Source organism: Artibeus jamaicensis, unplaced genomic scaffold (assembly GCF_021234435.1).
Source record: "Artibeus jamaicensis isolate MK-2021 breed Jamaican fruit bat unplaced genomic scaffold, CSHL_Jam_final contig_685, whole genome shotgun sequence".
NCBI classification, from domain to species: domain Eukaryota; kingdom Metazoa; phylum Chordata; class Mammalia; order Chiroptera; family Phyllostomidae; genus Artibeus; species Artibeus jamaicensis.
Window position 1 is genome coordinate 6,699,256 of NW_026521924.1, and position 144,179 is coordinate 6,843,434.

Below are 144,179 nucleotides of genomic sequence, written 5' to 3' on the forward strand. Positions count from 1 at the left end.
AAATCCAATGTATTTATTTGTCTTTGCTGTTTTTTTGTGAAGCCAAATACCTCTTGGAGTTTCTGGTTGAATTGAGGAAGGCACCATCCTGAATTTATTGTCCAGGCTTTTCTATAGCTTTGGAGTTAGACACACATCATGCTTATATCACTTACTATCTGGGAGATCTTGTTTAAATAAACTATTAATTTCTTCCTCTGAAAAATGGGCTAATAATACCTATTTTGTAGAGTTTTTAAGAGGTTTTAATGAGTCTACCTATATAAGGCACTTAACACAGGACCTGGCATGTACTGGATGATAACAGAGTATGGATTTTCTTCCCTTTCTCTTAATTTCCAGTATAATCATCCAACTGATAACAAAGAAGTGACGTAAACATTGGGGAAAGTTGGTCAAATAAGATGCTGAAGGGGAATGTGGAAGAAGAATAACAGAACCTAGAGAGGTTCTGTAGGAGGCAGACAAAGGAAAGGAGTCTGTTGCTAGGATCCAGGACCACCTTTTACCTTCTGTCTGGTCTTTCTTTTGTAGAAGGCTCATGGAAGAGGGAGGCAGAGATTTAGCCTTGACAGAGTTCCTTCTTACCACGATCACTATATTTCTAATGTACTTCCTGAGTTGGCACATTATCCAGAGCTAATTCATCCATAGGGAATATGTTCTCCTTTTAGCCAAAAGGAGTTGATTGCATTAGAGCTGAGGTGAAATAAACTCAATTATCAAAGAAATATGCTTCAAAGTGAACTATGTGATGGACTTTAAATCAAAGTGCTCATATCTTACCTTTCACGTATCCAGTATGGGTTTTTAGTTACTCAGGCAATGTGGAAATACACTCACTCACCTGACTGAGAACAGGTGAAATTTGAAACAGAGTTTTCTAACACAGCCCCATACATTGCCCCCTTAGCAGTTTGACATATGCCATATATTTATTCACTTTCTATGTCTTTCAGCATCTTCTGTAGGAAATAGATGTGTCATGGCTGGCTCTTAGAATAGCTTTCCTGAGCATCTAGTATATCTCTAGAACCCATTGCGAGGCTTGGAAAGAAGGTAAAGAACTGCAAACATTTACTGAGGATGATGAGCTTGTCTTCACTTTTTAACTGTTCTCACAAAATCTTCAGAGCTGCTGGTGAAATGATCTGCAGCCAACCAGAGCATCCAGAATGAATTAATTTGATTGCTGTTATGGGATAGGAGAGGCAGAGGAGGTGGTAGAGGTGAGGGAGGTGATGGTGGTAGTGGGGTAATGGTGGTGGCTGGTGAAGGTGGTAGAGAAGGCAGAGGTGGAGGCAATGGTGGTGATGGCAATGGTAATGGATATGCTAAAGGTCATTGGGAAGGTAGTAGTGATAAGAGTGGATGTGCTAGTTAAGATGGCGAAAATGTGTCAGAGACAGTAGGAGGGTGAAGGTGGTGATAATTGAGGCAGTAGTTACAGTGGAGATAGAGGTGGCACAGGTAATGGTGAAGGTGATCGTGGTAGAAGTGTAGGTAGCAGAAGTGTAGGCGGTCAAGGCAAAGATGGTGGAAAAATATTGATGTTAACAGAATTGAAAACACATGTCCACACAAAAATTTATACATGAGTGTTCATAGAAGCATTAACTCATAATAGCCAAAAAGTGAAAACAATCCCAATGCCCATCAGTGGCTGAATGGATAAACACAGTGTGTTTTCCATATAATATTATTTGGCAATAAAAAGGAATAAAGCTCTGTTATGTTACAACATGGATGAACCTTGAAAACATTATGCTAAATAAAAGAAGCTGATCGTGAAAATTACATGTTGTCTCATTCCATTCATATGACATGTTCAAAATGGGCAAATATAGAGAGACAGAACATGAATTAGTGGCTGCCTATGGCTGGGAATAGTGGGATGGGACTGACTGCTTGCTAATAGGTATCAGGTTTCTTTTTGGGGGGACAATATTCTAAAATTAGATTGCACAATTCTGAATATGCTAAAAACCATTGAATTCTATATTTTAAATAAGTGATCTGTATGATATGTCGGAAAGCTGTTACAGAGTCGAGGCAGCAGTGGTGGTTGTGGAGGGCTCAGCTTTGGCAGGAATATACCGGGGAGTGGAAGGAAGAGTAAGGGTAGACTGACAACCAATATACCTGAATCTATTTAGGACCACGTCTGAGCACCACATATTATGTTTCCGATGTCTTCTGGAAAATTAGATATCTTCTCACAGCCAATACTGAATCTACACACAAGTATTTTTGAAACAGATTGTAAAAATCAAGCCAAGTTTCAACCGCTACTGGAATTGTGTCTAAGAGACACCTTCGTTTTTTCCATTCAGTGTCCTCAGCACATAGAATTGGCTTCTTGAAGGCAACGGGACAGAGCGACCAGGCTTTCCCTTCTTGTGTGAATGCAAAATCAGATGGGGTCCATGAAGAAGTTAAAGCAGACATCTGGTATCTATAATTTTTAATAATTTTAAACTAGCTACAAAATGTTAATCACTTCACAAACTGACAGAGGAGACAAGAGGAATTTAATATTACATGCTGTAATGATATTTATCTCACAGTTTATCTATATTTCATTCATTTATATTGTTTTTTAAAGGTTTCTTTATCAGCTACTAAACATCTCAGCAATTTGGTATGCATAGCTCTAGATTAAGCAACAGAGAACTGAACTGATAACAAACCACAGGAAAAATGGTGATTAGTAAGAGTCAGCCTTATAAAATTTACATCTCCACACTGTTTCACAGCAAGATAGCTTTCTCCAAAACACAGCCTTCAAAAGCAGCAAACAAACCCTATATTACATCCATTTGACATAATTTCAGCCAAACATTGATTTTGCTGGAAATGATTAAATGGTGAGTGTGTCAAATTCATCTTTTTTTAAAATTCTTTTTTAAAAAAAGGATGATTATGATTAATAAGTCTATATATTGACAGAAAGAAAATGACACTACTGCAGTTTTGCTGGTATAACTTAATCTTGACAGTGTCTCAATACTGAGCATGCTTTGTTGTTCTGTTGTTGCCGTTGTTGCGTGTGCGTGTGTTTTCTCATCAGTATGCTACTGTCGTGGAAAGATTTTGTTTAAGTAGGAATCTAAAAACCTATTTAGTTCTCATGCATAAATGCATAAATCACATCACTTTTAGTGCAATGCCTGTTATATAATTCCACATTGTCTAATCATGAAATCATAGATGACAGCCATGAGGAACCAAAGACAGCAAATTTTGAGAGTTTCAGAGCCTGACACCCAAAGAAAGGACCGTGGCAGTAGCTCTGTGGAATGTCACAGTTTTACAAGAACAATACTGTGATTGAAAGAATCAACAGCACATTGAGCATTCCTAAGTTGTTGTCATTCAGCAAACGCCACTGAGGAGAGAAAAGGAAAAATGAAAACCAAGACATCTTATGTAGGGAGTTAGAGCCACCAAATGACTACTATATACAACCTTTGGAAACAAAGAGACTCAGAAAGAATAAAAGACATAATATTTTGGGGAAACTGATAGAGGACACAGGACAACATTCACAATGAGGGTGGATTGATGTGTGTGTGTGCAGACCTACTAGGTAATACCATGAGAAAAGCATGAAGGTGCTGCCTTGCTTGACAGCATTTGGAAGAGAACACAGGTGGGCACATTTAACCACTCCCCAGCATCTTTGTTGCACGTTGGTTGGCCTCATCAATTCTGGTTTTGTTGGAATCAGCCTAGGAAAGGAGAAAGAAAACAAGATCCAGGTTAGCCATTAACATTTCATTCATCCCTGCGAGTCCAATTAAAATATACTCTTTTGGATGAAGGCATTTCGTAACTTAACCAGAGTTGACTATCTTTTCTTTGCATTTCTACTATATGTACACATGACCACAGAAACTTAATCTTAGTTCTCATGACTATTTTCTCCACCAGAGAGTGTCCTTTTGGGGACAGAGTTATATCATTTGTATTTCTCTCCTGAAATGATACCTAATGACTTCTATGGTAGGCTCTCACATCTGTTGCATTGAGTTGAACTATTACTATTTGTATAGTTGGGTTACAATCATGGGTACCTTATTAGTAGTGTTACTTTGAGTAAATTACTTAATATCATGGGGCCTCAGCTATCTCATCTGTAACCTGGGGGCAATGGAGAGTACTGCTAATAAGCATCAGTTTATACTCTGTTTCATTCATTCAACTTTGGTAACAGCAAGATAGACATCAATTATGAAGTGTATACTGTTATTAGCTCCCCTTTCCAAGTGAGAAAACCTTGAACAGAGGATTTAGGCAATTTGTCTAAAGTCATAGTACTAATAAGTGGGGACACCAGAGTCAGAAGACAAGCAGCCTGGAGTCAGAGTCCACAGTGCTAATTATTATGTTAATCATTTTACTTCTTAGATTTACTGTGAAGAGGAAAACGCAATATGCTTAGAATAATGTTATGCAAAAATTAAGTGTTCACTATATCTTATCTTGCAATTATTATTAGGTGAAAATTTGGTTTGCTTTTTGGGATGTTTAATTATTTTACAGCCCCATTTCTTGAAGACCCACTTCTATGAGTTTGAAAACTGACTTGTTTTAACATGAGAACATTTACCATATTTTCATGCCTTGAGTGATAATCTCACTGCTTGAGCTACCTTTTGTTATATATACAGTGTGAAACCCAGGGCTGCTACCAAGATAAACCTCAGACCCTAGAAAATAAACTGTTTCTAATATCACTGAGAAACATGAGTCAGCAAGTAGAGGCAAAAATTAAACATTCTAGGAAAACTGAACTGTTTTTCTGTCAATCAATATTTATTCAATGATTACTGATTTTGCTTCTACTACTGTGTTTGGTGCATTATAATCTCTGTCAAGTTGGGTCTTCTATATTCAGTTTAAGTGTGAAGTCCCAGGACCTGAGAGTTATCTGTATTCAAATAGAAGTTTGCCAAGTGGAAACAGAAATATTTCTAGATTATTCATAATTCTAAATTATCTGGCAACAATTTCCAACCTCTGTTTAGATTATCAAGAGTTGACTTTCAAAACAACTCAGGGAGAGCATTAAATTTCCTTGATTATTTTAATCCATAGACTCATATTTTTGATCTTGAGTTCCTAATTTGGAAAATGATATTATCTTCAATTTTACTTAGTTTTTTTAATCCTCATCCTAGGACCTTTTTTTCATTGCTTTTTAGAAAGGGAGGGAGAGAGAAAGAGAAAGAAACACTGATGTGAGAGGGAAATATCAGTTGTGTATGAGCCCCAGGGATCAAACCTGCAACCTGGCTATGTGCCCTGACAGGTAACTGAACCCATGACTTTTTGTTCTATAAGACAATGCTCCAACGAACTGAGCCACACCTGCCAGGGCAATTTTTTTGGCTTTTAAATCTTTCTTCTTTAGCTACAACTCCTATCAGAAAATAATGACACATTGGTGCAAAAAAATATTATAGGCTTTGACCAATGTGAAATGTTCCTGCAGATTGAATTATGTTATTTTCCCAGACTGAGAAAAGCTCAAATGAAAAAAATTATCCATTTCAAAATGAAAGACATTTTTGGAGGTAAATGTTCTAGGACCTCCTGCATTAAGAATGCATTTGTGACCTTCACATGGTGGAGCAAGAGGATATTTTAAAGGTGAACATGAAGTTTTTCTGGACATCTTCAAAGGATCTGGGAGGAGCTGAAACAGACCCATGTTCAATGAGCATCTGATTTTCACCTAATTTTTTTCTGAAGTATATAAAAATTCCAATCCATACAATATCAGACATAAAGGTGCCACATCTTTATAATTGGTATAACAGAAGTAGTACCTTTTAGAAGAAAATCCTGAGATAATCTCCTTTTAGATGTCTTTCTGGTATTTGGAGAATGCTTCTGTGTTTATTCTATTTATAGGCTTTAGGACTGTAGTTATGGAATGCATCTCATCCCACTTTCCATGTTTCTATTTAGAGGATCCTGAACTTGCTGGCATACCCAAGATATGCCAAGATTTGTCCTTGTGGGACAGCCAAGATGCCCACTGGAAAGCCAGTAAGAGAATTAGAAGGAGCCAGTTAGCCCATCCATCCGAACATGCTGGAAATCTCAAATTCAGACCATGGCAGGTAGTTCTTAGGCCACAGCTCAGACTTCTGGAAGCAGAGGCTCATTATCCACTATAGCAGCCAGTTCTGATCCCAGGTTTGAACTATTCTCGTTATTATCTTTTAAATGAGAAAACCAGCTCATGAAGTTGGTGAAGGAAAACCCTCCTGGACTCAAGATCCTAGTTTTCAAACATCATGTTTTTTTTGTTGGTAGGAGAATCTGAGGATTGTGAAAGCTTCAGCCTCACTGTATTCTACCGTGTGTGTGGCATCTGCCCCTGACAAATTTAAATTGAAGTTTGAACATCACCATTTCCTTAGCAACAGTTCCCATAAAATATCTGATATAACTTGCCCCATTTTAGTTTTATGAAACAATAGTACTTTTTTTAACCTTAGAAACATATATGTGGGGTGGGCAAAACATTTTAGTATGCAAAACATTTTATTCTTGTATTTTATGTATTAATTATTGTATTATCGTCCATACAAACAACTGTAAACCTACTTTTGTCCATCTGTATATATAAATATCCTAATTAGAAAGCAAGAATTTTTTAGTGACCAAAAGGAAGAGGGGAGGGAATTTCAGGGGAAAAGGGAGAAGGATTTACAGGAACTAGTATAAAGGACACATGGACAACAACTAAGGGGAATGGAAATGGGAGGGAGGTGGGCTGGATGGGAGTAAAAAAGAGAAAACTGTACTTGAACAATAATAAATAAATTTTAAAAAAAGAAAGCAAGACTTTCTAAAGGGCAAAGTCATTTCTTGACAGTCTATGGGCATATATTGAAAATTTAATTGTTTTGAACTCCCCAAACTTTATTATTAATCAAAGTGATGAGAAAGGATCATTATTGATGGAATTAGCTGTAAGTTGTTGTTGGGGTTATGACAGCATATGAGACAAACACCATAAAATTCTCTTTCCTCCTACTGTGTGATTTTGATTTAGTATTAGGCACGTGGGAGACTCTGCACACCATTTCCTATGATCAGAAGTGAGAACATATGTGAGAAGGTGAAAGTCTGTGAATTGTGAAGCCCACACAACATGCATGGAGGGCAATGCTGGGATGAAATGGGTTCTAACTAAATCATATCCAGACTGTAATTATGGGGGGAGAAAAAGCTAGTTATTCAAAGGCAATTAGATCCCTTCCCACGCCTTAAGCAACTCAGTGTTCAAGGAATGATACCAACCATAATGGCTATTTCCCATCCTGAGTTTTGATTAAACCATATAGCTGCATGTGTCTTTGTCCTTGTAGTAAATTGGGCCCAGAATGAAAGGTTTTCCCTAAAGAAGATCACTAGAATTGCAAAGTGGCAGAATTAAAGTGCCACTTGCCTTTCCAGGAACAATTTTTCTTGCTTAAAGTCCAACTCTATCAATAAAGGTTGACCCCTCTCTCTTAGTAAAATTTCTCTTCCAGAACTCTAATTGAGCTAGAGATACATTATCTCCCTACCTCTTTGAGTAAATTGGGTCCATTAATAGAAAATGGCTGCTTGTTTTTTCAAATCATTTTTCTGTTGGAAGGTAGTTCAGCAATTATTTTTTTAGTTCATTTTTCTAGGCCATAATGGGTTAGGTCAGTTTGTGTTGGCTCCAGTGCTTTTTAAAACTCTCTATATCACTCTAAAATCTATTGATTTGCTCAGCTTTAAAAGCTTTAGACTATCAAAGGCTCTAAACAATGGTAAGTATGTCATGACTTGTACAAGTAAGCAAAGCACAAGCATTTTGCCAACCAACACTGACATTTGTACAGCTAAATATTGATCAGGTAAAATATTTTGAAATCAGATATTTTTAGTATGGAGTTCATAGAACACAACAGGGCAAATTGTTCCCTTTCTGTCTGCTTATTTTTTTTCACATCAGTGGAGATTGCTTGGGTACCAAGAAACTGAATATTTAGCCTTATGATTCAAGAGATCTCAAAAACATCCTTCTCTGTTCACCAAAGTAGAATAAATTGATAAAAGGAGATTTGGGGTCTCAGGCTCAAAACTTCAAAATATCTCCCAGGGAATAAACTCACACATGATAAGATTAGCTACCTAGAATTGATTATAAATGCACAGTGATCATTAAACTTATAATGTGTCTATTGTTTCCTTTTGTCATTTGGACATTTGAAGACATTGTAATAGTCGATACTCGATTGGTGAGGGGTGGAATACAAGGACATTGAAACTATATCAGATTTATATAATGTGGAATGTTAGGTTTTGGTGTCCCCAATTTTTTTAATAAAAGCTTTTCAGTATTCCTTTCTCTTCCCTTCTAATCTCAAGCCCCCAAACCCACCCCTCCCCATTCTACTCTCCCTACTCTTCCTTATGCCTCTTGGTGACACTATGGGCTCAGTCTTGGAGTCACTTCTGGTGCTCTTGTGTGAACTTGACCTTATGTCACATTATGTTCCTTACTTTGAAATCTGGATATGTGTCTTGTTGGACCAGAAATGGAATCTGGGCCTTTTTGAACTATCATTAAAGCTTTGGAATTTATAAAAATCAAAGCTTATATTCATCCTCTGGTTAAACTAAAATAACTATTCTTTCCCCCATTTCTTGATTTTTATTTCTAAATCACATCCACTTGACAAGGTCCAAATCATCCTACAAGACTCAGTTCAAATTCACTGTTTGTTTTTTTTTTAGATTTTCCCATTCCTCGACCCTTAAAATCTTTCCTCATCTAACCTACTTAGCATTTTTATTTGTGGCTGTCTCAGTGAACTACTTTCTGTGGTAATAAATTCATCTGGAAGCTAACAGCCTCCCCTAAGCTGAGTTTCTAGGCAGCAGGAATGGTATCTTTCTCATCTTTACATGTTCTATGATGCCTAGCACAATGCCTAAAATAGAGGTGCCCCTGAGGAATATCTGCTAGATTAAATTCTATCCTCTATTTATTTACCCGTTGCTAAATTTTTATCTTGGGGTAGATGAAAATTTTCTACCATTGTGCCTGAAGGCACTGCCGTGGTGTGAGGGTCTCATTATACCCTTCACACTTTCTCAGTGATTACTTCAGAAGAAGTAATGAACAATGGAAACGTGCTGACTGCCACGTGCTCACCTTCTCCATGATCCTGTCGATCTGGCGGTTCTGTGTATCGATCTCATTGCCCATATCCAGGGCCATGTGACGGAGGTTGCCAATGATGCCGCTCACCTGCTCCAGGTTTTCATCCATTTCATTTTCTCGGGCATCATTTGTTACCCTGGGAAACAAACAGCAATTTTTGATGGATTAAAGTTGAGAGACAAATTGAACACCGAGGATCTAAAACTTAGGAAAAAAATCCATAGACCTCTAGGTATCAATCTTACCTATCTGAAATCTCCATTCAATGGGAGGACAATATTTAGCTTGTATACATTAGGAAATAATTTTATTTGTTTTCCTTTACTTTATTAGAAAGTGATTTTATAATGCATTTTAAAGCCTTGAATTTCTATTTTTAAAGAATTTCTATTATTAAATAGGTTAATTTATTTACCCCTGGCACTTCTGCCAGCATATTATTTTGTCCCTTCATACGTTTATCCCAATTTTCACTTTTTAAGAATAAAATTATTTTAGTTGGGAGGATCTCAGGTCAGAAAATGAAGATGGAGCTATAGTTTTCTTTCTAAATTGTCAACCAAAATCTCCAAGAGCCAAATTGAGAATGAAGGAAAAAGCCATTGTGCTAAGGCAGAGCATGTCTCTGCTCCCTTCTTTCCCGCTGGGGACAAATGTCAATGGGAACAGTAATCATAATTTCAATCTGCCTCCTAATCTTGCTTGCTCCCAAGAACTTCAGAGGAAGCTGCTTGTTTAAGATGATTTTTATTTGCTTAGATTTCAATGCTGTGGGGTTTTCGGTGACATTGTGAATCAGTTATTTCAGGGGGAAAAACTGTGGTAAAAACTTTTGTTCCAGTTTGAGTGGGAAGAAAGGAGTTGTCTCTCAAAGTGCCTTGCCATTTTGTCATATTTTTTTTTCTATAGCTCAGCTTGAAAGTTAAAAAGGCAGTAACTCTTATTGTAAATGGTAGGTACTTACACTTACTCCAGAATGTTCTGGCTAAATAACATATTCTCACTACAGATGGTGATGGGCTAAAAGTATTCAGAGGGTTTAAAATCCTTCCCCCATGGTAGCTCTTAATGCAGACTAGCCCACTGAGGTTTTTAAAGCAGCCCAGTCCAGAAAAATTAAGAGAGCATTTCTTAGCTTTTTTTTTTAACATAGAAGAGAAGCTTATTTAAATGATTGTCAACAGCTAAGGTATATTCTTATTTGATGGTTAGCAGCCTTGATTGCATATGAGAATCACCTGAGGAGCTTTAAAAACTGCAGATGTCTAGGTCCCACTTCTAGAGATTCTGATTCAGTTGGTGTGGATTAGGGTTAAGCACTTGTATTAAGACAAAGCAAAGCAAAGCAAAGCAAAGCAAAACAAAACAAAACAAAACAAAACAAAACAAAACACTCCTCCAGTCATTCTAATATGCAGGCAGGATTGAGATCCCCTGCTTTCTTTTCCCTGGGAGCAGATAGAAACAAGAATAAAATTGCCATCTATGAGGCTCTAGGTAGATATCTAGACCTTATACCTAAGTGACAGTGACCTGTCCCTTGAATCTGCATTATTGGTTGGCATCATTAGTGGCCTGGGTGTAGACAGCTGTAAAACTACCTAGTCACTGATGAGTCCTAGTGTAGTAGCTTATAATAGGGGATAGGTATTTTTTTTCTTTTCAACGACAGAAATATTTGTTACTGTAACTGTTTTCTGGTCTCCTGAAAGCTGAGTTCTGAATTGACAGATCTGTGTAACATGAGATTTTTCAAAAATAGATATTTAACTTGGCTTTTGCTTCCAGATCTCGAAGGAAATGATTAATAAGAAGCCAGGTATGCACAGTATTCTGTCTTTGTACCCCCAGACTTGTTCTCTGAACTTTGCTCTCTGCCCCAAGAAGCTGACCTCTCTACAGTACTGTATCACTCAGGTTTTCTCACCTCTAATTTCCAAAGGACTTTGGCAAATGGCCAATGAGAAGTTGGAGGGCAAGAGGAGTAACAAGTTGGGGCATTTATTGCCTTTCTCATTTCTCGCTGTTAATAGTTTTGGCAGCGGCTGCATTTCTCTACCTATCACCTCTGCCCAGAGCCCTAGCTATTGCTGGGTTATGATAACAGCTCTCTCCTGTCCCTTCAGAACTCTTCTTGCTGTTGCTAATCCATAAATGCTTTATCAGTTCTTGTTATTAACACTGCCCACACCCCTGTAAACAATTTCTTTAATAGTTTTGTTCAATTAAACTCATGGAATGAGATGCCTGTCTACTGCAGCATTGACCCTGGATATGATTATGTGACTTGCTCTGCCTGATGAGGCTTCGGCAAACATGACGCAAGCAAAGGCTTGATAAGTGCTTGCGAATTGGAGCCTGCCCCATGGAATGCTTCCACGCCCTGTAAGAAGCCTGAGCTATCCTGCTGAAAGAAACATGATGAGAACAGAGACACTCTCCTGCAGCCCCTGCCAACCCTAGCAAATGCTGATAGCCCCAAACAAATGAGTGAGGGCTTCTTTTTGGATCATTCCACACCCAGTTGCCTGTAATGAATGAGCCTAGAAGAGGCTGTCGGAAGAACTGTCCAGCCAATGTACAGATGCATAAGTAATAAAATGGGTGTTGTTTTAAGAACCAGTCAGTTTGGGGTTGTCTGCTGTACAAAATAGACAGCTGCTACAGTGTTGACTGCACAAGGCTCACCTGCGAATGAAGCCGCCACTGATGGCCATCTGCTCCCGTTCGTCCACCACACGAGCAGGCTGGCTGGCCACCACTCCATCCTGATTGTTGCCCCAGGCTTTTTTATAAGCATCACTTGATTTAAGCCTATTCGAAAAAGAGGGTGAGTAACAAAGGCAAGGGGGTGGAGCATCAAGCTCACAGCAATGGTTATCTCTTCAAGCCAAGGACCGAACCAAGCAAATGAGTTTTAATTTGAGGCATTAGAGAATACCGATATATCATAGTATGGACCCAAAGAGTTGGCCACCACCATGCCTCAACTACTCAGCATTTCATTTTCAATTGGATCAATTGCAATTGTCAAGACTGTAACCTTTGCCCACAGTTTGTCTTGTTTTGGTTTGTTTTTGTGGGTTAGTTAGATTTAAGACAAGGATTAAGGTAGCTTGAGGGCAATCAGTTCTATTTCAGTGACATGGTTATATTTTGAGACACAAAACACACAGTAAAACATACTGGCAAACAGACACAAAACAAGATTGCCAAGTAGAACGTATACATCACACCACAGCAACACACTGCCTTCCAGAAAAACACACTCCACTGAGTTTTTACACACTATCATGAAAAATTCCCTGTTGAATTATTTCCCCCAATGCATGTATGGAACTAACCATTCCAACTCTGCATGAAGGACATAAAGGATTGGTGGTTGGCCAAGGGTGATGGTCTCTGAGTTGCCTCTAACATGATCTGAATTAGATAATATATCGGTACTTCCAAACAGTCACCATACATCCAGAGTTGATGTACAAACCTTTGTCCACAGAGACAAAAAGTAAAAGAGGCATAGTGAAATGAATGCAGGAAAATAGAAGAAAGAACAAGCCATCTAGCATCAAAAAGGAACACCCCTCTACATAATCTTCATGCACCAGCTACAGGCATGAGTAGAAAGTGAAGCATTCTCATTTAAGCCAAACTACTCCAGAAGTTGACCATTCTCGGAAAAGGCACTAGCAGGACAGTAATAGCCTTCATGAGGATTTGAAACGCAGTTTCAATTGCTTCTTTGTAGGTCTCAAGGGCAGGGTGGGAGTGAGTACAAACTCCTACTTCAAGCTATCCTGGATGTGGCACGAGGGGAGTGCTCTGGAACTGGTGTGGTCTTCACGGGCCATATTTCACTGAGCTGCCTTGGAGAGAAACTTAAAATCCAGGCATACCTGATGTGCCCAATAGAAACATGTGCAGCTTATTTTGGTGGGTGTGTTGTAATTTAAGGCAATCAAAGATGTTGTTAGGTTCTTTGCATAGTAGAAACCACACACCTTTTAGTCCAAAAATGAAAATACTTCCTTTGGTCCCATTTTCATAATTTCTATTAAAGACATTTACCGCCACTTTTTTAAAATTTTAACTAGACAACCATAGCTATCTATTAAAACTGGCTCTACTATTAAAAATTAATTGGGGAACAAACAACCCTGGAGACACATTAGAAAATTGTACAGATACAATCTTAATAACTCCCACAATCTAGTATATAAAGCCACAGCCTTTAGAGCTGTCATAATTTACTGTGCTAAAGAACCATGGGCCACTCAGTGGGACAGGATCCAAAAATTAATAGAGCTCAGTGTCTGCTTTGTTTTCCCCTCAAATTCCCATCCTATTCCTTCTCACATTAAAAGAAGTTACATGGACCCGGTGATGTTTTCTGCTATGTAAATGTCTGGTATACCATCTTTGGCAAAGTCAAGGGGGTAGGAAAGTTTGCGTTTCCGAAAGAAGGCAAATCACTGCACTCACAATGCTGCACATAGACTCACATAACTGCCGTACATCTACCATAATCCTTCGAAACATGCCGAGACAGGGCGAAGCCCCCAGAGAGTCCAGGGCACCACCAGACACTGCGTTGTGACACATGGTTTTTACAGCATTATTTACACACAAAGGGAACACTTCGGTCAAGCTTTGAAGCTCAGATAGGGTCTCCTGTGCAGTAAGAAATCTGTGCCCACTAATATGTGGAATTTGTAGGGGTCATCATTTTATCCAAACATTAGAATCCATCCTAAGGGGCCCGGCCTCCATTCTTTCTCCACACTCAGTTGATGAATGGGGAAGATATGTCTTTGGAATTTATCACAAAACAGGTGGAAATCTCCCTTGGTGGCAAGTAGCCACTGAAAGATATACAGTGAAATCTTGACTAACTGGAATGCTTTGAAATGAGTCATTTTAGTGAATTATGGGACTGTCTTAATTAACAGTGGACCATGGAGGAAAATTTCATTTGAGGGTAATTGGCGATTATTGGTTAAATTCTTGAGCCACTTTCTTGCCTTAGTCTTAGGGTAGTGAATGTGATCAAATCAGTTCTCGGTTATGGTTTCTCTTCATGTGTCTAATGGCTTTTCCTTTGAAGATCACCTCTTACTGTTTGGTCCTCTTAGATGCGGGAGTTACAGAAGGAAGACTGTGTGAAAGAATCCAAGCTACCCAAATTGCCCATTTTCAATTCCTGATGTTAATTTTTCCCCCTTTGTCCCTTTTTGCCAAAGATGGAAGGGAGAAAAAATTTGAGGGTTCCAGTTAGCTAGATTCCAGTTAATCACGCTTTACTGTAGATCATTCTTCTTAAAAAGAAGTTTTAAATTTATTTGTAAATTGAGCCCCTCCCCCTCCTAAACAGGAAGTGGGATATTTTAAATCAGCCTCAAAGTTTAAAGGACGTGAATGGTCATATAATTAGCTAGAAATCACATCAATTTCTATTCTAAAAGCTAGGATCAGGAAAGCTTTTAGGAAAAAGGTTTCTATTGAAAGGGAAGTGGGAGGGGTGAGGGAGGTCATGTAATGGGTTTAATTTTCCAAATGCATGTAGGACAAGCCACTCATGCATTTTTTCCCACAGCTAGCCAAATGAGACTATCTTCCAGAACCCTCGTTTTCAGGGTCCTTCTGTCACAAACCCTTATAACCACATGTCACATTTCTGCTACATTCCAAAAAAGCGTTGCAGAACCTTGAGAACAGTTGAATGTGTTGTGATGTTGTGCATGCAAAATCTACACATTTCAACATTTTGGCCAGTGTACAGGTAGATCTTCCAAGATGGAGAATTTGAGAGGGATAGGTCCAATTTGGGTAAGGCTTGAGCACTTCTTGCTGAAGGACTCCTTGCCTCTGCCTTGAGTTATGGCTGTGTCATCTTTTGTCTAATTGCTGACCAGGTTTGGCCACTGGCGGGCAGTTGAGAAGTGTGAATCACTGTCATGGACTCTAATTACAGAATGCTTACCTGGGCCAAATTCCCTGTCTTGTTTACTTCTGAAAAATCAAACCTTGATATATGTGCTTCTCATCTTCTAAACTTAGCCCTAGTCTTTTCTAACTCTGCAATTTTGACTTTTGGGGTTGGGAGAAAATAAAATTCATTGGGTGACTCTTTCCTGAGGCTAGTCTCTGCCTCAAAGTACACTTTCTGGAAAATGTTGAAACGTTCGTCAATAAAAGTTGCTGACAGTGAAGCTTTCACTGTAGTATGCCTGATTTTTAATGCATCAACAGTAACTCCCACTAATATCATCTATGCTATGAGATGAATGCATTGGAGACGGTATTGATCTGTTCTGCATGCCACATGCTCATCCTGTCTTTGTGCCTGGCAGGAATGAGCTTTTCAAGGCTTGGAGATGGGCCTTGGGAAACCAAAGCTTCAGGCAGGCAGGCAGCACCTACTTGTTACAGGGACACACACAAAGCCCGCAGAATTTTCCTAGGTCCGTCAAATTCTTTTCTGCTTCTTTCATGTCCTTATTGATTTGGTCCATCCCTTCCTCAATGCGTTCCAGTTGTTCTGATTAAACACAAGTATTTTATCCCCACAGAATGAAGCAGATGGAAAAGGACAAAGAAAAAAAAGACAAAACTTCAGACATTCACTTTGACATTAAAAAAGAAAAAAAAAGAAAGAAAGAAAACTGGACGCCACAGATTAGAGCTGGTACCCAGTACCTACTTGTTACAAGGACATATGAAAAGGCCACAGCATTTCCCTAAATCTTTTAAATTTTTCTCGGCCTCCTTCATGTCTTGGTTGATATGGTTCATGCCTTCTTCAACACGATCGAGTTGTTCTGGTTAGGACAAAGGGATGACAGTGTGGAATGAATTTTTTTTGGGTTTCCAACAGAACATGAGAAATGACTATGTGAAACGGAACTTGAAAGATAAGAGGAGATATTACAATGCATTGTCCAAGTGGATGCATTGCTGTAGACAGCTTCTGTTGCCCTATGCAGGCACGGAAAGAAGGAAATGAAGAAAAATGATGCTCAAAATTGTTTGCAATTCAGAAATGATGGGATGGGGTATGTAAGCCTGTCTGGTTTTGAGTATCTAGGAAAAAAAGCAGCAGATTCACTTACTCATATGCCAGTGAAACCCAAATGAATGAAAAACAAAGTGTTAGTTTGTGTGATAGGCATTGAGATTTAATGCTACTAGATAAAATATTTGCTTCATCCTTAACAATGTCTCTATCATGGTTTTTTAAAGTATCCTCAATCATGTAAGGGGTTGGAAGTAGAATCCATCTTTTTGGAGAGGGGTGGATAACAACAACTAAAGTGATAATTGGCAATGGGTTCAGGATCTTTTTTCTCTTAGCTGTGGCCATCTAGACGAAAGCAGTTTGTGGGTAGTTTTTAGTTTTGAATACTTAATTCAGATAATCTATAAAAATAGCAACACCAGCACACAACTTTACAAGGACTGGAACATTTCAGTTCATCCTTCATTGTATGACTTATTTGCTAAGAGAGTTTGGGAGGTGTTTCACTTCTATGTCCCTTGATCCCCCATTCTTCACCATGGAGGGCATGCTAGATTCCAGCTGCAAGCGGAAAGCAGAGTAAATGAGCACATGAGTCTCTGGAGGAAGAGCAGTGAGTGGACTGGAACTTAGAACAGTACTGAATTATCGCTGCCAGCAAAGCTGACCTTAGTGTATTAAAGATGTAGATTGATAGCTATAAAAACAAATTATACTTCTAGGTTGCCAGAGTTACATACACTGACTTGATTAATTTTTCAAAAGTTGCATCACCAAGTTGAGTAAACTACAAATTCAATGAAAGGATTTTTAAAATAGCTTTTAAGACCATTAAAGGAAAGCAGCAATGGGATGTCTTGGTTGTCTAATTACAAAACATAATTACACTTCCATTCCTCTTTTCCTCTATACTTTCACACATGCATGCCTATGCTTCTGGGAGTAAGGGAATGATTAGGAGAAAACTAGCAAATACATCTCCAGTGTATGGGCATAAATAATCACTTAAAAACAATTTCACATTAAATGGTACAGTAAAATTGTCATTCTGAAAAACAAAGCTTCAGTAGTGACCCAAACTAGGGAGACTGTCCATTTGGAAAACAAGAGTTTATTGTTTTCTATTTTGTGAGGCTAAAAAACCAGAATTCAGATTATCAGGAACCTGCTGTTACTGCTATGCTTTTCAAATGACCAGTGGAGACAAAACGTCAATGTTCATCAAGCACTGGGTAGCTTGAGGAAATAATAGTGTAGTGCTGGTGACCTTTTGCTGAATAAATGCAGGTATAGTAATTAAGATCTTCAAGACTAGCCTGAAAAAAAGCTATAAATAAATAAATGGCTATTCTTTACAACCCAGAAGATTTTGTACTTTTTAAAAACTTCATCCTACTTTTCTTTAAAAAATGTAATAAATTAGTTTGTAGATCAAATTAACTATTAAATGAAGAGAATGGAAGGGTTGGAAACAATCAACATAATCAAAAGAAGAACCATGGTAAGTACAGACAAAAATAGGATGCCAAACCCTAATCAAATAATTGCTAATGACTTCCTGGAGTTCTGGGTTGAGATGAGATTGAAGGAATGTCTGGGATCTAGGAGAAGAAAGCCTGTTGGATTCAACTAATGACAGCTGAAATACATACAGATTCTGGCCTGGGAATAGGTATATATTAAGGCATTTGCTCTTCCTGAAGAGTTCTCTTAAGGTTATATTTTTAATCAAAACATTAACTCTAACTATATTCAGGAAATCCATGCACTGTGCCTCCAGGGATCAGGAGGTTAACAGAAAAATTGGTCCACAAGAATTGGACTTCTGAACTAAATAATTCAAATTAAAAGATAAAAACAAGCAGATCCAAATCCATATTCTGAGATTTGGGTTCTGCCATAGTCTCTGGCTTGCTCAGTAAGGTCATAGCTAAGAGAGGATTCTAAAGCTCTTTCAGAAAAGTTGATTCCGAAAATTATTTTATAGCTACCAATGTTGGTTGAGTGTATCTTTATACACAATTGTAAACCAAATGCTTAATTAAAAAATATGGAACCATTTTCTCACAAACATTCTAACAATAATATTAATTTTTAAGGTATACTGAGTTATGTTTGTGGCTGTTAAGCATATTGGGACTTCTGAGCACACCAATAATTTCTATGAAGACATTTCTCAGGAATTGCTTGAAAATAACCAATATCCTCATTCCATTCTGAGGTGGACAGCAGCTTCTTGGAGACTGGAGTCATGCAATGTCTAGGGCTGACTGCTCCTTCAGCCCCTAAGTTTGCTTTCTGGCTCATTTCTCTGTGTTTTTGGAGCTGGGAAGGACAATAACATTTTCAGTCAGAAGAGGTATTCCACTAGATAACGCTATGTGTTGGGGCAACAGCTTGAATTTTTTCTACCATGTTTGGATGACTGGATACTTGTGATAGATCCACCGACAGCAGGATGCTCAGAGATAAAAATTTAGTCATCCATTCTACTAATCTTACTCAAGTAAGACATATGGGGCCCTTGGAATCCCCAACTTGGTAAAAAATAGTAGAAAAATAGCAAGACATCAATGCTATCGATTGGTGTGCAAGACTTCATGAGTACATCCGGTTATAAAATGAATGCTGCCTATATGATTTTCACTTTTCTTGGCATCATTAAACATATGAAAATTCATTCAAATAAATTTAAATAACCACATGTGGCTACCATATCGGACAGTTGCAGCTTTAGTCATTGATAACATATTGGTGAGTGGACTTTAGCAAGAGGTATGTTTTCACAAATACTATTTTTTCTGCACCTTTTAAGAAAGTCAACAAGCCCTCTGGATGAAGCTTGACTTTGTCTTTACTCTTCCAGGCAGGGGTCAATGATTTTACTGTTTAGTTTAGAGTTGCTCCCATGCAATTTTTCCCTAAAGCTGCACTTCAGCATCAAAACAAACATAACTGAGCAAAGACCAACAAAACGAACAAGAAATAAGTAAGTGAAAAGTTAAGTCATCACACATTAGTGCTAAGGTTGTTTCAATGGGATTCACTTGGAGACAATAAAAGTCCCAGATCTCAGTACATTTCCAGGGCTGTCTGTTATGCTTGGTGCTCCTTGGTGTCTCCTGATACCTGGGTATAAAACAAGAATTCAGTAAGGAATTTCTGAGTTCAGTCATTTAGCTGGGCAACTGGAATGGCTCTTTAGGAGGATGATGGTTTCCTGGGAAGCCTGTGCAGCTGCAGATTGAAACAGTCAACACCTTTAGTATTCAAGTATAGACAGAAGTACTAGGGTATAACTGGAGAGAAATTTTAAAGCAGTTACTGATCTAAACAAATAAATACAGCATAGGCAGAATTAAAATGCATTTATGATGGCAGTGAAGATAGTTGTTGACTTATGCGTAGCCGTCATTTTAAAAAGGTCCTCATCTCCTATTATACTATAAATAGAACGTGTGAAGCACATTTAACTGAGGAATTCAGCAGTTACTGTGGTGTGGCCACAACTGAAATGTGTTAGCTGGGAACATTAACTATCTTGTGGGGGAAATCTGCTATTCTGTTTTGCTTCTCAGAGAACAGTATGTCGATGTTTCTGGGAATCATTTGTGCTAAGAATAATATACTTTTGCATGTGTATGACAATTTGGAAATTTTTCTCTCTGGATTTTTTTCATTGAAGTACAATGAACTTTGCAATTCACTAAGCATCTTATTCACATTCTCTCTTTTCGATCTCAGATTTATGTATATTATTTTCCATGATTTTATGTCCATGCTTTATAGTTAGGGGGATAAAAAAGGCATTTTCCTAAACTTTTGCTCAATCTTTCCTCCTATTGCAATGCTCCTTTTTTTTTACCCCCATTCACATACAAATTATTAATTAAGAGAGTTAATAAGGCAGAACTGCTAATTATTTGAATGTATATGTATCAACTTAGCTCTGGAAATGGGGTGCAACTCTTCTATATGGGCATCTGCTGCTTAATTTAATAACAAACAATGTCTTGCTGCATCCTGAGTTTCAAAGTCTGGAACACTGCTACAGAGATCAAGCCAGTAAATCTTACAATTATAGCAAAATTATTTGGGGAGTTCTGAAGATTGCCACAGCCATTATAGTTTCCTCAAAATACAACTCCACTAGACTCATTTATTTGCATATAAATCTTGACAATTTGTATTTTAAACAATGGGGGAAACATTGGGGTTGATGTTCAATTGATTTCAAATATTTTTTATTTTATTGATTGATTGGTATATATTTACTGAAAATTTTGAATACAAACGAATAATATAGAAGCATAAGTCCTTACATGACAGCTATGAGTGTTCATCCCTCATATGTCCCTTCAAGAGGGACCCTACTGGGAGGAAGGGTTTAGCTGACACCTCCAGATGGTGCACCTATGGGATCTGCCACAGCATTTACATGGAGGCCATGCTGTCCCCAGGGTGCTTCTAGCCAATGGCTGAGCACAGTGGTATTACCAGAACTGAAGCATTCCTGCCCAATGTGGAGCTGTTCTTTGGGTAGTTCTTGCTCCTGGGTGTCCTGTTAGCCTGGCTGAGATGTCCTCAGAGTAATACTGCATTTGATACTCTTCCTATTCTCCTTCAATTCTCTTCAATTCTCCTTCCCTGCTCTTCCTCTCTTCTGTCAGATGTGCCTCACAGTCAGGAGACTTTCCCTGCCTACTCCTTCCTCTCCCCTCGACTCATCGGACATTTCCCTAATATATCTCATGCACTTTTAACTGATTCTCAGCATTTGCTTCCCAGACGACCCCAATGATACACCTTACTCCAGTCCCTGCATGTCCCCTGCCCTATAATAAATGGTTGCAGGGTATTTTTAGAGCATAATTCATTTGGTTGGTCTCTCCACTGAGAGACATTTAGGCTATTTCCAGTTTTACATGATTACAGGTGAGTCATGTACATTTTTCTTTATGTAATTGTCAATGTATGTTTGCAGTGTACAATTCTAAGAGTGGAATGTCTTGGTCAAAGATGGCTGCACTTCAAAATTTGAAAATATTGTTAAACTGCTTTTCAAACATTTGTTATTAGACTATAGTGCCCATCTCTAGAATGAGAGTTAGTGTTTTCCAAACATATTCACCACATTGGTGATTATAAATTTTAAAAATCTGTGTCAGTCTGCTAAAGAGTAGTATGTTATTATTGTTGTTGGTTGAAGCATAGTTTCATATGTCTGTTTGTAAACTGATGATTTATAACTGACATCCATTTTTATTTTAGTTTGTTGCCTTTTTCTTTGATGATATGCAAAGGCTCTCTGATTTTAGAAAAATGCTTTATGTCTCTTATCTGCATGGCAACATTTTTCCCAGCTTGAGGTTTTTGCTTAGAGTTGTTTATGGTACCCCACAAACAAAGATAAAAATATAAAAATTCATAACAACTTACAAGTTTGATTATGGTATCTCACAACAGCTTATTTAACAACTTGCAAATAAGGTGTTGTGAGTTTTATATTTTTATCTTTGATGCTATAAAACTTTTTCATGATTCTGAAGAATTTTCCAATGCTTTCATAAAACATGATAAAGATAAAATTTTCTCAAAAATCTGTTATTACTATTAGAATTCAGAGTGAAATCAGGTAACTAACTTGTGGCTAAAATTAAACAAATCATCACCATATGACTACATGTATTGAGACAAAGAAGTTCTGTACTGTTCTTCTTGATTCCACCTGCAGATGCTACACAAAATTGTTGGCCCTTTGATTTTCATTGCTTCTAGAGTCTCCATAGTTTTAAAACCAGGTCTAATATTTCAATTGGCTCAATTTCCCATTTTCCAATGACCCCCCCTTGACATATAATATGTTAAAAACAGCACACAGTTATTTAAGGCATCTCCATAATAACTTGAAATTCAGAATGGCCAGCTACTGACTTAAGATGGCCAAAAGAAATGGATAGCATGATATATATACTATTCTCTCATTCTAACAATTTTTAGAAGAAAATGAAATTTACGGGAAAGCTTGGAAATAGGTAAATAAAAGAATTCTCACACTGTATGAAATACTATCATTTAAAAACCAACCAAACAAATAATAAGTATTACCCCACCATATATAACAGGGAGGTTAGTATCATTCATTTAATCATGAAGGCCTCAACATTTCCATACATTTACCTTTACCAATCTTTTCAACAGACAAATGAAAAAAAGGCAAGGTAATAAAACCTCTATAATACATTCATATGTGTCTTTAATACATGTCAAAATGACTGTGTATGCATGCATTTTTATGTACTTATTTAGACAAAAATTGTTCTTACTGAAGAAATCTTGACTTACCTCCTTGTTCATCCAACATAACCAAAGTCCTGATACCAGCATCTTTACTCTATATTCCAAGAATGGTAGCAAAGTTGAAAAAGAGTTAGAGAAAAAAGAAAGAAAGAAAAATCAGTAAAGGGACAATTAGCTCTATTAGAAATGGAAAATGAAGAAGGACCCAAGAAAAAGAGGGAAGAAACATGGCAAGAGTATTAGAGGCTCAGGAGGGACTCAGAGGAATGGGTCACCTGTGGACTTGCTCTATCAGGGATTCTCAGGTTAGAAGAGGTGGGTATAGCTCAGCCTCCACAGACAGGGTTGCAGATAGGGCTTGGCATAGAATTGGAATACATATACTTAACATTATACTGTAACTTTACATTTGGAAAATACAAACACCTACATTTTCATAACACCAACCACAGAAAGCTAACCTTACAAAACCTTCTAGACTAAATCTTCTTTTCTGGAACCATACATCAGAAAGCTTCCATCAGTAAATTGGGGAGGAATGCCACCTGTGAAAGATGTGTAAGAGTCTTGGGGGAGTGAGATTTTTAGATTTATCAAAGGAAAAGATTGTTTTACAAAGGCTGAGAAACACAGCTCAGAAGGAAACTCATTCTTCTGTGAGATTTAGAAAAGGAATTGGCAGATGAGAAATAAAAATTTTTCTCATAAAATTCAGAACAAAAAAATTTAGAATAATCTAAAATAAATATAATATTATTTCAGGTGAAATCTAAATTTCTTTATTCTGAAATACAAAATTCTGCACAATAATGTGATGAAGTAATTTATTCATGAGCTTTATCACAGTCTTTATTACACTTCTCAATGGAAGACCTTCTGTTTCACAAGGTAACTGTTAATAAGTATAAACAGTTAATAAAGTGGTAATGCTTACAGTATGAATTAATTGTTTTTCGAGGAAAGTTCCTGTGTCCCCTAAAATAAATTCTAAAATAAGACATCTCTCACAACCCCATTTATTTTCCACAAATTTATTTTAAACTAAGAAAGAGAGAGATGTTTAGTGGCAGTCAACAGAGGGTGTTGTTTTTTTTTAAAAAAAAAAACAAGAACAGCATTTTAACAATTCAATTCCAATAGTGCTTCCAAAAATTAAGTAAAATACTAAGTGATTTCTGTGACCTTTTATAATTCCCCATTTCAGAGAATGTGACCATTTAACTCTCCCAGACACAAAAGGCTACCTTACTTTTGGACACAATTGGATCAGCTTTAATTGTGAAATCAGTCTGTAGTCTGGAGACTGATGGACAGCACAGATTCTAGAGCCAGACTCTTCTCTGGAATTCCTCATGATTTCATTTTCTAGCTGTGAGACTTCAGGCAAATATCTTAATTGCTCTGTGCTTTAGCCTTCTCATTCGTCATACATAATAATAGTTACTAGGTCATTGAGTTATTATGCAAATTAAATGAGTTAATATGTGGTATGTGAGCACATGATGCAGGCCTATAGTTAGCATTAGAGAAGTGTTCATAAAATAAGTGCCTTCAGAAAATACATCTATAGCAGGATATCTAGGCAAACTAAAAATACCATTATTATCCACTACCATCAGAAGCTTCTAGACCACTATTTCTCAAACTTTAATGTGCATATGAGTCCCCTGCACAGGAAATACCTGTTTTAAATGTGGGTGCTGATTCTGTGGATGCCTGACCCTGGGATGGAGCCTGAGATTCTGCATTTCTAACTAGCTCTCCCAAGCTGTTGCTACTAGTGCAAGGACACACTGAGCAGCAAGATTCTAGACCCCAGAAGACATTTCAAAATCTTCTTAAATGTGTTGTAAAGACATCTGTCTATTCTAGCCTGTATTTTAATAATTTCTTTGCCCCTTTCTGCAAATTTTAGCCATTGCATGTGATAAGAAATTATAAAAAGCAGATGACTTATTCAGGTATATGCATGTGACAATGCAAGTTCTGGTGAGTCCAGAGCCACTATAGAGCATGTTCTCCTCTGAGCACCCAGCTCCAGGCTGTGCATAAGATTCTTGTTCCATTCTCTTCGGGACAGTGGGTGGGAATAGGCTAGTGATTTCTGTTGGGTCTGTCTAGCTCTCACCTGTTTATACTTTTTTGATATGCTCTTGTACCCTTTATTTTATATGGACCTCTGAAAATACAATTTCATATTTGTTCCATTTACTGCTAAATGTTTCAACACTGGAATAATTCACAGAACTAATCCAAAGGAGCAAGAGTTTACCCCAACTTGGAAAAACAGAAGCAGTGAACAGGGATCAAGGAGTCAGGAATACTGGGTTGTGCTCTCAGCTCAGCCAGCAGCTACTTGTGAGACTGAAAGGATGTTTTCTCATCTTTAAGATAAGAGTAGAGATGCCAGATAAGATTGGGTGTTTGGTAGGTTGATTCATTCACTCACTTGCTCATTTGTACATACATACATTCCTTCATTCATTCACTGTTTGTTGAGCCTCCATTCTGCACAGGCACTAAGGATAAAAGGTAGGTAGACAAATACATGGCTTCTATGTTTCATGGTGTGACAACCTGTTCAGGTAGAAGGAGCAGGGATCTGGGAGTAAGTCTGATTTCCAGACTTCTCTGTGAAATTCTGTTGCTCTAGAGTCACCTGTTCTGTTTCTCTACTTTCCCAGCTCTCTGATGGGAATAAAAACTGCTCCTTCACTTTCAGATTACTTAGGAGGATGAAATGAGCTATGGAATGCAAAGGCTTCTACAAGTTCAATTTCATGGGAGACAGTGGTTCAAGAAGGAGTACATTAAGATAAAGGACTTAATTTGTATGGAATCTCAATCAGTTTAGAATGAGTTGCTTTTATTTTATTTTAATCCATTTTTAGATCCTTCTGGTTTTTGTGGAATTCTCAAAAAAAAAGAGGAAATATTGTAGAAGTTGCTGGTGGACAGGAAATTATGTGCTGTGCATAAGAATTTACACTATGGAATCAGGTAGACCTGGACTTTAATTTCATCTTTGCTGTTTGCACCTGTGTGTGTCAAGCAAGTTACCTAACTGGTGTGTACTTCCATTTCTTCCTTTGTAAAATGGAGATCAAAATGCTGTAATTTTACTTCAATTTTTGATAGTGTAGGAGGTGGGCATACCTAACCTGTGCATTGTTCAAGGGTCAACTGTAGTAGTGAAAGGTGGCTACAAGGATTGAGTGAGCTAACATATGTTTGATGATGAAAACTTGATGATAATGAAAACCTGGCACAGAGTAGGTTCTCAATAAATGTTAGAATGTACATTTGACCTCACTGTTTTGCTGACAGCTCACAAACTAACTGGATTGTTCTTTGGGGAAACTATCAGATGTGCAAGAGAGAAGAGCAGGGATGGGAACCGTATCTCAGGGGTGGCAGAATATAATTTTCTCCTCTTCCTCAAAGAGTATTATGTTTTAATAGTTAAGAGTGAGAGGAGATGGTTCTATTTTTGTCTTAGCTCAATTCTTGTTTTCTATTTGAGATTGCCGAGACAATTTTGTACCTAAAAACAGGGCAGTTTGAGATGTGAAGAATTTTTGTCCATGCCTTGTTTTTCTTTTTTCCTCAATTTTTATTTTTCCTTTCTTGCACAGGAACTAAAACTATGTTTGTAGAACATTCTAAAGTCTTTCTTTTGTCATTCTGAGATGCTTTCCCTCCAGCCCAATACACCTGAGCTGAAACCAGCAGGGGCTAGGTGCTCTCTAACTGCCAGAGTACCAAAAGACCTGCATCGGCTTGTCAGAAAACAGCTGCCCTGCCTGGATTTTCCATGTTAGCAGAAAGGCTGGCATGACACAGGTATAGCTTTGGAATGCAAATTCTCTTTTCATGGCCAAAGTGTCTTGAAAGATAAGTTGGCATAAAAAGAAAAGAAGCTAAAACAGCCATAAAATGTTGGGGAACCCCAAGGCACTACTCCAGGCTTCTGAATCAGCTGCCTTGACACAGTGTGGCTCTTCCTGGGCTGAGTTTTCATAACCCCATGTATTCATGTATAGATGGCATTTAGTGATAGCAGACTTCATCTTTTTGTCTGGCGTCAAATACTCCTTTACGATACATTCATGACTCTCCCACCAGAGGTAATTGCCTCCTTCATGTACTTAAGGCAGGTGTGGCCTTGAATTTGGAAAGCTATTTTCATAGCTGTTTTCCTGCATGAGATAAATTTTTATCTCCTTCCCATCCCCATAGTTAGACATTCCATACACATTCGTTAAAATGCATCCATCAAAAGAGTCAGTAGCCACCTCCAGGCTGGGAACCAAATGCTATGTTATTGCTAACTTTTTGTCTGTATAGGCATTAGGCTCTTCTGAACTTTCCTCACTGACCTCTGTGTCACTTTACATCACTTTTGAAAAGCTGATGAGGTGGCTTCTACTAAAAATAAGACTTTACCCTGTAGTAGACTGCTCTGCCTGATTTTAGGAATTGTATCTCTACCCCTTGTGGCTAAGGGTGAGAGAGGATCTTTGGAATGCCAGCCACAGGAGACAAAGCCTGTCTCTGGTAGCAAACGCTGCCTCAGTTCCTCTCCCTGCCCTCAGAGCTTGGTTGGAAGTCAATGACAGGTAAGACCCCTCACAGCGGGGGGAAACCTAAGCCAGACTTATCACCTGGGAGGCCTAAATGGAAGGACTCAGGGGGCTGCAACAGAGAGCAATGGACTCTCGCCCCCCAGCTTTGTCAAAGCCTGCATCCCCATGTCCTCTGGGGGAAGCGCTTCCTGGCTCTAATCCCCTTAAGCCTGAATACCAGTTGGGGAGAGGTGCAGCTCCTTGCCTGGCCAGCGTGTGCCCTGGGGAAAAATCTGGCACCACAAAGACTTCCTGATAAATCTGTGAAATCTGCTCTGCTAAGAGTGCTTTCATTCATATGATAAGGGTCCAAGAGGAAATGAGTATGTCTCCCAAAGTTTCTGCAACTCTCTTCCTGACAGACACTCACTCAGACTGAAACCCTCAGACCTCTTTGAAATGTTATCTACTGTTTGATCCTTGCCGCCTGTATTCCTGTGTATTACAACCCAATAAAAGGCAATGGAGAAAGGTGCTCGAGGCCTTTTTCTCCTCAGAGAAACTGGCCACTGCTGGCCTCTTTCTCCCCAGAGGAACTGGCCACAGCCCACACCTCCATCTCCAAACAGATTTCATCTTGTCTCGGCCATATTTACTCATTCACGCGTGTCTGTGGCACGGGGGGGGGGGGACCTCTCGGAGAGGTCACCTCCACACTACCCCACAACTCTGTTACACCCTACAGTCTATGAGAGAATGCTCGAAGTCAGACATTCCACTGAAAGTGAGACTGTTTGTCTTCAGGAGACATCATGCGAGTAGTAACCTTTCCCGTCTTTGAGACTGAATTTCAATAGAAATTCTGCTCAATTCAAATTATATAGCAGTGATACACTTGGGATCATGGGAAAGATCCTGGTATTTAATGCTCAGATTTCCAAATCAAATCATTTTTGCCCTTGATGAATATTTAATGCTTGTTCTCTTTAAAGAGAATTTCTTTTTTGATTGAAAAGCAGAATATCATCTGAATAGCCAATGTCCTAGACATAAGAGCTGTTTGACCATAAAAATAAAATAAGCCCAAAGGAAGTAAGAACAGATCAATCTACTCTAATAATGGCTTGCTCCTAATTTCCTCAGGAGAAAAAGTCTAATATTCTCCTCTCACTCATTAGAGGTAGGAGAGAACTTCCACTTGTTTCACTCCTTGGTCTAAGATGCAACTTCATGTTTGATCGAGAAACACTTTAGAGAAGCTAACGTGTATGATTCGAGAATCCTACTTCAATGAATGGAGCGTTTGAGATTCTTTCTTCCTGCCAGAATAAATTAGAGCAGACACTCCCTTTTTAAAACTGGCCGACTGTGCCTGCAATTTAAGAAGACACAAACAAGAAATGTCTGTGGCTCAATAACTCTGATGGGTGAGGGGCCAGTTCAAAGTGGTGTGGCACTTTTTTGGTTTGTTTTTTAATTTTGGGAGGGGGAAGGGAGAGAGAGAGAGAGAAAAACATTGATGTGAGAGAGAAACATCAATTGTGGCCTTCTTGTATATACCCCAACAGGGGACTGAACACGCATGTGCCCTGACCTGACCAGGGCCAAAGTCATGCTTTCTGATGCATTTGCTCCACCCCTGGGTTGGAGCATTTCACGTTCTGGGCAGTGTCTTGACATTGCACAGGTGAGCAAATTGGTGATAGTTCTGCTATTTTAGAAATATACTTCACATGTGCATACACGTAAATAAAAAATTTAAAAGATGAGCATGGAGGCTATGGTTGAAGATGATAAAGATGTATCGAGATAATTACGTCAGTGGACTTCTGGGCTCCCTTCAGATCAACATCAGAGCTGACACAAAAATGTTACTAACGTTTGTTCCTTTCACTTGCTCTCAGACTGGGGGACAATAAATCTACCTGAAAGCCTCTCCAGCCTTCCTAGACTTAGATGATCTGCCTTCCTGGTTCTTGAGTATCTCTGCATGAATGGTGTTCCCGGGTTAGAGCAAAGGAAAATATCTCTTTATTTAGAAAGCAAAGGCTGCTTTCCTGTGCTGCTGAGGGTTCCTTAATGGCCTGCCTTCCTATGGGTGCCAATCTGTGCTACATCGCAGACTCAAATTGCCCTTTTTAGTGGTAACAGATTTTATTAAGTCCACACCTCCTTGCCCTTCTTAAGTGTCCCAGGAGCTCCTAGTTTCACCTCTCCCTGCTTCTCCTGTGGCAATTCTCATTTAGCCATAATATTTCATTCCTAGATGAGAAGCCAAAGTTGCAGAAACAAGAGATGTTGGCTTCTATAGTGTGAAAGGCAGCTGCTCTTCCTTTCAGCATTGTAAAATTTATCTTTTTTTTTCATTCATGTCATTGCATAAGCAATTTATAATGACAGGAGACAAGTTGGCTCATTTAATTATTCTGCTACAGAGCCTCCGAGATCTCCAAAAATGATAACCACACATGCATTTACATATTGATTATCAGTTTCAAATCATAGCTAAAATAGCATCTCACTGAATAAAAGCTATTAGGCTTATTTCATTCATTTAAGATAAATATAACCCACCCCATTCTTTTCCCACTTCATCTCTCCCAAAGGACAAGCTCAATTAATCTATTTATTCTTCCTGGTTGACTGCTGCTTTCCCAGATTGGAATCAGTGAATTTTACTGTAAATGGCCTTTTGATTCCATAATTGCTATCTGACCTATTTTACCCATTTAAAATAGTTTGGGATTTATTAACCATGCTTTGCAATGAATGTTCAATTCAGAGTCAGGAATATAAAAGAGCTTTTATGTTTACATTATTGGTCTTGATATCTCCCCCTTATTAAAGAATTATCCTCTTATTTTATGAATTTTACGTTATTTCTCTTGTTTCATGAATTTTAGTGCCTGATTCCAAACATAACAATTTCTGAAAATGTTATATCTATGGAGGTACATATTTTAAAAAACCATACACGTGGCTAAAGACAAAAGAGAGTGTCATAAGTAGATGCAATTTAAAGGCATCAAGATCACTACAAATAGGCTTTTATATAGATAATTCCTTTGTATATTAACAATCACTCTGATTTGTTTAAAGTGATTCAGTCTTTTGTGATTTCATGGGAGCCTTTACTATCCTTCTCTGCTTCTCAGATTGTAAAGGCAGCCTGGGCTGGGAGAGTGTATACCTGGCAACTTCAATACAGCATCTCCCTTACTATATGGCTACTGGGTTGGCTCTATTAAGCCTGGAATCAATGGGATCAAGGCAGTAGGGTCTAGGGAAAGAATATGTGAGTGAAAGGATTAGTTTATCATAAACGACAGTCAGTCCTTACCTCTTCAACCAGTTGCAGCATACGACGGGTGCTTTCCAGCGACTAAGATTTAAAAAAAAAACAACATAAAATCATAAGTGCAGAATTCAGAACAGAGGTCTTGGGAAAACAGAACTACATTCTTCCCTTTTCAGAAACCCAAAGAGTTATTATCACATATTCTCTTTTGTTTGTAGCTGAATCACAAAGGTTCTTCCCATTTTCAATCTCTTACCTGTCAGGCTTTCTACCTAATAAGATCCCCTAAAGCAATTACATTAAAGGTGATGTTCATAAAATCAGAACCAAATGAAGCTGATTTGGATATCAGAGAAAAAATAATCTGGAAAAGATAATTTTGCATGGGCAGTATGCATGAAAAATGATCTCAAACACTCAGAGGACTAATCTGACCACCCTAGAATAGAAATATTGAATTTTAAGGACAAACAATTATGAATTGAGATGAATCTTAATTGAGTTCCTTAGAAAGCTCCTAAAAACACAATTAGCTATTCTTACCAAAACAAATTAAGCTGCCACTTTAGGGTGAAAAAAAATATCAAGCATATTGAAAGTACCTAGCCTACAGGAAGAGACAGCCATAGTAATTATCTTCATCCTTAGAAAAGAAAAAGTGAGATGAAAGTCTGGGTCATCAGGTGCTGTGTGGTTACTTTTTTCTTCATCCCTTTCAAACTACTAGAATCTAACAACCTGTGTGACTCCTCAAAGCTATGCTTTCTAGTGACGAATTTGTTTGGGGCAAGATTCTGTGAAACATGAAGAATGTTAAATTTCCTGGAGGATCTGTGCACAGACTGCTGTGGGGAATAGAATGGCTGTAGGCGGTGGTATGCTGGCAAGTGTTTAACATCTGGCCTTCCAGAAAAAAAATATGAGCATATATATGATTTAAGTTTGTAAATGATGAGTAGCACAAAATTTACAAGTAATAAAATACACAATACTCTTTATTAGAAATTCCATATAACCAATTGGTTCTCCCTGAAAGCTTTTGTTGATTTGAACTGACCTCTGTGCTCATAGCTAAGTAAGGGTAGAACAAGTTATTTCTGGCATGGACCCTGGTTGATATTTTATGTTAATAAGTAATAGGAAAGTGAAACAATGAAGACATATGTTAAAATTTTATTCATTTGTCAATGATACAAGAGACTTCTTTGCAGAAGAGAATTTTAGTTTTCAAATACTAGACAATCCTCAAAACAATGAGACCAGCCCTGATTTGTAGTGTTTGCAGATTCCCAGTGTAAATACTCTGACCCTGTCTGATTTGTAAGTACACATGGTGTCACTGACAGTGAACTTGGGAAGATTCCTGGTTATGCACCATTATATCGTATCTCCACACTATAGATCAAAAACATGTCACAAAATTTGAGAGCATAGATAGTGGTAAAATACAGTAAAATGATTAGAAATTGATGAGTTTTGAGTATTTAGTACCTCTGATTTTAATATCATTTATTTAATCTTTAGTTTATATAACTCAATTTTAATACCAGGTTGCAAAGTTCTGGGAAATGTGACAATCAGCTCTCAGAACTGAGCCAGCTCCAGCGCACTAAGTGTAAGACACCCAAAGACATAGCTGCTTTAGAGGATCTTGGCTCTCTAGATTTCTAGAAACAGAGTTTGGGCTAAGACATTAATTTGTATGTAGGTTTTATATTTAAACCAATGGTTGTCTGCAGAGGCCTTAGGCATAGAGGAAATACAGTTATACTATCCCGTGTGTGTGTGTGTGTGTGTGTGTTAATTTTATTTGAGACATTAGAAGTAGCACTTTTCCCACCTTTCCCCTGTCTTTTGCTCCCTTCTAATTCTCCATCCCTCACCTCATCAGCCAGCTGGTCAGCCCTTCGCTGCATCTCTTCCAGCTCATTGCGCATGTCTGCATCTTCGGCCATGGTAGTGGTGGAGGGTGGCTGGGTGCCTGGGCTGGGGGGTCAGTGATGGGTTTGGCCACAGAACCTGGGAAGAAGCAGATTTTAACATGTAAGAGCTTATATGTATATGTGTAGGTGTGCATAAATGGAAGATATAGGTGGCCCAAACTCCATCTCCATGATTCAGTCATCTTCTGAGCTGGAAGCCTTACTCAAGAGAGTCAAGAGAATTACTCAATGGGAGTTAAGAGAATTACTCAACGGGAGTCAAGAGAATTATGCCATTTCTCCAATAGTCACCAAGAATGCATACTTGCCAATATTACCATGGAGGAAGATACCTGTCTACTTATGAAGGATCTTGTAAGATACAGACCACTGAAGAATTAGGAATAATGGGATGGAGGGGAGCAGTTCTGGTTAGTATTTTTAAATCTCACATTTTTTTAAAAACAGCTTTATTGAAGTATAATTGGCATACAATAAATCTCACATATTTGAATTGTGTAATCTGAGAAGTTTTCACTCATGTATACACCCAAAGAACCATGACCACGATTAAGAAAGTGAACATACCCACCGCCACCGAACACCTTAACCCAGACTGAGACAACTGTTTATATGCTTTCTGTTATTGAAAATTAGTTTGTATTTCCTAAAATTTTATATAAATGGAGTGATACCCTATGTACTAGTTTTTCCTTACTTCTTTCACTTATCATAATTATTTTGAGATTCATTCATGTTGTAGCATGCATTAATAGTTAATTCTTTTTTGTTGCCGAGAAATATTTCATTTTATTTAGAGGAATTTAGAAACAAAAGACAGAAAATCTTTAGTCTTTTTTAAGTTTTTAAGAATTTTTAATTTTTTGTTTACTTTTCAGAGAGATGGTATAGTTGGGAGAAAGAGGGGGAGAAACATCAGTATGACAGAGAAACACTTATTAGTTACCTCTCATACATGCCCCAAGCGGGGACCAAACCTGCAACCCAGGTATGTGCCCTGACAGGGAAACAAACTGGTGACTCTTTGCTTTGTGGGGTGATGATGTCCAATCAACTGAGCCATACTGGTCAGGGTTAGTCTTTTTCAATTTTTATTAGAGATTGCCAAGAGTGCTTATATGGGGGTAGACAACTGTTTTTTCAAAGAGAGATGTGTCCTTGGCCCTGAAATGTGACCAGTCCATTTTTTGGTTACTCTCTTGAAATCCCCTATGGTACAAATTATAGGTAGCCTGACTGAGCTATCTCCAGAGCTAACCAGTCCCCCACTCTTCACTTCTTCCTTTCTTCTTTTTTCCATTCTTTTTCCTATGCTTCCTTCCTTCTCAAATATTTATTGAGTACCTGTAATATGGCAGGACAGTGTTAGGCACTAAAAATATGATGATGAATGGGACAGGAAATTCATTGCTGTCACAGAACTACAGTGCAGTTGGGAAGATGGGAAGGAAATAAGGAAATTAGATTATTCAGTGTGAAGCTAATTATATGTGGGAACATAGCATGGGTGCACATGGGTCACAGCAGGCCTCCCAAAGGAAGTCATGTCCCAAGAAAAGGCCATCAGATGAAGAGTTCAAGAAGATAACTATTTGATAATGATAAAAAATTCTCTGTGAGTAGCACAACTGTGGAAGGCATGGGCTTGTGTCTTGTGGCTAAGAAACCACCCGTGTACCAGCATTTACCCTTCTCCCCTGATGGTAGGGCACAGTCTCTGGGAAAAGGCTTCCCAGGTGGGAATTACATTTCTAGTCCCCATTACAGGGAGGTGGTGCCATGTGACTAGAAATGGTTTATGAGTTGTAGTCAAAATTCTGTATGTACCTGCCAGGCTAAAGCAATTCAAAAGCAGGAATTCCTTCGACACCCTCTCTTTCCCCTTTGCCAGAAAAAATAGGGCCCTGGAGGGTGGCCAGGCCATGACACAGCAAGAGCTTGCCCCACCCCACCCCACCCCCGGAATCCATGCCTGGAAGAAACTTGACAGCTGACTAGAAAGCCCTGAACCTTCATATGAGGTGACAATGTCCTTCTATTGTGCTACGTTACTGAAATGTGAGAGTTTGTTTTGTTATAGCAGCTGGTGTTCCACTAATAAAGCCCAGAGGAAAGTGAAAATGGAATAAAGGCATTTCCTAGAAACAGGATTTCCTAACTGAAAAACACGGTTATGTTTGTCCTTCCATTAAAAACTGAAGCTGGGAGAGGACATTAGATTTAGGGCGTTGGGGCAATACCATGTTTTTATTATTGTTTTTATTATTATGATTATTATTACTGCTATTATGATTTGTATGAGAAGCTTTTTTTTGAAAAATAAAATGAAAATAATGAGGAACATACCCATTGGGAGGCAAGGAAGCCAACGTTCACAGAGGCAAGTTTTCACTGTGCGCCTGCAGAGGGAGGTTCTATGGCTCCAGCTCCCAGGCCCACTGCTACGGTGTTTGCTTGACAGCTAAGGTGGAATTTCTCTGCTATTCTAACTTAGTACACACTGTTAGAGTCTTTCACAAGTACCACGTTTGTGAAGTAACACAGACTATTCAGAGTTCCTAGGTAGGAGGAATCTGAAAGTACAACTTCTTTGGAAATAATAGATTTCATGGTTCTTTTGTTCCCAGTGAATCTTGGGCAAAACATCAAATATGAAATCATAGTAAAAAAAAAGAGAAAAAAAGCTTCAGGGCTGCATTCTACTAGTGACATGAAAAAGAAAGGTAGTAAGCTTAAGATAGATTAGTTTTATGGTCAGTCATTTAAAATACCAACTGGCCATCATACCAGGAGACTGCTAATTTTTGCACACCTATTCTGGCCAGCAGAATATGTACTTGTGATGTCATGTAGAGGTTTAAATATTTTGTGTTTTGCTTAATACAGGCCTCCACACTGGAAACTGGAAATGCAGGCTGCCACCAGAATACGTATGGGTGATTACATGTAGAGGTTTAAATGTTTCTGTTTTATTTAAATATAGGCCTCCACTTTAGAAATTAGGGATCTGGGACACAGAAATTAGAATAAACTCATGCCAAGTCACTCCAGAACTTTAAGATGAGCAGAAGCACAATTCCCATGTCCCCTGAGTGACTAGGATGGACCCTCCAGAATAAAATGGTAGATCATGGAAACAATGAATAGATTATCAGCTGGAGCTCCCTGGGGTGGAAAAGGGCTTGACTCTCAGAAAACCTGGTTGGGCTGGTAGCTCTGGCACTCAGTTGCTGGGTGACTCTGGGCAAGTTTATCACTGGCTCTGACCTTCAGTTTTCTCAACAAGGCAAATAATACCAAGTCTCACAGGGTTATTGAGGGGATATGTTATAAGAAGCTCATATCTACCTTGTTTGTAAGGATGTGGGGGCTTAATATCAATAAAGCCTTGCTCATTCTGGATAAGCCTATATCTTTTGCCAAGAGTGGAACAAATCCAGTGCTTATTAATTAGTTTTCCTCTACTAACGGCTAGGCAGGAGGCATGCTGAGCACCCATGAAAGCCTGAAACCGGGGAAACCAGCAGAGTGCCCGAGCCTCCAGTCCCTTGGCAGCACCTGTCATGGGATTACCACATAGTGACAAACAAGTACACCTTCTCATCCTCTCCTCCCTCTTTGTATTTTGCTGCCAGTTCCCTTAGCGGAACTTCTTCCTTCAGTCTAAGCAAGGAACTGACCTTTCCAATTAATAGGTCAGAGTATTAGAAGGCAGAAGTCTATGTGCTTTCAGACCTGTAAGACTGTTGCAATTTGCTACTCCTCCAGGTCTGTTTTCTGATGGATGCTTGCTCTCACTTGCTTGCATGTTCTCTCTCCTGTCTTGCTCTCTCTCTCTCTGATCTCATGTGTTTCCTTGGTAATTTCCTCTCAAAGTTGCTATTTTCAGCACCTGTTGGGCCCTGTGGCTTCAAACTGACAGCACCCTATGAGAAGCTGGCTGATGGGCAGCTGGGGAGGTGGCAGAGAAGCCATGTGGTGAATACCCTTGTTCTCATGGTTTCCCCAGAAGCTTCCCTATCTGTGTCCTGCTTCGAAGTGTGGGGGCATGTCTGAGATTTTGGAGGAAGGCTGATGAGTCGGTAGATGTCAAATGCATAGCCTTTCAAATCTGTAAAAGCAACCTCTCCCCTGCTAATAAGACTGGAGGAACAGCAGGCATGGGACACACATGCAAATCCTCTGTTGGGTTGTCTAATGCTAGTATTTGATAACTTGTCCCACAAAACCCAAGCCCAGCATATTAACATTCTGAGAGACAGCACTTAATGATAATTTCAGTAGCTGAAAGGATGTTAATAGTGAAATGGCATTTATTATCTAGGCAATGTGGAACACTTCACTCATATTAGTGCATGAAACCTCCATCCTGTGTGTTGCCTGAGCTGAGACTGTGGCCCCAGCCAGCAAAGCCTGCTGAGTAAATGAGGAAATAAGAAGCAGAGCCACTCAAAACTATTCCCAGAGGCTCTGATGAAAGACATCTCCCATCCATTAAGGGCCCAACAATATTCTATTAATTATTTGAAGTCACCAGTGTTTAGGGGTCTGGCCCCTAGTAGGCGTTCAATTTATGTTAATTGACTTACTGAATGAATGACTGAGTGAACTGTTCTAACACCACCAGGTGGCATTTACTGTTCCCAAGTCAGCAGTTTTCCTTGCGTGGTCTAGGACAATGCTTTTAAAAACATCAACAGGAATCAGAATTACCGGAAGCTTGTTAAAACAGATTGCTAGGTCCCACTCTCAGAGACTCTGAGTCAGTTGCTCTGATGTGGGGTTAGATTCTGGATTTCTAACAAGCTCTCAGCTGACGCTGTTGCCGTGGGTCCCAGACTGCACTTCGAATGGCTCTGACCTATAGGAGCTCCTGTTTTGGGTGATGTTAATAAGTGTCACCAAGTGAAGTGGGGATGAGGTTCTGTGATTAGAATGGGGAAATAGTGGGCTCCAGTAGGGTGCTTCAGGAACCGAGGCCAAATCTAGCTCATTGCCTGCTTTGGTACTGGTCAGGAGCAAAAGGTGCATTTTTACATTTTAAATGGTCAAAAATACTCAGGAAGAATACTTTGTACATGTAAAAGTTATGTCAAACCCCAGTTTCAGGGTCCGTAAATAAAATTTATCTGGATCACGCACATGTCTGTTGGCTTCCCTATCGTCTATGACTCCTTTTTTTAAATCAGTTGATTTATTTTTATTTTTGCAATTACAGTTGACATGTAATGTTATATTAGTGTCCGGTGTACATCATAGTAATCAGACATTTATATAACTTAAGAGGTGATCACCCTGATAAGTCTAGTACCTAATGCAGAGTTGACTGGTTACAGAAGACCAACATGCCCCTCAAAGCTGAAAATATTTACTCTCTGGTTCTAAACAGAAAACATTTGCTGAACTCTAGGCTAAATAAATTGAAACAGAAATCCTTAAAGAATTTCTTATCAGTCTTTCATATCCACAAATCATTGAATATTTCCTGCAGACAGACACATGTGTGGTGTTTTTGTTTTGTTTTTTTTCTGTCTGTATTTGACTGGAGAATTCCCTTTGCCTGGGGCTTCCTGTGATAGTGTTTGTGTTTCTTGGACCACAGTGTAAAACAAGCAGTGATGCAAGGCGTAAAATATACACATGAATTTGCTTTTGATAAATAATTCCTATGAGGTATTAGGACTGCAAATCATATTTAATCCATGTGATTAATTGCAAGATTCTGGGGTGCTCATGCAGCTCTCACAAAGATTCCTAATTTCCATGACCAGCTGCAAACCAAGGACCTCAGCCTCAGATGCAGCACTGGACAGTTTGTATCAGACACAGAATCCTCTGAGGGTCTGTCATATTGAGGTATGTGGTACAAAATGAGCAGGTTTTGGTTACTCCTTGATGTCAAGTGTAATTTGTAAAGCTCTTCATTTTCTAAGGTTGCATGGGAATTTACTGAGACCCACAATGGACATAGGGCAGATGGATTTCATAGATGACCCTTTCTCCCTTATCGAGGGACTTACTCATTTATATGCATTAGGTTAAGACTGCTTTCTCAATGCAGAGTCTGAACTCAAATATGAGTTAAGACCTAGGAAGAGGAGAGGAGCATGTGTTTTTGATATATGAGGGGGGTGTAAATCTAAATGGCTACTTTGCTGGGAACAATGGCCATTAGTCCAAGCACCATAGGGCAAGAAAGTCTTGGGAAAGGTATAATTCTCTCCATGTTTCACCTTTTAACTAATACAACAAACCAACGCACTCATATATTTCAACACCTATTGGCTGAATTATCACAGAGAGCTGAAATCTACACCTCGATGTCTTCCCACATTGCTAATTATTCAAATGAAGCTTCTGCAGGGGAGCTCTCCTGTCTGCACTACTGATCGATTCAACTAAAGCTTATTGATGACTCAATGAAATTTAGCAAAAGTTTATTAAAGACTCACTATATTCAACAAAACCCAAAGAAGAACAAAGGAACTTTGTATGTAGGACAATTCTTAATTATTAGTAAAAATTATACCAACACTTATCGAGGGCTTACTCTTTGCAGGGCATTGTTTTAAGGCTTTTCATATAATAACAAACATAAACCTTCTATGACACACGATGTGCATATTATTACCATTCCCACGCTGCAGATTAGGAAACAAGCTTAGCGGTACCTACTGACACACAGATGAATTTCAGATCAGGAATTGGGGTCATTTTCAAAGCATATTTTTCTCAAAGCACCTCTTGTGGATATTTTGTCTTTTCATTAAAAATTGGAAATATTTTACTTTTAATTTCATTTACATATTGGAAAATAATAGAGTGTTTTGACAGGAACATCTCAGTGTAGCCCAGCTTTTGATATTATTTATCACCTCCACCTATGTTTGTAATTTCCAGTTCTTTTCCCCCTTGTCTTTATTTTTATTTTTACTTCTATTTTCTTCCTAAGATATATCATTGTGTTTTTCCTTTTTATAGCTCCTTGAATTAGCAAAAGATTCATTTATTTTGCATTTTTCCTGTATTGGGAATAGTATACTTATTGCTAGAAATTATCCTCTCTGTGTGACTGTGGCCCTATCCTATAGGTTCTGGAATATAATATGGCTTCTGTTATTTATTTCCAAATAGCTTTAAATGTCACTTTTAATTCCCTCTGTAATTGAAGAGTTATTTGAGTGTATAATTTAAAAATTTAAATTACACACATTTTTTTGTATTAAATAATACAATTTTTTGTTTTGGAATTCTATTTTTATGGTTAATGAAAGTGACCCATGTAATTTTTGCTATTTGAAATTGGTGAGCGTTCCTTTGTACCCTAACATATGACCAATTTCTGAGAACATTTAACATATATTTAAAAAGGAAGTTTATTCTATCTTTGACTTGATCTAGCTACCTACCTACATCAAATCAGGCTTAAAAGGAAGGTTTATTATTCAAGTTCCATTAAATCTTGAGTCAACTTGATTTATTGATTTCTGTGTATTCAAATCTCCCACAGTAACTGTAGCTGTCACTTTCTTTTTATACTTCAGCCTATTTTTGCTTTTTACACTTTGCAGCTGTAACATCACACACACACACACACACATATCGCATGATTGCTACTTTTCACAGTGGGTTGTAGCTTTTATCAATATTAAAGATTAATATTGCACCTGTATACTCCATTTCACTAGTTGTTATGTTACAGCTTTGGTCAAACTCAAGGAGCAGGAATATACTTTTTAGACCTATCACTTTCATCTTCATAAAAACAAAGCCAAAACAACAGCAACAAACCAGTATTACCCCTCTGCGCTGTGGGAGCTCTCATTTGCCTCACGACTCAGAATCTAACAGTGGGGCAGTGACCCACTTTCTCTGGGTTTTCATCCTCACCTTCTAGAAGGAGCTAGCACTTGGATATTTAGAGAGAGAGGCTAATCATCTCTTTCCCCAATTGTAATGATATGTGATCAAGGATGTGTCTAATGCTTTATTTTCACTGAACGAAATCTCTCCTTGAAGCTAATGGAACTGTAAGGCCCAAAGCGTCTATTCGAAGGAAATAGTGAAGCACACTGACAGCTGCTGAGACAAGCCCCAAAGATTCTTTAAGTGCATTGGGAGCATTTTCTATTCTGAATAATAGGAACTCACCCCAGGTTTGTAACAGCCTTTCTCAACTAAGAAAAATTTGCTGCATTTGTTCCAATGGTCTATGTCACACAACTCTTGTCAAAATATTATGCACAGTAATAGTCATTTATCAAGAGCTTGTCATGTGATAGGAATCAAACCAGGAACTTTATATAAAATTAGGGGGGTTATTTAGAACCCCAAACCTTTGTAACTCAAAATCAAATCAATAGCATCAGCCTCACCTGGGAGCTGAGGCTCCACTGCACACCTACTGGGTCAGATCACCTACTGCACAAGATCTCCAAGCATCAGAAGTTTATGTGCTGCTCTAAACCACATTATCTCCACAATAAGCATGAAAAGAATGAGATACAACTTGACTCAATAATGAAACAAGATCACAGGGCTGGTCAGTGGAAAAGGCTGAGTGACCCATGTTGGGGAGCTTGACTCTGTGCCTATAACATCTTCTGCTGTACTGCCTCCATTAATTAGTTCATGTTGCCCATTCAACATGACCCACAGACTTGCCAGAAGCATTTGCCACTGAAGCAGATTGAAAGCTACATGGGCCATGAGCTCTGAATGTCTTGCAACAGTGTCCTGCACTCTGACAGGGGACTGGTGGACTTGCTGGCTGATTTCCATGAAACAAAGTCTTTCATTCAGGAAACAAGGGGAAGATGCTTATCAGGAAAAGCACCCTAGCGATTTTCAATTTCCCCCAAATAACAGTTTGTGAAGGCTAAGACCAGTTGAAGATCATTAGAGCTCAGAGGGGAGAAAATACTGAGGACTTTGGGTATTGGAGACTCTACTGATTGTCCTGGTAAATTCTTCCTCTGAGAATGAGGATGCAAATCTGAATGCTAAACTAAGCTCCAGAGCAAAGAATAATTTCAACAGATAACAGATAGCAAGGTTCTATTTCTGCTTCTATTGTTAAAAAATGGCCATTTCTTAAATATGCTGTGTCTGTGGTTGTATAAGACCTTTAAAGTGTGGGCTGGACTTGGCTCCCTGCTCTTCTATTTTGAACATTCTTATGCATGAAATTCAACCTTCTTCTCTTTTCATAGTGGGCACTACTAGTTTGAATAACTTTCACGCTTGAATCAAAAGATTATTTTTCGAGTATGAAAAATAAATGGCCCATGACCATTTATTTTTCTACCTTATATCCATTTTAAGCCCATTATCTGGTTCATAGGTAAATCACAAGTGCTCATACCAGAGCTTCTCAGTAGCATGGTCTGAGGTCTCCTTGCATCAAAACCTTTTTAGTTGCTTGTTAACACTCAGGCACACCACCTATAGAGAGAGATATATGAAGGTGGGGCTGAAATCTGCATTTTTAACAATAACCACGGGTCCTTCTTATGCCCCTAGAATGGGAGGATTTGTGTGCAGCATCACATAGGAACTAAGGGCTTTCCAAGCATTGAAGGGAAACTGAGAATCTTATGACAAAACCATCTAGACATGCAAGCCCATGGTTCTGTAGCACTTGGGAGGCCATCTTGATCTGAGGTGACAACCTTTGTCACCACCACGCTGTTCTCAATATTTGATGTCATAGTGTATACTATGTTAAAAATACTATAAATGTATTCTTTGTAAGGAAATTGGCTAAAGAACCAGCTTGAATGACAGATATTTCAACCAGCTCACAGAAGTGTCATCGTCACCCTCTGTGTCTCTGAGGGGAGGCACTGACCACCATTACAGCCTAATTTTTTTCAAGCTTAGTTTTCTTATTTTCCAAACTACTGCATCCACCTCATTCCTAAATGGGACTATATGTCTGTACACTTGGATATATAAGCAGATACAGCCCTGATCTTGTTTCTTTTGAGAAGGGAAGTCTGAATTATCTGAAAAGAGCATTCCCTGGGCTATCTGAAAAGAGCATTCCCTGGGCTATTCTGGGATTAATGACAGCAAAGCTGACAGGCAGCTTTGGCTTGGATTTTGTTTTTTAGGGACCTGGGTTTGGGGTGGCCTGGCATTTCAATGCAGCTAGTTTTGGCATCTTGTAATTGTAAAAGTGCAGCCAGCCACAACCAACACTGATTATGCCTAAATACCCCCTTTTCAAAAATGCCAATGTTTCCTTTGTCTATTTTGCAAATGTGGCCAAATGGGTATGTAGCACTGAGGTTTGTATTATACAACAGTTCCTGATTGTTTACTTGGAGCAGAAACAGGGAAGACTCACTGTCCAGGAGAGAGGGAAGGACAGAACCAACCTCATCTCATTTACCCTGATCATAGTCACAGCAAACCACAGTAGTCGGTTCATCCATTTAGCCAGTATTTACTGAGGGCAACTGTTAGGGCAGCCACATCTGGCTGGCTGTCAGAATGGAATGACTGCCCCTTAAGGATGGCTGTAGGGGCTTTGGCAAGAAGCCTTTTGCTTTGAGGTCTCCTCCTCCATCCTGCCTAGTAGAGAACTGATGAAAACATTTGTTTTCCAAGCTGCCTGTTGGCTGTGGTGTCATTAATCCCAGAATAGCCCAGGGAAGGGTCTTTTTGAAGATTCTTCACTTGGTTTCTTGGAGAAGAGTGATATCCACGTTGGACTATATTTTGACACACAAAAAATAAGTCTCATTTGGCACTACATAAAATGATTCTACTCAGGAGTGCATGAACACAGAATCCAAGACCAAGCAGAAAGGCCCTCACTTTCATTGAAACAAATGCTCTCTGTGCCCACGTGACCAGATCAACAGTGAGAAGGAAGCTGCTATATGGCCTTTCTCACACACACAATGGACACTCCCAGGGTTCTCTCAGGATCACACCAAAGCTAGGAACTCTTATGCCATTGCTCTGCTGCCTGGCTTCCTCTCCATCCCACTGTCCTGCGTCTCACCCTCACTTCTGGGTTTTCCCAGCAGCACATCCTTAGTTAAGTCACTTGCAAACAAATCCTTGCCTAAGGGTCCGCTTCAAAGGAACCCCACCTGAGACAATTTCCCACAGGCTTTTGAGCTATATTTGATCAAGTATGGATGACTACAAACTAGGTACTAAGAGAAATCTACAAACATTGCATCAGAAAAAAGGGTAGAGGGGAATTCCCCATATTCCCATATATACCAAAGAATATGGCAAATATTCTTTGAATATTTGTAATGTATATTGAGAAAACAAAGCACACAAAAATTCATACTTTATAGATAGTATTGCTTAGAATGAAGTTTGAAGCATGAGTTTAAAATGCAACAAATAAAATTCAAAAAAACAAACTTTATCATCCTCTTAAATTCATTTCATGAGCCATGAGTGGTGTTTATGTGAGAGTGTGTATAACTGTGTGTGCAACTGTGTGTATGCATAGTTGGTCCAGGACTGTGCTATTGGCCTAAGGCTTAAATTTGGCCCTTCATTCAGTTATGGAATGCTATTGCCCACTGATTCATACTTGGAAAGCTTATTGAAACTCAGATTGCTGAGGCAGTGAGTGATTCTGAAGTGGGGTCTGCTAATTTGCATTTCTAAGAAATTTTCAAGTGATACCCCTGCTGCTGATTTAGAGAATACACTTTAAGAACCTCTAGTCTTATCTGCTCTGACTACTAGATCACTTTAATTCTGCCATTATGATATTGTATATTCACCAGATAAGCCTTTTATGCAAGTTGCTTCCTCAGAGTGCCCAAAGGAACAGAAAGCTGGGGCTTCTTTGTGTTGGTAGAACAGATTGTCCAGCTAAGATTGTGTGTTATTTGTAATACTTGCACAGAAGGAAGGATTCATCCTGAAGGTTTTTTTTTCTTATAACAAAATACCTAATTTCAAAGTCATCAGAGAGGAGACCTATAAATAGCACCTACTTTAACGACTAGGGCTGGTAGATATCTACTAAATAATTACTGAGAATCACCAAATTGGCAGAGAACAATTTGCAACAGACTCCAAGGAACAAAACCATTAGCATGGGGGGAGAAGTTTTGAGAAAATAAGAGTTTGGTTCAATAAAGAACCTTGACAAGATCTGTCCAAAGTCTGGGTGAGAAACCTTAAGTGAAGTGAGTTCCTGTTCTTTGAAAACGGCTAATGGCCTCTGGTGTTGAAAGTCAGTGAAGAGAAGGGATACTGGATCACACAATGTGTTACATTCCTTTCCAAACGTGAGGCCTCTGGCTCCATGAAGGAAGTGAAGGTGTGTTTATGGCACTGATGCCACAAGCTGAGGTCCCCACATAAAAATGAGTTCTTTATAGCCACAGGAATTGAGATTTCTTGAGTGGCTGGGGCAAATCCTTTATCTCTTATCAATATCCACTTTGTCCTCAGGCAGACATAGAGGTGAAAATTTTGATGAAGCTAATTGTACCATTTTGTCCCTTTTGGAAAAGGTTTGCCACGTGGAAAACACTACCATCTGCTTCTTGATCTCAAAGGATCCATTGTACTTTGACACACGAAGAATATTTCCTAAGTGGATAAACTCCCAGGAACTTGTTGACTCACTTGCAAAGTCTGCTTCATAGACGTGAGAGAGCCAAAAAATTCCAACCTAACATTATTTCTCAGATTAGTCTAATAATCTCATATCAAACAACACAGGCATTCATCCTGGATTTACATTTCACTTTTGTGGAGATAACTAATATTTTTTGGCATTAGATAACAGTTCTGCTAGGCCTCTCATTGAAACAACCAGGACCTACAGACACAATTCCACTCCAATCAAGTCACCATATACCAACTTAATAAATAGCTAAGCTGGGAAACTCACAGGAAATTGTTTGCTCTAAAAAATGAATTCCTTGCAGGGTTTCTTAAATAGCAAAGCTCCTAGTTTACAATCTAGCATTTTATAGATCATTAAATCCTTGACAAAGAGGCTGGGAACAAAAAAATTAAAAAGTCTAGCCAAAGTATCAGGAGTCCCAGCTGATGGCAGAAGAGCTCCAATTGATGTTCAAGTGTCTCTGAAGTGATTGTGTAATGTCAATGGAAACAGAAGACTGATTTGTAAAATTAGATTTACCCAAGCAATCTCTGCTTGCTGAAGATGAGTAACTAGTATGACTGCAACTACCTAAGCCTATAAATCTGGCTTCTTCAGTTACTCAGTTTGTCATTAAATACCATTAATATGGAGTGGATTTAAAAAGCACTTTGGATTAGACTTTGTGCACAGACGGCCTGGGGAATTTTACAAACCACACAGAGGGCATGTACTGAGAACATCAGAAAGAGGAAGCTTTCTGGCCATATGGTGAGATGATCATGCTGGATAAATCTCCACTCGTTTTGAGTGCTCGATGTTCGCTTCTATCACTGAACGCTTTGATCATGGATAGTTTCAAGGTACAATTTTTAAAAAGTTAAAAACATGACTTGTAGAAATATATAGTGAATCAATGTCAAAGATTTATTTAACTTATTACATAAGAAACCAACAAGTGATAAAGCTGATTCAAAGAAAATTCATATATAATAATGCTGGAATGAGATTGCTAAGTTAGATATAAAGCTGGTAATATCTTCTAGGGAAAAAACCCAACCCTGTAACTTCTATACTTTGCTACTAGACAGGAAACATTTAAGTTTATAGCGCACAAAAATCTCCAAGTTAACAAACATGAAACTTCATGAAGTCTGGAGCCTGATAAAAAGTGAATAGTTGAAAAACAAAGAAAATTATGTAATTATTGGATGGATCCTTTAGATATGTACCCAGGCTTTTTGCTTTATTTCCAAGTTTTGGATAATGTTCCATCATAACAGAAACAGACAAGATTTTCCTTGGATACATGTTACCATGAAATTTTGTAACAGCCACTAGGTGAACTTCTGTTTGGGAAAGCTGAGTAGATATTCATGCTTCTTCTGGTGTGCTTAGTGAAGATGAATTTAAACAAACCTCATTCCTATGGTTTTCAAATCAGTGGTGGGGGGCAGCACATTAAAATCTCTTGGGAAACTTTAAAAAAAATCCAGATGCCCAGGCAACATCCCAGACCAAATCAATGAGAATCTCTGAGAATGGGTCCCAGACACCAAGATATTTTATAATTCTTCAGGTGATTCTTCTTTTTAAATTATAATTTATTGACTATGTTATTACAGTTGTCCCAATTTTCCCCCCTCTGCCCTCCTCCACTCAGCACTGCCCACTGCCTCAGGCAATCCCCAAACCATTGTTCATGGCCATGGGTTGTATATAGGTTCTTTGGCTACTCCATTTCCTATACTGTACTCTGTATTCCCATGGCTATTCTGTAACTATCTATTTGTACTTCTTAATCTACTCACTTCTTCACCCATCCCCCCACAGCCCCTTATCTGGCTTCAGGTGATTCTAATATGCAGAAGACTGAGAAGCACTGTACTACTCAGAATCAATATATGTGTATATGTGTGTGTGTATGTGTACACATAAATTTATTTTTAAATTGGGATCATATTAATATATATACTGTTTTTCTTTCATTATTAATTATATTTTAAAGTTTTATTAATCATTAAACATTGCTCAAATGCCATTTTAAAGACTATTTTAAATGTATTATGATTTTTTTGCTAATTCCTAAATGTTTATTCTGTTTTCTTTTCTCTCATTCTCTCTTTTTTGTTTTCTTGCCATTGTAAGTTAGACTGCCATGAACATATTTATACAAAAACTTTATCTACATCTTTGGTTGTTTCCTTACAATGAATTTCTGGAAGTGAATTTACAGGTCAAAGAAAATAAATGTTTTAAAGACATCTGAGACATATTAGCAAAATGCTCTCTACAAAGTTTTATAAATGTTTACTTTTTTAATTGATGATTTCCTCAGTGTTTTTATTTACAAGATATTTGTATATTCCAAGAACAGTTAAAAATTTCTTTTTAGTCTTTGTCAGTGGTCATTTTACTTTAACTTTTTAATCCAGCTAAAACTTCTTTTAGCATGTAAAAGGAAAGAGTTAAAACTCTAATTAGATACTTTTTCCTAATAGTCCCTTTTCTCAACGTCACTTCTGAAATACTTTAAATCTTCTCTATTAGTTTATGATTCAAAACAGCTTACAATATAATATGTAGGTTAGTTAAGTGTACTTTGTAATAGTGAGGAGACTCACAGAAGCACATGAAAAAGGTTGAAACTATGTGAAAACTATACTGAGTGTATTATTGTCTCAATTTTAACCATTATCATTTCTTAGAGCTATCCAGTTCTGGTTATAACTCTCACTTACTTATAGAACTCCTAGGTGTTGAAAACAACTCAAAGCTCATCCTCTCTAAGATGGCTTTAATCTGTCCTCAAGCAGCTTGTAGCTTTGCCAATAACAGACCTTCCTAAATCCATCTGTTCTGCTTTAAATATTTGCCTTCTGTAATATTGGCTTTACCCTTGCATTACTATAAGGAAAGATTTTTCTACATAATGTCCCAGATTGACTTATTACTAATTATGAAGTTAGCGGGATCAATTTATATATTTTTATTTATGTATATATTATTAAAGTCTCATTGTTCTGTGCTTACTAGCCCTACTTAAAATAATTAAATGAAGCCTGCAGTTGTCAAAGCCATATTACACAAAGGAAAAGGTGGCCAGAAATTTTAATTATGCTCAAGAAAACAGAAACATTTTCAATGAACACAGAACTCAATTGTTCTCCTTCCTACTAAGTTTTTTAATGTTATACTCCATTAGCACTACTATTCTTAGTAGCTCTGTTGAGTCTGAGAAACTGTTTTTGTGCCTCTGTGGGCAGCTTACCATGACTTCATCCTCTCCCACCCAGCCTCTGTCTCGATTAAAAAGTTAACTGCTCATTGGAAGGCTATACCCAAGGTGGTGGACAAGACTTAAGGGTGTCATCTATCTCCAGGGGAGCAGGCATTCCTTGATGGCTTATAAGTGATCACTTATAAGTGATCAAACTTTAACTGTGTTCCAGCATGAGTGAGTCCACGTAAGACCATTCTGACTTCTGACAATCTGGCCAGGTGGTGGTCACAGTCATCCCACTCACTGAAGGGCACACTTGAACTTTGAAATCTGGCAGACTCAAATAGGCACACTTTCAGGCCTTTTTCTTACCTTTCTCACAGGCCAGGCTGCAATGTCTTGATGTCATTTCAAGTGCCCTTAGATAGTAGATGGCTATGCTAAGGAGTCCTGTTGTGTCTCAGCAATCTTTTTACTTCAAAAGAAGAATCAGCAGAAGCCTCAGTCCCTGCTATGGCTGACTTGGAGAAGAAAGCTGAGGGAACTTTCCTGAGGTCAATGAAGCACAGAGCAGGCTATTTCTGTTTTCTGAGGCTTTGTGATCACCCAGTGCTTGGATAAAAGTTTCCAGACTACAGGTACTCCTGACTAGATCACACCTCTCCTTGGGGTCACGATTTTTTCCCTTGCAGGATTCCAAATGCTTCTTTCTCCACCCGCTGCCAAGTGGCTGGGCTTTCAGTCCTGCCTCTCTTGCCACTATAGTGCTTACAAAGCAAGTAGTTGAGGGTGGGGCCAATTACACAAAGCAAGTCCTCACTTTGTAGAAACTTCAAAGAGGGGCCCTCCTCTTTTGGGTTCCACCAGGTATCAGCAGAGACATACTTCTCTCCTGGTTGTGAGAATGAAGAAAAAAGGAGGTTGTCCTAGGCTGGCCTCTCCCAACAGCCAACCCTGAGCCAAGAATCTGTGTGCAAGGGGTTTATTGGGGGAATGCTCCCACAGAGACCATAAAGACCAGGGAGGGAGTGGATGAAGTAGGTCTAGATAGGGTAAGAAGCCAAGCAACCCAAGCCTGTCCTGCAGAGAGCCCTGGAGTATAAAACATACATACCTTAAGCATGGCATACCTTAAGGCCAAGGAGCTGGGCTTTTGGACTTTCTCCCACACCAGTCAGTTACTGGTGAAAGCTACTGCCTGGAGCAAGAGCACACAAACTCCCAGCCATTTCTGGCTGTTTGTAAGGGCAGGGCAATCCTCTGGTGTTACACACAGGCAGCCCTCTGCTTGTTGGAGTCATAGACTGCCTTTAGCAAAAACACCTGCAGAAGTTGTGTTGTGGGCTAGTAAAAAGGACCCATGGGCACCTTGTGGGGGACCCATAGGGCCTGCCATAGAAACCGTCTGAAGATAGATTTTCTTGTAGCTCTGGGTTGAGCATACCCCAGATCTAGAGAGGAGCCATCTTGCCAAAAGCAGGTGGTAAGCCATCTGTGGCTCTGTGGGAACATGAGGGCACATCCTGCTTAGGGAACACTGCCAGTCAGCAGGGTGGAAGTCCTGGCCAGGTCATCCTGGAACCTGCCTGACCAGGCTCTTGGTGGGCATCAACACCTTTTCTCTAGTCCTAACATGTAGATCACAGAACGTTTTCATCATACACTTTATATGCAGCTATCAGACAACTTGTGTTACTACCCTAAATACATCTTCAGAGTTATTATTGAGTGACACCCAAAGAGAAATTGTTCTACATATACAATTACATTTTTAATCCTCATCACTCTGGGAAGTTTAATAGTACCCCTCAGTCTTGCTCTATGTCCAGGAATCTTGGGTGTTCAACCTCTCTTTCAAAGGCTCTAACAATAACAATTTGATCACTGAGGGTTTAGTGTCTGTCAATCCATGTTTAGATCTTTGTGTGTGATAACCCACTGAAACAGTCCCAGCAACTCTAATTGAGTTACTAATCAAGTGTAACTGATATACAGTAAATGAACATATTTAAAGTATACAACCTGACACATTTTGTTATATGTACATCATCATGAAACCACTGCCATGATCAAGGTAATAAACATACCCACCACACCCAGAAGTTTTTACAATTTATCTTAATTAGAGTTAGAAGTTACTTGTAAAATATTGAGCAAATGATTTTTTGTCCAGTAGAGGTGAAAATAATTCTCTTTGGTAGAAAATATAATCCCAAATGTTATAGTTTTATGGTCTTATAGAACATTGAACAATTTCACACTTAAATTTATTTTAACACTCTTTTCCTGATTGTCTATATAAATCTTTGTTCCTCAAATACTCTCAATGAACTTTATCAGCTTACTGGTTTTCTCACTAACAGCATAAATGAACTTTGACATATATTTTCTATATGTTGATAGGAGAATAATGTTTTAACTTTTTCATAATTAAACTTGGCCCCTACTAAGTTTGTGTGTGTGTCTCAGAATGCATTGGTGTTTCCCTGTGTCACCAGACTCTTCCAGAGACCGAATCAGGGCACATGTTCTCTTACTCACCTAAGGATGGTAGAACTCTAGATAGTTCAAGAAGGTCATGGCAGCCACATTAGAAAGCAAGTTTGTAATTATTCTGTTATTTGGCATGTACTGGTAGACTGTCCTGGCAAACAAGAGCATACAGAAAATTTGTGCCTTGAGTCTTTCCAGGTTCTTGTTTTTTCCATTCTCCCGGACTTGAGATTTATCTTTCTCTAGCTGCACAAATATCTAAAATTTCCATAAATTCCCTTTCCTAGGGACAGGTATTATAGGCAAACAGGCTTTTCTAGGCTTGAAGTTCACTTAAGCTAGAACCTCAGAGGAATGTGATGCAAATGAAAGATTTCATGAATAACAAAATGGAAAGACAAAGGTGCCCAGGAAAGGTTAGGCTGCTTTAATCACAAGTGCAAACATGACTCCTTCAAACAGATTTATGTGTTCCTCTTCTTGGAGGTAGCAGCAAGTTTATTTAACATTTTCTAAGGAATCAGATCTCACGTCTCTTAATCATTGCTCCCTCAGGAGCAAACTTGATGAAAATGCTTATCTACTTACTTCTACTGTAATCCTCCAAATCCCCTTTATTTCATTTGCCATAAATATCACCTTTCAACTCTGCCCTGCCTTTTTTTTCCTGACCAGCTTCCATATAACCTTCCGCATTCAGCACAAATAGCACCTGCTGGAGGAGGCTGGTGTCCTGGGCCAAGACCCCCTCCAGCGTGCTCTCAAATCTATCAAATATCTTGTCCTAGTATATTTCTTGCCTCATGCCACATTGGTCTCTTAATGGATCTTTATCTCTTCTCTGCCCCATCCTGTGACAGGTCCTCACAGAGTACCTTTTGGTCCCAGTAGCTAGCTAGTACAGAGAAACACTGAGTAAATATTTTTGAGGACAAGAACCAGAGATCACACTTCTTTATAACATTTTTTATTTAACTTGACGCTAGGTTCTCAAACCTGAGTAGGCACTCACATATATGATACTTAATTATTTTTTTGGTTTCAGTCTTTCTTTAACCATTTAAGACAATACATTCTCAATTAATTTGAACATGTGAATATATATGAGAGTCCAATAAGCAATTTAAGAAATCACACACATGCACACTTGCACTTAATCACTGGCCTCAGTGTCAAAGAAAGTGAAGTACTTAGGCTAAAGAGTGGAGGCAAGTGTTGGAGAAACACGTCAAGGTATCCTTTACAGAGAATCTGGAGACCACCCTTGTTGTTTAGGTGTCATGTTTGTGGGCCTGATTAACACACCCAGAGCTCTGGTTCTCCATGCCATGTTTACCCCAGAGCTCCGGTTCTCAGCAGATGAAAGGTGATCAAAGTCTCCCGAACATGAAATCATGAAACTGTGCCATATGCTCTTTGACCTCTTTAGTCTCAACTAGCTCTTTCATGACCTGAACACAAAACCAGATCTCTTTCAAAGCAGTTTGTAAACTTGGTTGTAAAATAAGTTTTAAAAGAAAGTGGTTTTCTAAAGAAAATTAGTTCCTTAATTAAGAAACTACCATTTTAAAATGTAACTATAGAATCAGAGATCTTGAAAAGGTCTTGTAAATGAAAGTCAGTGTTTTGTTTTGCTTTCTTTAAGAAGAATGTTGGCTAAGAGAGTGCTGGTTGGAGTGTGGTCCAGGATTGGCAGCATCCATATGCTTCCCAGGGCACCTGTTAAAAATGGAAAACCATGAATCCCACCCTAGATTTGCTGAACTGGAGTCAAGGGTGAGGACAAGTAATTTATGTTTTAACAAGCTTTCCACGTGATCCTGATGTTCACTAGTTTGAGATGCACAGACGTAAAACTTCCCAGATGGTCAGCTAAATTCTTTGGAAAGCAAAATACTTACTTCTACAGAATCGTCAGTAAACCAGGCTTCTAAAAATTTAGTCAGGTAAAAATCACCAGGAGACTTGTTAAAACACAGATTCTTGGGCTCCAACCTTAGAGATTCTAATCCAAAAGGTTTGGAGTGGGGCCTAGGAATCTGAATTTCTATCAAGTTGCCTAGTGTTTATGCTGCTCCCTGGACCACGCTTTGAGTAATGAGGACAGATACCTAGAGACCTATGAGATAATCCTACATGGCTACAAAAGCTATACTCCATCTAGTCAGATCATCACGAAGGCTTGGTGATCACAAGGTTTACTTTTTCCTTGCACAAAACCCAGTGATATATTACTAAGCTCTTTGCTGCTTAAAAATAACAGAGACCTCAAGAGCGGGCTTCTTTCTGTAGCTTCAAAAGGCAAGATCTTTGTGTATTTTCTTCTTTTAGATCTTTTATTGAAGAGGACCATCATTTATATAGCAATATGTAGAGGATGCTGGCTGCAGGGTTCATAACAGTGCCCATCCCAGGGCTTCCCAGTACAAGCCCCTCAACAAGGGAATGAATGAATGAATGAATAAATGACTGTAATCTCTACATCTCACAGTAATGCCTGACTCTTGGAAAGGCTGCCTCTAAATTCTAAACTATCTTCTTAAACACTGTAACCTCACTGGAATAAAGGCGTGTGCTATAAATTTAGGTGAAAATTGTTCTTCTTCGTTCTTTTTTATGAGAGTAAACTGGAAAAAGGATGCAAGACCAAATTGGCCAGTTGTGTGCCTATGGCCTGTTAAATGAAGCTCTCTGAACTTCTGCTCTTCTATTTGTGAAGCAGAATTAACAGTACATATCTAACTGCTGCTGTGAAGAGAGCCACTCAGTGTCCTTCACGGACCACCAGCAGCATCAACAGCAGGGGGTCTGTTGGAAATGCAAATTCTTAGGCCCTACTCCAGACCAACTGAATCATAATATTCAGAGGGGGGCTTGGCAATCTGTGTTTGAACAAGTCATTGTGAAATTCTAATGAACACTAAAGTTTGAGTAACATGAATGCAGAAACTGACAGTAAGTTCTCGTAGTCAAGAATGGTTTATGGAATGAGGTTGCACTGCTTCAAATGCTGGCTCCACTTTTACTTGCTGTGTGATCTCAGATATGATGTTTACCCTCTGTGTACCTCATTTTGCTCATCTCAGAAATTGTTATCGTAAGGATTAAATGAGTTAATTCATGTAAAGCAATTAGCAGAAGGCCTGATGCATAGGGCTCAATAAATGGTATTGCCAGTCATTTAAATATAGATAGAAACAAGGCCAATGTTATTCTGTATGTATAATACTTATTTATAATTCTTGCCTCCGAAACATGAGATCATGGTTGTTTATTTATTTTTTATACTTTACACACTTTTTGCAATTAACATAAATTACCTTAGTGACCAGAAGAAACATTATTAAATGATTTGCGTTGAAAAAGGGAAAATATTTACTGAGTTAGATGCGGTGTTGGGGTTGACTATGGAATATTTTTGGATACTTGTGAGGCTCCCTGCACCCATGCCTTTATGCTTACAGCCAAGCATTCCTTTTATTGGCTTCTGTACACACATGTGTTTGATCGTTCCCACATAATTAATCAGGAAGAACAACTTCCTAGGCCTCATTACTCATGGCATGGGCTCAGGGTTGATTGAGGTGTTTTCCATCCTTCCTTGAATCTAGGCAACCACTAGGTGAACAAACCCAGGAGAGCCTAGTTGATCCTGAGACAGACAATGTGGAACAGAAATAGGTCGTCTTAGTTAAGGCCACTCTAGACCAACTGGCTCCCAGCTGACCCACCAACTGACCACAGAGTGAACTCAACTAAGACAGGAAAAACCACCCAGCTGAGCTCAGCCCAAATTGCTGACTTGTAGAATCAAGAGCTAAATAAATGAAAGTTATCTGAAGCTACTAAGAGGGGTTGCTTATTAACCGGCAAAAGTTAACTGATATACTGGATAACCCTCAAGAGTGCTGCAATGCCATTATCCTACTCTTTTCTCTACATCCAGGAGTAAAATTCCTTTTTGCTCTTTTATGTTAAGCATTTTACGACAGTTGGACTATCAGTATGAGTAAGCACCAGGCAGCAAGTAGAGCAGAAATGAAGCATGCTTGAAAGGCACGTCAGTAATGAAAGGTGCTGCCTTCACATTCTTTAATAAAAGAAAATAGGCCAAAAGGAAAAAAAAAAGCCTGACTTAATATAAACTGTTCATATGTCATCTTAGGAACAACTAGCAATTCTATTCTTAGTCTGTTCCTCTATTGAAGCTAAAATTTATTTTCAGTTTAATGTCTCTCTTGGTCTGAAAGGAAATGCTGAAGATGGGGGCCAGGACAGGAAGCACATAGTTGGTAAAAGAAAGTGTTGTCATCCCATTTCACTTAAGGAGCCTGAAAAAATTTGATGTAGGAGTGGACTCCACTGATCTGACCAAGTGATTATTGGTGGTATGCCCCTATTTTTCACTCTGCTAATGGCGATCAATTAATGAGAGCCCAGATGCAAAACTAAGATGTTCTCTGCAACTTTAGGGAGTAAAAAAGACCCTTGCCTTAGCCATTGAGAAATTGCCTATTCTTTTCTAACTTTTGAGACATAGTGGTTTAAATTAGATAAATTAGTCCATCTTGAGTGCTGAGAAGCACCATTGTTAATACATAGCTAACTCCCTGTGTATGGGCAGTGTCTGACCTCTTTGTGTGTGCTAATCCCCGCAACACCCTTATTATCATCACCCCCGTCCTACGCTTGAACAGACTGAGAAACAGGAAGGTTAAATCACTGCCCCCTGGGTCTGAGGCCAAAGTAGCTGCCATTAACCCTTATGTCAGAACCTGACCAGATGCTATGACAGTGCCTGGGCCATCATGGATGGTTAATAAATACTGTGTCTGACTGACCACGTGAGCCCTAAAAAGGGTGTTGCACCTGGGGTTTGTGAACACTCTTAGAGAATGAATGTTAGTGATGGGTCATTACCCACCATTCCTTTCTTTTATACCTTTCTTTCCCCTTAAAGGGCCACTCTTTCTGGAGTTAAAGGGAACCATAACATTCTTTACAGTTTAAAGGTGGCAATTTGATAGAAAGTTTAGGAGACTCATCTGGAAAGAGAGTTTTCTCAGAAAGCATAGTTTTCACTCAGGTTCTATGGGTGGTGGATGGCTGGGGTATTGATGGAGATTCTGGGAATGCTGGGTAAGGAAATCACACCTGCCCCTCACCTGCCATTGTCAAGGTGACTTGACTCCTTTCTTTCTTCTGTATGTTTTAGCCAAACATCAACATTTTGTGGGTTCATTCAGTCTTCATTGCTAAGGAGAACCTTACAAGTGCAATTTGCTCTGCATCTCAATAAATAGGTCAGTCCTTTTGATCTCTTTCCTTCATCTCCTGCCTCCCGCCATAATGTACAAATGTGCACAGAACACATATGCCCACTACCCTTTCATTTGCCCTAAACCAGGAAAATTCAATGTGACACCCTAAACATAATGGGTCAGAATTGGCTCAGAACTTTACATCCCCAGTGAAACTGCTGGAATTTTGAGTTTTCCCAGCAGGCTTCAGACAGAAGTGGAGTCAACATATTCAAGGGTAAGATGAATTCCAGTGAGCTTCACTGAACACGCCAACGCTCGAGGATACTTGTTACCTAGGCTGAAGCTTTGAAGTCTCAGATGTCGGTAAAGGTATGTTTGAAATTTCAATCATGATGTGAATTAACATACTTTTATTCCTTGCCAAGTTTGGAAGCAGAAAGATGATTTTTATATGAGGACAAAATGGAACAAAGGAAAGGACATAGCTGGTAATTTACATGTGCTCTTGAGGTCTCAAATTTGGATGCAGTTTCAAATATTAATAAGTCACAATGCATTATCATGAGCCTATTTAATTATAAGTTTATTTAAAAACATATATAGAGCACCTACTATGTGGGAATTTCAGAGTGTATATGGAAAAAGATGGATAAGATAGTACTCCTGTCACCAAGAAGTTTGCGGTTGAGTTTGGGTGCAAAATTATGGATCTGGGACACACCCAGGGCAAGAAACTAAAGGCAATACTTTGAAACACACGCTGTCAGAAAAAGTATTTATTTTAGACTCCTAGATCTCAATGAGCATTCATTCTCCTGAAACATAATTGGACAGAATGTAATTTCTCACAATCAGATACTTTCTTTGCAAACCAACCCCTGACACAAAAATGGAGTTATGCAAATTGCTTTTCTTAGATGTGGAAGACAAAGCATGAAAATGTATTTGGTCTAGATTCTTTATGCTGACATTCAGTTGTAGTTATTTAAAGAGGTGTCCTACTCTCGCTGATCCCTAAAATCAAAGACATACTGAATTTTCCCAAGGACACGTTCAGAAATTGAAAAAACAAGAGACAAAGTGAAGGAGAAGGAGGCTCCCATGGAAAGGATGCTTAATGTCCTCTGGCTTTTGAGGCAGCAAAGAGGTTCCTTAGTTTTTCCAAACACTCTAGTTCTCTTTTCCCCACCCCTGCCCCCAACTTGCCATGTATAATAAGCCTACCCAAGGTTTCACAGATGTTTGTTCTACTGGACTTCCCTGCCCTTATCAGGACAAGTCCCCTTTTAAACAGTCTCACAATACTGAACACTGGTAACACTTGGTGTAGTGTAGTGGTTATGAGCATGGACTCTGAAGTCAGACTGTCTCAATTTGAATCCTGACTCTGCCGGCTCACTGGCTGTGTGCCTTTAGCCAAGCTACTGTGCCTCAGTTTCCTTATCAGTAAAATTGGGGTAATAATAGTTCCCACCTCACAGGCTTTTGGCGAAGAGTAAATAATAAGTATTTATGAAAATGATTGGAACAGTGCTTGGCATATAGTTAGGGCTAAATAGGTGTTCATTTAATAAACATTGTGGAATGAGTTGTTTAATATGTCTCTCTCAAATGTAAGTTCCAACTTACTGTTTTATGTCATTGAGGTTCACTATTGTGGCAGTAGATATCCAATACAGTAAGGAAGGAGTAAGGAAGGTATTGCTACTATTACTACTATTGGTGGTTAACATTTATAGAATGTTTGTTCTCTGTCTAGCACTGTAGTCAGAACTTTGTAGCATTATCTAATTCAATATCTGCAATAACTCTTAGAAATAGGTATTTGATTAATACCCATTTCTCAGATGAGGAAACTAAGGCTCACAAGGGACTAAATAACCTGCCCAAGGTAATACAGCCAGGATGTGCTCGTTCAGTCCCAGATCTGAGGAGTATTCAAAGTTCTGGATCATTTGAGAAAATTTGCACAATAGTGACTGGGAACTAAGACAAAGTGATTGTGACAATATGGCGGCAAAAATCTGTCCCTCAGATTTTTGCCTGTAGGTAGAGCTTGATTACCACCTCCTTACACACACACACACACTGAGGATAGGCTGGATTCAGTGACACATCTCCAAAGATTAGAGAGTGGGAAGAAAAGGAAACTGTACAGTAGAGAGAGAGAGAGAGACCTGGCAAACACTATCATGGGCAAGTAGGAAACTATAACATCACCAGTGATGTCATATGACTTTGCTTTACTTCCTGACATGAGGTGACAAGAGGGGCACTTCACTTCTGCCATATTCTTTCCAGAAGCCCATAACCCTAGACTTTGATAAGAATAACAACAGACAAACCCTGATGGGGAGGACATGCTAGATGGGAACCCAGCCAAAGCCCCTCAAGACTATCAAGATCTTGAAAAAGAAAGATGGAGAAACTCTCATGGAGCAAAAGAGACAGGGGAGACATAACAACTAAATGTAATGTGGTTCCTGCATTGGACCCAGAAACAGGAAAAAATATACTAATGGAAAAGCTAGTGAAATCCAGATAAAATCTGGACTTTGATTAATAGTAATGAACTAGTGTTGATATCCTTGTTAGGACAAATGTGCCATGATAAGGTAAGGTGTTACCAATGGGGGAATTGGATGAGAGGCATACTGCCTCTGGACGAGAGGTGTGTCAACTTTGTAACTTTGATGCCAATCTAAAATTATTCAAAAATAGACAGTTTAGTAAAAAAATGCCCCCAGAAATAGTGATTTGACTGATCGAGGACATGACCTGGGCTTTGGAATTTGTGTAAGACCCTGGGGGATTCTGATGTGCTGACAAATTTTGGAAACCACTGATCTACATTCTTTAGAGCTACACAGTTGAGAAGGCCAGAAGGGGCTGCTGCTCCTGAGCTATGGTTCCTTCTCTGTGATCGCAGGGCAGTGATTCCTTCTGGAACAGCTCTCCTTGCAAATAGGCCACCTTCACTCTACATTTATTCTCAGAATCAGAATTAGATCTCTTTGGTGGGGGACTCTAATATACTGGTTAGGTGAACCTAATCCTACTCTCCTTTAAATTGGCTAAATAGATATTCAGATGTAACCTTTGTAGAACCAAACTAAAGTGGAGTTACTTATGTCAGGGATAAAATGGAGACAGTCAACATGGGCACATGAAGGAAACTTAACTTAACCTTATGGGAATTTACAGCTTCTCTTAGAACTAAGCAGAGGACAGCATCCAGTCCTCAAACTCCAAGTCTGTTCATGCCACTTCTGAATTTTCTTGTTCCCCTGACTCAACTGCTCTGATACAAATAGGGAAGACCTCTAGGCATCTAATCAAATGACTTAAAATCCCATTAAAATCCCCTTAGTCTGTAAGCAATTCTTCACTGCTCCCACAGCCTGGAGTTTCCTGACTTGCCAGTGGAACACCTTGCAATGAACTCATCTTTCCACTTTGTTTTATTCAATATGCAGAGCTTGGGTTTTGACACCACCCAGCATGCAATGAATTTATTCCTGAGAAGCTATGTGAATTGAACACCCATGAATAAATTCCTACTTTCAGTATTTAGTGGGAGCTGTCTATTTAAAAATGTTTTGAAGAGAACCTGTGAGCAATAAGAGTTTCCTCCTATAATAGGCCTCCCATGTTAGCTCATTTAATTTATTAACAATAATTATTTTTAAAAAATAAAAATGTTTTCTTGCAGCAGGGCATTTGCTAGTCTAGTCATCCCCCTCCCCTCACTCAGGAAGGTCATGGCTACCATAATGGATGCTGGAGGTGCCCTTCCCAGACCCCTGTTACATTGTGCTGGCAGGTGTACCTGCGACTTCTCCTGAGACCTGTTCTTGGTTGACAGGGGTCACCTCCTCTGGACGCCTGTGCACTGCTGGCTGGCCAGTGATGGACTGATACAGGGATGCCTCCTTGCATCAAGGTAGGACATACTGTGATGCAATTTATAGTCTGGGGCTCCCTGGGGGATCATGCTGAGGCTGGTCCCCAGCTGAGGCCACACCCTTGCCAGGCTTTTCCTCTGTCCCTTCCTGACTCAGTCACATTTTTATAGGCTGACCTGGGAATCCTTCCTCACTGAATCCCTTGCACAGAAATTCCACTGCAACCAGAGCACCTGACTTCCATCAGCTTAGGGGTCTCCTGTGGCACTGCCTGATGTTGCTCATGTGTCCAGCTGGGAGCCGCTAAGTAAGTAAGGTCATCTCTCCTGGTCTAAATCACACTTGGGGACTGCAATTACCTCCTACGGGGCTCCATTTCTGCTCTTTCTCCACCACAATCCAGAGTGACCTTGTGAAATGATCAAAGTCATCATGTCAATCCCCTTCTTAAAACCCTCCTCCCAGGGCTCTTCAAACAAAGCCAGATGCTCCAGGCCATGGCTGATCTGCTCCTCCTTAACCCTCAGCCTCATTTCATACCACCTTTCCTTTTCCCACTGCCCCTGCAATAACATGGCCCACTGTGGTTCTGCAAACACACCAACCATGCTCCCTTGGTCCCTTCTCATCAGGAGCTTACCTGTCATCTCTTCAGAGGCCTTCTCTGACCTTTGTCTCTTGTTACCATCTCACCTTATTGTAATCTCCTTCTTAGTCTTGTCTTCATCTGATTTTGTTCTTGTCTGTCTGTTGGTTTCTTTGATGTCTGTCTTCTCCTACTAAAACTTCCACAAGAGCAATTCCTTGCCTAACGAGTTCATCCCTGTTTCCCCAGTGCCTAGAGCACAAAGCATGTAACAGATGCTCAACAAATGCATAGTGAATGACAGAAGGAGGGAGGGAGAATTGGTGAGTGCTACAGGCTCTGACTTTGCACAATGAGAGTCCACAGTGTTGAACACAACTTATGCCCTCTGAGGCCCAGGAGCTGTTGCCAGGCTGCCTGTAACTCCAGAATAAAGATGCCATCCTTGCCCCCTGATTGCTCCCCACTGTCAACCTGCTCCCTTGAGATGTCCCACCCCTGTCTTTCTGGCCAAGGCCTTTGCTGCTCTTTTTGGCTCAAGGTAGCCCACCTTCAGCAAGGCTCAGAATGCTGAGGGCCCCACAGCCTACACTGGCCTCCCTTAGCTGGGTGGATAGCCCCAGCCCTCTTGCTCACCTCTGTGAAATCTCAGTCAGGCATTAGGGCATCTCTATTACCCCCAACAGCGTCTTCCCAGCTGTGTTTCTATAGCTCATGTCAGGGACCCCCAAAGCCCACAGTGATTGCTGGCTCCACACAGTGATGAAGCCATTCACCTCACTCCCAGGGACACCAACTGCAAACACTGAATGCTGAATGCTCTAGAGGCCCCTGCCTGCTCTTCCAGGGCTCTGCAGGCCTCAGCTCTTCTGGAACGCTGATTGTGGATTGAGGCAATCAGGTCAGAAAAATGCCTGCAGGCTCCAACTCAGGCTGGCAGGCGGGTCTGCAAACATCACAATTACCCAGTCAGGAGGAGGCCTAGCTGCTGACAAATAGTCATCTGGGGGGCCTCTGACTGTGTGCTGTGGATCCAGGTGCCGTCTAGGGTTGGAGCATGCAGGCAGCTGAAGGAAGCACAACTGGGCCTTCCCCAGGTGAGCAGCAGAATTCTAGGATAGATCTCAAGGTTGCCACCCCTGGTACTCAAGCTCTGTGTGTAATCTCCTTCCCTGTAGGGTGGGCAACAAATGTGACAGGATGTCACTTGGTGATGAGTTTATGTTATGAAAAGGTTATGAAATTCTGCATATGTAATTAAGTTCCCCAGTCGGTGGATTTTGAGATGATCAAAAGGGAGGTTACCAGGGGTGGGCCTGACCTAATCAGTTGAAAGTCCTGAAAAGATGGACCTGGTCCTTCCTGCAAAAGTAAGGGGGCCACATGGCAGGAAACTGAAGGTGGTCCCTGGCTGACAGTCAGCCAGGATACACTCTCAGTCCTTCCAAGCAAGGAAATGAACTCTGCCAACAACCTGAATGAGCTTGGAAATGGACCTCAGGCTCCAGACGAGAGAGCAGCCCCAGCTGATGATGGGAGGGCAGACTGTGAGATCATGCCATGGCGTGCCCAGACTCAGGACACAAGGGAAGTGTGAGATAATAAATGGTGTTGCTTTACGTCACTGGAGTTACAGTAATATTGTTGTATAGCAATAGATAGGGAATACACCTGGGTTCCAGAAAGACACCTGTGGGTTCTGGGTGCTGCCTCTTTGAAATCAGGGCTTCTATCTGCCTTGTCTCCCTCTGCTCCTGTACTTATGGGTTTTTTGGGTTAACATGCACCTCTAACATGCAACAAGCACTCATTTTTTAACAAAGTCACACAGTGTCCTTACTTGCGAGTGAGGGGTTTGAGTTGAAGGCTTCCCAACATTTCTTGCAGCATGACATCCACAATTCCAGGGTGGGTGAGGCCTGCTGAATAGATCAAAGCTCCTAGGGCTGGGGTCTAGGATGGGATTCAAAACTAGGTCTGAATGACACAAGGCCCCTACCCTGTTTTCTCCATTAAAACACTTTGGATTTTGTCAATGGCCTCTTTGAACCCATGGTATAAAACTCACAATCATTGAGCATTACCAGGGCATTTTCCACCAAAGACTCAGCCCCATTCTTTAAGTTCTTTCAGTTTCAGCTTTATTTTCTGTTTTGTCCTGAGAGGGCTGGAGAGAATCAGCTGCTCTCCAACGGCTTCAGAGCAACAGAAATGGTACTGGCACTGATGCTCTATCGGTATTGCTTTTCAAAATGATAGTATGGTTCCCATCAAGCCAGGTATATAATTTCTAAAATGGAGCTATAGGGCGTTGTGATGAGTCCCACCCGCACCCTTTTATATACGTGTTTTTTCCACCTGGAAGTTGAAGTTCTGTGCTTACTGTTGCGGTGTCCTCTCTGGGACTCTGCGAGCTACCGCCTCCCTCCCGCTCTCCCGCTGGCAGGCTGGGACTAATAATTCCTTCTCGTGGTTCTTACCCTGCGCTGTTTTATTTTTTAAATATTAACAACAATAAATTGGGACTTACATTTTGGTCTGATGCTTAAAAACAAACCCTTGTGCTCCATTTGCTTTGGGCTCACAGGAGAAATCAGCCCTAAAGTCACAAGATGCCACAAAGAGATGGTTCTCTGATTCTTCCAGTAGAAAACCAGAGGCAGTAGGACCTGCCAAAGTACCTGACAGATGCTGGCTGAAGGAGCACAGATCATGAGTGGGTGTGAGTGGGAGGATGTTTAGAGACACAGGAATTCAAAGATGTAATGACCTAGGGAAAAGTGGTCACAGTGCCCAGGGTATGGGGGCTGGAAGATTGAGGGACAACCCACTGCCCTGACAAAGTGTTTGGAATACCAAAGGGACAGAAATTAATTCCCTGGGTCCAACTTGAGAACCCCAGAAAGAGGAACAAGAGAGACAGAAAGGAGGAGGATCCTGGATAAATGGTGGTACAGGGATGGTGATTACAGTGGGTAGAATTAGTCTTGATGATGGATCTGGATAAGAATCTCAGCTCTGCCATTTCCAAGCCAGGGCACTTAAGGTAATTTACTTAACCTTACTGCATCTTAGTTTCCTCAGCTATAAAATGAAACTAACAATATCTTGCAGGTTGTCATGGGAATCAAATGAGATGATCTATGCAAAAACCTCAGCTTATTGCCTGACACATGGGTGGTGAATAAATAGTGCCCAGTAGGAGCCCAATGAACATGTGTTGAACATATGTTGACATGCGAATGCACCAAAGCTGGAGACAGCTGTTGTGATGGTTGGGGTGTCTGTAGATGACAGATTGCAAAATGTAGCAACCATTCTTGAATCTTTACCTACATCTCCGTGACACCAATCTTTCTGGGATATTGAGTGCCTCTATGGCAAGCACTTACCACTCACTACCTTAGGGATTTCTCCAGTTTCAGGAGTAGGCTTGGTCCTACACAGGGCTGGGTGCAAGTTTATACCTCTTAGCCACTGAAGGACAGGAGTTGGATTTCCTGCCCTTGAGGTGAGGCAATTCAGGACTGAGCTCCAGCAGGTGATTACCTACTCACTAATACCCTCTGTATTGGCTTCCTTCCCACCCCGTCTAGCTTCCCTGCTTCCGTACTGGTGCTTCCTAGGATCATCTCTCAGGTAATACATGTGCCTTCACCATTCTCTCAGGGTCTGCTTTTGGGAGGATCCAACCTAAGAGAGTTTTTGACTAAAGAATTTAGAAGCCTTTCTCTTCCTTCCTTTGTTCCTTCCTTCCTTCCTCCCTCCCTCCTTACCCTCCATCCCCCTTTCTTTCTTCCTTCCTTCTCTCCTTTTTGTGCTTTGGGAGCTCAGTAAACTGAAGCTGGTAGAAGAGTAGACAGTTCTGCACAGGATTTGACCTTAAGGGGTCTGCACTCTGATATTGAAGTGAGTTGAGAAAATACACACCCAGGACTCAGACTTCCCTTTGGAAGTGCCCATCTAGACAACTGAGTGAGTCAGACATCCCTGCTAATCTATGGGATAGCTGAGACGAAGGCTTTGGTGGGCCTGCTGTGAGGCCCCAGTGCAGGTGCCTGGCTTGTTTTCCATGACGCAGCAGCACAGTCAAAAAGCCTTCAGGGTTTTTTCCACTGCCTCCTCCCTTGGGTTCCTGTTTCCAAGGCGCTTGTTGGGCAGAGGGCTGGCAGAGAACTGTTTCTGCCATTATAGGGAGCTCTTGCAATTAGGGGACAAAGCAGGTTTGCTTAAACAGTGGATATCTCTGGAAGGACAGAGAAAATCCTCAAATACATCTGCCTTCACCAAGACAAGGCCAAGTGAAATTTCATATAAAGAAACACCATCACAAAATAAGAGAAAGCTGATTTTTTCCCCAGTTTGAATCTAGATAGGTATACTTGCCCTATCTAGGAACCCTTCAAAGAACTTTGAACTTCTCTTTGACTCTACCATGAATTTATCAGATATTTGAGTCTGGGATCGCTTAGCTTGGAGAGATGCAGTGAGATGTTCCTCTTGACCCTAAAATACCTTAAACTTAAACCCTAAGTTTCCAAGTTTGGCTGGAAAAGATATTAGAGGGCCTATGACAATAGGGTAATAAAAACCCATGTCTGCAACCCTTGTGTGGCAGAACTTAGTGGAAGTTACACTGCCCCAGATGGACAGCAAGTGCCTAGTCCCCAGCCTGTGGTACATAGTGGGGTTTCTCTGACATAAGGTCCCAGATTGGTGGGGGATCTAGACGATTCCTTCCTTCCTTCCTTCCTTCCTTCCTTCCTTCCTTCCTTCCTTCCTTCCTTCCTTCCTTCCTTCCTTCCTTCCTTCCTTCCTTCCTTCCTCTCTCTCTCTCTCGCTCACTCGCTGTCACTTTCTCTCTTTTTCAAAAATGGCCACAATAATTCCTCTGTCAGTATTCAAAAATTTGGGTCAGCCCTCCCACACTGACTATGTGCTTGGCCATGTGACTTACTTTGGCCAATGAGACAATAGCAAATGTAGCCTAAAGGGACTTGAAATGTGCTTATGCACCGGGGCTTGCCCTCTCTTGCTGTTATTGGATGACAAGAGACATACAGTCTAATCATCCCTGTCATCCCAGCCAAAAGCAAGCATCAACCACCCTTCATGGCCAAAGTGAAGACTAGCCAATCTACTAACTGATGGAAGAACCAACTAGTTAATCCACAGAACCATGAGCAATAAAAAATTGAAGTTGTTATTCAAACCACTAAGTTTTGGTTGTTGTACAACTAAAACTACCTGCATCAGGGTTTCCCAGTTTTCTGCTGTCTGGATTACATGCAGATCCATTCCTCCCTCCATTCCACTGACTTCCTCCTACCCAACCTTTGGAAGACTGAAGGAGGATTCAAACCCTGATGCATCATCAGTGGAAGTCTCAGGTGTCTGCATATCACAGTTGCAGACATCTCAAAATATTGTATATTCTCATCACCACTTTGAAATTATGGTAGTTATTAGACTCACCACCAAATATGGTTAATTTTATGCTTTAATTAAAAAGATTATATATAACTATATCACAAATTTTAAAATATTTTGATAACTGTTCTTTATTATAATTGGTTTCCTATGAACTCTTATGTATTTACTTTATACATTAGAAATATCACTTTGAGAAGGAATCCATTATCTTTACCAAACTGCCAGTAGGGTCAATAGAAAAAACAATAAACTAATTATATTCAGATAAAAAAATAACTTGGTTGATCTATTTAATGCATATTTGCCCAATTCTGTCTCTTAAAATACTGACATAACTTATGAAGAAAACTGTAGGAACAAATTGTGGCAAAATAAGTCAGAAAACTTCTAGTCATATGTGATTATGGCAGACCACCAAGAATGCCATCACTTTGGTAGGCAATGGAAACAAACTAAAATGCCTATAAAGGCTAACAAGATAATAAAATGTGTAGAGTAGACAACATATATAAAGACATATAGTGTTAGGCTCTGGGGTAAACTGCAAAGGAAATATCCTGCCTTATAAATTTAGATTTAAGATACTTGCACTAGCCAAATAACACAAGTTTGTGGATAGTATTAAACCAAGAAGCCACTGGTGCTTATCCATGAATTAGGAACAAAATTGGACATCTGGTCAACTTTCATCCTTGAGCTGCTTCTGCCATTAAATAAGGAAAAACTCTTTTCCAGGAGAGTCAAATTTCTTATGCCCCAGTTTTTATATCTGCAAAGTGGTTATGGTTTCTTTACTACCTTCCTGCCCAGAGCTGTCACAAAGTTTAAAAATTAGATCATAGTGGGAAAAACAATTTGGCAAAAAAAAAAATGTCATTGAATAGATGCAAGGGTGAATCATCACAACTGTTTGTTAAGTGACCTGATAAAAATTCAGTCTCTGTATATAAGACATGTTTGTTTGTTTTTTTAAGTTACCAGCTTGTTGCATCAAAAGGGCCATCTCAGTAACAATCAAGGCATCTTTGCCTGCTTCACCCAGAGGCCAACTTTGATACCATTTGGTCAGAATTATTAGTAGAGCTGGGAAGAGAAAAAAACATAAAGGAAACACTCATGTGAAACTCAAGCCCTGATCTGGAAAGCTAATTTCTAATTTAATAATGCAAAAAGCTTTATTCAGGAATCCAAAGTTGAAAACAAGCTCAAATTAAAAAAAAAAAGACTCCTGAAATGCTAGAGAGAGAAGGGACTAAAGCAAGTAGAATGAGAATATGAGTTTGAACCTGAATTTTCTGTCTAGAATAAAGATCTTGTAGCCTAACATTATCTTAAGCTTCACTTCCTCTTTTAGAATTGTGTTCCTTCTTGCACCCCACCATTCAATCAAATGCCAACATTTCCTGTTTACTTTCTCATTGGATTGGAGATGATTTGGCTTTCTACTGGGTCTTTTTGACGGTTAATGGAAAGATGGACTCCAATCAATGAATGCAGAAGCAGAAGGTTCTCCATTTCTTTCCCCCTCCTTATCTTATTCCTTTCTCCACCCCTTATTGTGCCCAGGGAAATTTGTGGCAAATTCAGTATTGGCTAGAGCAAGGGCTTACACTCATTTTCTCTCACTGGGCCACATACATTCTTATGAAGCCCCTATGGGATGTAGACTACGTGGCTTTAGAAGGAACGAGGAGTATGAGTTGTAGGCTTAAAGAGAAATTCACCATCTAATTGACTATCCTGTGCTTGTATCCTTGGTTTGGCTCTCATTTTTTAGTATATTACCCTTTCAGAGGCCATCAATGCCCCAGCTCATCAGGCTATACATGCATATAACAAGGTCACAGTAAGAAGCAAAGTTAGCCAAAAGAGGAAAAACTTGGAGCAGAGAACCAGAGTCCTTCATTCCTGTCACTGTGGGCCATTTGGATTTCATGGAGTCACCTTCCCTCACTGCACACTGAAGCTGTAAGTGCTCCAGGTTTTGAAATTTGAGAGGCAAATGAGAAGATAATTGGAAAGCATATATATATTATTCAGACCAAGGTCCAATTTATTTTTATTGCTGATAAATGATGGAATCAAATGCTGAAGTTCTGATAAAGGTATAGAGTGGGAAATCAAAATCATTGGGTCTCTGCTCAAATGCCACTTCTCAGAGAAGCCTTCTCCCATGACCTTCTCGAAATCAGTACTCTACCCTTTTTATGTAATCACTCCATCCCCCTGTCCTACATTATTTTATTTATAATATTGTCTGTCATTCCACACTAAAATGTAAGCTCTATTACGGCAGTACATTATTGAGTTTATTCTCTGCTTATTTTCATTGCTTAGAACAGTGCCTATCATATAGTAGAGGAAAATAAATATTTGATAAGTGAATAAATTATAATAAGGAGGGAACATCCTACAAAATCGGGAAAGTCTGATTTTGCCCAGAAAGATGTGAAATAGACATCCTTCACTTTGGTTAAGTTATTCTACATTCTTGAGGGCAAGTTACTTTCTTCTTCTAAAACAACATTTTGCTTATGGTTTGTTATCCATCTCAAGCTTTTAAAGCAAAGAAGGAACAATGACTTACTATGTCTGCCTTGAAACTGGATCGTTCCTCAATAGAATTGTGTGGTTCCAGCATGTAAAATATACTCTTCCATAATACTTCACACCCACTATTTTACTGGACACCAGCCCAGCTGGACCAATCAGAGCTCTTATCTGAGATTTTTGAGCATGGGGTATGGACAAAAATTGGCAGTCCTTTTTCCATAGTGGATGTGTTGAAAGTACAAATTGGGTATTCATGTTTCTCATATGTGGAGGGAGGAATTGACTTTTTAACAAGAGCAGTGAAGTCAGTGTAATGAAAGAAATAGGTGGCAGAAGAGAAAGCCATGATAGTGTTTAAACACTGGGCTTGAGTTGTTTCTGAATTCCAACTACCTCTCTGTTCTTCCATTGGTTTATCTGTTCAACACCTATTCAGATTTTTGAGCCACTCAATCTTAATTTTTGCCTAAACCACTTATATTTGTTTTTTTGTTATGTACAACATCCAAATGGACATAGGCAACATGGCTTACTTTCTCAGAAAGTTCTGCCTGGAAGCTCAGAATTATAGGAATGTCTGTATCCTACTTTTATAGGTATTGGATCACCACCTGAGGCCAAAGGCTTCTGAGGATAACAACTGACAGAGAGGTTTTCTGATTGGAGTGTGGACCTGTGCTGAAGAAAAAAATGGAAGGCATGGAGGTAGAAGTAGCAAGACAGCACAAGGCAGCAGAAAGCACTGAATTGTGAGTCAGCAGCTCAGGCTGCAATGCTTACCCTGTGACTTTAGCAAGTAATTTATTTCTGGATCTAGGTATTTGTCATTTTTAAAAAATGCCATTTGGAAGGTCTGTTCAAGCAATCCAAATCTATGATTCTGCACAAGAAGAGGGCAGAAAAGAAGGGTGATATGAGCTGTCAAGGTCAGTTGGTGCTCTCATGCAGGGAAGACAACAAGAAATTGCAAGGATGAATGGAAAACGTCCAGGCCCCTTTTTGCGCCTGAGGCAGTTTACTGAAGGGCAGAGAGGAGAAGTAATGGTAACTGCTCTATCCTTTGCACAGTGGGTGCTTTCCCTCTCTTGTATCCTTCAGAGGCTGCAGACTGGGACTGTAGAAAGAAGGGCTGTTGTATTATTTGATGAGACTAAATTTTGCAAAAGCATAACAAAGGAACCTCCTTTCCCCCTCCTAAAACCCCCATCTTCTTCTGTGGACTCTCAATTTCTTCATCCTTCAACTCATTCCTATAAACAATAGCATCTTTATTACTAACTCAGAAAGGTGAATTCAGTGGCCCAGGACAGCTTTTCTCTCTCCACGTTCTTATTCACAGCTTTTGCAAGGTAGAGAACCGTGGAAACACCACATCCTCATCAGACCTAGTTTAAGATCAATGTGAACACTTGAGGGAGCTACTAAGATCTCTATGACACTCGTTCTCAAACTTGAGCATGCACCAGAATCACCTGGAGGTTATGAAAACACAAAACACTCGGGCCCCACCCCTAGAGTTTCAGATTCAGAAGGTGTGTATGTGGGGAGGGAGAGTGAGAAATGCATTTCTAACAAACTCTTGGGTGATAATGATGCTGCTGGTCCTAACACCACATTTGAGAATGTGTCCTAGATTAATGCACCACTGATTGTGAAAATATTAAATTGAAACTCAAGTTCTCTCTCTTCTTAGCTGTGTGAAAGTATAAGGAACAATTTTGTCCTGTTCAAAGACTCAGTTTTTACCTTGTACCTTAAGATGGGAACCTCTACTCTTTGGGAAGGCCCGTATTGAGAAGATAGCTTCCACCATCCCCTCCACTCCTTTTATTTGCCCCTCCTACCCCAACTTAAGTACTCTGTGAAATAAGAGTAGGCACTGAGCAAGCATAACTCAGCCCCCAACTTGACTTTTTTTCTCTGGGATGTGCCTGCACACAGTAAGCTGATGTTTACTGTTCCTTCAAGTTGCATGCGTTCTGAGGCAGGTTCTACACCTCAGGATGGATGGTGGATGAGGGAGGTAGTACCTAAGGTGTTCTAGCTGTCCTGTCTGACTACACATGTATCTGTACTCTTTTCTCCATTGGTGTGTCCTGGTGTCTATACTTGGAGTAGGATTAGGAATAGGAAGAGTAGGCTGATTCTCACTGCTGGTTCTAACCATATTTTAGAGTCAAGCTGTAACAAATAGCCTGATATTTTCATCAGTAACCTCTGTCTGTGTATTGGTTGGTTCGTGGAGGGATAATGGTGGCAATCAGCTTCTTGGAATCTTTGGTAGAACCTTGCCCAATAGTATCATCTCTAGTCAAGTATGGAAAATAATAACCCACCACTTAATATGTTGGTGTACAAATTAAATATAACACTAACTACAATAGACAACAATATAATAAACAACACATAGTAGATGCTCAAAAGTGCTCTCTTGTCTTGTAGTCCTGGATTTGCAGAAAATCTCCCAAAAGCAGAATCTGAGGTCATCGTTGTATACAGGATTTCTTTGGAAGTTTCTTCCAACTGTGAAGGAAAATCATTCTGTGCATGGCTTAGGAGCATATATTTTTCATTTTGTGTAGCTAGCTGATGCAGGTTTTATATTTATTGGTTTATAAATAAAGTTAAAGGTTTTGAATGAGGTGATGCATCTAAGGATCTTGAACCTAAGGCTGTCTGTGAGAAATTCTGTGTTTCCACCTCTCTGCCTTCATATTGTATGTGTATATAAGAACATACATGCACACACACAATATTTAATAAGAAACTGAAGCCTGCTCATAAAAATCCTTAATGGAAAGCTGAATACAAAATAAGGTTAACAGATGTAGCTTTAATAATGGTTCACTAAATAGCTCACAGAAAATTTCTTTTCCTTAAGCTAAAGAATAGCAGAAAATTTTGCATATCATCTCTTTTAACTCCTTAAAGGCCTTGAAACCCCTTAAGCAAAAGGGGACCAGCATTTAGTTAAACAATAACCAAAACTTTTTGGTCTCCAAATATTATCCTGAGAGCCACAAGGACACTCCCAGAGATGCTATTCAGAGGCATTTTTAAAATCCTACCTCAAATAGAAAAATCATAGACTATTGACACATTTTCTCATTTTAACATACATGCTGCTCAAGCTAAAAAATATAATGTGATTCCAAGACTTGTTGTTTCTTAAAGTAAATGCAACATAAGAAAGAGAAATTGAAGCATATGGCTCTCACATAACCTGCAATAAAGAACATTGGAAATCTGGCATGGCAAAAGACAGATTGTGAAACATGACCACAGTCCCTTCCTCTCTCCTGGAATGGAAGAGGTAAGTACTTTACTAGCATTAGCTCGTTTAGGTCTCATGACACCCATGTGACATATGCATGGCAGTTACTGCATTAGTTTCACAGGTGTGAAAACTGAGGTTAGGCAAGTCAGTCAGGGTCTTGTGGTTGACGTGGCAGAAGTGGGTTAAGCATGTAGGCATCTGAATCTCAGTCTAGGGCTCAATGAGCTTGCATGAATACTTAGTTTTTCCTGGTTATTCGTGTGATCATATCTGACCTGCCATTTTAGGCTAGAGGACTGAGTTTTTGAATTTTGCTGTCTTATGTTCTACATGTTGTGAGCATGCTTTCTAACAGAAGATCTTAATGGATTGTGTACAACTCACTAAAAAACTCATGGGGTGGTGGGTAAAAAATATGGACTTTGTAGTAAGAAAAACAAGAATTCCAACTGTTTAAAGGTTGCCATGAAAATTAAATGAGATAATATATGCCAAGGGTCCAGTGGGGCACCATAAGCATTCAATAAGTTAATTATTGTTTTTTTGTGGTCATCAAGTATGTGATATCTTCACTGTCAGGTGAGAAAGTAGGGTGCATAATAACTGACTGTTGGTGTTAGATTTGTTTCAAGAGAAGGACTGGGAAAAAGAAATCCAAAATTCAGTATTCTCTTGGTGATGGCTTATTCTTAAGGATAAATGGGTCTATAAAGGAAATGTTACGTATATATATATATATATTTAAAAAGATAAATGGGACTGATTTGCCACATCATAGGTAGGTTTGTTATTCTCTCCTAGACAAGTGGCATTGGATGTGTGTGAAAAAAGTTAGAGATTGATGTGCTTAGGGGACACTTTCTAGGAAGCCAAGTCAGCATGGTATATGCAAGGTGTTTCATATACCATGCCACCAATTCTAACAGAACAGTAGCAAATATGTGACCCTGAAAGCAAGAGTTGCCCTAAGCCACTCACCTATAACCCTGGTGACTATAACCTATGTCTCAATGGATGTGTGCCATCAAAAATATCATTTTCCATCTCAGTGAAAAGTAAAGAATTTTAACTGTGTATTTCATATATGCTAAATAGCTTGGTTTTATATGTGAAATTTACTTTAATCACCCAAAGGCAATGGTCTTTCATCTCTGAGTATAAACCTACTTTTAGCAATGTTTTTGGAGTATCTTCTGATTATTCAATAACATTTTCACCCCTGACTTATGGCTGATACAGCAGCAGGTCAGAAAAATTAATTATTCATCAAAATTTGACAGCTAGTTGGGGTGAACCAAAGTGCTTCCTTTGGGACAGAATCTTATCCCAACATTTAGGTGAGTTGTTCTTATCATAACTTCTGATGAATAAAAGGAGGAATTACAGTGGTAGAATTCTTTTCTCTGCAGAGGGGTAGCTGATATCCCCAATATCTCATTCCTTCCCTGTATACCTGGTATGTGACAGGCATTGTTAGAGATACTGAGGAGTCAAAGATGGTTAAGATATTACCCTCACTCTCAAAGACTTCCATGGTCCATTAGGGAAGAGAAATGCATAAGTACATAATTGCAAAGCCATGTGATAAATCTTACAAGGAAGAAACATTGCTCATTGATAAGAAGAGGGGTGACTAACATGAGAGGGGACTGACCCTGAATCTTTGAACCCTATTTAATGGTAGGAAGTGGATTGGCTTGGAAGGTACTGCCATGCAAAATAAGCTGCTGCAGCTTTTTCTGTTACCCTGTTCTTGCTCATTAATTTCAGTTGAACTAGGTTTTCTGGTCTAAGAAGCACCATTTTTTTTCTCAAAGCTTAATCTGTTTTCCCTACAGTGGTGGGAAATGGTCCATATAGGAAGAGGTCCCAATCGACTGGGATACTGAAATGTAAACATGTGTTGTAGGAAAATTTTAGTGAAGTCCTAGCTAATTGTCATGTGAAGAGACAAATTTACACAAGGGCCTAACTGAAATGTTTACTAAGTTTCTTGATGGCTGAGGCTATTTTGTCATACATATTCTGTTTATAATGTAGCATTCTGTCTGTGAATACTAACCATTTAGCAGAAACTTCAATAAATTGCACATTTTGGACAGTGAACCAAGTTCTTTTTTTAAATTGAGTTAATGTCTTAGATTCTAAAAATGATCCCATTTGAAACATACCTTCTAAAATAATAATTTCACAAAAGGGGATGCCCAGCAAAATGCATTGAGGGCAGAAACATGCCTATTTTGCTTATTGCTCTACTTCAGTAACCAATATAATGTTTTTCTGGTACATGACAGATACTCAATAAATAATTGTTGAATGAATTAATTAATGAAGAGTGCTATGATAATAGATGATTTCTGTTTGAGGAATACAGGGAAATTCATCTTGGGATTCAATAATTTCCCGGGCTTTTATCAGGAACACTGCCTTGATTTCTAGTGTTACAGAAAGGAAAATTCACTCTATGGCACTACTGCCTATTGAAATCATTTGTCAGTGTTTTTTTTTCCTAGAAGGCTGATTGGTATTTCCCTCTACTTTCTGTTTATCAATGGAGAAGTCACAGTGTGATTTACCTAGAGCTAGCTGTCAGACCAACCTCAGACTAACTGCAGGGAAATATAAGAAATATACTGTTTTGTGATTTGTCAGTCAATATTCTTTAAAACTGTTCAAAAGATGTATAGAATAAAGGAGATCAGCAAGATGGTCTGAGACTTGCCATGGAAAAGGAATTCTAACTTGAGAGACTCTCAAAGCTCAACTGAGAGATTCCTCTGAAATAAGGATGAGGCAGGAGAGCAGGGTGACTCTGGCCGCAGGCAGCACCCAATAAACTTTAATTTTCTTACATGCTATCATCAGTAAACAACAGAAGCACTAATACAAGCCTACAGATCTGAAAAGTCATCTCCCAAGTTCAAAATCTATGACTAATTTGGACATAGGAAGTGATGGGGAAGCTGAGATCAGGCGGTCATTTTGTAGAACCTACCTTTTTAGCAGGAAAATAACCTTTTCTTCAAGTATAAAATGGGCCATTTTGGCCCACAAGATGAGGTGAGTCATCAGAAAGTACAAACAGTCTCCATTTAAGACATGATAATCAGGTATCTTCGAGTAGTAGAAAGTAAATCAGTTCAACAACAAAACCCAAATACATAAAAAAGATAAATAAATTGTTCTAGTTTTCCCTTCACTGCATCAGAATTCAGCTTTAATTAACTAAAAGGATCAAATATATTTTATCCAGACCAAAGAAAGCAATCCATAAAGCTAGTGCAGCTGTCATTCAGCATCAATCACTGCAGGCATGACAATTCACTTGGAGTTTTGCTAGAATGGTGGTTAAGCATTTAAAAGGAAGCATTAGAGGAAAATCCTTTAAACAGGCTTCCCCTCATCTTTTGGGGGATACAGATTTGTTCTTAGCATCAGTTAATCACTAGAGACGGCTGACTTCTGTGAATAAGCAGTAAGAAAATATTAATCTCCTATTGTAATGTCATGCTTTACTTCGGGAAATGCTAAAATTTGCAGTAGAAATGGGGTTGTAGCAACAAAAACATGGCTTTTCTGAAACATGTGAATTAATTTTCATGTGACTATGAATTAAATTAATATCGATCGTACCACCAACTGCTAGCCTCTGAACTGTGAAACTCATAGGCTTTAAAACTTACTTCTCTCCTCATCCTTTATCCTTAAAGCTGTTTTGAAATGTTATGTATCACGCACACCCCTTACTTCAGATTCTGTTAGTTTTTGAGCTAGCTACTAATATCATGCGATTCAGGTCGGATGGAAACATTACTTTTTAAGTACTTAAGAGCTCAAAAATTCTATAAAAGCTTCTGTTTTCCCTGTTCTAAAGTGACAGAGGAATAAAAGGGATGAGGAAATAGCTAATAAACTACTTTAATTCATACTTAAAGTAGCTATAGGAGATGATCAAAATGGGGTTCTAGAACAAAAATAGTTAATTAACTGAAAAAAAGAATGATAAGAAGTTTAGCAGGTGGTAGAAAATAGTCAGTGCCAGGCAGCAATTAAATCTGATTGGGAAGGATGGGAGATTCCCAAAGCAGTGATGACTGCTTTGGTGGGGAAAAGAGGATTTAAGTCTGACCAGAAAAGCTTCAGAAAGATGATGACAAAGCAGTTATTGAGGGGAAAACAGAGAAAGAAAGATTGAGGAAGAGGAAAACTGTGAATGTAATTAATCCTACAATGGGAGAGGGGGTCTGGTTAGTCACTAAGAAAGTATTAAGGCAGTGCCAGCTGAAACTATCAGGTCACTAGACCCAGACCTATTACCCAGGGTTTTCACACCGATATCATGGACTTCTGAATGGTAGGAATACTGGAAACATCAGTCCAGTTCTGTCATTCCACAGATGAAGAAACTGAGTTCCACAGTAGTTGAGTGAGTTATTTAAAGACGGTGTGATTCCGAAACAGGAAATTATAAGCAGTTGCTTCAAGGCTAACATCAGGTTTCCTGACTCCGGATCAGTATCCTTTGCCATCACTCCCTACTGTACAACTGAGGGGAAAAAAAGATTGCAAAAAGATATGTACATTCTCTGTGCCTCCTTTGGCTAATATGAAAATTGTGGATGATGCAAGAGGTAGCACAGTATATAGTTAAGAGCTTAGTCGCTAGAGTCAGAGAGATCGTGTTTAAATCCTGGCTCTCCTCTGTGATATTAGGCAAGTTGTTTAGCCTTTCCTTGCCTCAGCTTCTCTATTTGTAAAATGAAAATAATAATAGCACCCTACTACAATGTTGTTATGAATATTCAGTGAGTTAGTACAGGTAAAAGTTTTCAGAATTAGGGCCCCCTCTTCTCCCCCACCGGCCTATTCTGATTATTCACTGCTTTGGATATTTCTGTTTTTCTAAATCAGATTAATGGCGCACTAAATGTTATCTGATATTATACATGAACTCATACAAGTATGGTTGTCCTCATTCATTTAGAAATCACAAACTTCTTAAACTTTTATACTAGGTAAAGTGCTTTGAGATCCTTGTGAAAAAAATTATGTAGAAATGAGAAGCTACAATCATTATAGCAATAATTAAAGAGTTCATAGTGTAGTTGGAGTTCTCTGAAAGTTCCTCTTAAGTCTCTTTACTCCTATAAGACTGATTTCTAAGGAACTCTCTGCATTCATCATGTCCTCCTTCTTCATTGCTATGTCACATCTCTTCCCTCCCTCCTAATTACTATTTGGAAAGCCCTCTGCACTCAGTACAATACCTACCAGTATGACCTTCTCCTATAGCATCAAATGGCACCACCTCCAGATTTACCCCAGGGAGTTAGCCTGAAAATAAAAACGTTAGCCTAAGGATGCTTCTTCTGCCAGCATTTTGGTAAAGAACAGATGAAAATAGTCCCTTGATAGTTCATAGCCAGAATTGAAATAGCAACAAGATTTATGCCTGCAATTGCCATTTCTTCCTCCACACGAAGCCACTGACTAGTTCAGTTCAACAGTTCCTTCAGCATTTGAATTTTGAAGCTCTGCTGTGAGAGTAAAAGATGAAAAAGAAAGTGGGTATAGTTCAGAACTCAAGCTAGCCCTGAAGTGAAGGTAAACAACAACAGTCAGCAAGGGCGGTAGGGAAAGAAATAGGATATAATGCCCATTTCACCTCAGTCTTCCAAAATTTTACTTTTTTTTTTTTGTTTTAGCCACCTAGGGCTGGTTCTATGTATCATGTTGCCTGAAACATGCACAGAAAAACTGGCATATTTTTAATCCATCCAGTTCATGTATCTGACAATGTAGAATACTCAGAAGGTGCAAGAGAGTGTTATGCATAATTATTATTCAAGTGTACCTTCTGGACACCTCACATCACCAAATTCCTGACCTGCTTTTCAATCTCTGTAGTAGGTGCTCATCTTGAATAATTTGTTTTAGTTAGTAATGAAAAACCCTAAACTTACAATTAACTTCTGGGTAGGACTTATAAATATATCTGAATCCTGAAGAGTGATTCTAAAAGATGCTTAAATGAAGACCAATACTTTTTAAAAATTAATCATCCCTTATAATACTGGCCACTTCTCTTTATTTCTCAAATAATGCAAATTTCATCTACTCTGCCAATAGCAATCCCTAGATATTGAAAAGGACCTACATCAGCTTCTGCTCAGAAATCCACTTTAGAGAATAAAGTACCAAGTTTTCAGTTTGGTATTCAAGGCCTTCTACAGAAGGCTCCAACTCTTCATTCCAGCATATTCCTCTATACTACCTTCACATTCCACCCAAATGAATAGGTATTTTTGCGATTTACTAGCCATAATTTGGGCTTGCTTAACTTTAGTTTTGCCTATGCTATAACTTTTAGCAGACCTCCCCCTTCTCTCTAATCTCCAAAAGCCAGCTCAAGTTCTGCCTCCTCTCTCAAATCATAGGTGTCTACTGTTCTCAGAATTTATATTCCTTAGTGTTGGTCACACTCACTTGGCATATAATTTTACAGTCCCTCATGATTTTTTCCACTGTTTTAATTCATTTAATTCTGGTATTATTTATTGTTTCATTAAGATTTCTAGTGCTAAATGTATTGAGGTCAAAGACCACATAAATATGGGACTTTATATCCTCCAGGGGGTTCATGTTTGTATCTGGTGCTCACTGCTTGATCAGTATCTTCCTATCAGGTTGGTCCCTGCTGACAAGGGATGACACTGCAGAAACACATCTACCACTGAGGCTGTAAATGCCAATTTCTTTATCTTTATAGCATTGTAAAGCAACTTCATACTATGGGAAAAATATTCACAGTACATCATCTAAAAAGCAGATTCATCTATTTTATCCTTCATGTTTCTTCTCTCAACTTATTTCTCAAATTATTTCTCATTTCTACTCATCATCAAAACCTACGTGTTATGTCAAAGCGAGTTGCTATAGGAAGAAGTACTACTGGCAGAGACATCAATCGCCTGGTTGATAACCATCACTTCAGGGTTAACTCCCAGAGCTTAGGAATGTCTTAAGACAAGTTAATTAAGGAACAGTTTGTATTGTGTTTGTGCATGTGTAGTTGTGCATGTTTAACAATGCAAAAATAAAATTGTGAATTCTTGAGAGATTTTTACTATGGATAGGTTAAGGAGATGATTGTTTTGTATTCTGAATGCCAAGGTGGTAATGCAGAAAATGCCAATGAACAAGTAGGCAGGTACCATTGGAAGATATGTGTGAATGTTTCCTGGCTCATCCCTAAGTCCATCTGCCCCTGCCTTTTTTCTATGTATTGCCCTGAATTTTTAAAATCTAAAACTTAAAACAGGAAATCTCTCAATTTCCCCCCGAAGCTTATCAATAATGTAAGTGTTAAATTCATGCTTCAATTATGTTTTTTAATTTCTCAGTAAGCAGCTATTCTAGAATTAGCTCCATAATTGTGCACATCGCCACTTCCTCCCAGATCTGTGCCCTTTGCCAGCTTCACTGCAGTCTTCTACCTCCGCACCACCCCCACCCCAGTCCTCCACTAGAAAACAAACCCAGCAGTAATTACTAATGTCCAAGCACGTAATTCTGGTAGCGCTAGGATTTTTCATTTGACGCAACTACGCAGAGAGCTGTCTGGACATGCAGCATAAAGTCAAAGCCTTTTGATAACTCCTACCCATTTTGCTCCCATCCTCCCATCGCTAAAATACAGTTGTTCATTTTATCTGAATATTGAAGAGTTATAAAACTATTCCATGCTGTTAAATACTGTTGAATAATAATTTTACATCCATATACAATAACAAATTAATATATATTTACATGGAACTACATGATTATCCATAAAAATAAAAAAACTAGGAGCTGAGAAAAAGCATCTTTTGTATGTGGACAGGGAATTTTGGCATCTGTAGTACATAAATGATTGGAGTTATAGCTAACTAAACACAATCCAAGACCTTATTTTGAGGCTTTTCAGGGGATCTCATGGTAGCATTTTTTTAATGCGTCGTATGTATCCTTACATAATACACTGTTACTCTTACTTAACAACTACTCAGATAGTCCAATTTTGCTCCTGGTCTTTTAATACAGATTTTTTTTCTATAGCAAACAGCTGGAAATACCCCTTTGATAATTTGTGTTCACTCAGAGGCTCCAAGCCTCAGAGTAAAAAATGGTTAAACTACTTATCATCACCTCAGCAAAATCCCGCAGTGCTGTAATAGAAATTGCAGTAGATCTTTAGGTCAGAGTCCAATTTCAGTCTAATACTATGGTCATTTCACCACATAACCCCGAAGGACACAGTTGGATTCTCCCTAGGAAAGCCAGTCTTAATGTTATCACAATCAGAAACTATCACCTGAGATAACTAATGTCCATGAGAAATACTTTCACTCACTCTGAAACCAAGTATATATTTAACCTCTTTAGCCAAAGAGGTTAAATCTATACTCTGTAGGACTTGTAATATTTCTTAGAGAATTTTTTTTGGCTGCGTTATTGGCTTCATGTCTAAGTAAAAGGATGGGGAGAAGGAAGAGGAAGAGGGATTCATTCTTAAAGTTGATTCTGCTTAGTTCAACTAGCCCTATATTGTTATCAAATACAAATATATATATGGAGATATATCTCTCCCATAAATAGATCGTACCGGCATCTTTCTATATACTTCATTCATAACCACTCAAGATGTACAGACAGATCTACTCTTTGATAAAAACAAAAACAAAACCCTTGATACATAACTGAAGGGTAAGAGAAGAAATTGTTTTTTAAATGTGTTTATTTCCTACCTAAAAGTGGGGGAAGAGGGCAAACACATAAAATTTCTTCCCCAGGAGCTGAGGGGATGAGAGCAGATAATTGCCTGCAAAGTAGTCCCTGCGGGCAGGATTTATTTTTTCTTTCCTATCTTTTTTAACCTGCTATATCTGCTTCATTAGGGGTCTCTGTAAAACCCAGGTCTCAGAGAGGCAGTTTGGCCTGCAGCCCTGGAACATCTAGCCCTGGCTGAGCATCTCTGCTGCAGATGCAATACTGCGGCCGGACTACTGTCCGCGGTGCTGAAAGGTCGAGGGCGCCAGCGCCGTCCCTCGCTATTGCTGTCCAGGGTGCTGAGTGCGGTCGCCGCAGTCCCCAAGGCGAGCCCACCCTCGCCAGCTCTCCCCAGAGCCCTCCCACCCAGCACGACCCGCCCGCCTCCCGCCAGCCCTCAGTGGACGAGGAGCAGTCGGCATAAATCAAGTCCATGGGTCATGGAAGCTGCTGTCGCTACTGCAGCTCAGCCTGCCCGCGGCGGGAACTCCCGCTTCTCTGTTCGCCTCTCCAGCTCCCACACCCTGCCTTCCCCCAGTTCTTCCCTGGGTAATAGCGCTCTAACGTCAACAGCCAAAATGACAGGGTCAGAACGACAGGGTTTGTTTATTTTGATCTACTGAGAAAAAAGAGCAGCCGAAGCATCTGTGAAGCCTGCATCGCAAAATGGAAGAGAGGATCCCACTACTGTTTCAAAAGAGTAAGTTATTAATTCAGTACGTATCCTTGCGTTTCCTCCCAATCGCTGCATCTGCAGCGTCCCCATTCATCCTTCCCCAAGCAGTTCACCTCGAAAACACTTTATAAACCCCCAGGCGGGAGTCCAGCCAACGCGCACACACGGAATACCGCACCCTAGGTGCACGAATATTTGCATTTGCCCAAGTTCACTCGGTGTGCCCAGCTGTGCTCCCCTCTCGGTACGCTGCAGTCCAGCCAGCTCCACGACCTGGGGAGCGGGCTCCTTACCTTGACTTCTCCGGAGAGTGGTGTTGGTCCGGCCCCTGCAGGTCGCAAGTGTGGAGGAGCCGCCGAGCAGGCAGGGAAGGAAAGACAGCGCCTGACCTCCCTAAGGTTTCGTCTTCAATGCAACCTGAGCTCTGCCCTCATCAAAGATGGCCGTCCCTTTTGACGTCAGCAGCTTTTAATAGCCACCTCCGGGAGGGGCGGGGGGAGTGTGTGGGGGGAGGGCAGGGGGAGCGCGGAGGGAGGGGAGAGGCTGCGGGTGGGAGGAGAGGAGCCGCGAGGTGCCGGGCGCTTGACTCAGCGCTCTGTACGCTTTGCTGCTAACCTCTGTATTTGAGCCTTTTATAAACACCGGAACGGACAATTGTTATAACTCCCGTTTTAACACCCGGTCTCGGACAAACACTTTTAACTCGCGAGTGGTTTACGGATATTGTTTTGATATGTGTTATGCATGTATGTGTGTGTATATATGTTATGTATATACATGTATATTACATATTTGCGATTATATATTTTAAAAATTTCCCCTGGTGAGTTGACTCCTTGGTTGAATCACAGCGGGGGGGGGGCTAGGTAGAGGAGGAGTAGAAAACGGAGGTTGGGGGTGCGCCGATTTCAACTACAATTTCTTTTTTTTTTTTTTTCTAAAGAAAAGGGCCTGAAGGGGCATCCCTGTCAACCCTCACCAGCTCCATATATGGACAGGCTACGTGGGTTGCTATTTTTATGAGTGATTTCTTCCTTTTATCAGAGCAGCGCTGAGGGCTTGGAGTTGGCATTAACGTGGTCAGTGGGGAAAGGGACTCGCACGCGTTACTGGAACGGACGTCAGAGCAGAGTCGCTGAGCGAAGTCCCGGGAAGGCGGAGGGAAGGGCGGTCAACCCGAACAGCGTGGGTTTGCTGGAGTTCGGGGCTTACGAGTTGAGACTTGTTTGCTGAAGGCAAAATAGATGACGCTGCTTTCCGGTGAATTTGCAATCAGAGCCTGGGTTTTCCTGCTGAGTTTCTTGTGACTGGTCCACAGAGACGCGTACCCACCGCATAAAACCGTCCAGACCTGGGCGGGGGGCTGCACGGTCTGGGTCCCTGGGAAGCTACGAAATTCTGGTGGTTCCTTCAGTCGTAAACCTGGGTACTAGTTGAGGCTGGCTTGGGAGCCCTCTGATACTCAAAACAGCGCAAGGGCAAGAAAGGCTACCTGTGTGGTCATAGCACAGATTAGAAATAATCATAAAGCAATAATCCGAGTTGCCCTTCTTTGCTGTGCCTTGGGGGGGGGGGCGGGTATGCAAATGTTCCGCGCTAGCAGCCTTTCGGATGTTTCACCGGTGTTTGGGAGGCTGTCGCGGGGTTCTCCGAGGGGAGGGAGAGCTGGGAAGCGCGTGGGAGGTGGGGGAACCTCGGCTGAGGAACTGTTTGTACTTTTCCGGAAAGGACGTGGCTTAGGAGTCGTGCCTTGCAGTGTAGAAACTTGATGGGCCCTCGTAGGCCACGGAAAATCCTTGTCTCCGGTCCAGGAAAACGACGCACCCCTTCCTTTCCCACCCCCCAACACACACTCCCACCACACACACGTGGCTCGCCGGCCCGAGAATCAGCTTAGGTTTGCACACTATAATAGACCCCTCTCTAGGGGGGTAAAACAGAGAGAAGCAGGAGAGGGAAAGAGGGTGGGGAAGGCAGAGAGAGACAACTAGAATGAATCCCAGGAAAAGCGGAGTTGTAAAGGGGGAGGAGGAGGGACTAGAGCCAACAAACTATAAGAATTTAATATAGAATGCCTTTAATTGAATATGTAAGTACAAGTCATTATTTTTCAAGATTCCCTGACTCAAAGGATATTTTGAGTATTAATGTTTTCAATAATAATTAAGTAGTGTTTGAATTTTTATTAAAGCTGGATTCCTAAAACAAGCCATGTTGCTGAAATTCATTTGCTTAAATATTTATTAAACATTTAGGAGTCTTATACATAAAGAACAAAATCTGCAAGGTCCTTAGACACTTATTTGCCAATAAAACTCCTAGTTATGGCTCTTACTTTCATTGTAAAGCAAAGTGGAATGGACTGGGAGAAGTGGCCCCGAATGCAATGTCAGTCAACATCCTTTACCATCAGGATTTTTTTCTAAAATGTGCCACTTTTTTAGCATGCAGAGGCTTCAGGTGAGTAAACCTGCTGTGGGGAGAAACAAAACATTTTCATGGCCCTCATATTGAAAGTCATTTAGTAGAAAATTTTGTGAAGGAATGGAGGAGGTGGGGGATTTTCCAGAATTTTCTTAAAAAGTAAAAAAGTAACTATGTCAGTGATGTATTCTCATCCTGCGGGCAAAAGCTATGTGGCAGTCACAGGGGAAGATGGCTTGGAATTGTGAGTTTTCAACTGCTGATCCTCCACACTGACATTTTTAAAAACTGCAGGTAAGAGGAACTAGGCTTATTTAAAGCATCACAGAAAATACTATAGGCCCTTAAAGATTATCTCATGATGGCAGCAGCATTTTTCATTCTCCTGTGCTTGTGTTAAAAATAATGCTCTTTGAGAGGTTCTTTATTTTGTTCTAGGAAAGGTAGCAGGCTAATTTGAGAAACATAAGCATTGGGTATATATAAGTCTACTAAGAATGACCAGATAGCCCTAAATATATTTTTAATATGATAATAAGATTTTTCACATCTGGTTTTCTCAATGTTTGTTTAAAAAAATCATAGTCATCCTTGCCAGTAGGGAACCAGCAGATTCATGTTAGTCAGGGTCTATAAACCCCTAAATCCCATAGAGAAGGAAAGTAATGAAAAATTTACTCCGAAATGATTTAGCTTCCTGTGAGTTATTTCTACAAAGAACCAACATGTAGAGTAACTAATGCTTAGGAACTCATCTGATGAGTAATGAGAAAATTACCAGTTCTGCTGGATGGAGATTTGCACTATACTAATTCAGCATTTGAAAGCTTTTTTTGATATACCATACACCAAAATATTATAGCTCTAGATACAAGATATTTAGCTTGTATCTCCCAGGTAATGTGCAAGATTCGTGACTGAATCGATAATTAGAACTTCACAAAGAATAATAATAAAAGCTTTTATGAAATATATGATTTCTCAAAAGTCAATTTGCAAGTAGTTTAGAAAGAGCCCAGCTCAGAACCCCCCTCTCCAAGGTCTTCCTTTGGGACATGACTGGTATCCTGTGACAATATTTCAAAACACTGTGAAGGCACAAGTCTTAAACACAAGAATATAAAATTTGACAGATCAATTGTTCTGATTCCTTGGTTTGCTTTCCACATGACTTTTTTTGTCATTTTCTCTTTATAGTTCTTTCATCTTTTACAGGAACCCCCACCCCATTTATAGATAATGACCTAATAGTGCCAGTCAAAAGCTTAACTGCTTTAGATCTAAACTGCCCAGGCTGTCCCTGTTCCCTGAAGCCTCTCACGAGAGGTAGAAAAAGAACGAGGAACATTGGTTTCAGTTTCTGGCTTGCTACATTGAGGAAAAAAATAAGACTACACACCCGGAATTTTAAACAACACTTTGTATTTTATGAAGAACAGCATTGCAGGAAGGAAGGAGAAGGGCATTCAGCAGTCAGAGGCTGGGCACATCCACATTCCTGTTCCTTAATGTGTTGAAATTATAGTTTCTCTTCTGTACATGAATACATCTTAGGACCTCCTTGATTCTGAAACAGGCCTGTGGTCAAGAAGGGAGGAAGAAACCTGTGAGAATTAGGGATAGAGAGAAGGAGAAAATAGTACCTAAATTAGCAAACCTCAAAAGGGCTCTTTGTAAGGGATCATAGTATTCCTTCAATAAGTCTTTAAAGAATATTATTAGCTCTGTATCCTCTCTGCACCTCAGTTATCTCTGAGAATAATTGTAACCAACTCACAAAGCAATTGTGAAGTACTTTGAATCATCATGTCTGGCATTATGAAGTATTGGTTAAGTAAAATAACTATATCAATTTGATGAGAATTGTAAGTTTCTCCAAGTAATAACAGGTACTTGCTTTAGTATGGAGGGTTAATTTTTTTTATTAGCTACTAACTAGATATGTATCATTTAATGGCTCTGGACCTTTGGTTTCTTCATCTGTATTAATTTATTTATTCAATATTTAACACCTGCCATATATATACTTGTCACTGGAATATAGGGGGATTTAGGTAAAACAGAAGAGAGAATTGAGAATTAGAGAGGTTAAATAACCTGACTGAAGGCACGGCTAATATATGGTATAGCTGGAATTTGAACCCCAGTGTCAAAGTTCATAATCACTATTCTTTAGTAAGATTCTTCCAGCCCATTCAGATTCATCCCCTCTATCTTAGTTAGGGTTCTCTAGAAAAACAGAACCAGTATAATGGGTGTTGGTGTATGCACTACACGCATACACATTCTCTCCCCCTCCTTTCTCCATATATATGCAAAGAGATTTATTATAAGGAATTAGGTTGTGTGATTAGGGTGAGTTGGCAAGCTGAAGATCAGATGAGCTGATGGTGGTATAGTTCAGTCCAGAGGCCAGTAGGCTCAAGACCCAGGGAGAGCAGTTGTTAAGTTTGAATCTGAAGGAAAAAGCCTGTGTCCCAGTTTAAGTGTTGTTGGGCAAGAGTGATTTTCTCTTGCTCCGTGGAGAATCAGCCTTTTTGTTCTATTCAGGCCTTTAGCTAACTAACTGAAGGAGGACTGCTACATTAGGGAAAGCAATCTGCTTTACTCAGTTTACTGATTTAATATTAATCTCATTCAAAAACACTCTTACAGAAACATCCAGAATAATGTTTGACCAAATATCTGGGCACCTGGGGCAGTCAACTTGACATAAAATTAACTATCTTACCCTCCCTTTATAGTTAACCTCTCAGCTTCAACATACAAGGTCTGTCCATAAAGTATCTAGCCCATAATATGAACACCAGAGACATTTATTAAAGTAGATACAAGATACAAGAAACATTGTACATAGGACAATAATGCCTCAGTTCCCTTCAAAGTAGTCACCTTGGGACCTCACACAGTTCTCCCAATCACCATCGACTTTCCTGAATCACATCGAGGATCTGAAATCTCTTCTCCTTCAAAGGTGATTTCAGTTTTGTGAAAAGCCGGAAGTCACAGGGCACCAAATCTGGGCTGTAGAAGAGGCTGAGGCACTTGGGTGATTTGATGTTTTGCCAAAAATCTCTGCATGAGATGTGATATATGAGCAGGCACATCGTTATGATGAAGCTGCCAATCACCAGATGCCCATAGCCGTGGCTTTCTGAATTATCCAAATAGCTTCCGAAGAGGAATGTTCAAGTCTAACACAAAATTTGATGCAGATTTATTGCTCTATTCATTCAGTCATTTTGAATGTGATGGCCACACAATACACTGTTCACTCAATGCTGTCTACCATCCTCAGACGGGTACAGTGAAGTCGTCATTGTTCACCCATGCACATTCCAGTTCACTCTCATTGGTTGCCAGTTTACATCGACGTCGCTCAAACCATTCTCATTATATTAACAATGGCTGGACTTTGTCTGGACAGACTTCATACTGTGGTTTGTGTATGCCGTTTTGCACCAACAGCTTTAGAGGTCCATTTGCCAATGGGATGAGTTTATGGAACACTGATGGCAAGGTTTGGTTGGGGTGAATTGCAAGAGAAGGATCTAGTATGGCAATATGATTACCTGGAATAAATGGATGCAACCTATTCAAAGGAAGAGTGCTGAGTATAATCAAAGAGGAAATTCAGAGATCAGTACCTAGTAAGAAGCATAAGAATTGGGTCATCAGTTGCACTCAAAAATACTTGAAAGAGTCATAAGAGAACAGTAATGTTGACCACTGGTTTTGAGGGGATGATATGAAGTCTTAAGTAGAAATTGATATTAAAGGCCAACAACTCTGGCAGTGAAAATCAGGCTGAGATGGGTTGAGGTGAATAATTCAGGATTTTGGCTGGGAAAAGAGCAAGGAAGCTCAGGACCATTCTATTAGTGTTGACCATGAAGGGCAGTGCAGTTCTGCCAACTAACAGGAACCAGACTGAGCAAGGCACATTCTAATATCTCAGTAGATAGCATCAGTGCTCTCTTCATCATATCCAATGAGTTTCCATCTTTCTTAACCTCTAGATTTACCTGATACTTTGTACCAATCATTTTATTTCTTAAACTGCTCTATCAGGTGTCCTCACCTCTCTTTCTCTTTCTGCTTTGTTGGCTTCTCATTTTCCATAGCAGATGGGTTGAAGCAGAAAAATTGTAGTGCTCAGCAGGTTAAACTGGACATTTCCCTGAGCTCCACACAAGCCCTCTGGGAGCACCATATGTCCGTGGAACATGTCCTGACTCTCCATCATGAAAACTTCTGTACTCTTAAGCTAAAGAGAAGAATATTGGACAGATCACAATTACACAGTTCTGTACAAATTCTAAAGCACTGTCACACATGATCTCATTTTATTCTCATAATCTTCTGAGGTATGTATAAAAGTAATTATTATTTTAAATTTCAAATGTATCCATGGCTGGTGTAGCTCAGTGGATTGAGTGCTGGCCTGTGAACCAAAGGGTCACGGGTTTGATTCCCAGTCAGTGTACATGCCTGGGTTGTAGGCCAGATCCCCAGTAGAAGGCATGCAAGGGCAACCACACATTGATGTTTCTCTTCTTCTTTCTCCTTCCCATCCGCTCTAAAAATTTTTTAATTTAAAAATAAATAAAATCTTTAAAAAATAAATAAATTTCAATTAATATGTAAGAATTGTGATTGACTTTCTATGTACTGACTATGGTACGTCAAGAGAACCCAATGTCCCATTCGTCTCTTTACATGTTGACTTAAAAAAAACTTGATTCATGTTCTTGAGTTCAACCATCATTTATATATGTATGACTGTTAATCGTGTATTCCCAGTACCATCTTCTCTCATGAGCTTCTGAGTCATATTTCTAGCTTCTTACTAATACTCTCATCTGAAGGATCAAAAGCAATTTCATTGATTTCCTCTACTCCTCTTCTTAGATTTATAATTAATAACATCACTAATTGTCCCTGTTACTAAACCACCACTCAGAAGCATCTTAATTTTATTCTATTTTTCAGGCTTCTCTGAATCTCTATACTCTCATTTCTTGGTGATTTTATCTAATTCTAGAACTTTAAATACCATCTATATTAATATTCTAATATTTACATATTCAGCCCTGATTTATCTCCTGAACTCCAGCTTGTATATATATTCAACATCTGCACTTAAATATAAAGCAAATATGGACATGTAAGCTATCATGTACTAAGTAAAACTTACGACTTTTAACTCCAAAATGGCTCTTCTTCCCAGTGTTACCTATATTAGTAAATTGCAGCTCTTTGCTCAGGATGAAAATTTTATCTTATTTCACTGATCTTTTCACAAGTGCATCTAACCCATGAGCAAATATTGCTCTACTTTCAATACACTTATAAGTCTACAGATGACACAGAAAGTCCACTTTTTAACTTTCCACAGATCCTACCTTATTTTTAGCAACTGTCATGTCTTACTTGGGCTATAACAGTAGCCTCTGAATGTGTCTCCTGTTCCCTATTTTGCCACATAGCTGCCACAATAATACTTTTAAAAGACAACTCTTTCTCAAAAATGTTTAATGGATCCTATAACACTTGGAAATCCTTGTCTACACCTATAAGATCAGACTCCTGGCCACCTCTCCAAACTCATTTCTCAGCACTTACTTATCTTCATTACAATCACTTTGGTCTCTTGTTCATTGTATAATCAAGCTCACTCCCCCCTCAGGATTTTTGCATATTTATTGCCTTTACCTGAAACACTGTATTCTAGAATTCTCAAGTCTCACTTCCTCAAATGCCACTTTTTCAAAGGAGGCTTCTCTGACAATCTAAACTAGCTAAACCAACTAACCTCCAATTTCTTTAGTCTCTTATCCTGAATTATTTTTCTTCATAGAACTTTTTTTCTCATCTTGAGGTCATATGTTTGTATATATATATTTATCTATATCTTATTCCAAAAGACAAAAATTTTCAATGACATTAGCCTTTCTTGTGAGTAAATTCTTTTTGTTTCTAAATAATATGCAGACATTGCTAATTCTTGAATTATAAAATAGACTATCATTTAAATCCTATTACAGTCAATGATAATCAAGCTTCCTTATGTCATCTCCTTTTATTCTCCTCATCTTTTTAATACCAGGACTTACTGTTAAATAATCACTCAGCCATTAATATAATGAGTTAAGTATTTTTCATGGGTGAGTTAGTACCACACAATAGATATGCTTCTTTTTAATCATTTCCCATTTTCCTTGGGGAAGATTTTAAGAGCCTCTGTAGAGGAAAAAAGGATGGTTGTTTACAAAGAAACATGAATCACACCAACATCAGACTTCTCATCAGCAAATCTAGATGGTAGAGGTCAATGAAATAGTCTTCAAATGCTGGAAGAAAAATAATTTTAGTCTACAAGTTAGTAGTGAGCCAACATGTTAATAAATAATAAAGGACAAAATAAAGACATTTCCAAACATACACAGACTCAGGAAGTTTACTTTCTATGTACTCTGTCTGCAAATAAAAGCATTTTCTGAGGACCATATCTCAGCAAAAACAATAACTCACAAAAGTGTGAGAAGAAAAGGAATTTAGTAAATATTAGAACTAGTGTAGGATTTCTTTTCTAAAATCAAAGCTGGGAAGCAAGTATAAAAATAAATCAGTTCAAATTAGATAATTTAACAAATAGTGTTATTTAAAAGGTAAATGATCCTAGTATTAAACTAACAATAAAATGAACACCTTTTAACAGCAATAAAAAAAGGTTAATAAATGCCAGAAAAAAAACCAGAAGCTATCCCATTCATTTTTGATTCAAATATGACACAATTTTGAGCAATTTTTGATGGAGCTCAAAGAAAGTATTCCAAATGTTCTTTTCCTATTATTTTATTTGTGTGAAGATTTAGTGCCATAGGAATATATAAGAATTCATTACCTCATTCTTCAGTGAATAGTACTTATGTAATCATAGTGCTATAAATGCTATTGATTTTTAAAGTTTATAATCAAGCTATAGATCAAGCACAAAAAATAGTGCCCTTCACCTAACTGAATCTAAATATTATGAGGCCTAACATTTAAAAGTGGTGGTAGAACTGTTGTACTGTGCTAGTAAAAAAGGGGGGCTAAGAAGGATACAAAGTGAAGAGGTGTTATTTAATGTACAAGCCCCAATTTACTCATTTTACATGGTAAAGGGTTAAGAGAATTAGCATAAAGTCAATAGAATAAAAAATAAAGTTTAATTATACAATTACACATAAAATTATACATAAATTATAAAATTAACCAACAGAAAACCAAAAATTAATATTTATAACAAAGTTTGAGTCTTCAAATAAGGAAAAAAGAGTCAATTCGATCATGTTCTAATCTTTAAAAGAGAGTTAATACATATTATCGACAGTTGGTAAATCAAGAGATAGAAGTATATCATTTAAAATTAAGATTATAAACACCAAAAAGAACTTAAAACTGAAATATTTAAAGATGGTCTTTTTGGGAAAGAATAAAAACTAAATTGCATGATTTTATTAATTTTTCCTATAACTGTATAGGAAAATATACCTGTAGAAGAATAGAAAATATATCTATTCTTATTTTAAAGAATAGATATATTAAAATTATTTCAAAATATGTATGATGTTGGTTCATGGGACTACCTGCAATGTTCTACCTGCAGTATGTATCTCCCAATACCTTGGAAATTCTAAAAACTTGTTTATTCAGTTTATCTGTTGACATCCTCTCTTTATGGAGCAGAGAAAGTATTCTCTGAAATATACTTAATCCCTTTGTTTTTCTGGGCAATGCTAAGGACAGAGTCTGCATTAAAATTGAACAGTGAGATGTGAGAGCTGACATCTGGACAGGAAGCATGTTGGAGTCAACATTTTAAGAATGAAATTGTGGCTATATGAAAGCCACTTTTGGAATGGTGGAATAAGGAGCTCCACAATCTGCTCCTCCTTAAAAGTAATGAAAGCATCAACAAAAATTGTCAAAATCAATTTTTTTAGAACTCTGGAAATTAACCTGTGGTTTGCAACAATCTGAGGAGCATTTATTCAAGAAAAATCTGCATCTATGTAAGAATAGCAAACTTTGTGGTGCTTGACTTTCCCTATTACCAGTCCCTTTTCCTGGCTCTATAATACCTTGAAATCAGAAGTCTAATGGAGATGACCATTATTTGTTTGGAGCTTCTCATTCAGAGAGAATGGTCACTACTTGACTTGTTTAAAAGTTTTCTGGAAACTTTCACCCTCAGGGCTTGTCTTCTTTAGATATGACTCAGAACTCAATCAGCATGAACAGTGTCCTCCCAGGGCAATTGTCAAAAATAATCAGTAGCAAATGTTTAGGATAGAAGCTGCCTGAGGCAGTGATAATGGTTGAGGCAAATAACAAGCTGATAAAAAAAAACCTTAAAAGGGTCCTAACTGGTATGGTTCAGTGGGTTGGGAGTCATTGTACAAACCAAAAGGTCATGGTTTGATTCTGGGTCAGGACACATGCCTGGGTTGCAGGCAAGGCTCCCTGTTGGAGTGTACACGTGACAGGTAACTGATTGATATTTGTCTCACACATCAATGTTTCCCTCCCTCTTTTGATTCCTCCCTCCCTCTCTCTAAAATCTATTTAGAAAACTTAAAGGAAAATGCTTAGAAATGAGATGTCCATAAAGGCTTCAAAAAGCTCCAATATACATCTAGCACTCCACTGAGAAGACCCTATTCTCCTTATGACCTTCAGACTGCATAAGCAAGCAGCAGAAGCTAAGGCATTGTGGTAAAATGCTTGCCAGAGTGTTGAAACACTACCCTAATACACAGACAGTTTCTCTGCAAAGACTGTGAGACTTATTGGTGCAAGGCAGTTAAGGAAATCCATCCATTCATTCATTAGTAGATTACTAAGTGGCTAAGCAGAGACTTCAGCTACACATAACAAAGAATTCAGACTTTGTAAAAGTAGTTTAGGAAACTCACTAAACAAACAAACAATGGCAACAACAAATGCTGGGAGGTGAGTGTGTGTATGTGTATGTGTGTCAGAATCTAATTTCTAGAGTTGCCACATCATACTCTTTAAAATGTCCAGTTTTCAACTAAATATTGAAACATTCAAAGAAATTTGGTCCATAAGAAGAAAAACATCAACAGAGACTTCCCCTGAGGACACCTAGGCATTGAACTAAATGGTGAACAATTTTAAATCAATGATTATAAATATATTCAAGAACTAAAAGAACTCATGTCTAAAGATCTAAAGAAAAACATTAGGAAGATGAATCGCTAAATAGAGAATATTAATAAAGAGATAATCAAATAGGAATTAAATAGCCTGGCAGATGAGCCAAGAGTTGTGGAAGAGCACCAAGATGGAACATGGGGAAACTTTGTATTCTAGGACTATTTTGCTTGCAAGTTATAGAAATCCAGATCATAATACCTTAGGCAAAAAGGGAACATACTGTCTTGATGTGGACTTCGGTTCACAGTATCCATGTCATTATGGCTGAGATAACATGAATTCACATGGGCTACCGAGTCCTGTGGAGGAAGAGGGATGGCACGGCCATTCTCCTCAAAGGGAGAGCACCTCGGAGCACTTCAGCCACTCCCTCAAGAGGAGAGCATCCCGACCCTTGCATTGACAGGCTTTTCTTGGCTTTAATTTGCACAGGAATACAGGGCATATATGGAAAGCTCATCAATCATTTTCAGCCAGTAATGATTAAATAAATAACATTCAAAAAGCTCTGAGGGCCTATTTTGAGTCAGGGTCAAATAGCTAAAGGGCCATAAAACTATGGGGGAAAAAAGGGTCATTTCATGCTTAGACCCTTATCATTTAAATTGAGAGTATTAGCAAAGCAGGCTTCACAGGATTTTATGTATTCTTTCTTAGGCCTGATCACCCTAGGAAACCTGCCCTTTCCAGCAAAGGGCCGCGCACACCTCCAGCATTGTTTCAGGGTTAGGTCGAGCAGGGGAAGTAAGGCAGCTAAGAGATTAGGAGACTTCTTGCATACAGAATGAGGAATCAGTCAAAGCTGAGGGGTAAGGGTCCATCACCCCCTTTCTCCATAAGCCCCCAAGTCCTTCCCTGTGGGCACCCTCATGGCCATTTTTGTCTTAGGTCATCCCTCCCTTGAGGAATCTTACCCATTATTGGCTATCGAGTCATGCACTGGGGGCCAGGTAGGGTGAAGAAAAATGGGTGGAGGTGGTGCTCCTGCTAGGAGGATAAGCTTTGTCTCCTTGGTGGCTAAGGGTCTGAAGGTTTCTCACTCAGCCTTAGCCCTGGGGGTTATAGCATCTGAAACCAGGCAGGGCAGTTCCCAGCAATAGCTCACATAATTAAAAGTCTGTCATGTCTGGCTTCAAGAAAGTTTGAGTTCAGGTGCTCAAACAATCTCATTGAAAATTTGTCTCCTGTTACCAACAAAAGACAAACACACAAAACAACAACAACAAACACATCACTTTCCCAATAGTGAAAAATCCTTGATTACTTTTACATTGGCCAGCCTGGGTCATGTGCTTCTTCCACAATCAACCACTGTGGCTAGAAGACTATTCTGCTATCCTGGGTCAGAACCATGATAAGCCCCATCCAAAATATATGCACTGTGAGTGGGGAAGGAGAGTTGACCCACACAAAAGTCAGAATGAGGTAAACAAGAAAGAGAATGCATGCTGAACAAGAAAAAAATAACACACTTATTCCAGAGAGTAGGGCCAGTTGAGCAACTGAAGGCATTTAAAGCTTGTGTAGGAAGTCAAAGGAGCATCAAAGCACTGAGGCTTGAAGGATTAACTAACCTATGAGAGTAAATCTGACTGCAGATGTGCTGTTTTCTTATTGTAATTCTTGCTAAAGCAGTGCCTCTTACATTCTGATTTGGGAGGTCTAGGGTGGAGTCCAATAGTCTGCATTTCTAACAAATTCAGGTGATACTGATGCTGCTGGTTCATAGACCACATTTTGGTGTGGGGTTGTGCTGAAGTATTAGGACATCTCCATTCAATCATCTCTAGCTGTGGTGAATTCCCCATCTTGATTGCCCTTCTCTTGAATGGTGAGGGTTGGAAGGGCCTGTGTGTCCTCAGTAGGCTCTGTCCTGCTTTCAGTCACCTCTCTCGGGGATATCACAGAGATGAAGGCAGCCTTTCCATCAGAACCATGGACTTCAACATTTCCCTACTCCAGGCCTACACTGGTTTAAGGCATGAAGCGAAGGAAATTTCTAGCCTAGGGTTCAGCGAGATTAGTTAACTGGCCTATGATCAGCATTTTACTCAATAAAGGAGCCAGACATTTATCATTCTTTTGGCTATAGACTAGAGAGATTTTCAACCCCCAAATGAATGCAATAGCATGAGTGAGCCCAGTTGAGGTATACTCAAATCAGCAGAACTGCCTGGTTGACCTACAGGTTGGGGAGCCATAACAAATGGCTGTTGTTATGATTCACTGAGTTTGGTGGAGGCATGCAATGTACATTATTGTGACAATAAATTACTAGGAGATTCTATCCATGAACTTAGGCACATTTTTAATTCTCTCTGAGCCTCTATTTCCTCTCTAAAATGGAGATAAACCTATAGAATTATGTGACTATTAAATGATAGTCACATAATTAAATGACTATTAAAGGAAGGTAAAAAACTTACAGTATTCTAATAAGTAGCAGAATTAGAACTATACTTTGACCTTCTAGTCTTTAAGATGCCTTATAAGAAAGAAACTGCCTGGAAGAATTAAATCAATGATGTGAGAATGACAGAAGAGAGAAATATTTTATGATTTCTGCTTGGTATCAGACACTTTCCTATGTCCTTCAATATATTTTATAGCATTATGTCTTCCATTACCAATTTATATGGTAAATTTTATTATTCCCTCCTTATAAATGTGGAAACTGTGACTCAGAAAAGTAAGCTGACTTTTTCAAAACCAGACAGCTAATAGTGGAGGCCTTGGGAAAGAAAAAACGTAGGTCTTTTCACTCTAATGACCTTGTTCTTTCCCCTAATAAAACCCAGTCAAACCTTGCTGTTTTTATTAAAATATTTTATTCAGGGCTACTACTACAGAGTAAGAAAATAGATGTCTTAGCCAAATTTTTCCATTTGACTTAATGTTTCTTCTTTCCTTCTAGAATTAGGTCCTCTTTCTCTCTCTCTCTCTCTCTCTCTCCCTGCTGCCTTCAGATCTCTGTAGTTAAAATTCAAGCAGAAGGCAAGTGACTCAGCAAGTTGGATGTTAATCTTGATGGTTTATTTATTCTTAGAGAAACAATTCTCTTAGCAGCATATCTAGAAATAGGGGAATGAAGATTTTAAGGCTTTTGTAAAATAGGCATCTTAGAAATACACAGCTTATATACTATTTTTTTTACTTCAGTTGGGCAGGAAAACAGGTCTAAGCTTATAGCAGACTTTAAATAAACCTCTCTATATACTTATACTCACACAGACAAGGTATTTTTTCTTCCTGCATTTAATGCCTATGGGAAATCAGGCCCAGGATAAAATTTTGTCAAATGTGAACCCTTGCCTCTAATTCTCTGTCCCACTAGTTATAGCTTTTCCATTTTTAGTCATAGAAACAAAGGACTCAAAACCCATTGTTTATATTTTTAAGCACATGACATGGATTTGGATAATGTATTAGTCAGAACAGGCTAGATTATACTGCAATAATAAATACCCTCAATTTCATAATGGTTTAATCTAACAAAAGTTTATTCTTCTACTGATTTCTTGTCCAATACAGATTAGCAGGAACTCTCTTCATTATAATCACTAGTGGATTTCCACTGATGAGCACTACAGTATAGGCTTCTATGACTGTCAGTGTTGGGGAAAGGGGGAATCAGCCAAGCACAGGAACTTAAATGTTCCTATCGGAAGAGACATATGTCATTCCTGCTCATATTTAATTGTGAAAATCAAGTTATCTGACATCTCTTAATCTATGTGGTGAGAAAGTAGAGTCTTTTGCATTCCTGGAGAAGTGGAGCTAGAGGTTTTATAAACAGTTTTAACAACTAGCCCAGATGGCCTCTCTGACGGTCAGGCAGGGTCCTTGCCTCTCCTGAGATAATGATGAAGTAGGATGCCGGACAATTCATTTTCCTCTTGGGTTGACTAATTCCTTCCCTTGGGTAAAAAATCATGCAATATCTTACACGTTAGCATGTATAAGGAGTATATATATGTTTCATTGCTTTGAATAAGGTAATAGTGAATTTTATTCTTTAAAATGATAAATACCTGAAGTTGATTCCCTTAAAAATAGGCAAGGTTCTTTTCCATTTTATTCTTGTTTCTGTTGTTATTTGAAAGGGAAGCTTACATTGCTTGTATTCTCTCTTTATCTAGAAAATGTAAGGCTTATATTTTTAAACCTTTAATCTATAATAACCACTGAACTCCAGGAAGTTAGAATTTGTTCATATTAGAGATGTGAAGTTTAGCTTTTCATGGTAGACTGACCTTTCAAATATGTAAAATTGATTTGAAGAAGCTGCATGCCTCTGTCTAAATTTTTGCAAAATATAGATAATCTTTTGGCCTCCTAAAAAATGTTTATCATGTTTTCTACCAAATACAGTTGAGATAACTTCACCTAGAAAGCTTGACACACTGATATGGACGCAGTTTCTAGATTGATGCTGTCCAATAGAACTTTCTGTGAGGCCAGAAAATGTTCTATAGCTACATTGTGCTGTAGGTAGCCACTAGTCACATGAAACTGTTTAACACTTGGCATATGGTTAGTGTGACTGGGAAACAGCATGTTAAGTTTTGTTCAATTTTAGATTCTGGTCAAGATGGCAGCTCCCTTTCTTACACAACCACATCAAAATTACAATGAAACTATAGAACAACCATCACTCAGAACTGTCAGAAATCAAGTTGAATGAAAGTCTGACAAGTACAGGATTAAAGAAACAACCTCTATTCAGACTGGTAGGAGATGCAGAATAGGCTAATCCCACATCCACATGTGGTGCCAGAATGAAAAGCAAAAGAGCAAGAAATTGGAAATATGTTTAAATAATGAAAGAAAGCTTTTCTCATTTGGTAAAAATTAAAAATAGACATGCAAGTCCGGGAAGTACTTTGCATCCAAACAAGATGGATGCAAAGAGGCCCACTCCAAGACACATCATAATTAAAACACTAAAGGTTAAAGATAATGAGAGAATATTAAAAGCAGCTGGAGAAAAGCAGCTAGTTACCTAGAAGGAAGTTCCCATAAGTCTGTCAGCTGACTTCTCAAAAAACTTTGCAGGCTAGAACAGATTGCTAAGAAATATTCAAAGTCATGAAAAGCAGGGACCTACAGCCAGGATTCCTCTACCAAGCAAAGCTATCATTTAGAATGGTAAGATAGATAAAGAGCTTCCCAGACAAAAAAAAAAAAAAAACTGAAGGAGTTCATCATCACCAAACCAGTATTATAAGAAATGTTGACAAGACTTATTTAAGAAAAAGATTAAAATTATGAACAATAAAATGACAATAAATACATATCTATCAACAATTGAGTCTAAAGAATAAACTGAGCAAACCAGAAAAACAGAGACAGAATCATGGACAGAGAGCATTTTGATGGTTACCAGATTAGAGGGAGGTACAGGGGAATGGGTGAAGAGGTAAGTGGTTAAAAAGTACAAATAGGCCTTGGCTGGTGTGGCTTAGTGGACTGAGTGCCAGCCTGTGAACCAGAGGACTGCTGGTTTGAGTTCCAGTCAGAGCACATGCCTGGGTTGCAGGCCAGGTACCTAGTTGAGGATGCATAAGAGGCAACCACACATTAATGTTTTTCTCCCTCTCTTGTTCCCTCCCTTCCCCCTCTCTAAAATAAATACATAAAATCTTTATATTAAAAAAAAGTAAAAATAGGTAGTTACAGAATATCCACGCAGATGTAATAGCCGAGAAATGTAGTAACTAAAGAACTTATACATATGACCCATGGACATGAACAATGGTGTTGGAATTGCCTGAGTGAGAGGGTTGTTGGGTGGAGGGGGGACAAAGAGGGGATTGAAACAACTGTAATAGCATAATCAATAAAATATAATTAAAAATAAATTTGTTTAATTTTAATTAGTTTAAATTTAAATCTAAATAGTCACATGTGGGTAGTGACTACTCAATTGAATAGCACAGTTTTAAAAGCTGAACTTTCAACAAATGTTTATTATTGTCAAATTAAGAAAAATAATAATTCATCTTTAATTTGAAATAAAGGAAGCCTATGTGTATTTTCCTGGTCTGTCTCCTGAAAACCTCTGACTGCCATTGGGATGTTTTCTAATTCTGGCATATGGGCATCTTAAGATCTTAGCAAGCTACAGAATTGCCTCTTTGGGAGTGGACACTGATTAGGCTATGGTGGTTGGCAGTGTTGGACTGTGAGACAGGTGGAAGGACAGTCAGCAATGATCACAGAGTGGAACTATTTTGCCAGACAGAATGGTGGCCCTGACACCCTTTCCTGGTAAGGTCTGTGGGCTCAGGAAGGTGATCTGAAGTCATCAAAGAGAAGGTCCTGAAAAAGGTTCTTTTTCTAGCTTATGCTAGAAACCTGAGATTTACAATCATTCTGTTACTTCCTCCAACTGTCACCCCGATTACTAATGCGGATCAAAGTGGATAGTTTTACCCCCCCACATTACCCCATTTCAGCAAATCTTCCTTATCATTCTGTAAAGTGACAGTTGTTCTTCCCTCAAAGTTTTCTAAGGTATTAAACAAAGATAATTTTAACTTTGCTCCGAATACACTCACAAAAGTCAATTGCTTACTGTATAGGTTTCCTCTTTCCAGTATAGATATGTGTCAGTGGGCACTGACTGCCACTATCACGAGGACAATGCAGTTGGGAATATGTCCTCATTCTAATCTGTCCAGGATCTCCAATTCTTAATACGTGCCATATACTGTGCTAAGTTCTGAGGGCACAGAGATGTTCCTTTTTCAGGGAGCTTTTGCCAACAGTTAGAAAGAGACATATAAACAGTTAATGTATGATAAAAACAGGTAGTGTGAATTGCTTGGGAACAAAGGGTAAAGGAGCAACATGGAAATAGAGAAATTGAGATCAATATTCCCCTTATTTACTTGGGATTCAGAGAAAGAAATATTTCCAAAAATGTTTATGTCAGAGATTGGATCTTGCTTCTTTGTGATCTCACTAGGCCACATTCCACAGCCTCGATTTATTTAGTCTGAGACCATGTGACAAGGTTTTGGCCAAAGTGTTTGGCCAAATAGTCATACCTCTATGAAAACTCCTATTTTTTTCTTCTTGATTTTTCTTCTCTTACAGGAACCATCAAGGCCAAATGCAGATGATCATCATAAGATGAACGGAGCTGCATCTTTGAAACACTGTTTGGAAGTGACACCAGGAAAGACCCACAAACGCAATGAGATTATCATGTAAGATATAAACTTTTGCTGTTGAGTTGGTGTAATTTGGGGGCTGTTTGTTATAACTGCTGATGTCAATTACCCTTCCTAATATGTTGTCCAGTTGGCTTTAACTTAGAGATCAGATATAATCAGTGAATTTTAAAACATAGAAAGTTCTCAGTCTATTTAAATTTTTCATTTCACATAAGAAGAATGAAGTGACTTGCCTAAGTTCACACAGTCATCTTTTGGAAGTGCTAGGACTAGAATCCAGTCTGCTGAGTAGCAGTCACAGGCTGGCTCCACTGGGCAAAACTTGCCTCAATCCATCTACACATACTTTTCAGCAGCTCTCATATGATGGCCAGTGAACCAGAAACATACAGATTGAATTTTGCAGAAGATAAAAATTGTCTTTTTGAGGAAAGAAAAATTGAAATTCAATGAAAAATGACTTATTTTAATATTAGCCTTTTTTAGGTTGTTTATAAAGTATAGAATTTTAAACATGGCTAGATTGATTAATCAGGATAAGTTTAGCTTTATCATCAGGACAGAGCTTTATACTGTTTGGTTTTGTTGCACTGTGCCTCATATTTGTTTATCCACTGTCGGGAGGTGAGAGGTTGCAATTCCTTGGGTGCAACATGTGGGCTCATAAATTTTTGAGCAAAGTAGGCTGTAACCTTGTCGATCATCAGTTTCATTAGGTTAAACTCCAAGTTTCTCAGTCTATAGACTAAATCCATGACACCTATACTTGCTAGAATAAAATGGGACTAGAGAACATTTTATGGGCAATAGACCGCTGTGGCATGTGTTGTTGCTTGCATGATCAGGAACCATTTCTCCTCTGCAGTCATAGATACCAAATTATGATGCATTGTGTGGCAACAAGCCTAGCCCAGGTGATAAATAGTGATGAATATAAACCAGACATGTCAATCTTGGCCTTCTTTGCGAATGATTTGTGTAGAAATGGGAGTAGGATCAAATTTTGAACAATAAAGTGTAACTAATAATCTTCTGAGGAATATTTTACTCTCTGTTAAGAGGGAGGTGCTGAGGAAAGGCTGCTGTTGTTTGTCCCTTCTTTCCTATATCTGGATTTAGTTGTGTGAGGACATGACTCTGGGAGCTGCAGCAGACCTAGGTGGAGAAAAACCAAGACAAGTTGGGGCATTTTGTTTTTCATATCCCTTTGCAACATCCCCTCTCCACAAGTGCTTAGTTGCTTGTTTCTCAAATCACTGGGATTGAGGGACTAAGAATTAGGCCCCTAATAAGTTCCCAAATAGTTTTATTCTAGTCCCCCTCTCTTTCTCCAACAAATTAGCTTAGTTACTATGTTTCTTTCCATTCTATCTGATATAGTAAATATTTGCTATCAAGTTTCTTATTTGTAAAATTGAATTGATAAAAATCTGTATGCTATTTTTATTGGGAGGCTAGAAGGATTGTATTAAATTTATTTATTCAACTGATATTTACTGATTACTTGTTCTGAGCCAGAAATTGTGGCGAGCACTGATGATACTAAATGAACAAAGTAGCCAGATCTCCTGCTCTCATGAAACTTCTTTTTTTTTATCTTTGCAATTTATTTTTATTTATTTATTTTAATTTTTATTTAATTGGTTTTCAAGCACATTTTTTGGTCTATTTCTCCCATCCCAGCCCCCCCCCCACCCCCCGCCTCCCTCCCATTCCCCCCCCCCAGTCCTCATCCCTGTGTCTTTCATACTTGTTCCTCAAAATCCCTCCCCATTTTCCCCCTTAAATTCCCTTCCCTCTCCCCTCTGGTCACTGCCCACTTGTTCTCTATTTCAGTGTCTTTGTTTTTATTCTGTTTGCTTGTTTGTTTTATTCTTTAGCTTCCTGTCAAAGGTGAGATCATATGGTATTTGTCCTTCAATGCCTGGCCTATTTCACTCAGCATAATGCTTTCCAGTTCCATCCATGTTGTTGCAAAGGGTAGTAGCTCCTTCTTTCTCTCTGCTGCATAGAATTCCATTGTGTATATGTACCACAATTTTTTGATCCATTCGTTTACTGATGGGCACCTAGGTTGCTTCCAACTCTTGGCTATTGTAAATTGTACTGCTATGAACATTGTGGTGCATAGGTTCTTTGAAATTGATGTTTTAGGATTCTTGGGGTATAATCCTAGCAGTGGAATTGCTGGGTCAAAAGGCAGGTCAATTTTTATTTTTCTGAGAAAATTCCATACTGTTTTCCATAATGGTTGTACCAGTCTGCAATCCCACCAACAGTGAACTAAGGTCCCCTTTTCCCCACAACCTCTCCAACATTTGTTGTTTGTTGCTTTGTCTATTATAGCCATCCTGACTGGTGTAAAGTGGTATCTCATTGTGGTTTTAATTTGCATCTCTCTGATAGCTAGCGATATTGAGCATCTCTTCATGTGTCTCTGAATGTTCTGTATGTCCTTTAGAGAAGTGTCTGTTCAAGTCCTTTTCCCATTTTTTAATTGGGTTCGATGTCTTCCTAGAGTGGAGTCGTGTAAGTTCTTTCTATATTTTGGAGATTAAAGCTTTGTCTGAGGTATCATTGGCAAATATGTTTTCCCATACAGTTGGTTGTCTTGCTAATTTAATACTGTTTTCCTTAGGCATGCAGAAGCTTTTTATTTTGATGAGATCCCATTTGTTTATTCTTTCCTTTATATTCCTTGCTCTCGGGGACATATCCGTAAAAATGTTGCTGCGTGGAATATCTGAGATTTTCTTGCCAATGTTCTCCTCTAGGACTTTAATGGTGTCACGGCTTATATTTAAGTCTTTTATCCTTCTTGAATTTATTTTGGTGTATGGTGTAAGTTGGTGCTCAAGTTTCATTTTTTTGCACATAGCTGTCCAGTTCTCCCAACACCATTTGCTGAAGAGGCTATCTTTACTCCATTTTATGTTACTGCCCCCTTTGTCAAATATTAATTGACTGTAGAGAGTTGGGTTGATTTCTGGGCTCTCTGTTCTGTTCCATTGGTCTATGTGCCTGTTTTTATGCCAGTACCAGGCTGTTTTGATTACAGTGGCCTTGTAATACAATTTGATATCAGGTATTGTGATCCCTCCTACTTTGTTCTTCTTTCTCAAAAGAGCAGCTGCTATTCGGGGTCGTTTATGATTCCATATAAATTTTTGAAGTGTTTGTTCTATGTCTGTGAAATACGCCATTGGTACTTTAATAGGTATTGCATTGAATCTGTATATTGCTTTGGGTAGTATGGACATTTTGATGATGTTAATTCTTCCAATCCATGAACAAGGTATATGTTTCCATTTGTTTGTGTCTTCCCTGATTTCTTTCTTCAGTGCTGTGTAGTTTTCTGCATACACGTTTTTTACCTCCTTGGTTAAGTTTATTCCCAGATATTTTCTTTTTCTTTTTGCTATATCAAATGGGATTTTTTCCTTGATTTCTGCTTCTGCTGATTCATTGTTAGTATACAAAAATGCCTTTGATTTCTGGATATTGACTTTGTATCCTGCTGTTTTGCCAAATTCATTAATTAGTTTGAGCAGTTTTTGGGTAGAGTCTATAGGATTTTCCATGTACACTATCATGTCATCTGCAAACAGTGACAGTTTTGTTTCCTCCTTTCCTATTTGGATGCCTTTTATTTCCTTTTCCTGCCTGATCGCTGTGGCCAAAACTTCTAATACTATATTGAATAGAAGTGGTGAAAGTGGACATCCTTGTCTTGTTCCTGATCTTAGTGGAAAAGCTTTTAGTTTTTTCCCATTGAGTATGATATTGGCTGTAGGTCTCTCATAAATGGCCTTTATTATATTGAGGAATGCTCCCTCTATTCCCACTTTGCTGAGTGTTTTTATCATAAATGGGTGTTGTACCTTATCGAAAGCTTTTTCCGCATCTATTGATATGATCATGTGGTTTTTGTCTTTGCTTTTGTTTATGTGATGAATTACATTTACTGTTTTGCAAATGTTGAACCATCCTTGCATCCCTGGGATGAATCCCACTTGGTCATGGTGTATAATCTTTTGGATATATTGTTGGATGCGATTTGCCAATATTTTGTTGAGGATTTTAGCGTCTATGTTCATCAGCGATATTGGCCTGAAGTTTTCTTTCTTTGTTGTATCTCTATCTCTGGTTTTGGAATTAGGATGATGCTGGCTTCATAAAACGAGTTAGGGAGTTTTCCATCCTTTTGGATTTTTTGGAATAGTCTGTGAAGAATGGGGGTTAGCTCTTCCTTAAATGCTTTGTAGAATTCTCCTGTGAACCCATCAGGTCTGGGGCTTTTGTGTGATGGGAGTTTTTTTATTACTGCTTCAATTTCTTTTGCTGTTATTGGTCTATTCAGGTGTTCTACTTCTTTTTCATTGAGTTTTGGGAGATTATATTTTTCTAGAAATGTGGACATTTCCCCTAGGCTCTCAAATTTCTTGGCATACAGTTCTTCATAGTAATTTCTTACAATCCTCTCTATTTCTGTGGTGTCAGTTGTAATCTCTCCTCTTTCATTTCTGATTGTGTTTATTTGAGTCCTCTCTCTTCTTTTCTTGATGAGCCTACTTAAAGGCTTGTCTATTTTGTTTAACTTTTCAAAGAACCAACTCCTGGATTCATTGATCCTCAGAATTGTGCTTTTAGTCTCTATGCCATTTAGTTCTGCTCTGATCTTAGTTATTTCCTTTCTTCTACTTGCTCTGGGCTGTTTTTGTTGTTGTTTCTCGAGTTCTTGCAGGTGTAGAGTAAGGTCATTTGTTTGAAATGTTTCTGTTTTCTTTAGGTAGGCCTGTATTGCTATAAACTTCCCTCTCAGGACTGCCTTTGCTGTGTCCAATAAGTTTTGGGTTGTTGTGAGATCATTTTCATTTCTTTCCAGAAACTTTTTGATTTCTTCTCTAATTTCATTCTTGACCCATTCATTGTTTAATAGCATACCGTTCAGTCTCCATGATTTTGGGTGTTTTGGGTTTTTTCCTTTGGGGTTGGTTTCCAGTTTCAGTCCCTTGTGGTCAGAGAAAATGCTTGGTATGATTTCAATATTCTTGAATTTGTTGAGGCTTGTTCTGTATCCTATCATGTGATCTATCTTTGAGAATGTTCCATGTGCATTTGAAAAGAATGTGTATTTAGCTTCTTTGGGGTGAAGAGCTCTGTATATATCAGTTAGGTCCATTTCATCAAGGGTGTTGTTTAATGACGCAACGTCTTTGTTGATATTTTGTTTGGAAGATCTGTCCATTTTTGATAGTGTGGTGTTAAAATCCCCCACTATAATTGTGTTGCTGTCTATATCTTTCTTGAATTCCTCTAAGATTTTCTTTATATATTTTGGTGCTCCTATGTTGGGTGCATATATATTTATGATGTTAATGTCTTCTTGTTGGATTCTTCCCTTGAGTATTATGAAGTGACCTTCTGGGTCACTCTTTATAGCTCTTTTTTTGAAGTCTATTTTGTCTGATATGAGAATTGCTACCCCAGCTTTTTTTTCTTGTCCATTTGCTTGGAAAATTTGTTTCCAGCCTTTCACTTTTAGTCTGTGATGGTCTTTTGTCCTGAGGTGGGTCTCTTGTAGGCAGCATATGTGTGGGTCATACTTTCTTATCCATTACGCTATTCTGTGTCTTTTGATTGGAGCATTTAATCCACTTAGATTTAAGGTTATTATTGATAGGTACTTATTCATTGCCATTTTTGTACCTGTGTTCCTCTCTGTCTGTCTCTTTTCCTTAAAGCAGACCTTTTAGTATTTCTTATAGAGCTGGCTTGGTGGCAGCAAATTCTTTTAGACTTCTTTTGTCTTGGAAGCTCTTTATTTGGCCTTCTATCTTGATTGAGAGCCTTGCTGGGTAAAGTAGCCTTGGTTGTAGGCCTCTGTATCTCATTACTTGGAATATTTCTTGCGAATCTCTTCTTGCTTGGAGTGTTTCCATTGAGAAGTCAGTGGCTAACCTTATTGGGACTCCCTTGTATGTTATTTCTTTTTTCTCCCTTGCTGCCTTTAAGATTCTCTCTTTGTCTTGGAATTTTGCCATTTTAATGATGATGTGTCTTGAAGTGGGCCTCTTTGGGTTCCTCTTGAATGGGACTCTGTGTGATTCCTGGATTTGTGTGACTTTTTCTTTTGTCAAATTAGGGAAATTTTCTCTCATTACTCTTTCAAATATGTTTTCTATCCCTTGTTCTTCTTCTTTTCCTTCTGGTATCCCTATTATTCGGATATTATTACGTTTCATATTGTCTTGCATTTCTCTTAATCCCTCTTCTTTCTTTCTGAGCCCCTTTTCCCTTTCCTGCTCTTTCTGTGAGATGCTTTCTACTTTGTCCTCCAATTCACTAATCCGATCTTCTGTTTCATTACCCTATTTTTAATGCTTTCCACTGTGTTTTTTAATCCAGAAATTGTATTCTTCATTTCCTCTTGGCCCTTGCTAATAATTTCCATTTCCTTTTTCATGTTGATATAGTTTGTAGTGAGATCATTGTAGCTCCCTGTAGTTTCTGGTAGCTGATTGTGAGCTCTTTGAACTTCCTGATAACCAGTGCTTTGAATTCAGTATCTGATAGTTGACTTGCCTCTATTTTCATCTAACATTCTTTCTGAGGATTCCTCCTTTCCTTTCATTTGGGCATTGTTTCTTTGTCTTCCCATTGTTTGTGAGACTCTTCTTGTTAGCCTCAGCTTCTTAGATTGATCTGTTTTGACACCCTGGGTTTCTGGTGTGAACTTTTGTGGTGGAATGCCTGTGAATTTCAATGGTGCAGCCTCTTTTGGTTATCCTGTTGTTCTCTGCTTCCACCTACTCAAATATGCAGCAACTTTTGGCTTCTCTCCTACAGCAATGTGCAATTTGTCTCTCTGACTCTACTATTGGGAGGCCTCTTCTATGGGTCCAGCTCTGGTCTTTTCATATTTTCAAGTTGATTGTGACTCTTGTGGGTAAAAGAAATGACAAGGAAAGAAATAAAAGGAAGAAAGAAAAAATGGAAGGGGAATGGAAGAAAGAGCACTAAGTTTAGAAAGAAAAGAAAAAGAAATAAAACAGAAAATCCGGGAAAAGAGGACAAAAATATGGAAAGATGAAACAGTAATAAAATTTAAAAGAAATAACAGATTACTTTAAAAAAGCAAAAAGATAAAGAAAAGGAATGGAGAAGGAAGAAAGGTAAAGAAAAAGAAAGAATAAAAATAAAATAAAGTAAAGTAAAAAAAAAACCCAAAAAAACAAAAAACGCACAAACAAAAAAATAACCTCTCAAAAACAACATCAGAAAAGGAAATGTCACTTGTTGGCTTCAAACTAGCCGAACCGGTTTTTCTGGTTGCAGTTGGCTGAGGGTCGATTGTTGTGATTTTTTCAGCCAGCCCCTCTCAGGATCCAGACACTTGGCACCTCTCCCCAGCTCTCTACAATGGGGAACTAGGACTTCCTCACAGCGCTCCCCTCCCAGGGGTTACCGCCATAGGCTGCTTTGCTGTGTTTGCAGGCACCTGCACTGGCTTAGTTGCCTAGTTCCCTCAGGACTGAGCACAGACCTGCCCCATTCAGTTGGGAAGCCCCAGGCCCTCTGCCCAATCCTGGGCTCGCTGCCAAGCTGGGTGTGAAGCAGACCAGGCTACCGTGTCTACTGGATTCAGAGCCCCTGGCTGCACCTCTGAGTTCTCTTGGGCTGGCAACCACAGAGTCCTTGGTTGGGGCCCTTTGTCCTCCACACCCTCTCCGCAAACTCTATCAAACAAGTCTCTCCTGGCACCCCACCTTGCTTGGCCAGAAAGGGAGGGGGTTGAGGGTCTCACCTCTTTTCCCAGGACCCCTCAGCGCCCGGGGCTTCCAGATAGTCTGAGTGGGGTGGACTGGAAGCCGGGAGCTGATCTGAGGACTGGGCGCCGACCTAGAAACTCTGTGTGCACGTCATGGCACGCTGCGTGGTGTGTATGTATCCCTTCTGCTCCTGTGTTTGTCTGGGTCCCCTGGCCAACCTCTGCCCAAAAAATCCTAGGGATGGAGCAGCACCACGCTGGGCGCTGGACCCAGAACTGTGTGCAGGCTGAAATCTCCTCTCCTCCCCTCTGTTTGGGTCTCTTGGCAGGTCCGGGCCCAAAAATCCTAGGGAGGGAGCTTTCTGGGCGCCCTTAGGCACCCGCCCAGACACACTGCGTGTGGAGCGACCAGTTCCCCAACTTGCGCGTAGGCTGAAATTTCTTCCACACCTCTTTGCCTGGGCCACTCGGCCTGCCTGGCAGAAAAATCCCAGGGAGGGAGCCGTCGGGGCGCTGAACGCTGTCCCAGGCCCTGTTAGGCACTTTCCCAAACACAGTTCCCACCAGGCGCCGGACCTCCGAACTATGCACAGGCTCAGATCACCTCTGCTCCCCTCTGGTTGGGCCACTTGGCAAGCCCCCGGCCCAAAAATCCTAGGGAGGGAGCCGTCTGGGCGCTGAAAGCTGTCCCAGGAGCCGTTGGGCTCTCGCCACTGGGCGCTGGTTCCCCTACCCTGCACCGGTTGTTTCTCCCTGCTCCGTCCCAGAGACTACTGTACCGCTGCTGTCTCCCTACCGTCTGGTTCCTCCGTGACCAATGAGGTTTCTGGTCTCTTATTTTCATATATGCTTGGCAACTGCTGGCTTGCTGGCCTCACCTCCTCCGATCGGATAGGTTTCTCTCCCTTTTGTACTAGGAACTGGTATCTGCTCCGTCCTAGTCCACCGCCATCTTGAAAACCCCTTCATGAAACTTCTTATATGATAGAGAAGGCAGTCAAGAAAAAAAGTAAACTTTTTAAAAAGGTTTTATTTATTTATTGTTAGACAGAGGGGAAGAGAATAAGAAAGAGAGGGAGAGTGTGGTTGTGTCTTTTGTGTCCTACAACCTGGCCTACAACCCAGGCATGTACCCTGACTGGGAATCGAACCAGCAACCCTTTGGTTCACAGGCGGGTACTCAATCCATTGGGCCACACCAGCCAGGGCCAAAAAGTAAACTTTTAAGCAAACATACCAAGAACTATAAATCAAAATATTTTCAATGAGCTAAATAGAATGAGATGCTAGAGAAAATGAGTGGGTCAGAAATATCATTTTAGATAGAATATCTAGAGAAGACCTCTAAGAGGTGTCAAGATGAGATTCAATCTGAAGAAAATGTAATGGAGCTCACCACCTGAAGAACCAAGGGCGAGGGAACAGGTTTTGTGGCAGATGAAACAGCAAGAACAGAAATCTTGTAGATGGGAGGAGCTTGGTCATTCTAGGAGAAGCAGAAAGGCCAGTGTGGCTGGAATGCAGTGAGTTAAAGGGAGAGTGACGAGAACGGCAGAAGCTAAGTCATGCAGGACTTTATAAGTCACAATAAGAAATTTCAATTTGATTCGAATTGCAATGGGGAGTTTTTTGAAGGATTTTAAGCAGGGAGTGACATAATATGGTAGGATTTTAAAATAAAAACTCTGTCTTTTGTGTGAAAAAGAGTTGAAGTTCAGGTGTAGAATGAGATCAGATAGGAGGCTACTGTCACTATAGACAGGAGATGGCAGAGGTTTATACTGAGAGAAGGTATGTTAGAGGCACTGGAAAAAATGAATAGTTTCAAGAGAAATTTATAATGCAGAGTCAGCATGTTTTGCTGACAGATTACGTATGGGAAGTAAGAGAAAGGAAGAATTAAATTTCCCACATTTTTGGTTTAAAGATGGATGGTGGGCTACTTTAGAAAGAAAAAAGACTAGAGAAGGAGGTTTTGGATTTGGGGGTGAAAATCAACAGTCCAATATAGATTTATTTTTTAAGATGGCTATGACACATTCGTATGGAGAGGTGAAGTTGATAATTGAATGTATGTACATATATGTGTGTGTGTGTGTCTAAGCTAGTGTTATCAGTTAGCTAGTACTGTGTAACGCATTACACTAAAAGTCAGCAGCTTGAAGTGATAACTGCTTTGTTACCTTGTAATTCTTCAGGGTGGTGAATTATCCTGGGCCAAGCTGGGAGTCTTATTGGCCCCACCTTCCTAAAATGCATCAGTACTTCAGCTGCAAGTCATCTAGCTTGCTTTGCTCCTGGGGGTTGATTGATTGTGAGGCGATATAATAATCTATGTATTTTTGTATTCTTTAGCAGGCTACCTTGAGCTTGCTCATATGATAGAGGGAGGGTTCATATGAAGAGTAAGCAGTGCCTTAAGCTAATTTGCACACTATCACTTCTTAAGCATTCTGTTGACCACAGAAAGTTATAAGACCAACCCAGATTCAGTGGGTGGAGAAATAGACTCCACCTAATAATGCAAGCTCTTGCAAGGTCATATTGCAAAAGGGTATGGATACCGAGATGCCATTAATTAGGTCATCAGTGCAATTAATTGACTATAGTATAGGATATAATTTGAGTCTTCAACATATAGATATATAAGTGGGAACAATTGAGTTCAACTAGAGACAAAGTATAGATAAAGAAGTGAATTGTCTTAGAAACTCCACCATTTGGCCAGTGCAGTTGGGTCAGAAAAATGTGTTAGAAGGTGAAACAGGAAATAAAAGTACGTAGAATACAAATTCATGTTTAATAAAATAAGTCTGAATACAGTTCATATTCATTTATTGAAAATGTCCACAGTTCAGGGTACTTAGCTAGCTCTGTGGTAGAAAAAACAATGTAAAAAGTGTGGTCTTATTGCAGAAATTATGTGAAATGTATAATTAGGTTGGAGCAACAGCCTCATACTTACATAAAGTTAAAAACAATGTATGACAACTATACAGGTGTTTCTCAAGAGCCCATCACTGAGAATTCTTCAGTGAGATAAAAGTTAATCCTATGGCTTGTTACATGGCTGTTTTCAGTTTATGAAAAAATCAAATCATATCCTTACTAACTGTGTGATCTTCCATGTGTATGCTATATTGCAAAATAAAATTAGTAAGAAAAATACCCGACCAACCTCAACTTTTTGGGCTGATGCCTGATAATGATTTAGTTTGGTTAAAAATACTAAATGTCTTTTTATAAGAACTTATTTTTATATTAATTTACATATATGTAATATAGTTATATATATTTCCAGATCAGACTTCAGAAAGGAGGTTTGAGAATAAAAATAAATAAATTCTTTCTCCCTGTAAGCAATTTAATCACAATGGACTGACTTTTATTTTAGTAGTTTTGAAAACCAAATATAACTTTTGTCTTCTCCTCCAATTTAAATGAACCCATGGTATGTAAAAGGACTTTAGTTCTTGGCTTCAGCATACACTGTACTTTTAACATTGATTGAAAGAAAATTCAAACAGAGGAGAAATTGTTTCTTGCTATAAATTTATGCTAACAAAAGCTAAGAAATTTTTTTTGAATAAGACCAAAAAAATGAAACAGAAAGAAAAGAAGACCTTGCAGGAATTAAAAATAAAAGGGCAAATCAGGTAGGAGCTTGCTTGCAAAACTGAAATAGGGGTAAATCAGCTGGGTCAAAAAAGAGAAAGTAGCTTTTAGAAAATTGGTTATAGCAATACTCATAGAATCAAATTTGGTTTGGATGACTTAGGGATGCTGGGGGGGAGGGATGGCAAGTAAGCTCAAAACCTCATCAGATTTATATCATGTTCTAAGAAAAGTTAAAGTAGAAGTTGTCCTCATATAACAAATACCACTAAAAATTATTATTAACTATATATTCATGGTCTGTAAGCATGATCAGTGTATGAACTCTCAGAGTTGGCTAAATTGCAAGGTGCTTAGAGATGATGTGATATAAGAACCTGAATTGAGATGAGGAAACTGAGGCCCTGATTGGTTAAATGGTTTAGTGAAGGCTATCTGAATAAATAACAATAAAGAGGTATAAGGCTGGTCTGAGTTAATCACCTCAAAGTCTAAACAGAGAGGCTTGTGTTTTTGTAGATAAACCATGGAAAAATCATCCTTGTGGAAGACATAGTCAAGGCCTGTGACCAAAAACAGTGGGACTGCTAAAGGAAGTGATTTACAAAGAGTGCCAATTTCTTCAAGAGTGAATGTAGCTGTTTTTTAAAAAATGGCCACAAATTCTTTGACACCTCTTTTATTGAAAACTTGGGGTCCATGTTGCCTTCCCTGGACCTAAGCTGGCTGTGACTGCCATCTTAAGAACAGACTGGGGGTTGGGAAACAAGAATACAAGCCAGGACACTGGTTCAGAATCGGTTGCTGCCATACGGAATGATTGCAGCTTGGACTGGGGGAATGATTCTAGAAATAGAAAGAAGTAAGGAAACTCTAACTGTATTTTGGAGGTAGAATTAACTGGACTTGGTGATAGAAGAGATGTGGGAAATTATGACTTGAGCAATTAAATGGTGCTGATTGCCCTAGATGTGAAAAACTGTGCCTAATACCCAAAAGTTCCATTTTAGTCATGTTCCATTTGCAACGACCATGAGACATACTCATTTCTACTGGTGTCTGGATATCAAGTAGACATTTGTGTCTACAACTCTGGCCCTCCTGGAAGTTATCTGGGCTAGATACAGGACTTTCCTAATGATACAAAAATGAGTTTTTGCCATCTGAATTTTTTTGACACAGATATGTTGGCCTTTTTCTCAACCTGTAAATCTCAGTGTCCTCTTGGACTTTCCATTGTTTCAGATCCCAGCATTGTCATGCAAAACTGAGGTCACCTTCCTGCCTCTCTGTTTTTGTACCTATGAAGATTTTGTTCAGCTTTCTCCTTTTATGAAGAAAAGCAAAGTCTAATCAAATTTCTGGACTCTTAGCTGCAGCAGCATCAGAAAAAAAATCAAGGTCTGTAGCTTATTTAAGCTCCACACCATATATTTGTAATGTTGCAATAGCCCGAAGTAGTTCAAGTACTGGAGACCCAAAGTCTGAGAAAAAAACAGTGCCTCTCAAGAGTTTTGCCTGTAAAATTCTGTAACCCAGTGTAGTGGAGTGCATCCATTTTTCAGTCTATAAAAGCCCGAAGGAATGACTGCTCCTCCAGATCTATTAACTAACTCCCCATTGGGCTATAGTGCTACTTGGTCCCCTACTCCAAAATTCTCAATGTACCTCTTTCAGAATTGCCATTATTCTCCCATTAGGTCATTTCTGTTCCCTCAAACTTGTCAGCCTGACCCCATTAAGTCATTGCTTTTGAAAGATGCACATGTTTAACTCCTTTCCTCAGAAATCATTTTCACAATCTCTGTAATTCATCCTTGTCAGAGAAAATAAAAATGCTTAAAAGAGAAGAAAAGGATGCTTTCTTTCAAGATATTCCACACACCTATATGTACCCACTGTAGTTCTGGATTCTTCCCTTAAGAATCTTAACTGGGAAATGCCCCACTGACAACATAGTGAGGTAGGGTCTATCTAATAGGGCAGACAGAAGACAGTTAGTTAGTGTCAACAATTGTGTCCTTTAGGAGGACTAGGATAATATTATTGCCAGAAGAGAAACTACCATCTTTAACAAATGGTTATAATGTTAAACCTGGGGACAGACCAATCTGAGTTCATAACCCTAGACTGACTCTTCACTACCTGTCTCACCTTGAACACAACAAGTTGAGATTTCTGTAGAATACTCTCTTCATCTAGACTTCTAGATCTTTGTTATCCTTCAAGTCTTAACTCGCATGCCCCTCAACTGAGGGGCCTTTTCTGAATGCTCTGTCATCTAAGGAAACCACCCCATCTCTGGCCAATTATTCCCTTATTCATTCTTCTATTTACTTCCTTATACTCATGATAATATTTTTAATTGTCTTCTTTATAAAGCTTGTTTATGTGCTTTTATATTTTTTTAGTTGTCACTTTATCCCTAGCTCAGAGTAGGTGCTCAACTAATTAATGAAATGTCTGAACAAGGTGAAAATTGCCAGCAAGCCTGGTAAGAAAACTCAATCTTATTGATTTTTTGCTGTCTTCTGCCAAGTGCTATTTAACAGAAATATAATGCAATCCATTATAATGGTGTGACTTAAAATTTTCTAGTTATCACTTTAAAGGAGTACAAAAACTATAGATTAACTTTATAATGTGTTCTATTTTATCCAATACATCCAACATAACATTTTAACATGTTGGATTGGCAAAAAAACTTTTTCCCACTAAGATGGCACTAATAGTGCTTAGTTGTCTCTAACATTATTCAAAACAGTCTTTTTAGATTGCATTGTGACAGCTGTCTTATCAGCATGCATTTAAAAACATCAAAATTGGTGACTTTTGGAGCCATTTAAAAAATCTGTTATATTTATTTTTAAGGTTTTATTTATTTATCTTTAGAGGGGAAGGAAAGGAGAGAGGGAAACATCAATGTATGGTTGCCTCTTGTGTATCCCCTGCTGGGAACTGGCCTGGAACCCAGGCCTGTGCCCTAACTGGGAATCGAACCACAATCCTCTGGTGTGCAGGCCCGTGCTCAATCCACTGAGCTATACCAGACAGGGCAGAGCCATTTTTATATTGGAGATGGAAGAAAATATGCAAAATTTTAGCATGTTATACCTTATTATTTCAAGACAGATAAAAACTCAGCTGAAATACACAAAAAATACCTGTGTCGTAAATGGAGAAGGTGCTGTGAAAGATTGAATATGTCAGAAGTGGTTTGTGAAGTTTCGTGCTGGAGAGTTCTCACTGGACATTGCTCCACAGTCAGGTAGACAAGCTGAAGTTGATAGTGACCAAATTGAGACATTAATTGAGAACAATCAACATTATACCATGAGGGAGATAGCCAATATACTCAAAATATCCAAACCAATAGAGTTATTGGTACAAATAAAAAATATCTCTTTTACTTTACAGAAAAAATCAAACAGACTATTTGGCTAATATCATCAATATAAAATTATTGAGATAGTTTCCACTAACTTTTTGTAGGATGTCTTTGAAGTCTGACATTTGATAATTAGAGCACATCTAATGTTAGATTTTTGTAGAAAATCCCTGATTTGTATCTCAATTTTAAAAATTTATAGTTAAAAGATTTACACACTCAGTTTGTTCCAAACATGCTTTTAAACATTTTCCAATACTTGAATTAAGCACCTCATTTTAAATGTAAGTTTAAATAAAATAAAATAGAATTAAAAATTCAGTTTCAAATTACAGTAGACACATTTCAAATGCTTACTGGCCACAAGTGGTCAGTGGCTACCATATTGCAGCTCTAGGTATCTTGCCAAACTTTTCTCATCATGTTGTCTTATGAAAATGAATCAGATTATGTTGTTCCAAAAGGAAGAAGAGAAAGGAACTGGCACACATTCAGTAGAGGTATGCCAGGTACTTGGGGAAATATTTTCCAAATAACACTTTATAATAAGCCAATGAGGCTGGTTTAATTGTCTCCATTTTATACATTGGGAAACTAAAAGCTGAGAGAGAGAGGCGACTTGCTGCAAACACATGGTGTCTTTCTCTCTTCAGTGATTTCCAAAAGAGAAAAGAGTAAGCAAAGGGCACACACCTGAGTTTTCTACCCTGTCATCCCCATCTCATTCTATGCACTACCCCCAACCTGAGAGGTGTGGCCCAACTTCTGCTCAGGTGTAGGCAATGCAGGCTTTGTTTCCCACTCCTTGCAGAGCCTGGGGAAGACTAGTCACAAGTGAGGTCCTATGCCCAAGAATAGAACTAACTAACTTTTTCCCTTCATGAAAGGCACTTGAAGGCAGGCAGTACTCCTCCTTGAAGGTGAGAAGAGCATTGCCTTGTCCCAGAGCCAAAGAATCACCAGGAAATTAAGATCTTTGTCTTAATGATCTTAGAGCTGATGGGAAAGTCTCTTTGGCTTGGAACAGCTTCTAGGAGTATGGAGACCAATTGGGCTTCGATCATTTAAAATCTTCCACATTATTCAATTTGAACAACATTTCTTCTATTCTCCTTTGGAAAAAACAAATTGTAAATTTGTTTACAATATAAATAAATTTATATTTAACAAATTTATATTTGTTAAATATAAAACAAGTATGAGGTGACCAGTCTTCATCTGTATTTATGTACTCAGTTTCTCAAAAGAGTTCAGGTAGAAGAAAAAGAATTTTTTTGACTATATATCTGAGATTACTAGTTGCCCCTCAGTATCCCCTTTTCTTTCTTTCTCAGTAGTTTAGTAGGCACATGCCTATCCCCTGAAAACAAAGACTACATTTCTCAGCTTTTCTGACAGTTAACCATGATTGTGTGACTACATTTTGGTCAATGAAGTGAAAGATGTGTTGTGTGAGGCAGATGGATTTTCTTTAAAGAAAGAGTCTCTACCCTTCTTCACATCTTTCTCCATCATACAGGTTGGAATGCAGAGGTGATGGCTGGAATTTTGGTAGCCATATTGGATCAGGGGCTGAAAGTCATGTGACAAGTATAATGGAGCAACAAGATAAAAGGAGCTTGGGTACTTGGTATCATGAAGTGCCAACCCTGTCCTGGACTGTCTAAATCTAGATTCTCTTTATGTAAGGAATTATAATCATATATCTTCCTTATATCATTATTATTTTGCACTTTTTGTCACATGCATCTGCACCCAAATCAAATCCTAAGGGAAACATATACACTTTGAAAGTAGAAGGCACTTATGGAAGTGAGACTTCTGCAATTTAAAAGGCTCAATTAATAAGACTAAACATGGACTAAAAATTAAATGGGAGGTGTGAGGCCCTACTTGGCCTTCTCATTATTAGGATGAATCTAAGCTCTTGGCTCACCACCCATATTTTTTAGGACATAATATATATCCATTAGGTCCCTAGATTCAATATTGGACCACAGAATCTCCATAGCATTTTCCAGATTTTTTAAATTTTTATCATTTTTATACCTGATTTTTTCTTCTTTTTGTATCATTCTCACTTACTTTTTGGGGTTTATTTTTACATTAGATTTTCCAATGTTATTCTTCACAGAGATGCATAATGGGGCTAATGACCAAGGGGAGTATTTTTATGGTTAGGGAAGGATGGCACAAGGGTTGAACATAAAGAGAAAAAGTCTGGCTTTCCTGACTGTCAGAAAGTGATGTCTAGAATGTTGGTATCATTATCTCAACATGTTTAATAATGCCCAACAGACACATGCACAAAGTGTATGTGTAAGAAAAAGACCAGAAAGAAGTGCCCCGATTGAGAGTAGTGATTATCCCTGGGATGTGGGGTAGATGATACACTATATTTTCTTCATCTTATATACTCTTGAATTATTTGTCGTTTTTTTAGAATGAGCATTTTTTATCCTACAATTTGAGAGATAGAAATAACAATATATCCAGAGTCAAGGGGTGGTAATGATAACGGTCACAGAAGCCAAGCAGTGTTAAGAGGTGCCTCTGTCTAAAGGCATGCCCAGGCCAAGACCACACCCTTGAAAACCTTAGCTCCTTCTGGATCTGTACTTTTGCCTTTCAGGAGCTTCTCTTCTGCTTAGTCAATATGAGGGAGTTGTTGCTAGGGAAACAGGAGGAATTCTGGGCCAGTCTAGGGCCACCTGCAGACTTGATCTCCACAGTCTTACACCTACATGCTCATTCTAGGTACTGACGTATGAACTCACTTTCATTTTGTTATCACACTGTTTACTGAGCTTCCTGAAATACCCCAATTCTTCTTAATGACAGGCATTTTGGTTCTCTCTTCTAAGAACCCATTTCTATGTAGAGCTTCATGGTTATTGGCTTGTTATTAGAAGTTGATTGTATTAAGGGACACAGATTCCCTTGCCTCCTTTTATCCACAGCTGAGGTGAGTGATATTCCACATTGATCCTGGGCCTCGCCTTGATATGTGTTTGATTAATGAGACAGCAGCCATCTCTTGAAAAAGGCTTGAAAAAGTGTATATGCATTTTTGCTTTCTCTCTTGGATCCTTCCACCATGAAGAGAATGCACCTGAACTAGCCTGTTGGAGGGATGTGAAAGATACATGGAGTGGAGCCAAGCCATCCCAGCTGAGGCCACCCTGGATCAGTCAGTTGACAGCCAGCCTGGCAGCTCATAGTGGATGCCTGAGTAGTCCCTACCAAGATCATCCAAGGCCAATCCAAAGTTGCAGAACTTCCTCGTGGAACCTTAGGCTGATGAGAAATAACAAATTGTTTTTGTTTTATGCCACTAAGTTTTGGGATGGCTTGCTGCATAGCAGTAACTAATTGATTCGGTTGCACACTTCCCCACCTGCCCCCTCCCACCCCATAACCACAGCCAGCTCTGCAATTTACCATTTATATGAGTATATCAGTTAGTTTACTCTGTGTAACAAACCACTGCAAATTTTTTATGGCTTGATCACAACTATTTATTGATGGTTGTTCATGAATCTGTGGGTTAGCTATGGTGTTTTGCTGATTTGAGTTGAGCTTCCCTGATCTTGGTCTTGATCATGCATTTGTAATCAGCTGGAGGTTTGGCTGGTGCGGGATGATTCATTATGGTGACATTGGGATGATGGGGTCTCTTTCAACATGGTCACTCATCATCCAGCAGGCTAGTCTGAGCTTATTCACATGACAGTAACAGGGTTCCAGAAGTAAGCAAGAGTGACAAATCCTAATGTGAAAGTACTATTTAAACCTCTTTTTATATCATGTTTCCTCTATCCCATTGGCCAAAACAAACATGGCCAATCCTAGAGTCAATGTGGAAAGGCACTACCAAAAGATATAGATACAGAAGGGCATGAAAAATCAGGGCCACTGGTGCACTTGATCCATCATAGTGACATCACACAAATTGTTCAGGTTTTCTGAGTCTTTGTTTCTTCATCCAAAAAATGGAGATAGTAATAGTAAGAGGTTGAATTGTGTCTCCAAAAAAAGTGTGTAGAAGTCCTAACTCCTGGTACCTATGAATGGGACCTTATTTGGAAATAGGATATTTGTAGATATAATCAAGTTAAGATGAGGTCATTAGGGTGAGCCCTAATTCAATATGACTGGTGTCCTTATAAGTAGAAGAAAACATCGTGTGAAGACAGAGACACACAGGGAGAACTCCATATCACGATGGGGCAGATACAGCCCCATCTCATTGGCATGATACAGCTCTTCTTTTGACTAGAGAGGGTGTTTCTACCTTCTCTACCTGTGGTAGCAGTTCTTAAACTTTGAGAACTTTAAAACATGAGTCAGAGTGGAGAGAACACAAAACTTGAGATAAAAGACCTGAGTTTGAGATTCATATGCAACACTTAATGTGTGTCTTTGAGCAAGTCACTTAACATTTCTTTACCCTAATATTACTATCATTCTTATCACATGGTAGAGAGAGTAACTTCATTTGTAGAATCAGTTAAGATAATGAACCTGAAAGTGCTAAATTGTGTAATGGTCATTCAGTTCAGAAAAATAAAATTCATTTATTTATTCATAAACTAATAATTATTGTAAGCCTATTCTTTTCTTGCCATGTCTCTGTAGATGCTGAGAATAGGTAGTGAACAATATAGTTGAGGTTTCTACCCTCATAGATCTTATATTTTAGTGAAGAATATATGCAATGAACCAGCAAAAAAAGGCAAAATTGTGAATAATTACATGTTATAGTGAACTGGAGAATAATTGAGAGGAGCCATTTGTACTGGTTGTTAAGCAAGAAGCACAGAGTTAACATCATCTGAGATTGGAAAGCTCTAGTCCTTTATGCCTGGAGAAAAAATCAAGCAGGCAGAAGTGTGATAGGGGTAAACATTCTTTTTTTGGCTGTATTTCTATAATATTGTCTGAATTTTTCTGTAGATCTGTTTGTCTTTCTGCCTTACTACTCTCTATTCATTGGACCATGGTATTTATATATTCCTGGGGAAGACAGCCACCCCCTAGACAAATATTGAGTGTCATTGGAATACAAAGGGGGCTTTCCTAAGTCTAAGGAAACAAAAGTTTAAAAAGCTTGCTTTTGTTGACAAAGGAAAAGAAAAAAGAAAGGTAAAAGTTTAAACCTTTCTTTTACATATTAAGAGTAACTGGACTCTAAACACAAGGTTACACATTAAACCAGAGGTAGAGAGAATTTAGTTTTTATTTAAAGAGAAGTTTCAATGAGACATAAAGGAGTAGATATTTTTCCACCACTAACAGAGAAGAAGAGAGAAAGAAAAACTGAAGGACGAGTGGTCAGATATAAATGTACTATTTCTTTTTAGTAGGTATAAAAATCTTTTGAAATATGGTTTTAGGAGACATTATTGTTGAACAGCAAGCATTCTGTTGTTGCCTACCTCCTTATTGGTAGAATGGAGGTTTTGTTCGGTGTCCATCTTTACCTTATGCAGTTTGTGTGGCTAGAGAAACTGAACTCCCCTCTAGTTACAGGGGTGGGACTCAGATGATACAAATGATGGTATTGTAATCCCAGCCCCCTTGGTGATAATTGGTTCAGAAACCCAGGCTTTAACCAATCAGCATGTGACATTCCTCTGTTCACTAATTTGTTTTGAGATGATTCAATGAGGTTGAATGTTGCAGAGAAGCTTTCTCCTTTTCTGTCCCATTGGTGATAGAGAAAGCAGGGTCCCAGAACTATTGACTGCCAACTTCTGGCCAAGTGGGAAACCAGCTGTGGCACTAGACCAACAATGTGGCTCTCAGAGTGGAGAGACAGAGAGAACTCATGTCCCAGCTGATATTGCTGAGGAGTTGAGCCAGCCAACTGCAATACTAAACTTTCTGTTTCCTGACATAATAATTTTATTTCTTGTTTAATCAGTTAGAGTCAGGCTTTCTATTATTAAGAGCTAAAAGCATCCAAGATTGTATAATGAGAAAAATAACCAGATTGTTTTGGAGGAGTGTCAGAACAGGGAGAATTATTTCTCACTTTTACCAACAGATTTTAAGAAGTATTCAAGATTATTAGAGGATTCCTATGCCAACATGGGGAGGTGAATACAGAATACAAATGGACACATGACATAATGTGGTTAATCAGCAAGAAAAGCCTATGAACCTCTTTTAGCCTGAGAGTGCTTTATAAGGAATTCAGAATTTTCTTTATGTCCCAGGATGTAGGGGACACAGGGCATGTAAGATAGTTAAGAAAGCTGGGTCATGATACCATCGAGGGACTCTCGCAATAAAGGGTGCGTTGATTGCATAGTAGAGGGCAGCAGCGTGGGCCACTAGAGCTAAGGTTGAATGGGAATCATTGCTATGTCCCAAAAAGGAGTATAACAACCAAGAACCAAAGAGAAGGACAATTCGTTAAGGGCAGACCATGCATTACACAGAATCCATCAGCACTGATTAGAGTTTTCCAAGTAAGTTGAGGTATATCTATTTGAACTTGAGGTCATTGGGAATCATCAGAGAACCACATGGGGAAGAATGTAAACTTTTACATATACCCAGTGTACCATATTAGAGGGTACGATCAGGTTGTGAGGCCTATTGAGAAAGAGGAGATATAATCTTTTTTTCTCAATAATTTTATTTAGTAATTTTCAAGTACAGTTTTTTGCCTGTTTCTCCCATTCCAGCCCCCCCACCCTGTGCTCCCCACCTCCCTCCCATTTCCACCCCCCCAGTTCTCATCCCTGTGTCCTTCATATTTGCTTCTCCAAATCCCTCCCCTTTTTCCCCCTTACATTCCCTTCCCTCTCCCCTCTGGTCACTGTTCCCTTGTTCTCTATTTCAGTGACTTTGTTTTTATTCTACTTGCTTGTTTGTTTTGTTGTTTAGCTTCCTGTCAAAGGTGACATCATATGGTATTTGTCTTTCAACACCTGGCCTATTTCACTCAGCATAATGCTTTCCAGTTCCATCCATGTTGTTGCAAAGGGTAGGAGCTCCTTCTTTCTCTCTGCAGCATAGAATTCCATTGTGTATATGTACCACAATTTTTTGATCCATTCATTTACTGACGGGCACCTTGGTTGCTTCCAACTCTTGGCTATTGTAAATTGTACTGCTAGGAACATTGTGGTGCATAGGTTCTTTGAAATTGATGTTTTAGGATTCTTAGGATATAATCCTAGCAGTGGAATTGCTGGGTCAAAAGGCAGGTCGATTTTTATTTTTCTGAGAAAATTCCATACTGTTTTCCATAATGGTTGTACCAGTCTGCAATCCCACCAACAGTGAACTAAGGTTCCCTTTTCCCCACAACCTCTCCAACATTTGTTGTTTGTTCCTTTGTCTATGATAGCCATCCTGACCGATGTAAAGTGGTATTTCATTGTGGTTTTAATTTGCGTCTCTCTGATGGCTAGCAATATTGAGCATCTCTTCATGTGTCTCTGGATCTTCTGTATGTCCTCCTTGGAGAAGTGTCTGTTCAAGTCCTTTTCCCATTTTTTAATTGGGTTAGATGTCTTCTTAGAGTGGAGTCGTGTAAGTTCTTTATATATTTTGGAGATTAAACCTTTGAGGTATCATTGGCAAATATGTTTTCCCATACAGTTGGTTGTCTTTTTAATTTAATACTGTTTTCTTTAGCCACACAGAAGCTTTTTATTTTGATGAGATCCCATCTGTTTATTCTTTCCTTTATATTCCTTGTTCTAGGGGACATATCGGTAAAAATGTTGCTGCGTGAAATATCTGAGATTTTCTTGCTGATGTTCTCCAGAAAGAGGAGATATAATCTTGATAGGGCATCTGGAATTGGAAGTGATTATTCATTTATCCAAATGAGACTGGGTTAATCTGAAAGAGACCGTTAAACTCATTATTGTAGACTGTAACATTTGCCCTAACTCTTTGCCCGTGCTGTGTCCATGTCCTTTGTCATATGACCTTATAACTCCTCTTTCTAACCAAGTAGGATCTGGAGTAGACTTATTTCATCACTCCTGGATCTGGAGTTAGCCATGTGACTCGCTGTAGTGAATAAATTGAAACTGAAGAAACGTGTCCTCCTTGTAAGCACAGGTCTCAAAAGGCCCGTGTGTTTCTATTTCCTTGAACTTTCATGCCTGCCATCAACATGAAAACATGCCCCAGTTTAAGAGTTATGTGAAGGAGAGCTGAGTCACTCCAGCTGAAGTCATCTTAGATCAGTTGACAGCCAGATACTCCCAGATGTATTAGCTTTCTATTGCCATTGTAACAAATTACTACAATTTTAATGGCTTAAAAAGACACATTTATTGTTATAGATTTGGAGGTCAAAAGTTTAAAAGGGGTCCACAAAGCTGCATTCCTTCTGAATAAGATAGACCTTTTCCCACTTTTACAAGTTGCCAGTACTCTTTGATTCATGGATCTTTTCTCTCTCTTCAAAGCCAGCAACATACCATCTTCTCTCCCCTGTGACCTTCTGCCAACCCCTTAAAATTACCCACCCATATAATAAAAAACAATCTCTTCACCCCAAATCTTTAATCACATTTGCAAAGTTCCCTTTGCCACTTAAGGTAATACACTCACAGTTTCTAGGAATTAGGGGATTTGTCTTTTGGTACCATTATTCTGTCTACCATACCTGATGTATGGGCAAGCTAGACCAAAGTTAGCAGATACAGATGTGTGAGTACTACATACTCATTGTTGTGTGTCTCTGGGCTTTGGACATAGTTTGTTATATGGCATTGTTTTATCTGTTGATAACTGAAACATAGAGATTGAGCCAAGTTTAAAATTACATCCTCCCATGGGTTAAAATGAAAACTACAGTATAAAATGAAAACAAAAGAGCAAAGAAGAAAGTTACTTTCCTTTTTTTTTTCTTTCTTTCCTTTTTAACATTTTTCTTTCTACTCTATTCTTTCATTGGGGGGGAAATGAAAAATGTAGAAAAACAAAAACAGAAAAACAGAAAAAGCACATCAAATCTTATCATCTCAGGATAATTACTATGGTATTCTGTACATATCTATCCATTTTTTTCCAAATATTCAATCCTAGGAATTTCTATTCTGGGACTTTCAACTGAAGATTGACCTGAAGTAGGAAATCTTGCCTTTTACCTTAAACACTTAGAAATGCCACAACAATCATATTAGAAAATAATAAATGGCCTGGCTGGCATAGCTCAGTGGATTGAGTGTGGGCCTGTGAACCACATGATTGCGGTTTGATTCGCAGTCAGGGCACATGCCTGGATTGCAGGCCAGTTCCCAGCAGGGGACTCATGAGAGGCAACCATACATTGATATTTCTCTCCTTTTCTCTTTCCCCTCCTCTCTAAAGATAAATAAATAAAATCTTAAAAAAAGAAAATAATAAGTGAAAGAAGTTTAGAATTAGTGCATTTGAAAATCTTGTACTGTTTGGAAGAAGAAGAAAGATGCAGAATAATCTGAGATTTCTTAAGTATGCATGTTAAATATTTAAGGGTAATCACAAAAATGATAGAAATACAATGTGACATCCAAACCAATGGAGGAAGCTGGGAAGAAAGAGATGCAACAAAATTCAGAGACAGGGAGAAGAAGCAAAGAAAAATCTCCTAAAGGGGATGCACAAACAAGATAGCAGAGATAAGTCCAAACACATCAGTAATCATAATGATATAAATAGATTATATAGAACATAGAGGTAATCAAAATGGTTTTAAAAATCCACCTATTTGCTACTCTCCGGAGAGGCACTAAAAGTAACAAGACTCAGGAGGGTTAGAAACAAATGAATGGATGAAGCATTTGATATATCAGGCAAATACTAAAAGTGTACTGGCGTTGCACATTGCCACTATAGATATGAACAAAGTCATACATAAACTGAAGTACTGTTTATACTAGAGAAAGTAGTTAAATAATTTAAACAATTGTAAAAATGGAAAAGATAAATAGATTATATATTCACATGATGAAATGCTATATAGCAGTTACAGTGAATGAACTAGGACCAAATGAATCAACATAGGTTTTTTAAATGTTCTGTGGAAAAAGAAATGGACAAATATTGCATTCAGCCTGATAACATTATCCATATAAAAAACTACTCTATATATTTCCCATATGTATGTGGTGAAAATATAAAAATCTGGACTGGATGATATACACCATATTTGTGATAGTCAGTTGGAGAGGGGAAAAGGTGGGATAGAGAAACAGAATGAAAAAGACTTTAGCTTTATCCGTAATATCCTACTCAACTTAAATAAAAATTCACAAGGAGATATCATTAATTGTTTGTTTCATCATCTAATTTTCTGTACTTAAAAAAAATCTCCAAGAACAGTTCCTTAAAACAAAGTGAGGGATTCTACTATCATACTTAGTACATAAAGAAAAAGAAGAAGAAAAGGAAATCTGTAGTGCTTTGCCACTTGCAGAAAAATATTGAGCATTATTTGCTATAAAAAATTTGGGAAGATCTTAAATGTCTGGGAATAATATTGACACCTACCTTTGGGGCAGTATTAAAGAACTTCTGAAATTCATGTTCTTGAAAAAGAGTTCACGATGTGGCAAAATTTTCATAATAAACTGTCAAATTAATTAAGCAGGGTGCAAAACTATATATATGTATATGCATATAAAATTGACCTGCTGTGGGGCTGCCAGCATTATGGGTCATATTAGCTATATTTTCTACAATAAGCATGTATTACATTTAAATTTACTTTTAATTAAGGAGGCTAGTTTCACTGCGATCATATAAACTGGTAAAATTATGTAATTAAAAAAATTAAAAGACTGCTTGAAAAAAACATACTTAATGATAAGCGTCAACATTCTACCTCATTACAAATGATTCAGATTTGAGTGTTACTTAGTTATTTTTTGCTTCCCTTCCCACCTACAGACCCTTTGGTTGTAGATTCAGGGCAGAGAACAAATAGCCTGATAGGACAGTTGAGTCCCAATGTGGCATGACCAGTCCACACAGCACTCACCTGCCACCAGGGTGATATGGGTATGGGCCAGTATAGACATTTTTATCTGATAGAGATGTGTGTTCTTTCTGAGACTGGGGCCTCCTGGTTTCACAGAACATTGTCATCCAGACCACTGGGGACAATACTGCATGCAGCCAGAGGAGTGCCTCCTCCTAGCTAAGAATCTTACCAATTCTGGCCTTGGAATAGGCTTTTCTCAGGGACAGTCTTCTTCTATTGTTTACATCCCATCCCACTCAAGATGTTGACATTGCAATAAAGACTTTTACGATTAATTCAAGGGAAACAGCTTGCTGAGGTTGATTACTTCTCAGCAGTCCTGAAAAGCAAACCTGGAATGCTGAGGGCCCTGGAGTTACCTGGTTGGAGGCCACTGTGAAGTTTGGATTTAGGTGACCAACATATTTCAGACAAGAACTCAAACTAGCATCCGGACTGACAAGCTTTCTCCTTCTCACGGCAAAGATGGCCTCAGGAACCAGTGAAAACACGGATCAAAGGAGGGAAACCTGTCTTCTGGCAGTAGGTGGCAAACTGTACAAGTAAATGGTTTGTTCTGTTGTCATTGATAACATTATGGATATTAGCAGACAACATACAGTATAAAAATGTCTTCGTTCTAATAAGCCAGCAGAAAAAAGAAAGAAAGAAAAAAAGCTACATTTGGCACAACAATGTCACTTGGAAACTGACTTCTGTTTAAGAGTAATTGTCTAAATCACTAAGAGTGTTTGCTTGTCCCAAGGTTACCACTAGAACTAGCTCTTTGAAAACTATTGGCATTTCTTTTCTTCCTTCTAAGACTAAGTTTCCTAAATTTGCATTACTATACAGAGAGGGCTTTTGGAATGAAACAAAGCTTGATTGATTTGCTGCATTTCCTGCTACCACAGCCTTGGGCTGGAAATTAGACTCTGTGCCCAGGAAAACTGGTAAGGTACCTGTTCATTGTCCTGCTTCCCAGCCAAGGATCTCTGTGGACACCTGCCAGACTGTTAATTTGTCCCCTCGGAGGATCCAGCAGCACATGCCCTGGGGCTCTGGCAATCCCAAAGAAAAGACACATTTACCATGCACCTTGTTAGGGCTGACTGCAGGGTTCTTGTTAGAACACGTTCATTTTGTCCCTAAACATTTAAATCATCTTTCTAGTGAAAGCCTGCGTATCCTTTATGGAAACACATGGATCCTATGTTTAGTTTCCTGCAACATGCTAGACTACTTAGAGTCACAAGACATTATGCTTAAACACAGGTGTATGTAACGTAGTGGAACAGCAACGACAAGGCAACCAATCAGTTAAGAGGCTGTTGAGTTGGGAATAATAATCTTTCTCTCTGTGGTTAAGTCTTTATTATATGTTTCCTCAAAGATATAGTACAGAAGCTTCTCACTGTGTGTGGTCCAGAAAACATTGGTAATATCCTCTCCATTTACCTCTCTCCAATGTTTCCAGTATGAACAATTGCAATTTCTCCTTCTCTTCTCACACATGCCTTTCAGCACCATATGACCCACCATTTCCTGATTTCGGATTCTCCAATATGCCTGCCCACCATGTTGGACATGGGGACTTCCAGCCCTTTACACTGTTCTTTGGAGAATCGTCCCCCTTCTCCCTCCTAACTTTAAATGAATCTCTGTTAAATAACATTTTTTTTTACTATGGACAGACAGAAATACCTACCCCTTAAATGTGGGCTACACTTAGTGTCTTGCTTTCAAAGAATACAGCATGGGGAAGTGGTAGGAAGCTACTTTACAGTGGAGAAACCTGGCAAATACTGCCGTAGCCTGATGATCAAGGTTAACATCATCAGTGATAAGTCACATCAGTGACAGAATGTGTTAAAAATGCCGTCTTGCATCTGCAGTCATTCTCCATAAACCCATATCCCAAGTATAACCATGAAAAATAATTTAGAAAAAACTAAATGGAAAGATATTATAGAAAAAACTTGACCAATGCTCCTCAAAAATGTCACGGTCATCTAAAAAAAGACCAGTTTGAGAAACTCACAGCCCCAAAAAGCTTAAGGAGATTGAAGACAAAATGTAATATGGTATCCTAATTAGGATCTTAAAACAAAAAAAGATCATTAGGGAAAGACCAATGAGATCCAAATAAAGTATAGAGTTTAGAGTTTTTTGTTTTGTTTTCATTTTTTAAGAAAAGGACAATTATTCTTTTGATCTGGGCCATGTATCTTGTGAAGGCACAAATTTCAGTTGTCTTGCCAGTGGATGTAATGATTCTTAATTAAATTTGCCCCAGATAAATTCCTAGTTCTTGTGTAGCTTAGGCTTGCCAAAACATTACATTAAAAAAACTCAGCGAAGTTAGTAGCCAAAAATAATAAAAAATAAATGGTATGTTAAACTTTACTTGAATATCTGGAAGGAAAAATAAGAGCATTCTAAATTCATAAAACAACCTTTTTTTAAAAAAAATCTTCTTCCTAGTTTTCATATAACCTACAGCTTTCCTGGACTTCATTATTGTCCAAATCCCTTCTGTTCTATTCCGTCCCTCTCCTCTTTCTGAAATCCTACAACACGTGGCTCTCCTGTCCCATCATTTTCTCAATCCTTTCCTCCTGCCTCCTCCAAACTTTGTCTGCCTCTTATCCATTTTTATCTGCCACAGCCTAGGACCTTAAGTGGGGTAGTCAAAGAGAAAATTCTCCTTAACAGCGGTAGAAAGGGAATGAGGGAAGGCTGTGAACTCCATAAGTTAATATAGATTGCTCCCATCACAAAAACAAATAGCTGGCTTTGAAATACACGGGATCACACACACACACACACACACACACACACACACACACACACACACACACACTGGAATTACCTTCTGGAGGGCAGGTCCCTTTGTAGTACAGGCTTCCCCCGCTAGGTGAGTGTTCTAGGAACCCATCTGTATCAGTGTACCAGCTGGCATTGTTGCGAGAGGCTGAATTCAGCTTCCATGCATTTTTTTGAAGACTCTTTCAACAGGTTTGCCCATTTCATGATGGGTGATTTACAAGTGCACCTGCCCACACCACGGTGGTTGTTCAGCAGTTTTTGATAAAAAAAAATGGCATGATTCCTGTGCCCCACCCTCCCTATTCATCTGATCTCACCCCAGGTGACCTTTTTTGTGTTTCCCCAGATGAAAAAAAAAAGTCTTCAGAGGGAAATGTTTTGTCAATGTGGAAGAGGTGAAACAAGAAGGGCAGAAGCACTAAAAGACATCAAATCAATGAGTTCAAAAACTGAGTTCAAGCATCCGTGTGGACAGAGCCAGAAAAATCCTCCATAGGGGGACTTGAATAAGCTCATTGGTTAGTTTTTCACCTGTCAAATGGCAACGGTTGGGTGAAATTATCTCTGAATTCTCGCTGGCTTACTGCAATGTGATTGGGCAAAACTTCCCATCATGAAGTAAACTGTGGCTTGCTTTGACAAATACTATAAAATATGGTAGAATGACAGTGTGCAAGTTCTGAGCCTAGATCTTAAGATCCTTGTGTGATTTTCCTCTCACTCTTGGAACCCTTCTTCCACATAGTAATTAAACTCAGGCTCTGCTGAAAGATGAGAGACACATGGCTCAATCACCTCCAGCACCCTAGTCAACAGCCAGCCTATTCCAGAAACAGAGCTGCTTAGCTGACCAGAAGCTGACAACAGATATGAGAGTGAACCCAGTTGAGACCAGAAGCACCATCCAGTACACCATAACTCAAATTGCTGATCTACATAATAATGAGCCATCAAGTTTAGGGCTGGGTTTTTTTTTAATACAGCAATTGTTAGCTGATGTAACTTTCAAAGAAAAAAATTCAGTGAGTCAATTAGTTTTTCTTCACTTGCACCTTCAGGCAGAGGGCATATTTTTCCAGGGAACATTCCCTGACCAAGAAAGTACCTAATGCATTGTCTTGATAATCTGTTGCTTGCATTTGTTTGGCCATATAACTTTTTACATTGTTGTTAAATTGGTTACCTAAAAAGCTCTAAAGACAGGAAGCTAAAGAATAAAACAAACAAGCGAACAGAATAAAAACAAAGACACTGAAATAGAGAACAAGTGGGCAGCGACCAGAGGGGAGAGGGAAGGGAACTTAAGGGGAAAAAGGGGGAGGGATTTTGAGGAACAAGTATGAAAGACACAGAGATGAGGACGGGGGGGGGGAATGGGAGGGAGGGGGGAGACCGGGCGGGGGTGGGGTGGGGTGGGATGGGAGAAATAGATAAAAAAAAAGTACTTGAAAAGTAACTAAATAAAATTTAATATAATAAAATAAAATAAAAAGCTCTAAAGACGTTATTCCTGAAGCCTATTTATTTATGCCTCAAGCTCCTTCTTGTTTATCTAAGATTCAGCTACTCTTAATGTTCATTGAAGAATAAATTGGTAAATAATGAAGTAAGACATATCCGTCTTTCATTTCTGTACCCTCTCCTCTGAGAACCACCATCCTTGAGGGTGGACACCATCCTCTTGTTGTCTTTAGAGACATTCACCATGAACACCTAAACTCACTTGCTTGATGACTCTTCAGACCAGAGCTCTGTTCTCTACATTTCAAGGTAACATCTAGTTATGTAACAGATTAATTCTGCTATAATGTAGCTCATCATAGAAAACCCAGCTGAGATTGGCTTCAGAGAAAAGGGGGAATTCGTTTCTGCTACTGAAGGTTATCTGGCTCCAGGCATGGTTTTAATTAGATTTCAAGTCCTTTTCACTCCACCAGTAATCTTGCTTTTCCTCTGTGTTGCCTAATTTACAGGCAGGCTTTCTCCACGTGGTAACAAAAATGGCTGCTGGGAGCCCAAGACTCCAGTGTTTTCTGCTGACTAACTGCCACACAAAGAGACATTTCCCTTCCCAGCAATTTCAACAAAAGTCTGGAGGTCCATTCACATTGGACCTCCTTGAGTCATATGCTGTACCTAAATTGGCACCTGTTTGCTCCCCCTGAAAAGGGGGGTGTGGGAGGTCATGGTGGGGTTAACATCCCTTAATCAAGAGAGAGTGGGGTTTCTGAAGGAACAGCAGGTGCTGTTACTAGAAGAAAGAACAGGTGTGGTCAAAGCCAGCAGTTACCACTAGAACATTGGTTTTCAGCCTTATTGTATATTGTAGTTACCAGGGAATCGAAAGGTCTCTGGTTTGATTCCCAGTTGGGGCACATGCCTGGGTTGTAGGGTGGGTCCCCTGTTGGGGGGGCATAGGAAAGGCAACCCATTGATGCTTCTCTTGCACAATGATATTTCTCTACCCCTCTTTCTTCCTTCCTCCCACACTCTCTAAAAATAAACAAATAAAATCTTTAAAAGAAAACACCTCTGGAAATAGGGATTTACTTGGTCTGAGTGTGGCCTGGGCATCAGAATTAGTTTAAACTCTCTGGGTGGCTCTAGAGCACCCAAGGCAGTCAATCTCTGCATTAGGGATATTAATAGTGAATTAAGCCTTAACCCTGGGGAATGCCTTGAAGAGCTTTGGGTCAGGCCAAAGGACTGCATCTCTCTGGCAGAAGACACTGGAGAAAGCTGGGAGTCAGTGTGGTGCAGTAGTTGTGGCAATGGACTGGGGTAGACAGACAGGAAGCTCTAATTGTTCCCAATTCTAAGTATATTAGCTATCACCTTCTGTGTACATAAGCTGCCAACGTTTAAAATAAAATTTTTTGAGGAACTGCTCCAGGAAGCCAAAAAATCTCTTATGACACCCCCAGTTACAGAATTACAGGTACAAGTTTAGCTTCCCTACCAGAGTCCCCTCGCCCCCAAGGTCAAGTGTATAGACCCTTGGGGTGTCCCTGGCATCGTTCTGCCTAAAGAGACCACGCCTGACTCCCCTGTACCCACGGGAGGGGGATGGAACAGACATTTCCATCTTTGCTACTGCAGTGTTTTCTCCCAGCTGGTTGTAGGAGGCAGATTCTTTTCATCTTTCTAGTGAGGAAAAGTTCTGGCCAATCACAAGAAGCCAACTTGAGACTGCAAATGTGAGGATGAGATGGCAAAATCTGTTTTTGGAGCTGTAAGAGACACCCTCCCCATGCACAGAGCTGCCCCAGAAAGCTTCTTCTCAGGCGGACACTGGCAGCTGTTCACAGCCCAGGGGTGGGTGGGGGTGTCAGAGGCTGCTGGCGGCCTGTGTCTCTGCACCCAAAATTCTCCATCTTCCTTTACCATGGCCGGGGTTCTGAACAAACACAATGTGGGGTTTCTCCTGGAACTTCCATTGTGGAGGAACCAGGAGAGGAGAATGCTCAGGGGAAGGCAGGGGCTGCAGCAGGCAAGGTGAGGGACTGGAAATCCAGACCCCACACTCTGACTCCTGTCCTGTCTTCTTTGACCTGGGCATGTGACAGAGCCTCCTTGAATCTCAGTTTCCTCATTTGTAAAACGGGGTACTAGATGCTGTCTGAAAATCCTTCAGGGTCTGCAAATCCTGAGTTGATGATAAGGAAGGGTGGGGCCACCAGCCTGCTTTGCTTTTGCAGGCAACTAGTCATTTGAGGCCAATGGACTGTTTATGACCCCCTTGTTTTGTTTTTGTTCTTTACATTTAAAATGTCTTTATTAACAACAATTAGGTTGTTCGTGCCTTTGTCCTATTCCTCATTGGTTTCTTGGACACAGTTCTCCTAGATACTGCCTCAGTCTAGCAAGTTCTGGCTTTCCTTCTTGGCTGGCTCAAGCTACTGATGTTTCCAGAACAAATATGACCCCCTCTCATTCTTAACAAGAGATACCCCCTTTCCATCTTGTCCTTTTCTGCTGCCTCCCCCCTGTCTTCGTTATTCTAGGAGTATAAACACGGGGGAGGAGGCCCGAAGTGTGTGACGGGCAGCCAAGCCAAGTCCTGACCTCCTTCCCACTGCGTTAATTCCGGTACATCACACAGAGACATACTCTGCACTTTGCAGATACAGAGGCTGAGTCTGCTTCCGTTTGTGTTCGCCCCTCCTGCCCTATCTCCCTCCTCCTCCTCCCTCCCCCTTTCTCCCACTGCTGTTTACTGATCCCCTAAGTCGTGATGACGTGCCGGGCAATGTGCCAAGTGCCAGGGCCCCGAATTCATCAGGGGGTGGATTAAAAAGCTCTGCTCTAAAGGAGTCTCCTGGGGGCAGATATGGAAATAAACAAACAGTGACAGTACAGGGATAATACAGCGCCCCGAGAGTTCCTGCGGAAATGAGCACAGGCTGTTTGGAAAGCCCCCAGGAGGACCCTGACCCAGGGGGATGCCTTGTGGGTGCCCCGCGCTCTCGGAACAGATTGCAGAGGGGCGGTGCGCGCGGGAGGTGCAGCTGCAGACAGCTCTGCGCCCAGCCAGCGCCGCCTGTGCCGCAGTGAGGCGGGATTCCGCCTCCCAGACTGCGTCCCTGGACGAATCCCTGCCGCCTCCAGCCCACTGCGGCGCGGCAGACCGAGTCTTCCCGCCCACGCCCTCCCCCGCATCACCACCCACTCCTCCCGCCCTGGGCTCCTGCCCTTGTGTTGTGGCCCTTGACCCTTCGCCTTCTGCTTGCCCGGGGACCTGGCTCCCAGACTTTCTGTCCGCGGCACTGATCCTCAGCCGCTGGGGCGAGACCAAGGGGATGCGGTACCTGCCCCCCACAACCTCCTCCCCGCGATGCGATGGCCCAGACGCAGTGTTCCCGTGCATCAGGAAAGTTGCGCAGGGAAAAGGGAGAAATAGGAATTGTGAGACATGACTCAGGATTCTTGAAGCAGCTAAGACACTGTGCAGAGAGATCACTCCAGAAGATGTAGGAGGCAAGAAGTCTTGGGAGTTTCAGAGTCTCAAACACAGGGGCCTTACCCCAGCACTTAGCTTAAAATTCTGCAGAAAAGTAAAAATCAAGTTATAATGTATAGCTCTAAAAATATCAAACTGGTGTATGCGGATGAAAATTCACACCAAGCAAGTGATTTCCCCTCCCCCTCCCCCCAAAAGGAAATGAGATCCCAAAGCCTTGAGCATCCAAAGACTAATCACTCTGCTGGGCAAAGGCCAAGTGCCTTAACCCCACTGGCCTTTCCAAACGACCTTTCGGAAAGAAATGCTGGCGGCTGGATGGAAATGAAAAGTAGCAAATAGGGCCATCTGTCTGAAACCGTCGAAGGATCCATCTTGATAAAGCCACCCCGAGCTCTGGGGGGGCTGCAGTTGGGGTCACCAGGTTCTGCAGAAGCCCCTGCTGTGGGTGGAGTCTATCCTAGTGGGGTGAAGAAATGGTGCGCCTTCGGCCTATTGAGTGAAAGGGCTGCCTCAGGCCTCCCTGCAGTTTTTCCGAGATGGCTGTGATTTGTTCAGCAAAGCATCTGACTTGGGATTTCAGATGATAAAAGGGCAGTGGGAAGATCTTTTTCCTTTCTCTTGTCCATACCAGTTTGCTTCCAGATGGGGAAAAAAGGCTGTCCTTCCATCACTCATGCTCCTGGCGGAAGTCATGCTCCTGGAACCTAAGTCCCATCTCTCCAATGAGTTCCCATCCCAAGTCATGATGAAACCTGAAATGCCCTCCACAATAGGTCCTGTTATTTCTCACCTCCTCCTCTTCCATTCTCTCCTCTTCTTTCCTCTGCGGCAGACACAATCGCCATCTCCCTGAACACATCAGGCACACCCTACCTCAGGACCTTCCCACATGCAGTATCCTGAACCTGGAATGCTCTTTCTCAAGATATTTATTTCATTGACTTCTCCCCAAATAACATTCTATCCAAAATAGCATCTTGTCCATGGCACCTCTACTCACTAGATTTGTAAACCAACTTACTGTTTTCATGTCCTCGTTAGATGTTGATCTATCTGTTTACCATGTATTGTCCCTAGAACGCAAGTTCCCTATGGGCAAGAACTTTGTCCTTGCAGGCGCTTCCCTTCCCAATGCCTGGCATAGTGTAGGTGCTCAATAAATATTTCTGGAAGGAATGAGGTCAGGATAGGCCAAGGAATTTGCTCAACTTCACATAGTCAGTTAGTGGAACAGCCAGGAGCTGAGCCCCCATTACCTTCTCCTGACCTAGAACTTTTCTAGTATCTCATGCTCAAGCTAGTTATTTGCAAATGATCTCAGAATGAAATCAAACTGGACAATTACCATTGAGAAAGCCAGGCACCTTCTCAAGATGCAGTTCTTAGGGTATTCACATTTCTGGAATGTGACTATTTATGAAATTAGTAAGCTCCATAGATGCTGAGTATGTAGTGCATGATATAGTGCCAACCTTTAGTCTTTCCTGACATTTCTTCTTTAATCACCTTTGAAGGGGTGGCTGGAAGCTGAGGTGTATAGAGTTTAGGGCCTTTGTATTAAAGCTCATCCTATCCATTAAGGCTGGAGATGTTTTTGGAAGGGTAAGTCCTGCCAACTGAACCCAGAATCATAAGATCTGTATTGAGGTGTCGGGACGTGGCTGTCAGTCATTTGGGCAAAAATGGGCCTTCTAAGTGATTCAGTCTTCATGTGGCCATTTTTTTGTGTGGCCCTAACAAATAGTCCTTTTTCTTGGCAGTTATTTATTTTTTCTTCTAAGTTTGAATGTTGTAAAGAATGTCCAAAATTTCAATAAAGCTAGTATTTTTAAAAATAGTATGATGCCAAGAAGTAATTCCCAGAGTTGGAGCAGAAAACCTGGGTTTGTGTTTTTATTGCTCTACATACCGACCCTGTGACCTGCTTTGATTTCCGTGAACAGGTAGGGTGCTGCGGTCTACCCGCAGCAGTGTGATGAGGGTCAAAGGAGGCAGTGTGGAATAAAGTACTTTTAGGTGGCACAGCACTGGATACTTTAGTACTCAGCATGATGCCCTTAGAAAAAATATTATAAGGGCCCTGGCTGGGTAGCTCAGTTGGTTAGAAAAAATATTATAAGGAAAATTGAGAATAGAAGTTTATGTTTTGGAGGTTATAGCCAGGGTGGGTGCTATGTACCAAATACAGTGATCTGGGCACATTAAGAAAGGGCATAAGATCTAAAATAGAAAATTGATAGGTGTCAACACTCAAGTATGAAATGACCCAGGGACTCCAAGGAAATATGATCAGTGAACAAACTGTGATAGCTCAATCATGGGGCTGGGACCAGCGAGAACTGGAGTGATTAGACAAAGGGATGGCATTTGATCAAACTGAGATGCAGCAAAGTAGAAGGATGTAAGGAAGAGTATGGCTGGAGATGGTTCCTGTCTTCCTCCCTTCTTTCAGTGAGTAAATATAGCTGGCCCTCCATAACCACGGGTTCTGCATCCTTTGGTTCAACCAACCTCAAGTCAAAAGTATTCCAAAAAATGTTACATTTTTGTAGATGCGTACTATGTAGTTAATGCTAAGATGATTGTATCTGTACTGAATATATGAACATGACAGACATTTTCTTCCTGTCACTGTTTCCTAAACAATACAATATAGTAACTATTTACAGAGCATTTCCATTGGTATAATACATTAGGTGTCATAAGTGACCTAGACATGACTAAGAGTATACAGGAGGATTTGCATGGGTTATATATAAATAGTGCCACATTTTATTTTTTTAATTTTAAAAAATTTTTATTTAGTTATTTTTCAAATACAGTTTTTTGTCTATTTCTCCCATCCCAGCCCCTCACCCCGTGCTCCCCACCTCCCTCCCATTTCCACCCCCCTTAGTTCTCGTCCTTGTGTCCTTCCTATTTGTTCCTCCAAATCCCTCCCCTTTTTCCCCCTGAAATTCCCTTCCCTCTCCCCTCTGGTCACTGTCCCCTTGTTCTCTATTTCAGTGTCTTTGTTTTTATTCTGCTTGCTTGTTTGTTTTGTTGTTTAGCTTCCTGTTAAAGGTGAGATCATATGGTATTTGTCTTTCAACACCTGGCCTATTTCACTCAGCATAATGCTTTCCAGTTCCATCCATGTTGTTGCAAAGGGTAGTAGCTCCTTCTTTCTCTCTGCTGCATAGAATTCCATTGTGTACATGTACTACATTTTATATAAGGGACTTGAGCATTCTTGGATTTTGTTATCCAGGAAAGTCGTGAAACCAATTCCTAGTCGATACTGAGGAACGACTGCATTATTGAATGCTGACCAGCTGCTAGGCATAGTTTTTTCATCACCTCCAGGAAACTGTCCCCAGATAACTGATGACCAGCCAAGCCCTTCTTGTAAGTAGGCTGGTATTGGAACACCCTTCTTTTCCCCAACCAACACTTAACTTGGAGCAACCAAGTAAATAACTAGGGGCTTTGAACTCCTAAATACCTAGAAAAGCATGTAATTTTCTATAAATGGAAACCTGTTGCAAGTTTCTATGGAGGAAGATGAATTGGGTTTTCTGGGGTTTTGGAGATTAGGATACATCCAACAGATCTTAAATGGCAAAACTGAGCCAAATAAAATATCGACATATTTTTATGTCTGGGTATTTTTATTATTCTTTAGTTTTAATTTTTAATTACAGTTTACTTTCATAAAATATCTACAGTTACTCTTTTATTATCCGTAACCTTTTCTATGTTTTCTACCAGCTGTCTGCCCCTGTTTTTGTTTTAATCAATAAGCCACTAGGGGCTGGACAGTCTGTTTTCCTAGCACACCAAACACCAAGTCACTATGTAAAGAAGCACATAGAAAATATTGTCTAGTGACAATGCGTTTTTCTAACATACTAACTATAAAATAGCTTTCAAATGAAGCTTGAAGTTTTCAATCATTCATTGAATATTTATATGGCACTTAGGGTATTTTCCTTTGGAGATGTAACTTCATCTATCTTATTTCTACCATCTGGGTCCCCAGTAATAGTTCTTCATAACTCTATGATGATATGAGTCCATATTGAAACTCCTGATAAGAGGTGCTTGGAAAGAAACAGATAACAAAAGGCAGACTTCATTTGTATCGAATGGGAAGATGAAAGGTAGAATATCAGTCAGATATTGCCTCATAACAAATCAGCTCAAAACTCAGTAGTTTCTATTTTTTTTCTTGTTTATGTACCACTGGTTGGATGATCTAAGTTGGGTTCAGAGGGGCTTGGCTTAAAGCTGCCGATTGGGTCTCTATATCTGTACACATCTTTTTACTTGGTTCAGCAAGCCAGATTGGGTGGATAAGCAAAGCCCAAAAGTGCAAACCCAACTAAGCAAGTTCATGTCAGGTCTTTGTTGCACCATGTTTCCTAACATTTCATAAAGCAAGTCACATTGTCACACTTACTATCAATGAAGAAGGGGAGTATATTCTACCCCTAGTGGAAGGAATTGAAAAGGACATGGTTACAGAGAGGTGAAGCACTGGTATCAATAAATGAACTTAGTTTCTGTATTTGGAATGTTTCTGTAATATGGGAACATCACATTATTTCACCTTCCCAATGTTCTAATTCATTAGAATCAGTTAATTCGTGGATTAGGCTGCTCTAGCTGCATTTGAAATTATTTCCCAGTGAAAACCTTTTTGTTTGTTGATTAATTAGCAAATGCTAAATCAGAAGCATTGCTAGATATAGGATCAAATAGTCTTGTGTTCGAATCCTAGTGGGACCAACTATTATCTGTGTATCTTTGGTCATTTAACCTTTCTAAGCCTCCATTTTCTCATCTATAAAATGAGAGTAATATGCTCTATTTATCTTGTAGGCTTGTTATAAAGATCAACTTAAATGAGATTATATGTTTGAAAGCATTCTGTCAATTGGAAATAACTCAACATGCATGGTAGCATTATTATTGTGCAAAGAGCACAAAGCCTTCTGATAGGTACTATTCGTACCTACGATTTTAGAAGTCCAGCGTCTTATCTAATTCCACTGACTTGGTGACTTGCATTATTGCTGCCATGTCTCTTTGGGCATAATTGTGCCCCTTAAGCCTTGTTCCCGAAGTAGCCAGAATAAATTATACACAGCGTGAGGTGAGGGTGGGATAGTCACAGTGGATACCAAGAAGGAGCAATGGGAAGAGGTGGTAAAGCCAAGTCAGCCCACTTCTTGTTCTAACATCAGTTCTGACATCAGGGGTCTTTCTAGGGTCTCAGAGCGTGGGAACTTGAAGCCAACATTTTTTGTTGGGGTTTTAAATTTTCTTCCTGGTTATTTTCCAGTTTCTATGGAGTTTGGCACATGCTATGGAATCCAAGGCCAACAAGTATGGAATAATGTACAGCTTTGAACAGTGCCGGTGGATTCCTTTGCTTGGCTTTCATTTCAGTGATAAAATTCTTGATTTTCATGAATGCACTTAAAAATACATACTTATTTAACAACCTTAGCAGTCTACAAGATACATATTCATATCTGGAATACCATCTGTTCTGTCTATTGGAGTGAGTTGGTTTCTAGGTGTACCCCATCCAACCTCATCCAGGAGGCAGCCTGGGGAGTCCAGATGGCTTCTGGCATTTCCCTGGCCACACCAGTACCTGGGATCAGGCCCAGGAAGTGGTTTGAGATTAAGGATGAGCATCACACCAAATGGGCTATGGTTGAATCTTCAGTATAATCTGACTTTTCAGGCTGTATCTGAAGAGGGAAGGAAAAGCCATGGATATGTCTTGTGATTTCCCAGGGGCAAAACTCATTGCTGAGTGAGTTTCTCCCCCATGCAACTATTTAAGCAAGGCCTAAATACAGTATAATAATCTCAGGTTTTCTAAGAAGAAACATCCCCCATCACATCCAAGATAGTTATAGGATCAAAATATGAGTTTAAGATGAAGCAAACAAGCAAGTGAAACAAAAACTCAAAAGTTAAACTAAAATTAATGAGGGGTGGTGATGGCAGTAGATAGAATCAACATACCTTAGTTCCAAACTGAACTTTGTCTCTATCTAGCTATGAAGCAAATTGTTTTACTGATCTGTGCCTCAGTTTTTTTTATCTGTGACAGAAGTGTATTAGACCAGATTCCCTTAAAGGCGATCCAGCTTTGTCATCTAAAACTTGTATGACCTTCCTATCCCTATTGGTAAAAAGAAGAAGTTAAACCACTTTACTTAGAAGGCACTAACTCCTTCATCCCATGATTGTATTTTCTGATGAGAGGAAAATGGAATTGCACTGGGCTCCACGCAAGCCCTGTTGGCCATATGTGTTCTTTGGCAAGAATTTAGAAATAGGAGATGGAAAGGAACACAGAAGAGATGTGGGCTTTTTCCCATTGGCATTAAAGTGAATGTTTAGTTTAAAATGCCCAAAATAAAAATAAAACAAAGGAACTTGCATGTGAACATTTTTCATGTAAATAGACAACATCCCATTATTGAGACTAGTCAGAGAGTGCATTATTCAAAAGTGCATTTTTCACCAGACAGGTACCTTTTGGAGAGCAAATGCATGTTTCTGGCAAAGCCCTATGCCTGGTGATGTTTTTCGTAACATGGAGGTTTTAGAACTGGGAGAGAGGTTATGCAGAGGAGGAGTGTATTCAGAGATTAAACGTGTCTGCATTGCTCATCTTTCAAGACCACAAAATTATCAGTAATAACCTCAGTTACTCTGATTCTTCCAATATAAGAATTCGGACAGCTCACAGTTACAGGTGGAACCTGAGAATTAATGAACATCCTCTGCACTTTGGGGTGTTCATGCTTTCACTTCTTTTTCTTTCCTAAAACCTTCCATATAGTACATCATCACACTCTGTTTGGATGGTACTGATAGGAAATAATGCATTCACTTATGGGATTTTGAATTTATAGCTTTTTTTATAGGCTGAGTCTATGTCAAAATGGTCTGTGTATATATTGGTCTATTTGGAGGTGGAAAGATGAAAATTATGTAAGCTAAACAACTTGTGGAGTGCCTTTTCAAAGTTACAAGTAGATGTAACTTGTTATAAACTCCTGTGGACCAATGTAGCTTCAGCTTGCTCCTCTTAAAGGGCATCTCAGTATGCAAGGACACAAGTGCAAGTAATTTAGTTAAAAGGTGATGTCGACAAGCCCACAGAGAAGTGAGGAAGTGAGACAGGCAGAGGCAGGCATGGGTTCTGCCAGAAACATCATCAACACAAATTAGGCTCACTTCCACTGGGAAACTTTAAAAACCCAAATGGACAACATATCCCAGAGTTATCCCAAGGGATTGAGGAAGATGAGGTATTTGACCCTGAACCCCTGCCAGTCATCAGTTGAGTGCTGCCTCAAAGGGATGTTAACTACCCTTTGTACTAATGCTGTACTAAGGCAGAATCACTAGAGTAACCCCTCAGAAGTAGGAATTCAGGAGTAGGGGAGCATTATAATGGTAAAGTTGAAGGTGTATAGGAAGAGCCCCACCTACACTTGCTACAAACATGTTAGTGAGACTACCTATGATAAGTAGATACACATAGGTGAAAGTATCAGAATTCCCCACTCAAAATTAAATAATAAAGCAACAATAATCATTCAAAACTGAAATATCTAAAGATTGGGGTGGCGTTACATAAAGCTTGGTCCGGGCTCTTCAATGTTTTGGTAACTGGTTTCTTTTCTGTATTTCTTTGCTCCACTTTTTATGTGTTGACTCCCTTGGTAGTTTCTATCTTCATGGTTGCAAACTGGCTAACAATGAAAAATATGGTCCTTGTGACCATATTTTCTAGGTTCAACATTCAGCAAAAAAAACAATCCTGTTTTCCAAATAGGTTAAACAAGTCCTGGAATTAAGTATTTGAGACTATGATTGATTACCACCTTTAAACCAATCACTATATCCAGGGGCTTTAAGTCTATCAAGACCCACTTCTGAGTTTTTGGCGGGTGGGAGAATGGTGACTCTAACTCAAAACACATGGCTGAGAAATTTAATCTGTTGGGTCAGGGATAGGAAGTAGTTAATAGTATGGCCTTTAAATCTAACAGTAGAGGCGTTTGATAACTGTAAACAAAGGAGCTAAATCAATAATATTGTATTTCAGTTCCTGGATGTCAGGATCCAGCCAAATGTCCAGGGAAGTGAGAAATGGATTCACCGTGTGGTAAGGGAGAGGGGGTAGGCAGGAAGAAAAAGTAATGGCAAAAAGCTTAGGTACCAACAGCCACACCAGGGAGCTGAGTTCAGACTGTATCTTTGACAACACTAATGCTGGGTAATATTTATTTAGCTGAGTCTAATAAGCAGAGTAAAGAGTCTCATCTCTCAAATTGGCACAGCAAGGGGCCACAGCAGCCAGGGTGCTGATAATTAACAGTGAAATGCCTGGCATGGTCTCTCCCTGGAACATCCCAAGGGATGTCTGGGACTGCTGGGCAAATTCGTTTTTCTCTTGTCAGCTGGGCTATGGATGGAGATTGCTGCAGAAAATGACTGGAGCAACCAGCCAAAGGCAGAAGGAAATGGCTGCTCAGAGCAGGCAGGCTTGGCTGAGGAGGGCAAACCACCTCTTGTGAAAGATCACATACACATTTTGCATTTTTAATATCCATAAATGTAGATCAATACAGGCAAAGGGGACTTATATTGTTTTCAGTTCACAAGTGCATCATTTGAAACAGTAGTTGCAAAATCAAAGAACATTAAAACTCAACAAACCCTGGAGACTATGTGGTTCAACCATATGAGATCGAGTACAGATGTGTGGCTTGCCTAAACTCACAGCGAGTTCATTGTAGAGTTGAGGAAGAACTCAAAACTCCTGTGCACCAGTTCAATGTCTGAGATCTAACCTGGACATAGATCTTGTTTCCCTTTTATAGCTGAGTCACTTGGTGAAATTCATACAAGTCAGTAGAAGATGAAAAACTCTAATCTTATTCAGCACTGTCTATGAATAATTCTGAAAGCCCTCTCTAATTAGCTAATAATATTGATGGTGGGGATGATAGATAATAATTATTTAGCTTTAAAAATACACCAGGCACTGTGCTAAGTAATTTGCGTGTATTATTATTTTCAATTTTAATCCTCATAAACTCTTTGATGTGAGTACTATTCTGATTGTATGATGGAGGAAATTAAGGTTTACAGGTTTTATGAACTTGCCTAAGAATACACAATTAGTAAATGGTGGAACCAGTATCTGATCTCACATGGTCTCATTCAAGAGTCAAGACTATGCCTGTAATCACTACTAACTTTAACTTTTCTATCTCAACCCTGCCAGTGTCTAGATGACTTCCACTTAATTCTGCTTCTCCACAAAGAAATCCTACATCCTGAGTGATCCAGTATCTTTTCTTTTATCTCTCACCAAAAAAGTAGTAAGTGTATTGTACTTTGTAGAATTGCTGTTAAGATTTTTGGAGATTCAGTATTTTTTTAGAGGATCACAAAACACTGCATTTACATATTTAAAGACAGTTTTCCAAAATGCCAGTCCAAAATAGAGATTTATCAGGATTTGAAAATGAAATAATTTTTTCTTATTGCTGACTATGAGCTGTCAAGAATGTTCAAGTTGTATTCCAGAATTAGAACATTGGGGGGGGGCATCTGACCCCACCCAAGGGATTCCTGCCAATCTTAATTTCCCCACCTCTGATCTGCATGACTTCCAATTCTCCTTCCTCCAGTTTCTCCAGATGGCAGACATCTTTCAGCCTCCTGGCTCCTGCAACTTCTTCTTACTGAACTGAAGCCAATTCCTGAAATCGAATTTTCTCCTCTTCAAAGGGGTGTGCATAGCTTCTACAAGGATGAAGCCATCTGACTCCGCTGCCTGTTGTCTTTTCTTGTTAATGTCCTTATTTGACCTCATTTTTTCCCAGTTGGTCCCCACAGAGAGCTGATCATTGGCTTGACTTGCATCACCTTTCCCTGTTGGTCACCTTCTCATCTTAATTCTTCTTTCCTCAACTTAATGATTAATATTCCACTCTTCTCTACTCTTGGGCATTATTATAACTTAGGAAAAGTGAACTAACTCTGATATTTTAAACTTCAAGCAGTTTTGCCAATTACATCACCATAGAGTGGGCGCAGGGATGACCAAAAAGTTAATTGTTCGTCTACAGAAGTATTGGGTGAAATTGCTTAGCTTGGGGGAGGAACCCATCACAAAAGAATGGATGACTAAGGAGGAGGCAAGGATCACATAGAACATAGCTGAGTTTAGTTTGTCCTTTTCTATTTCTATCTTTTTCTAGCCTATCTTAGCTTGGAATGATCTACATTTGCCTCTCTTTTCTAACTTTAAGCAATTACTGTTATATGATATAATCTAAGTATTTTTTTTACATTATTAGTAAACAATTACCATGCTCCTGTCTTCTAGAAATTTTTAGCCTACCTGAATATTTATGAGATGCATAATTGAGCACTTCCAAAAGTATGAAGAATCAATTAATAAAGGCTTTTACTGCTCACTGAGATCACTTAAGAAACAAACAAACAAGTATTTCTTCTACTGAATCTTTTCTTTTATATTCTCCATGTGAGTACTTCTTACTTTTCCTCTACATCAGTGTTTATATTTTAATTTATTATTTTACTT

The 144,179-nt window shown here is 39.4% G+C and overlaps 1 protein-coding gene across 2 annotated transcripts; it reads right to left on the reverse strand.

Annotated features, from left to right (window-relative positions):
* Positions 1-2,449: 2,449 nt before the first annotated feature.
* Positions 2,450-81,603, reverse strand: SNAP25 (synaptosome associated protein 25). 2 transcript variants are annotated; one of them, XM_037136452.2, is made up of 8 exons: positions 81,454-81,603; positions 32,282-32,417; positions 30,441-30,482; positions 22,581-22,629; positions 15,921-16,038; positions 11,909-12,034; positions 9,212-9,356; positions 2,450-3,731 (listed from the first exon to the last, which is right to left on the reverse strand). In XM_037136452.2, exons 2-8 carry the CDS (start codon positions 32,351-32,353, stop codon positions 3,663-3,665), a joined length of 621 nt encoding a protein of 206 aa, XP_036992347.1. In that variant the 5' UTR covers positions 32,354-32,417; positions 81,454-81,603; the 3' UTR covers positions 2,450-3,662. The 2 variants fall into 2 exon arrangements, with proteins under 2 accessions (XP_036992347.1, XP_036992346.1); XM_037136451.2 differs by lacking the exon at positions 15,921-16,038 and adding an exon at positions 15,641-15,758 and having other exon boundaries at positions 81,454-81,601.
* Positions 81,604-144,179: the final 62,576 nt, after the last annotated feature.

Coding starts and splice junctions, on each gene's coding strand:
- SNAP25 (XM_037136452.2), bottom strand. CDS start 32,353: ATGGCCGAAGATGCAGACATGCGCAATGAGCTGGAAGAGATGCAGCGA. Junction 16,039..22,580: donor TATGTTGGATGAACAAGGAG/GTAAGTCAAGAT, acceptor TGTCCTAACCAG/AACAACTCGATCGTGTTGAA. Junction 12,035..15,920: donor TTCATATGTCCTTGTAACAA/GTAGGTACTGGG, acceptor TTTTTCGAATAG/GCTTAAATCAAGTGATGCTT.